A 144,179-nucleotide genomic window follows, 5' to 3' on the forward strand; every position below is an offset into this window, starting at 1 on the left:
TCTCGTTGTGAGTTTTTTTTTATTATTATTATTACTAATTTAACCTCTTTTCTTGTTATAGATCTATTCAATTTTTTATTTCTTCTTGAGTCAGTTTCAGTAATTTGTGTCTTTCTAGGAATTTGTTCATTTCACCTAGGTTATCTTAACTTGTTGATATACAATTGCTCATAGTATTCCTTTATAATCCTTTTTCATATCTTAATGCCAGTAGTTGTCCCTCCAATTTCATTCTGTATTTTAGTGATTTGAGTCTTTTTTTTTTTTTTTCTTGGCTAGTGTAGCTTAAAAAGGTTTATCAATTTTGTTGATCTTTTCAAAGAACCAACTCTTGGTGGTGTTGATTTTTCTGTATTATTTTTCTGCTCTCTATTTCATTTCATTCATTTCTCTTCTAATTTTTATTATTTTCTTCCTTCTGCTTGCTTTGATTTTAGCTTACTCTTCAGTCTAGTTGCTTCAAGTAAAAGATTAGGTTGCTGTTTTGAGATCTTCTTCTTTAATGTAGGTGATTAAAGCTATAAGTTTCATTCTAAGCACTGATTTTGCTACATCCCATAAGTTTTGGTATATTGTGTTTATATTTTTATCTCAAAGTGTTTCTAATTTCCCTTGTGATTTCTTCTTTAACACAGCTGTCATTTAGAAGTATGTTGTTTAATTTCTACATATTTATGCATTTCCAAAATTTACCTCTGTTACTAAGTTCTAATTTTTTCCATTATGGTAAGAGAACATATTTTGTCTAATTTCAGTCCTTTTAAATTTATGGATACTTGTTTATGGTCTAATATATAGTGTATCCTAGAGAATGCTGCGTGTACACTTGAGAGGAATATGTATTCTACTGCTGTTGGGTGGAGTGTTTTATAACTGTCTGTTAGGTCTAGTTGATTTATAGAGTTGTTCATGTCTACTGTTTCCTTGCTGATTTTCTGTCTACTTGTTCTATCCATTTTTTAAAGTGAGATATTGAAGTCTCCAACTATTACTCTTTACTTTTCTATTTCTTCCTTTAATTGTCAGTTTTTGCCTCACATTTTTTGAAATCCTATAGTTAGGTGCATATATACTTATAATTGTAGTATCTTCTTGATGGATTGACCTTCTTGTCATTATGATGTCCTTTTTATCTCTAGTAACAATTTTAAGTCTTAACTCTATATTTTGCCTGATATTTGTATAGTCATTCCAGCTCTCTTTAGCTAGTTTTCATGGTATATGTTTTTACATTCTTTCACTTTCAACCAGCTTGTGTTTTTTAATCTAAAGTTTTTCTCCTATAGGCAGCATATAGTTGGATCATGTATTTTTAATGCATTCTGCCAATTTCTGCCTTTTAATTAGAATGTTTAATCCATTTACATTTAATGTAATTACTATAAAGTTAGATTTATGCCTGCCATTTTATTTGTTTTCTATTTGTCTTATGTCTTTTTGCCTCTCTTCATCAACTGCCTTCTGTTGTGTTAAATGTTGTGTTAAATAGATAATTTTAACTTTAGCTTTATAATTGTTCATCTATGAAGTTCTCTTTTAAATCAAATAGATAGGGAGAAAGACATTTTTCCTAAGTAAACATTCCCTCTATTGATGCAAGTCTTTGGTTAATTTCCAGAGTTCTGAAAAAGTTGATTCTGAATATATTTGCCAGTTTTCTTGTTTCTTGTTGCTGTTTTTTTTTTTGTGGTTTTTTTTTTTTTTTTTTTTTTTGACAGAGTCTTGCTCTGTCACCCAGGCTGGAGTGCAATGGCACAATCTCAGCTCACTGCAACCTCCACTGCCCAGGTTCATGCAATTTTCCTGCCTCAGCCTCCTAAATAGCTGGAATTACAGGCATGTATCACCACACCCGGCAAATCTTTGTATTTTTAGTAGAGATGGGGTTTCACCATATTGGCCAGGCTGGTCTCAAGCCCCTGACCTCAGGTGACCCACCTGTCCCAGCCTCCCAAAGTGCTGGGATTACAGGCATGAGCCGCCACGCCCGGCCTTCTTGTTGCTTTTTGGAGGAGAGAGTTTTCACAGGTTCTTACTCTGGCATGTATCAGTTTTAATGTATGAGTTCTTTTATGGCTTCTGAGTTTGGTTCATTCTTGAAAGGGCTCTTTTCTCTCTAAAATTATTTTAACTATTCCTCAACAGTCTTTCAACTATTTTTTAGGCCAATTTTATCAAAATAGTATTTACATTTAGGAAAATGTACCCATTTTAGCGATAGGTTTTTGACAAATATATATACCTATGTAATCACTAGCACAATCATGATAGAGAACATTTCAACCAAAAAAGTTATTTCAGGTCCCTTTGTCATCATTCCCATTCCATCAATACTCCCAGCTTCGACACAAAATACTCTCTTTATATTTTTCATTGTCTTTGTGTTATTTCTCCTTTGTCATTTTTTATTTCAGTCTTAAGTTGCCTAACAGTGTCTCTTTCATTTTATTTTAAAGAATCTGTTCTTTTATGTATTAGTTATATCATTTTTCTCTTTTAAAATTAACTTCAGTGGCTTAAGCCTGTAATCCCAGCACTTTGGGCGGCCGAAACGGGCGGATCACGAGGTCAGGAGATCGAGACCATCCTGGCTAACACGGTGAAACCCTGTCTCCACTAAAAAAATACAAAAAATGAGCCAGGCGAGGTGGTGGGCGCCTGTAGTCCCAGCTACTCGGGAGGCTGAGGCAGGAGAATGGTGTGAACCCGGGAGGCGGAGCTTGCAGTGAGCTGAGATCCGGCCACTGCACTCCAACCTGGGCAACAGAGCAAGACTCCGTGTCAAAAATAAATAAATAAATAAATAAATAAAATAAAATTAACTTTTTGAGTAAGATGCTTAATTGTTAAGAGTGTGAATTTTCCTCTGAGTACTTCTTTAACTGAATTCCAAAGGTTCTGATATGAGGAGGTCATCTCACCATGTTGCCTGCATTTGCTTTGCTTTATATTGCATGTGTTTCTTATTATAAAATTTAGAATGGCAGTATTTTCATCTTAGAAGTTACTTTTATAACTATAACTTTGGTTGGTATTCATAGACTTCCTATCATGATCAGTGATGGAATTTTTATATTTCCTCTTCCTTACCACTCAATTGATTGTTATTTTTCTTAGTATTTTCCTTTATACTCAAAAGTAAAAATACACTTTTTACTTCTGACATGTTCTAAAAAGTTCTAAATATATTCAGACCATGGTGAGTTTTTCCAGAGGGTTCTTTTTAGTCTTTATTCTGCCCTTTTTTCTGCCACCTGTCCACTCCCCAGCAGGCAGTCCCTAGTCATTAGTTGATTGGTGGGCAAATTGGAGCCCAGGGCACACCACTTGTCCTTCTTCCTGAGGTGCTTAGGCCAAGCTTAGGGCCCCTCCAGACGGCGAAAACCTCTTTATGCCTAGCTATTTGTGATTGTAACAAGACTGGGTTACTGAGCATTTCATCCCAATATGGGCAAACACATACATCCCTCAGTATCTGGGGGGGATTAGTTCTAGGACCCCTGTAGATACCAAAATCCATGGATGCTCAAGTCCCTTATATAAAATGGTGTAGTATTTGCATATAACCACACATCTCCTCATATACTTTAAATCATCTGTAGATTACTTAAAATACCTAATACAATATAAATATTATGTAAATAGTTGTTATACTGTATTGTATAGGGAATAATGACAAGGAAAAAGTCTGTACATGTTAAGTACAGACATAACCATTTTTTTCTAATATTTAAAGAAATATCTAATATTTCTTTTTTTTCAATATTTTTGATCCACACTTAAATCTGTGGATACAGAACCCATGGATATGGAGGGATGACTATATTTTCAAATTGAACAGTTTCAGAAGAAATTCTGGCAAGTCCTTAAAGGCTCTTTCACCCCTAGCCTGAACTAGCTTTCATTCACACTTGACCATGGCCATTCCTTTACCATTCCCTTTTCCCTCCCCTCAGTTCATTTCTCCATGGGGCCCTTCCCAGGCTCCAGAGTTTAGACCAAGGGAAACAGTGTTACTAGATGACCACCTAGTTAAGAGACAGCCAGCTCTGGTAAGACTGATGTCTGTAAAGGTCTTCTAGTGCTTGAAAATCCTGTGTCCTGCCAAGGAACAGACTTGGTGTCTATTTCCATTTTTGTCCTTGCTCCTGTTTCCTTTCAGTCCCATTTCTCATACACCATTTGTCCTGGGTCTCTTTTAACTATCATTAACCTATCACCACCCCCACCCCATCATATGGTGTCGCATCATGTCACATATTCACAAGGTGCAGAGCAGAAAGGAGAAGAACTTCCCTGACTCACGCAAATGAATCTGTACTTGGAGGCATCATGAGAGAAGCAAAAAATACTTTTGAGGAAGACTTTTCAGCATCCCTTGAATCAAACTGCATTGTAGTGTTCTGACCAGGGAAGGAAACCATTTCCCCACTGACGAGAGACAGGAGATCATACAGCACAAAATTCAGACCAGAGTCTTTTCCGTTCACAGGCCAAGCAATTAGTCAAAGTTGGGCAGTTTCCTTTCCCATTCAGCCATTAAGAGTTTGCACATCATTATTATGATTTATTTAGCCCAGTGTGTAATGGCAGAAGAACCAGTGGGGGAGTGGGGTACAGGGAGGTCTTCCCCAAGACATCTCAGTCATATCTGAGCATCACTTTCCCTGACAGTAAAGTTAGGACATTGGATTAGATCTTAAAGTCCCTGGTTGCTCAGATATCCTAAGGATCCTAGGGCATGAGCTGGCTGGATGGATGCATAGAACCCCTAGGGATGGTCCTCATGAGTTTACAGTGTGATGAGTTTAGCTGGATGGAGTCTGATTGTTAGGTGGATTCTGGGCTGGCCCACAAGAGGCCCCTCCACCCTTGTTCCCTCCCGGGAAGATGACTGTGGCATATGTCACAGGCTTGGAGCAGACCAGGACCTTAGGAGGTAGAGTGGGCAATGAGGATGGAGCTGGGAGTGATGGTTTTCCTGATGGGGGATCAAGAGGTAGGCTGGTGTAGGTAGTATTGTCAAATGAAGGTGGTGAGTCAAGTCTAACGTGTGGTACATCCAAAGGCAATTCAGCAGCCAGTCCAGAGTCACTGACGTGGTGGACCACTGAGGAGGGATTCTGAAACAAAAGCAGGCAAATCAGGAATGCCTCCCTCTGCCCCAGATCTCCCTTTGGTGGGAAGCCCAGGACCACACTAGATCTATCTCTTGAATCCTGAGTATGTCAGTGGGCAAGAGGGCTTCATTGTGAAGATTTTCCAGCCCCAAGTTTCTCCCCAAGTCTGGGAGGGTGGGATGCCAAGGGAGACCATTAGTGTCAAGTTTACAGCATTTACGAAGAGGGTTTCGACTCCAGCTAGGTCCCAGTCCTTTCTCCACCCCATCATCCTAGGACCTCTCAGTGAGTGTGATGAATGGAAAGTCTGGGGAATTTGGCTGCGGGCCTGCAGAGGCTTCTTACCATGCCTGAAACTCTGCTGCTCAGGAATCGGCCACTGACACCAAGCCTGTTCCCTGGCAGAACAGACAACAGCAGCATAGTCTGCTTCCGGGACTAGCTCAGAGCCCTTCCCTCACTCCCTTCCTTCAGAAGCCTCTGAAACCTCTTCACTACTGCAGACTCACCTTCCCCACTCCCACCACCAAACCTTTACCCCTTCCATCTCCCCAGCCTGCTGGAAATCTCCTCACCCACTTATGGTTTCCAGAGCTCCCTTCAACCCACCTCAGCACTCAGCCTACCTCCCGAAACCCTTTCCCCACCTTCTCCAATGCCTTTCCTCCCATTACATTGCCCCACCGTTTCTAATTCCTGTCTTTCTGCAGGCTGCTCCCATTGAATCTCCTTCCCTCCCCTCCATCCCTCAGCCCTGGAAATTCTAGGATATGGGGGCCTTGAAACTTAAGCCCAGGTAAATCCATTTTTAGGGGGATTCGACCTAGACTCCCGGCCTTATCTACACAACTGGTTCATACAGGAATGGTAGGGCCAGGCTGAGATAGGAAGATAGCCACCTACCTTTTTTCCTCTTGGCCATCACAGCAAACAGCACCACCGCTGCCACCAGCAGGCCTACCAGGAGCACAGCACCCCAGATCAAGGGGATGCTGAGGAACAGAAAGGGATAGGTAGGCTTAGACCTGAAGCCTGTGGGGAGCTGCTGGCCAGGAGCCCTGGAGCAGCGACAGAAGGGTTACGTTCTCAATTGGGAGAGGGAGATGGAATAGAATGAGGAGGGCTGACTGAGGCAGGGCAGAAGAGGGACTCATTAAGGTGTCCTGGCTGAAGATTCACCAGCATGAAGGGACCATTGCTGAACCAGGACAGAGAAGAATGTATCTGTCTGTCATCTATCCAGAAGTTCCCCAGAGGTGGGAAGAATCATAGGTTTTCCCCTTCGATTTAGTTTGGAGCTCTAAACAAGTCATTGTCTCCACTACCACCCTTTTCCTGGCCTCCCAAATCCAATCTTGTCAGTACCTCTTCTCATCCTGGCTGGGTTCCAAAGGGTTGGCACTGCCTGCAGGGTCTGAGAATGCGTTCTCAGCCAGACTGCCAATCTTATGGATCTCTTCTTCATCCTCTGTCAGGCCAGGAACGGAGTCAGAAGGAAACATTTAATGAGTGCATGCCCATGTGGGCAGGCTTCAATATCCTGTTGAGTTATGAGGGACTGGAGGAGTGGAGCCAAGGAAGGAGAGGACCCCAGGAAGAAACACAGAAAGGGGAGGATGGGATGTTCTTTAGGGGCCTGTCATTCCACAGGTCAGGAAATGGCACTGGCTTTTTATGTCTTTACCTGGTTGTGACTACACCCACTTTTCCCTGTACCACCAGCTCCCCCCATCTTCCTGCTGCATTTCTTCCCTTTTACCTGCTCTACCCCTCACCCTTCTGGCCTTATCAAGCTGTTCAGTCTGTGTAAAAACACCTACTGGATGATCTGTACCCACCTCTCCTTCCCACCCGAATAGGTTTCTCCAGTTCTCATCCTCAGGGTGACATAGCTCCTGGCTCTCATGGGTCTTAAATGGGGCCGCCTCACATACCTGCAACCCTGCAACCCCAGCCCAAGCTCTGCCCTCAGGACTGAAGGAAATCTGGGTGGGTCCTCATGTGATGCAACACTAACCAACTGACCCTTGCTGAGAGGCTTGCTGGGATCCTGAGACTCAGTTTGAGGACAAGGCTTCTGTCACCCATAGGATGTGCTTGACTTCTGGCTGTAGGACTTGGGGTTGGTTTCTCTGGGCCTGGAGACTTGTCTTAGGAACGTGGCCAGTCCTTTCAGACCAACTGGAATGGGGCCTTGCCTTGTTCTTGAGAGATTCACCATTCCTACTCCCCTTCCTATGCCACACCAGGAACTGGGGCTGCTGTGGCACATGTCCTGCCCTCCTGGTGCCTATTAGGCTGCCTTTGACCACCTTCTCTGAAGCTAAATGCTCGCCTGAGCTGCAAGCCACATCATCTCTGGATGCTATGTGCCACCTGCCTGCCTGAACATCATTCTCCACAGCACCTGCCCCATAGCAGCAGGTCGGGGGCCCAGCTCCCTGCCTCCCTGACCCTCCTCCCAGGGAGTCTCATCTTGTCACAATTTGCCTTTTAGGGAGTTAGAACCTGAATTTAGTAACTCAAAGTGTCAAGGAATGAGGAGGGCAAAGAATGACAAGGATTAACAATATATTTATAATGTAAGACAATAACCACGGGCTTGAGATGAGAAGGATTCTAATGACAACATAGTCTACCCTCTTATTTAGAGGAAAAAAAACAAGGGAAGGGGCTGGGGCGGTGGCTCATGCCTGTAATCCCAGCACTTTGGGAGGCCAAGGCGGGCACATCACTTGAGGTCAGGAGTTCAAGACCAGCCTGGCCAACATGATAAAACCCCGTCTCCACTAAAAATACAAAAATTAGCTGGGCATGGTGGCGGGCACCTGTAGTCCCAGCTACTCGGGAGGCTGAGACACAAGAATCACTTGAACCCGGGAGTCCAAGGTTGCAGTGAGCCAATACTGCCATTGCAGTCCAGCCTGGGCAACAGAGTGAGACCCTGTCTCAAACAAAACAAAATGAAACAAAACAAAAAACAAGGGAAGGGAAAATGCTCTACTTAATTTTATTATTTGGGGATTGGGCATAAAATACTTGAGAAAAGGAAGACCTAAAGGTGAAAAAATGGCCAGTTCCATAAAAGAAAAGGAGTGGCTGTCTGTGCTTGAGGTAGCTGACCATTTTCCCTCCAGAACTTTATTTTTAGAACATCCTATCTTTCTTTAAAAAAACCCAACTTTTTAATATTTTAAAATTTTCTTTTAATAAATGCTTGTACACTAGAAAAGTTATGAGCTGTGGGAATGAAACCTGCAAAAACAGTGTCTTTAGTACTGAAAATAGGGTCAAGAATATTGGCTTAAAATATGAATGACACTTTTTCCATTTTTAAAACGAAAGGAGTTGAAGTAGTTCAGGTACTGAATGTACCCACTTGTAGGTGAGACATACTAGATGCCATGTGAAGACTTATAAAATTAAATAAGATATGCATTCCATAATTCTTAAGCCGCCAAGCCCACTATTACAGGAATAAAACACTGAAAGCTACAAAAATTAATTCTGGTTTTATATACTCAGATTCAACATTGTTTAAAATATTTCTAATTAAAAAATAAATTAGCACCAAGTATGTTGAAAATGCTGGAAGAAGAGGCCAAGTCCCTGGGGTGGGAAGGACACGCCTTCCTGTTGGGAAGCACACTAGTGTGGAAGGGGGAAGGGGATGGTTTTCAGCTGATTTATCTCAGACTTCCCACCCAGTTTGGTTTCCGCTCCCTGCAGAGCTGTCAAGAGGATATCTCCTCCGAATGCCTCCTCCCCAGGGGCCCCCAATCCTCAAGAACCCAAGAGCCCTGGCAATAGGTGGGAGTGGGGAGGGTAGGTCCAAGGGGTGGTAGCTGGCCTAGGATAACTCACCTGGGGGCAGTATGTTCAGAGAGACTCTATGCAAAATCTGGGGCCCCCTGGCCCCATCCACCATGCAGCCATACTCGCCAGCATCCTCCTCCTGCAGGGTAACCATTTCCACCTGCAGCAGACCCCCACCCAGGTCTGTGAGAAACGTACGCCTGCCCGCTGGAGCTCTGCGATCCACAGCTGAGGACACCAGGGGCTGGCACCCCTCCGGCGAGAACCGGCACCACACCTTCTGAGCCTTGACATCCTGGAGCCTGTAGTGGCACTGCACCAGAATGGAGCTTCCCACGGGTGCCTGCAGCACCTCGGGGAGGCTGCCAACTATGCCCTGACCTGGGGAAGAAAAGGAGGTGGGAATTGTGGGCAGGAGCTGGGAGCACCTCCCAGCCCAGCTGCTGGTATGGGTGTGGCGTTCACAGTAACACTTTACTCCTGGGCATGGGGCTGAGCATATGGGGCCCGGAGCTGCAGCTCCTCCTGAACCTTACCTTCTAGTCCCAGGAGCAGCAGCAAGAGCAGGTTGGGGCCCATGGCTGGGCAGAGAAATGTCAACTCCTGGGCTTGCCTGGGGACTGACACAGCATTCCCCTGAGGGCAGGAAACATCTGCCTCAGACAGTCACGTGGGGTTCTCAGTGACTATGGGGTGGGAGACAGGAAATGATGGGCACCTCCAGGAGTGGGGAAAGGGAGTTCTTCCAAGCCCTGGTTGGCTCAGTGCTCAGGAACTGCCCTGAGGGTAAGGGTGGGCAAGACAGGATGAGAAGACCCAAAGAAAGCTAGAAGCCTGCAGTGGCTGGGGCCCAGCTAAGGGGTGAGATGGGAGGATTGTGACAATTGGAGGACAAGAGAGAAAGAGGAAAGATGATCTTCAGGATCTTCCTAATACAGAATCTGAGGGTGCACAGCTGTGACGGAGTAAGGTAGAGTGCCCTGCACCTCACCCAATGCCATTCTCACTCTCAATTCTTTGGGAGTGCTGCCCCACCACCCAAGCTTTTAAGAGGTTGTCCTCGCATGCAGTACAACCTCAAACAGGAAGTTTCACCTTGATCCTGTACCCTGGACTGGGTCTTTCTTCATTTGTTGTCCTGGACACTCTAGACCCCTTCCATCTGGATCCACATTCTTCGGTTCTGGGAAACGAATTATTTCTTTCATAATTACCTGTCCATTTTCTTCTCCCCCTCCCTTTTTCTGCAACTCCTTAACTAGTTGGTTATTGAACGTCGTGTGTTCATTTCATTTTTATATCTTTTCTCTCTCATTTTCCATGTTTTTCTCTCTTTTGTTCTGCCTTCAAGGAGATTTCCTCATTTTTCTTCCATCCTTCTATTTTTGTCTTTTAAAATGTTATTTTTTAAAATATTTTTAATTTACAAGACAAGATATTCCTCGTTCTTTGAGCATTTTAAAATTCTGGCATACTATTTTTGTTTCATGAATGCTCTATCTTCTCTGTTGGAAGACAATTCTTCATGAATATTTTCACATTGCTGCATGTTCTAGTCCTTCCGTGCAAAGGGTACTGGCCAAGTTTTGTTGGCGGGTGATTGAATAGCAAACATGCCTTGAGTGCAACATCCAGAGATTTGCTTGCATTCTTCCCTTCTTCACCGGAGATTTGTTTACATTCCACAGTAAAGGTTTCTCTCTCTCTCTCCCTCTCTCTCTCTCTCTCTCTCTCTCTCTCTTTCTTCCAGAGAGGGAGATACACCAAATTCTCTATATAAACTCCAAGTCTCATAATTTGGGGGTTTCTCTCCTGTGATCCAAGCTCACTGCCTACACAGGAGACTCCTGGCTCTCATTCATGTTGCCCTGTGGAAATGAGCTCAGGGAACTGGGACAAAGTGTGAGTAATAAACCTAATAAACTATCTGACCTCAGACACAGGGGAAGCACCAGTGGTCAAAGAGACTACAGCAGCTGGGGATGGTTAAGAGGGGAGTATTGCTCTAATCTGGAGGGTAAGACCTAGAAAAGGGTCTGAAAAGGCCGTTCTCCCTCACTCCCATCTCCTCCCTTCTCACCTCCTTTTTTCCTCTTTTTCCTTCCTTCCTTTGGGAACAAGGGAGTGAGGAATGGGAAACTGGGAGCAGGAGCTTAAGAAAACTAGTTAATGTTTTAAACTGGGCCTTGTGGAAGTGGAAGATTGGGTGACCAACCTCCCCTTTTTGCTTGGGACTGAGGGGTTTCTTGGGACTGAGGGGTTTCATGGGACTTTCTGTGCAAAAACTGAAAAAGTCCTGAACAAACCAGAACGGGTCACCCTAGTTGGTGATGTGCTTGCATCTGTCTTGCCAATGCATATCAGGCTTTCTCTGATTGCATTATAGGGAAGTTATTTTCATACTAACAAGCCACCCGGCCATGTTGTATGAAGAGGTGAACTGTATTCAACGCTGGACTAAGTGTTGAATATGGTCCACTGCTGGGTGCTGGGACAGAGGTGACCAGGCAAGTTCCTGGCCTTTACAGACGCATCATGTTGCTGGGCGTTAGATGGAGGAAACCAGTGTTTATTGAGGACCTACTACATGCCAGTCGCCTGGCCAAGGACCTTCACAATGTTATTTCTTTCTTTTTTTTTTCTTTTGAGACAGAGTCTCACTCTGCTACCCAGGCTGGAGTGCAGTGGCGCAACCTTGGCTCACTGCAACCTTGGCCTCCTGGGTTCAAGCGATTCTCTGCCTCAGCCCCCCACATAGCTGGGACTACAGGCAAGTATACAGCCATGCCCGACTAATTTTTGTCTTTCTTTTTTTTGGTACAGACAGTGTTTTGCCATGTTGGCAAGGCTGGTCTTGAATTCCTGGCCTCACGTAATCCACCCCCTCAGCCTCCCAAGGTGCGGGGATTACAGGCGTGAGCCACCACGTCGGCCACAAATGTTATTTCTTTCAACCCCACAAAAACCTTGCAAAGTAGGGGAAGTGGTTGTTTTGTTTGTTTATTTCTACAAGCGAGGGCACTGAGGTGTAGAGGGATTGAAGAGGTTGCCTAAGGTGTCTTAATAGGAGGCAGAGTTGAAATTTGAGGCCAAATGGCCTCACTCCCCTTCAGTCCAGAGTGCTCCCAGAGAGTCTGAGGCAGGGGAGCCTGGGTGATTCCAATCCAGAGGGGAATGTCTCTGACACGGCAGAAAAGGAAAGAGAAAAGGCCAAGCTCCCAGGAGGAGGAAAGCCTGATTCTGGGCTGGGGCTGACGGCAGCCACTGCCCTCGAGCACAAGGCAGGCTGCGGGGAGCCTCCCAGGCCATGTCATCAGCACTGGTGCCCACAACTGGCGGGGGGGAGAGGGAGGTGGAGAAGGCGCAATTTGGGCTCGGCTCATTCTTGGTGTCTACCTGTGCCCTGGATCTATAGGAAGGGGGCACTGCCCCAGGACACAATAAGGAAGTTTAATGTGCCCCTGAGCCAGGCAGGCCATGGGAACACAGACTGGACCAGAATCCTAAGTCTCCAGGGCAGGGAGCCAGTGGAGCAGCTTACATTGGGTGTGGACAAGGCAGGGTTGGGGCACAGCTGGAGCCAGGGGAGTGACATGTTGAAGTGAGGCTGGAACATGAGGGCCATGCCGGGAGCTCCATCCTGGTGATTTAAACCTTAGGTGCCCAAGCCCAGGTTAGGTGGCAAAGCCGCCATGTGAGTGGTGGCCACAGGGGATCCTGGGCATCCACTTCTCTTGGGCCCAGTCCAGAGAGCCTAAGAATGTGGCCGACTCACTTCTTTCCCCTGCAGCTCACCCTCAGGGGAGTCTCCTCCCAGTTTCCCCCAGAGTCTTGGCCAGGGTGGTGTGTGTGTTGAAGAGAGAGATGAGGTTGCATGAACTGCCCTGGCTGTTCACTCGCCCTGAATACTCCTCCCCGTGATGTCCTCATGGTTCACTTCGTGGCCTCCTTCAAGTGTTCCTCGCCTTCTGGCTGCTGCATTTAAGATAGTATCATCCCCTGTCCCTCCCGCACACCCATACTCCTAACCCTGCTTGATTTTAATTTTTTCTTCAGCACGTTTTGCCTCTAACAGGTGATCAGATTGACTTATTTACTGTGTGCATTGTCTGTCTCCTCTCCTCCCGCTAAAGTGAGCTCTGTGCGGGCACAACTCTTGCCTGTTTTGTCCACTGTTGTATTTCCAGTGTTCAGAATAGCACTCGCCACAGACTAGTTGCTCAAACTAATACTTGTTGAATAAATAAGTAGGAGTGAGTTAGAGGAAAGACCACCTTGAATGCCAAGTGAAATTTGGATTTCCAGGCTCTACTGGGGATTTTGGCTGGGGATTTTGGATAGGTTCCTTTCCATTGTTGAGCCTCAGTTTCCCTTCTATATGATGAGGGGCTTGAACCATCAGTTCCCAGTTTGATATGCTGTACATTATGAAGCCCTTGTCATTTCTCCAAAGGCGAAGTGACATGATAAAAACAGAGATCTAAGAAGATGAATGGATGAGTCTGCCAGGAGTTGACCTTGATGGGGAGGAACGGAGTCAGCTGGAGGGGGCCTTGAGGCAGGGACTTCCCATAATCCAGGGGAAGCTGATGGAGAGGGTGAATGCGGGGGAGGAGAGCAGAGGAAGACTGGATGCTAGAGAAACCCCAGAGGAGGAGGCAGAACTTGGCAATCAGATCTAGGGAAGGGAGGAGAGAGAAGAAAAAAACTGACTGGGCGATTGAAGCCTGTGAGAATGGAGGGATGTGGTATCCTGTGGTCCTGGTTCTCAAGGAGCAAGATCTCTTATCTTTTTCTCATCCAGATTCATTTTCTTACCCCTGTGGAAGAAAATGAGACTTTCATGAAGCCCACAATTATCCAGTTAAATATGACAGTCTTGGGTTTATTTGTGAGTGTTTAAAATGTCCAGTGTTCAATAGTTGTCAGGTGTTCTTACCACCTCCCCGCTCCCTCAAACACTCCCTGTTTCCAGAGTCCAGGAGAAGCAGTGTCCAGGCAGAGGAGTCTCTTGCCAGAGCAGAACAAGGAGTCCTGGTGGCCAAGTAGCACGTATGCAGGCTGGGCTGGTCCCTGATGGGACTTCTCCTGGGCTTTTCCTCCCATCGTCTTCCTCACGTGTCTCTCAGCCCTGCAATAGTCCAAGGACTCATGTGGCCCCTCTCAGCACCACCTCCCATCCCTGCCAAGTCCACCTTCGATTGGCTGTGCTCTCCAAGCTCACCTGGCAGAGTTTGGAGCTGGTGCCCTGGGTCATGGCCACAGTCCGGTTCACTAGGTGGATGTGTCCCTGGCTTCTGTCCATGCCAGGCTGCAGCCCAGAGGGCGCTGGCTGCTAGAATCTTGATGAGAAAGATGCAGGCCAGGAGGAGAAGGACGGAAGTGGGTGGGAAGGGGATTTCTCCTTCCAAGAGGCTCCTTGGAGAGACAAGAGGGCAGATGGGAGCCTTGAGATGGCCTACAGATTAGAATCTTCTCTCAGGGAATGAGGAGAAACCAGGAGCTTCTAGGACCTCAGCACACCTCCCCACCCAGCACCATCCCTGGGATGGGTCTTTTTGGGGCTTTGGGAGCCCATAGTCAAGAGACTTGGGTTCTAGGCATGCTCTGCCACTAACCTGCTGAGTGCACTTAAACACACCACCTTCCCTCACTGAGCAGTTTTCTTCTGTATACAGTGCTATGCCATGGGGGTGTGTGTGTACACACATGTGTGCTCAGTGGTTATATGAGCAACGTTTAAACACCAGTACACAGGCATGGACCAGTCAGACTGATTCTGGTCCTACCAAAGAAGCAGAGATCGGGGGGTCTTAGCTTTGTATTAAAGTACTAAAACTTTCATTGTTACTGAATTATGGGGATGTCTGAGGCTGCCAGGGGAGGGGGGGGAGCTGGTATTCGGGAGTCTTAAAGCAGCTGCTCTTTACAAACCATTATAGAAGTCTTCCAATAAATGAACAACTGACACAGTCACACTAACTAACTAACATGTAGCAGCTGGTGGAGGGGTGTTTAGATAAGACACATCCAGGGCCCTTCAGGCTCTCATTGCCTTGTAATTTGTAGTTCAGGATGCCCAGCCCCCACCCCCCGTGGGGCTCTGCAGGGTGGAAGTCTGCCCGCGGGTTTTAGGAAAGAACCACCGCTGTACCTGGAGATGCTGTGCTCCACATGGGCGTCCTCGAAGCTCTCAGACTCCCCGGGGACCCAGAGATCTCCAGCATCCCGGTGATCCAGGGGGTCTATGGGAGGCAGAGCCATGAGCCCCCAGCCCCTTCCTCCTTGAGGCAGGGGGAGAACCTTTATGGGTGGGGTGAGGTCCGCTAGGCACTGGTCCTATGTGGATCAAGTCATTACACTCCATAAGCCTCAATTTCCCCACTTATAAAGTGGGCAGTTAGGAACACTTCCTTAATAGCAGGGTTACCAGGATTCCATGACGGCACCTCTGGGCAGTGTCTAGCACCTCATCAGAGCTCAGTAACTGCAACTCCCCCCTCCTTCTGCACAGGGGCTAAGAAGAGCGAATACAATCTTGGATGTACTTGAAAATCCTATCTAAACTGTCAAGCTATCTACACAAGCTATGGGTTACTTTTAGTTTTCTGTCTCCCTCTTGGGAGTTGGCTAAGGGAGTTCACTGCCACCCGCCATCCTTAGAAAAGTGGTAGAGGTGGGGTTTGTGTCTAGAACTGGCAGTCTCGCCTGACCTCCCCACATCAGGCAAATACTACTCCTGACCTCATTTCCATGCTAAAGAGCCATACTGGGAGAAGGGGTTGGAAAAGAGGAGAGTCAGAAATGGCCTCTGTAGCCCCAGATTTGTTCTCCTTTGGGGACACAGTTGTGTTCTGAAGACTCAAGCAGAAAGCCTTCTTGGAGGGTGGTCCCTGTGCAAAGCTCGGGGATGGAAAGAGACACCGTGGCCCACCTACTCCCACCTGGAATGGCGATCCCAAGACAGTTCAGTAGCAGGAGGCTTGGAGCACATGTCACACCCTGCCCCCAAATGCCCTCCCCCACAACAAAAACTCACCGGAACCCTGTGGGGTCAGCAGGACAGACACCACCCTCTCCATTTACAGATGAGAGAATGGAGGCCCAGAGAAGGGAAGCACATTGCCCAGCACAAGCAGTGTACTTTTCTAGGGGTGATTTTCTGTACCAGGTTGGTGCTTCACTTACGTTGATAGGACCATTGGTTGGTTGGTGAGGGAAGAAATTAATCTCCTCCTCCTCCTTAAGGACCTCCCATCATGTTCACATGCTAACTGGATGGAGATGGATAAAGCTGTTTGGGCAAGCAGGGACAAGGCCAGGCTAGTTCACAGAATGCCTTAATGCAAAGTAGAGAAAGGTGCCCTTCTTGCAGGTGATGCAGCTCTGCACCAGGGAACACAGTCTGGCAAAAGGAGTCCGGGCTGGGGAGTGGATTTTGGCCCTCTTGTGCAGTGAGCAACCTGCACAACTATCCTTGGTAGCCCTGAGTAGGGAGATGAGACCCACATGATGGGTTTTCTCAGGATTCCTGAGAGCCCAGTGGGTGGTTCTGCACACAGATGCCCAAAACATGAGGCTTGGAACAGGGGCAGGCCAGAGAGGCAGCCACTGCCCACTCACCTGCCAGCACCTCCACCAGGACCTTCCTGAGGGTGTCAGCCTCACTGCCATGGAGGCTTTGGCACTGGTAGAAGCCCGCATCGTGGGGTTGTAGATTCCGCAGTGTAATGGTGAGAGTGCCGCCCAGGGTATCATCTGTGATGGCTGTGCTCCCATTCCGCCTCCTCAGGAAGGACAGCAGCCACAAGTTGTGCGTGCTGACCACGCGCTGGCATGGGCCCTTCTCGCCCAGCTGGCGGCACCAGGCCTTGCGCCTCCCCCAGTGCTTCATGGAGTCATAAGGGCAGGATACCTGTAGGGACTGGCCCTCCACGCCCTGGAACACTGTGGTGTTGTGGGCTCCAGACAGCTCTGGGGAGGAGACATTCATTCACTCCTTCATTTACCAAATACGCATTGAACACTTGCTCTGCGCAGTGACCTAAACAGACAAAAACCCTGCCCTGAAGGAGCTTAGGTTCTTATGCAAGTTGGGAGCAGGTGGCACAGCATGTGTTTGTGGGAAATTGGGAACCAGGAAACCTGGGACCTGGGTTTGGTTTTCTCACAGTTGGTCTTGCTGGGCCTCCTTGGAGAAGTAACTGACCCTTCCTGGGTCTATTCTGGAGACACTTGGTCTTAAAATCCCCTCCAGTTCTGTTCTGCACATCTCTTTGCTGTCATACGGGACTAGGATCTCTCCTCTCGGCCTGGGGCTGGCTCTCCCTGCCCCGCCACTCTTGCTTGCTCTGCAACCGCCCACATTGGTACCAACTTTCCTGACCTTTAGCTTCCAGCTTCCCTATTTCTGTGGCTTTGTTCCCCTTTCAGGAAGGATCCGTCTCGGAGATATTTTGGGGGAGACATGAGGCTGCTATTTTGGGAACCCTTCTTAGGGCGGGGGAGATGGGCTTAGAGCACTAGCTTGTTGCTGGGGCAGGGGCTGCAGCAGGAGCCCCCAGAGCCCCCTGCTTTGACTTCTCCTCTCTTGGTCCTCCCTTGCCTGCCATCTTCAACCATTACTGTGACAGAGGCTTGAAAGATAGGATTGGACGTTATGCACATGTACCCTAGAACTTAAAGTATAATAATAATAAATAAACTTTAAAAAAAAAAAAAAGAAAGATAGGATTGGGAAGCTGGTGGCCTGCCTTTTGGAACTAGAGAGACCATATGGGCAGTGGTCCTCTCCCACCTTACCACCTCCCATCCATGCCTCAGGACCCCACCTTCCTCCCCGCCCCCACACCATCTAAAGCTGCAGAAACAAGTCTCCATTTGGCACTATCTCTCCTCTTGCCCAGGTTTGTCCAATGCTGTGGGGCAGCAAAAGGTTCACTTCCCTCAGTGGGAAGAAGCAGTTGTGTACAAAAATTTGGTGTGTCAATTCGCCGCAACTCAGTGATGGAAATCTCCAGGCCCCTCACCTCCCATCAAGAGCTGAGGACAAGAGGACCTTCAGAGCAGGGGAGACAGTGCCCCAAAGATGCAGGTGAACATCCTCATGTTCTTTCCTCTTTTATAACTGCAGGGGCTTATAATTAGTGGCTTATAATTTCAGAGGCTATTATCAGTGCTGGCGCCCCCCGAAAGCTTCCCCCAACTGCCAGCTAGTGCCTGGGATGCCACTGTTAGCACTCCTTCCCTTCCAATGCAACCAGAGTCCACCAGCCCCTTACATGTCCACATGCAGGAAGAGTCTGAGGGTGGGTTTTGATACTGGGGAGGGAAGGAGGGTGTGAAGAATATGGGCAGGTTGGGGAGGAGAGGAGTGTAGAACAGGGCACTCAGTCATGCCAAGGACTGCCACCGCCTTCATAATTCACCCCAGGGCCCACCACCTGCTCCCTAACCACATACTCAAAGTGAGGGAAAGAAGGTATCACAGGGCACGGAGAAGATCCTACCTGTGGCAAAGAGTAAGATGAGCAGCCGGAGAGGCTCCATGCCACCCTTCCCTGGCCAAGGGCAGATGCAGAGTGCCTTGTGCAAGATCTTGTCTTTCCCTTGAACTGCAGAAAAGAGAGGATCAGGCATGTCAGGCGCTGCCCACAGGAACTGGGTTCCTGGGGATTAAGCAATAGTCAGGACTGGGGTCTGGAGGCGGTGCAGGGTGGGGAGGGAGGGGGAGGAGGAGTCGGCCACTGCAGCCCTGGCAGAAGGAGCCTGAGTCTCCCAGACCTCTGAGAAGCCAGCCCACCCTCCTGCTGGTGCCAGCCAGGGTGGCCCCCAGATGGCTGGGGCTGGTAAGGCCCTGCACTGCTCAGTTTCCTTGCAGAGCCTAGCCCAGGGATCACTATCCTCACAGCAGTATTCAGACCCTCCACCAGCTGCAATGCCTGCTGTCTTCTGGCTTCAGCCTTGCAAGAGTTGGAGAACAGCTGTGCCCTCAGAAGCCAGGACCCTCACCCAGCCCCTCTTAGTTCTTCCCTCCAGGGCCGTCATTCCTGCAGTGTGGCAGCAGTTCAGTACACAGCTCTGGAGCCAGACTTCCTGCCTTTCTGGGTGTGTAACCACACATCCAAAACCTACCTGTGTCTGTTCCCTGATCCATACAGTAGGAATAACGATAGTGTAAAGGGTTATCAGGAGCACCACATGGGTTCCTACAGGTAAAGTGCTGTCCAGTAGGGCCTGACACATACCATTCAACAAATATTAACTATTACCATTATCCTAGTTAGCAGGGAAAAGGGCAATGGGCTGTCCATAAGACAGAGAATTTTCTCTCCCACCTGGAGTTTTCTGCCCAGGTTTAGCCTTCTTGGAACTGTGGGGTGTCTCCTGTGCACACATGCTCACACTGGTGTTTATTTTGTGCACACACATGCTTGAACTCCTGATCATCCTACCCTACAGGACAGGACAGGGTATTTCCCAGAGTTCTGGGGGTAGAGGTGTGTTTTCCTACAGGTACAGGTTCCCATGAAGGGTGATCGAAGCACAGGGACCCACATGTGCAAAGGCACAGAGGTGTGAAATGGCCCAGTGAGTCAGGGATTGGATGGGGAGGCTTGAGGCAATTCTAGGAGTGGGAAATGGAGTTGTGCTGGGAGTGGCAGAAGAGGCTGGAGAAGCCTGCAGGAGCCTGTAGATTGTCAGGGTCTACTTTAGTTTCCTGCAAACACTCACTTCTTTGTTCTTTTATTCATTTATTTACTCATATTTACGGTGCATCTACCTTATGGACAGGGAATGTGCTTGGAGATGGGGAGTTCATAGAGAGGAGAAGACAGGCCTCCACTCAAAGGGTCCACTGCCCAGCCTTGCCCCAAGGGCCTGGGGGCTGAAGATCACTCTGTAGGTACTCTTCTAGGGTCTTTTTCTAAAAGTCAGGTTTATTGGCCCATAATTTACACATACAAAAATTTAACCCTTTTAAATGTCTGCTTGTATAAATTTTGACAAACTCAAGCATCTCTGTAACAACCACCACAATCACCAGGTCTATGTAACACAATACCATAATATAGAAAGGTTCATTTCACTCAAGCGAGAGCCCTTGTGCCCATTTTAGCCAGTCTTTTTCTCTCTAATCCAGGGCCTGGCAACTACTGAGCTGACATCTGTGTCTGTAGCGTCCTGCTCTTCCTAAAATGTCATAGACATGGAATTAAACAGTATGCAGCCTCTTGGATCAGTCTTCTTTCCCTCATCAGAATAAATTCAGCATGTGTGACGTTGCATTTCTCAAGAATGTATTCATTTTTATTGCTAAACCATCTTTCATTCTATAGTTGTACCACAAGTAGCGTATTCATTCACTTGTTGATGGACATTTGGGTTTTTTCCAGTTTGGGACAATTATGACACTCATGTACATATATTTTGTGTGGACGTATGTTTCTATATCCTTGGATAAAATCCTAACAATGGGAGCGCTAGGTCACATGTAAGTGTATGTTTAAGTCTATGAAAGCTGCCAAAGTCTTTTCCAAAGAGGCTGTACCATTTTTACTTCCTTGTCAACGGTTAATATTGTCAGGTTTTAAAAACCTTCCTAATAGGTTTAAGGTGATATTTCATTCAATTTTAACTTGTATTTTTCTAATGAGTAATGATATTGGACATCTTTTTATTGTTTATTGCCATCTGTACCTTCTTCAGCAAAGTACTTTTGACAAAGTGCAAAATTTTGTCCAATTGTAATTGTTTGTTATTATCATTACTATTGAGCTGTGAAAATTCTTTATATTCTGGATAGCAGTCCTTTATCAGATATGTGATTTGCTAATATTTTCTTCTAGTCTGTAACTTTTTTTCTCATTTGCTTAGCAGCATTAGCAACATCTTTTTTTTTTTTTGAAACAGAGTTTTGCTCTTGTCACACAGGCTGGAGTGCAATGACGAGATCTCGGCTCACAGCAACCTCCACCTCCCAGGTTCAAGTGATTATCCTGCCTCAGCCTCCCGAGTAGCTGAGATTACAGGCAGCTGCCACCACGTCCAGCTAATTTTTTTGTATTTTCAGTACAGGCGGGGTTTCACCACATTGGCCAGGCTGGTCTCAAACTCCTGACCTCAGGTGATCTGCCTGCCTCGGCCTCCCAAAGTGCTGGGATTACAGGCATGAGCCACTGCCCCCAGCCTATATGGGTAGATTTTATTGCTGATGAAGTCCAATTCCTTGATTTTTCTTTTTACAATTCGTGCTTTTCTGTGCTCTGTTAAAAAGTTTACCCATCTCAGAGTCACAAATATTTCCTCCTATATTTTTCGTTGGAAGTTTTATAGTTTTAGGCTTTGCACTGTGGTCTATTATTCATTTTTCATTAATTTTTGCATGTGGCATAAGATGCACTTTGCAATTTTTTCAACATATGGATGTCCAATTGTACTAGCATAATTTGTTGAGAAGATTTTCTTTTCTTCATTGAATTACCTTAGTATATTTGTTGAAAATCAATTGACATGTAGGTCTAGTTCTGACTGTTCTGTTCCATTGATCTATATGTCTATTCTTTCTCCAATATCACACTGTCATGATAACTTACTGTAGCTTTACGGTAAGTCTTAAAATCAAACAGTGGTTCTTCAAAATTGTTTTGACTATTCTAGTTACTCTGCTTTGCCATGTAAAATATAAAATCAGCTTCTAATCCTCTTCTTCTCACCCCCAAAAACCTGTTGGGCTTTCAGTTGGGATTGCATTGACCCTATGGGTTAGTTTTGGGGGGAAATAGACAACACTGCTGAGTGTTCCACGCGATGGACACAATTCAGCTGTCCATTTATTTGTTTCTTCTATGATTTCTCTCATCAGTGTTTTCAGTTTTTAGCATACAAATCTTACACATATATTGTTAAATTTCTACCTAAATATTTTATGATTTGGGGTGTTATTTTACATGATTCTAGCTTTCTGTTTCCTAGGCAGAAGCATAACTCGTCAGCTCCATAAGTTTTTGTCTTACTTTCTGGTCCATTTAAGCTGCATATTGGCCCTTGTCCCCACGCCTTCCCACATGAGGAAAAGATCTTTAAACCTCATGGAAAAGCGAAGGCACCAAGAAATCCTTACCAATTACTCACAGCACACATACATCAAATGCTCTTCCTTAAAATTGTGTTAATTTTTCTGATCCCTCGATCCTCATATTTGAGCACAGAAACAGTTCTGAACTACTCCGCTCCCAAGCACAGGATTCTTCTTTTCCCTTTGCTAAATCTGAGTTCAAAGACACCTGCCACCTCACATCTGGGCACAGAGCTTATGTCCTTCTATCATTACATCTGAACTTCATCACTCACCGATGCGTGCATTCATTCATGTGCCGGCCATGGTGTTACAGAACCGTGGAGCCTTTATGTTCCTAGATATGATAGTGACCATTCCTGGGGAAAGCTTCAGAACCAGAAGCATGACTGGACACATGACATGCTCCTGATGTCTAACTTTAACTGAGACCTCACAGCTGCCCGGTCATCCTCTTCAGAACTCCTGGAGGCTCACTAGTAAGCCCTAGTGTAACTGCTCCAAATCATCACTCTCCTCAAACACACACTTTCACTCTCTTCTCCTTTCTCCCTAGGAGTAAATCAAGATGGTCAAGTATGAGCATCCTCACCCTCTTTCAGATCAGATCCTCCATTATCTTCCTATCCGCACTCAGCCAACCTGAACAGCCAGGAAAGCACTAGGTGTTGGTCAGGACCATGGCCAGTGCCAGCCCCTGTGCTAGGCTCGGGAGGCATGTGACTGGAACAGCTGACATAGGAACAGGCCTCTCAAAGCTGGAATAATCCCAAATTGATCAGGCTTATCATCAGCCTAACCTGGGACAGCCCCTGCAAAGCCTTGCCTGAGAACTGGGCTTAAGGGGGTGGCTGGTGGTGTCCATTCCACCCTTGGCTGGGGCCACCAAACTACAAACATAAGAGCCCACAAATGCCACTCACTAATAAGTAGCCACTTAAGACTTCTCTTTTCCAGTTCCTTTTTTGATTCTGTTCTGCTTTTACTTTATCCTACCTTCCTACATCCAAACCCCTGCCTTCAAGTCTCAATCTGTATCCCACCTCTGATCTGGCTCAGACTTGACCCTTCTTCCCTTCTCTCTCTTCGTATTTGTACCATCATCCTCTGGCACTTTCAACTCAGACAGCTCTTCCATTTTAACACTTCCTATTTTCCAAGTTGAAGATCTCAGGCCCTATTCAGGGCCAATGACTCCCCTGTCTAAGCCAGGACATCTCCTGGGGGAGTGTGTGTGTGCACGCGAGTGTGTGATGGCACTGGACTGGGTCTCAGGCAGGCAGCAGGCCAGTCTGGCAGTAGCCAATGGGCCCAACTGAAGTGATGCAGGATGTTAGACCAAGGAAAGGGCTGGATGAGAACTCAGGAGATGAGACGAACCCTGGTGCTAAGACTGGTGCAGACATCGCAGGCATCATAGGGGTGAGGTGAAAGCAAAGGGAATCTCTCCTGCCTCTTGATTCAATCAGAACTGCTCCAGATTCTGGCTGGGATCAGGAAGGATATCCAGCCTGCACATGAGGGAAAAGTGTGGGTACTGAAGCCTGGGTGTGAAAGAAACTAAAAATACAGAGTAGGGGTTAAGTACATAGACTTTGGCTTCTTACAAATCTCCGCTTAAACCCAGCTCTGTTATTTACTAGTTATGTGGCTTTGGGCAAGTTTCTTAACTCTCTGAGCCTAGCTTCACTATCTGGGTATGTAAAGTTATGGCATATTGTTAATTGCAAAAAGAAAAAAAAAAAAAAGGTAGTTGGTATTATTTTCCTTCCTTCTCATTCTATTTCTCCCTGAAATCTTCCTTCCATCCTCCTGCCTCACTCCATCCCAGATGTCCATTTCCTCTTCCCAGGTGACTGTTCTCTCTACCCTGGATGGTCCCTGGCAACTTGCTTTCTCTCCTAATCCTCTCCTAATCCTCTCTTCCAGGGTCTTTGATTTCTTCACTCCCTCCTGTCCACACATTTCTTCTTTAAAAAAAAAAAAAGAAAAGAAAAAGTTTTGACCTTTTCACTCTGGAGAATTTAAAATATACACAAAAAGAGAAGTATAATAAACTCCATCTACCAATAAGCCATCCTCAACCAGTTATCAAGTCGTGGCCAATTTTGCTTGGTCCACTCCACTGTCTCACGTATAATTTTGAAGCAAATCCCATACATAATATTATTTCATCCGTAATAATTTCAGCTAAGAGACTCCTTTTTAAAACTGAAAATAAAACCTAAGGACTTTCCAATTGTTTCAGTAATGTCATACATATATTCCAGGCTTTAAAAAAAGTTAGATCCAGATTGGGTGCCAAGATGGCCGAATAGGAACAGCTCCAGCCTCCAGCTCCCAGCATGAGCGACACAGAAGATGGGTGATTTATGCATTTCCAACTGACATACCAGGTTCATCTCACTGGGGCATGCCAGACAGTTGGTGCAGGACAGTGGGTGCAGCCCAATGAGCCAGAGCCCAAGCAGGGCGAGGTTTTGCCTCACCCAGAAAGTGCAAGGGGGAAGGGAATTCCTTTTCCTAGCCAAGGGAAACCGTGACACACAACACCTGGAAAATCGGGTCACTCCCACCCTAATACTGTGCTTTAACAAGAGTCTTAGCAAATGCCACACCAGGAGATTATATCCTGTGCCTGGCTCAGAGGGTCCCACACCCAGGGAGCCTCCCTCATTGCTAGCACAGCAGTCTGAGATCTAACTGCAAGGCGGCAGCCAGGCAGGGGAAGGGGCGCCCGCCATTGCTGAGGCTTATGTAGGTAAACAAAGCAGCTGGGAAGCTCGAACTGGATGGAGCCCACTGCAGCTCAAGGAGGCCTACCTGCTTCTGTAGACTCCACCTCTGGGGATAGGGCATAGCTAAACAAAAAGCAGCAGAAACCTCTGCAGATGTAAATATCCCTGTCTGACAGCTTTGAAGAGAGTAGTGATTCTCTCAGCAAGGAGTTTGAGATCTGAGAACGGACAGACTTCCTGCTCAAGTGGGTCCCTTACCCCTGAGTAGCCTAACTGGGAGACATCCCCCGCTAGGGGCAGACTGACACCTCACATCTCACATGGCTGGGTACACCTCTGAGATGAAGCTTCTAGAGGAACAATCAGACAGCAACACTTTCTGTTCAGCAATATTCTGTCTTCTGCAGCCTCCGCTGCTGATATCCAGGCAAACAGGGTCTGGAGTGGACCTCAAGCAAACTCCAACAGACCTGCAGCTGAGGGTCCTGACTGTTAGAAGGAAAACTAACAAACAGAAAGGACATCCACACCAAAACCCCATCTGTGCGTCACCATCATCAAAGACCAAAGGCAGAAAAAAACACAAAGATGGGGAAAAAGCAGTGCAGAAAAGCTGAAAATTCAAAAAATCAGAGTACCGCTACCCCTCCAAAGGAACACAGCTCATCGCCAGCAACGGAACAAAGCTGGACGAAGAATGACTTTGACGAGTTGAGAGAAGAAGGTTTCAGTCGATTAAACTTCTCAGAGCTAAAGGAGGAGCTACGAACCTAGCACAAAGAAACTAAAAACCTTGAAAAAAGATTTGACGAATGGATAACTAGAATAACCAATGCAGAGAAGTCCATAAATGACCTGACAGAGATGAACACCATGACACAAGAACTACATGACAAACGCACAAGCTTCAGTAACAGACTCAATCAACTGGAAGAAAGAGTATCAGTTATTGAAGATCAAATGAATGAAATGAAGCGAGAAGAGAAGTTTAGAAAAAGAGTAGAAAGAAATGAACAAAGCCTCCCAGAAATATGGGATTATGTGAAAAAGACCAAATCTACGTCTGATTGAATTGTACCTGAAAGTAGCCAGGGACAATGGAACCAAGTTGGAAAACACTCTGCAGGATATTATCCAGAAGAACTTCCACAACCTAGCAAAGGCAGGCCAATTCAAATTCAGGAAATACAGAGAGAGAGCATACAAGATACTCCCTCGAGAATAACAACTCCAAGACACAGAATGGTCAGATTCACTAAAAGTTGAAATGAAAGGAAAAAATGTTAAGAAGAGGGCAGCCAGAGAGAAAGGTGGGTTACCCACAAAGGGAAGCCCATCAGACTAACAGCAGATCTCGGCCAAACTCTACAAGCCAGAAGAGAGTGGGGCCAATATTCCAACATTCTTAAAGAAAGAATTTTTCAACCCAAAATTTCATATCCAGCCAAACTAAGTTTCATAAGTGAAGGAGAAATAAACTCCTTTACAGACAAGCAAATGCTAGAGAGATTTTGTCACCACCAGGCCTGCCCTAAGGCTCCTGAAGGAAGCACTAAACATGGAAAGACAACCCGGTATCAGCCATTGCAAAAACATGCCAAAAATGTAAAGACAAAGATCGATGCTAGGAAGGGAAACTGTATCAACTAATGAGGAAAATAACCAGCTAACATCATCATGACAGGATCAAGTTCACACATAACAATAATAAACTTAAATGTAAATGGGCTAAATGGTCCAATTAAAAGACACAGACTGGCAAATTGGATAAAGAATCAAGACCCATCAGTTTGCTGTATTCAGGAGACCCATCAAAGCACAGAACACACATAGTCTCAAAATAAAGGGATGGAGGAGGAGAATCTACCAAGCAAATGGAAAACACAAAAAAAGGCAGGGTTGCAATCCCACAGCCTCTGATAGAACAGACTTTAAACCAACAAAGATCAAAAGAGACAAAGAGGCCATTACACATAATGGTAAAGGGATCAATTCAGCATGAAGAGCTAATTATCCTAAATATATATGCATCCAATACAGGGCACCCAGATTCATAAAGCAAGTCATAGAGACTTACAAAGGAGACTTAGACTCCCATACAATAATAATGGGGAGTCTTTTAACTTCCCACTGTCAACATAAGACAGATCAATGAGACAGAAAGTTAACAAGGATACTCAGGAATTGAACTCAACTCTGCAGCAGACCTAATGAACGTCTACAGAACTCTCAACCCAAATCAACAGAATATACATTCTTCTCAGCACCACATCACACTTATTCCAAATTGACCACATAGTTGGAAATGCAAGTACTCCTCAGAAAATGTAAAGAACCAAAATTATAACAAACTCTCTCAGACACAGTGCAATCAAACTAGACTCAGGACTAAGAAACTCAATCAAAACCGCTCAACTACATGGAAACTGAACAGCCTGCTCCTGAATGACACTGGAGTGCGTAACGAAATGAAGGCAGAAATAAAGATGTTCTTTGAAACCGATGAGATACAACATACCAGAATCTCTGGGACACATTTAAAACAGTGTGTACTGGGAAATTTATAGCACTAATACCCACAAGAGAGAAAGCAGAAAATATCTAAAAATTGACACCTGACATCACAATTAACAGAACTAGAGAAACAAGAGCAAGAAGCTGTTCAAAAGAAGCTAGCAGAAGGCAAGAAATAACTAAGATCAGAGCAGAACTGAAGAATAGAACCTTACAAAATCCTTCAAAAAAATCAATGAATCCAGGAACTGATTTTTGAAAAAAAGATCAACAAAATTGATAGACATATAAGACTAATGAAGAAGAAAAAGAGAAGAATCAAATAGATGCAATAAAAAATGATAAAGGGGATATCACCTGACCCACAAAAGAAATGCAAACCACCATCAGAGAATATACTATACTAAACACCTCTATTAAAATAAACTAGAAAACCTAGAAGAAATGGATAAATTCCTGGACACATACACTCCCAAGACTAAACCAGGAAGAGTTGAATCCCCTGAATAGACCATGGCAGGCTCTGAGAGTGAGGCAATAATTAATAGCCACCAACCAAAAGGTCCAGAACCACACGGATTCACAGCCTTATTCTACCAAGAGGTACAAGGGAGGAGATGGTACCATTCCTTCACAAAACTATTCAATCAAGAGAAAAGGGGAATCCTCTAACTCATTTTATGAGGCCAACATCATCCTGATACCAAAGCCTGGCAGAGACACAACAAAAAAGGAATTTACCCCAGACCAATATCTGATGAACATCAATGCAAAATCCTCAATAAAATACTTGGCAAACCCGAATCCAGCAGCACATCAAAAGCTTATCCACCATGATCAAGTGGGCTTCATCCCTGTGATGCAAGGCTGGTTCAACATGCACAAATTAATAAGCGTAATCCAGCATATAGAAGCAGAACTAAAGACAAAAACCACATGATTATCGATAGATCCAGAAAGGCCTTTGACAAGATTCAGCAGCCTTCATGCTAAAACTGTCAATAAATTCGGTATTGATAGAATGTATCTCAAAATAATAAGAGCTATTTATGACAAACCCACAGCCAATATCATACTGAATGGGCAAAATGGAAGCATTCCTTTATAAAAACTGGCACAAGACAGGATGCCTCTCTCACCACTCTATTCAACATGGTGTTGAAGTTCTGGCTAGGGCAATCAGGCAAGAAGAAAGAAATAAAAGGTATTCAATTAGGAAAAGAAGAAGTCAAATTGTCCCTGTTTTGCAGATGACATGATTATATATATTTAGAAACCCCATCATCTATTAAAATCTCCTTAAGCTGATAAACAACTTCAGCAAGAATCTCAGGATACAAAATCAATGTGCAAAAATCACAAGCATTCTCCCATACACCAATAATAGCAGACAAACAGAGAGCCAAATATGAATGAACTCCCATTCACCATTGCTTCAAACAGAATAAAATACTTAGATCCAACTTACAAAGGGATGTAGAAGGACCTCTTCAGAGAACTGCAAACCACTGCTCAATGAAATAAGAAACGAGGACACAAACAAATGGAAGAACATTCCATGCTCATGGGTAGGAAGAACCAATATCATGAAAATGCCCATACTGCCCAAGGTAATTTGGGTCCAGTGCATCCCATTAAGCTACACACCAATGATGTTCTTCACAGAATTGGAAAAAACTACTTTAAAAGTTCATGTATGGAACCAAAAAGAGCCCACATTGCCAAGACAATTCTAAGTCAAGACAAAGCTGGAGGCATCAAGCTACCTGACTTCAAACTATACTACAAGGCTACAGTAACAAAACAGCATGGTACTGGTACCAAAACAGAGATATATAGACCAGTGGAACAGAATAAAGCCCTCAAATAATACCACTCATCTACAACCGTGATCTTTGACAAACCACAGCAAAAACAAGAAATGGGGAAAAGGATTCCCTAAGTAATAAATGGTGCTGGGAAAACTGGCTAGCCATAAATAGAAAGCTGAAACTGTATCCCTTCCTTATTCCTTATACAAAAATTAATTCAAGATGAATTAGAGGCTTAAATGTTAGACCCTAAAACCATAAAACCCTAGAAAGAGCAGAGCAATACCATTCAGGACAATAGGCGGGCAAGGAAAGGGACTTCATGTCTAAAACACCAAAAGCAATAGCATGAAAGCCTGGGTGACAAATGGGATCTAACTAAACTAAAGAGCTTCTGCACAACAAAAGGAAACTACCATCCAGAGTGAACAGGAGCGCCCTACAGAATGGAGAAAATTTTTTGATCTACTCATCTGACAAAGGGCTAATATCCAGAACCTACAAAAGAACTCAAACAAATTTACAAGAAAAAACAAACAACCCCATCAAAAGTGGGCAAAGGATATGAACAGACCACTTCTCAAAGAAGACATTTATGCAGCGAACAGACACATGAAAAATGCTCACAAATCACTCACCATCAGAGGCCGAATCTGTGAGATACCATCTCACACCAGTTAGAATAACAATCATTAAAAGTCAAGGGGAAACAACAGGTGCTGGAGAGGGATGTGGAGAAATGGGAACACTTTTACACTGTTGGTGGGACTGTAAAACTAGTTCAACCATTGTGGAAAACAGTGTGGCGATTCCTCAAAGATCTAGGAGAACTAAGTACCATTTGACCCAGCCATCCCATTACTGGGTATCATATACCCAAGGATTATAAATCATGCTGCTATAAGACACATGCATGTATGTTTATTGCAGCACTATTCCCTAATAGCAAGACTTGGAATCAACCCAAATGTCCATCAGTGACAGACCCGGATTAAGAAAGTGTGGCACATATACACCATGGAATACTATGCAGCCATAGCAAAAGGATAGGATTTAAATTGTCTTTGGCAAGGGACATGGATGCAGCTGGAAACCATCATTCTCAGCAAACTATCACAAGAACAGAAAACCAAACACCACATGTTCTCACTCATAGGTGGGAATTGAACAATGAGATCACTTGGACACAGGAAGGGGAACATCACACACCGGGGCCTGTTGTGGGGTGGGGGGACGGGGGAGGGATAGCAATAGGAGATATACCTAATGTAAATGAAGAGTTAATGGGTGCAGCACACCAACTTAGCACATGTATACGTATGTAACAAACCTGCACATTGTTCACATATACCCTAGAACATAAAGTATAATAAAATAATAATAATAATAATAAATTAGATCCAAAGAAGTCTGCATGTTGCAATTGGTCAATATGTCTTTTAGGTCAGTTTTATTTTATTTGTTTATTTGTTTTTTGGGTTTTTTTTCTCTTTTTGTTTTGTTCTGTTTTGTTTTGTTTTTTTGACAGTCTTGCTCTGTCACCCAGGCTGGAGTGCAGTGGTGCGATCTCAGCTCACTGCAACCTCCGCCTCTCGGGTTCAAGCAATTCTCCTGCCTCAGCCTCCCAAGTAGCTGGGATTACAGATGTAATCTGTGTCCTGCTAAGTTTTTGTATTTTAGTAGAAGACAGGGTCTCACCATATTGCCCAGGCTGGTCTTGAACTTCTGAGCTCAGGAAATTTGCCTTCCTCGTCCTCCCAAAGTGCTGGGATTACAGCTGTGAGCCACTGTGCCCAGCTTTTTAGGTCTGTTTTAATCTGTAGTTTCCCCCTTCATCTTTATCTTCCCTTGCAATTTATTTGTTGAAGAAACCAGATTGTTTGTCCTGTAGAATTTCCTGTGATATGAAGTTTGCTGATTGATCCCCACAGTATTGCTTAGCTTTCTCCTCTGAGCCCTGTATTTTCTATAAATTGATTCTTAGCTATAGAGGCTTTTCAGACTTTTTTCTTTTGGCAAATACTTCACAAGCAGCGGTATATTCTTCCACCTGGAGGCACCTGATATGGAAGGGTGCTCTTTCTGTCCTGCTGGCAGCTGTTCTTGCTCAACACCCAGATCCACTAATTCATTTGAGGTTGCAAAGTTGATCATTCCTTTTTGATATGGATAAGGAAAGTATACTTACTCTCACCCATCGTTTGGCCTGTACAAGAAGGGCAAGAGGAATGCTTTATTCTTTAATTAACATGTTTTTAAAATTATGCATTAGTTCATTAGTACTCTTCAATTATGACTAATTCGATTTTCATTTTTAGTATAATTATAAATGAGTGATTTAGACATATTTGATATATAAAATCTATTATAGTTAGTATTGTTACTGATTTTCAGATTATTCCTTTTTTTTTTTTTTTAAGAGACAAGGTCTCACTCTGTCACCCAGGCTGCAGTGCAGTGGTGTGATTATGGCTCACTGCAGCCTCAACCTCCTGAGCTCAAGCAATTCTCCTGCCTCAGCTTCCTGAGTAAATAGGACTACAGGTGTGTGTCATCATGCTCAGCTAACTTTTAAATTTTTTTGCAGCAATGGGATTTCACCATATTGCCCAGGCTGGTCTCAAATTCCTTGCCTCAAGCAATCTTCCCATCTTGGCCTCCCAAAGTGCTGTGATTTCAGACACGAACCGTCGTGCCTGGTCAGAATATTCTATCTGTGACCAATGTAGTTCTTCAGTCCTTTGGGCTAATCCAAGTAGTCTTCCATGCCCTTTCTGGGCACACCACGCTCGAGGCACCTCCACCTACTCAGCAAGCTGGAAGCTCTTGGAATCCTGTTTTTTGCAGTGCAGTGGCGCCATCACGGCTCACGGCAGCCTTGACCTCCTGGGTTCAAGCAATCCTCCCACATCTCAGCCTCCTGAATAGCTGAGACTACAGGTATGTCCCACCACGCCTGGCTAATTTTTGTATTTTTGTAGAGACGGGGTTTTACCATGTTGTTCAGGCTGGTCTCAAACTCCTGGGATCAAGCAATCTGCCCATCTCAGCCTCACAAAGGTCTAGGATTACAGGTGTGAGACACCATGCCCAGCCCAGACAACTTTTTATTCACGGTCTTCAATTGCTCCTGTGTATGTGCTCCCTAGAAAGTCATGAATGGCCTCCTCCCAGCTCTGGCATCTCTTAAGCTTTTCTTCTGCCTTTGACATGGGTGACCACTGTGATAGTTCTTCATGCTTGCTCCCACCCCAACCCATGCTGTGCCCTGCTCAGTCCTGCTCTGTCCCTGGGAGACTGATACCTCTGGACTCTATGACCAGGCTTACTGCTGGGCCTGGCCAAAGAGACATCAAAAGGAGCTTGGAACATAGGAAGAGAAATAAGTTGTGGTGTTTGTTTCTCCCTACCTTGTCCATGCTTTCATGTGGTTCAGACAGTGGCTGATTTCCTCTATGGCCACAACTCCTATTGATGGCTCCTCCATGGCTCCAGCTCTCACTTGGCTCCAGTAAGAGAATTCTCCCTCCCTGTTCTTTCAAGCCCAGGGGCGTTAACAGCTTTCTGTATTTGGATGCATCACCATCCCCTGCTGGTTCCCTTATCCTTACCCATTTTTAAAAGAACCTCATTTAAATTATCAGCAGTTAAACCCATTGTGCATGCATCTGTTTTGAAGCTTGGCCTACAGCTACCTTATTCTTATCACTCTTACTGGATAAAGTGGGAGAGCCTGGAGTAGCTCTCCCAAGTGACACAATCATTTATTCCATTAAGCACCTACTATGTGCCAGGCACCATGCTGGTGCCAGGAAGGCGCTGCCTCTCTGTTGCTGGATATGGACGTGCTGCTGATATTGTAAATCTGTAGTGGCTGAATTCTAGATCAATACCTCGGGTTGGGAAAGTGAAAGGAGATCCTCAAATGAGTTACCAGAAGGAATTTGGAACATATATGTGTCAGAGCATCTCAGCCAGAAAGGCTTATTTTGGCTTCTGGTCTTAGGGTGAGCTGAGAAGTCAGGATGCCCATCAAGGTGCAAATGGGCACCAACACTTTGACCACAGAGATCTGCCAATGAAGATGGGTCCTGCCATGGCTGGAAGCTTTTAACACCTTCAAAAGGAAAGAGGATTGTTAGAGAATTACTGCCTCTCTGAAGAGAAAGAAAACAGTTTTGCCAAGGAGGTGAAGTGGCCTTGTTGTCTGGGGTGACACCCAGAGTTCTTGGCCTCCCAGCCAAGGAAATCAAGGGCACGAAGACACAAAGGTGAAGTTTAGAGCAGAAATTCAATAGGAGAAAAGAAAAGAGGACAGCTCTCTCATACAGAGAGGGGTCCCAGCAAAAGGGTTGCTGGCCCACAGTGAAATTCAGGGGTTTTTGCCGATGAGCTAGTGGGGAGGCAGTATCTGATCTACATGAAGCATGGAAAACCAGTTAGGACTCGGTGTGCCATCTGCATAGGGCATGAATCTCTGCCAGCCCCCACCCCAATCTTTTATTATGCAGGTGGGTCCTTAGCCTGAGCTACTCCAAGTTGCTTATTTCTTTCTTACTTGGCATGTGCTTAAAAAAACATGAGGTAGAACCCCCATGGTGACCACGCCTGGCCCCAGGTAGCCCTTTTTATCTGTGCAGCTACAGCCATCCCCCTGTGCCAGCTTCCAGCTTCTTTATCTATGTTTGCAGCCCAATCTTTCAGGCTGCTCTTTGTTAGAAAAGAAGTGATTTCTTGGGTTGTTTTTTGTTAGAAGTGAAGTTCAGCCAAGGACTCTTTGCCCTCACTATCTGCCTAAATAGCTTTTTTCTTTTCTTTCTTTCTTTTTTTTTTAAATTATACTTTAAGTTCTAGGGTATATGTGCACAATGTGCAGGTTTGTTACATATGTATACATGTACCAAGTTGGAGTGCTGCACCCATTAACTCTTCATTTACATTAGGTATATCTCCTATTGCTATCCCTCTACCCTCCCCCCACCCCACAACTCTGCTGTGTGATGTTCCCCACCCTGTGTCCAAGTGTTCTCATTGTTCAATTCCCACCTATGAGTGAGAATATGTGGTGTTTGGTTTGCTGTCCTTGCGATAGTTTGCTCAGAATGATGGTTTCCAGCTGCATCCATGTCCCTACAAAGGACACGAACTCATCCTTTTTTATGGCTGCATAGTATTCCATGGTGTATATGTGCCACACTTTCTTAATCCGGTCTGTCACTGATGGACATTTGGGTTGATTCCAAGTCTTTGCTATTGTGAATAGTGCTGCAATAAACATACATGTGCATGTGTCTTTATAGCAGCATGATTTATGATCCTTTGGGTATATACCCAGTAATGGGATGGCTGGGTCAAATGGTATTTCTAGTTCTAGATCCTTGAGGAATTGCCACACTTTCTTCCACAATGGTTGAACTACTTTACAGTCCCACCAACAGTGTGAAAGCGTTCCTATTTCCCCACATCCTCACCAGCACCTGTTGTTTCCTGACTTTTTTTTTTTTTTTTTTGAAACGGAGTCTCCCCAGGCTGGAGTGCAGTGGTGCAATCTCAACTCACTGCAAGCTCCGCCTCCCAGGTTCACGCCATTCTCCTGCCTCAGCCTCCTGAGTAGCTGGGACTACAGGCAGCTACCACCATGCCCGGCTAATTTTTTTTTTTTTTTTTTGTATTTTTAGTAGAGACGGGGTTTCACTGTGTTAGCGAGGATGGTCCCAATCTCCACCCACTTGGGCCTCCCAAAGTGCTGGGATTACAGATGTGAGCCACCGCGCCCGGCATATTTCCTGACTTTTTAATGATCACCATTCTAACTGTTGTGAGATGGTATCTCATTGCAGTTTTGATTTGCATTTCTCTGAAAAGCCAAAACTGACAAATGGGGTCTAATTAAACTAAAGAGCTTCTGCACAGCAAAAGAAACTACCATCAAAGTGAACAGGCAACCTACAGAATGGGAGAAAATTTTTACAATCTACCCATCTGACAAAGGGCTAATATCCAGAATCTACAAAGAACTTAAACAAATTTACAAGAAAAAAATCAAACAATCCCACCAAAAAATGGGCAAAGGATATGAACAGACACTTCTCAAAAGAAGACATTTATGCAGCCAACAGGCACATGAAAAAATGCTAAATAGCTTTTTTCTACCTCCTGTATCAGAGGGTCCAATTCCCACTAGTGGAATAGCACTAGTGGACCCCATAGATGGTGGTGCTGTTTCCCTGGAATGTCTTCATCTAAGCTAGGTCACAAGTCCTTCCCTTTACACCCACAGCACACTGGGCAGCTCGGGACCAAACAAGAAAAACATCCTGAAACCAATGTGCATCCTAGTATTATTTAACCATGAAACCCTTTTAAAACTATTCTAAATTTTCACAACATCAACAGGCGCTCTGGAGTTACAACTTACGCCTGAATTAGAGTAGAAAGCAAAAATAGTCCTTAAGACAAATCAGTTAGTATAAAAATTTGATTCTCCAATGCTTTGAAGCAGAATTTTAAAAATAACTTAGAACTGTTAACTAATTTTTAAAGACCTGTGTCTTAAAATTATGACTCAAGGCATAATAGCACTTACTAAGGAGATGACATACATCAGTGATATCAATAGTTACTTGGTAAGTACTTCTTTTTTTTTTTTTTTTTTTTTTTTTTTTTTGAGACAGAGTCTCACGCTGTCACCCAGGTCTCTCCCTGTTGCCCAGACTAAAGTGCAATGGCACGATCTCAGCATCCTCCACCTCCTGGGTTCAAACAATTCTCCTGCCTCAGCCTCCCAAGCAGCTGGGATTACAGGCGCCCAACTAATTTTTGTATTTTTAGTAGAGATTGGGTTTCACCATGTTGGTCAGGCTTAATTTAACACTATTAACTGTATAACATGTGTTGAGCATTTTCAAAATCTTTTAAAAACCATATTTAATGACTTTTTCTGTGAAAAATACATAAAAATCCACTCTAAAAAGGTAAAAGTTGTCCATAATTTTCCCACTGAAAACACTTATTGAGTGCTAAATATATGCTAGGTATTGTTCTAAACATTTTACATAAAGCATTTAGAGCATCATTATAAATCAATGTATTATATTGATGTTAATATATTAATATAGTATGTGTTAATATTGTAATGCATATTGTATTAACACATTTATGAGTAATATATTACACCATTATCTGTGAGGCAGGTAATATTATTTTTCCAGGTAACTGAGACTCAGAGATATTAAATAACTTGTCCAGGATCACCCAACTAGTGAAAGGTGGAACTTAGGTTTAAACCTAGGTAGTCTGGCTCCAGAGCCAGACCTGTTAACAATTTTATTAAGAGTGGAATTTTCTTCCACTCTTCAAATCCCATTCCCCAGAGAGAATCACTACTACTAATATTTTGGTGCTTGTTGACCTAGACTTTTTTCTGTGGTTGTACATACATGAGTGTGCACACACACTCTCACACACACACATACAAATAAGCTCATTTTAGGGCTTGCATTTTTCCCATTTGATATATCGGGGACATCTTTCCATATCAACAAATATAGGCTTACTTCATTCTTTATAATGTCTGTGTGTGACTCCTTGGTGTGGATATAGCAATTTATTTAATTATCCTCTTATTAACAGATATTAAAAGAGTTTCTAAAAGTTGGTTCTTGCAAATTGTAATAAACACGGCTTATTTTTCCTTACATTAAAAATATTTGGAGAAAATATATTAGTAGCATGGTCCTAGTAAGTTCACATAACACTTATTAATATCTCTTGAAAAATTAATGTTTTGTGAAACACTGAGAAGCCAGTCTCAATCCTTCAACAGATACAGTGAGCTTACTCGCCTTAGCTCTTGATTCACTACTTTTGTGTTACAAGGCTACTGTTATGTAACAAACCCACTTTTAGTCAATCTCATGCCCTGGATCTCCAAACCATCACCATAGCCTCAAATATCACAACTCCTAAAACACAAGACCTAAAATATCAGGGATCGAAGAGACATGGAGGATCCACTCTTTCATCTAACTCAGCCCCAACTTAGCAAATTCTGGTTTTGACTGAGGAAACATGTCTTCTTCAGTGGAGACACTGATGACCTATCAGTGGGCGGGCAAAGGATTAAAGAGCCAAGAAAAACTGGTTGGAGGAGAGATTTGATTGGAAGATGTGAGTGAGAAGGTAGCTGCCAGGTATTGACAGCAAGATAAATATGGACTTTGAGAACATAAACTCGCGTGTTTCCTTGGAGGACAGAATAAAGTTGTAGATTACTCTGATGATGATGATGATGATGATGATGATGTGTGTGTGTGTGTGTGTGTGTGTACTGAGTTTTCTAGAATGAAACTCCAGGAAAGACAAGACTACTACAAAGTCCAGCTTGCAAATAAGTTACAAATATGATAGTTGTAAGAGGAGAGGAACACAGCTTATTTTGAGAAATGCAGCAAGGATTCTCAGAGGAAAGAAGCTCAGGCAGGAGAAGTAGTAGCAGTTACGAAAGAGAAGACAGGCCAAATTTAGGTACTATAGGGAAGCTTCCCAAAGGATTTAGAACTTTCATTTCACAACATTTTGACTATTGGAAGAGACCAAGTAATTGTTCACCCAACTATTTCCTCCTGAGAACACAGCTAGACTGTCTTCCAACCTCTCTTGCTCTTAGAGGTGGCCACATGACGGGGTTCTGAAAGAAATGAAATTTCAAGTTTGCTACTTCCAGGGTTGTCCCATAAAGCCTTCTGTGCAATCTTGAATGTTCTCTCTCTCTTCTCTCATTTGCTGCCCAGATATAGAGGATGCAGTGGAGGGCTCTGAGATTCTAGAGAACAAGAAAGCCACTAGCTGAAAGAAACTTGGGTTCCTGAGTGATGCATGGAGCAGAGCAGAGCTTCCTCACCAACCTCCATGTGATGGGAGTGAGAAATAAATTTGTTAGCATTTTTTATTGCAGCAGCTAGCTAACCCTAACTAATACATTGTAGAATACTGGTGTGTCCTTTGCCTCTCTGGTAGCTTCTCTGACTCCTTGCTGGAATTCTCTTCTTTCTCTCATCACCTGAACAAAAGTATCCCCCCAAAATCAGAGCTCTTCTGGCCACTTGCCTCTGGGTCAGCAAGTGACCTAGTCCTGATGTCTCTTTTGAGTTCCCGATGCTCATCGGCAGCTTCTTAAGGTTAGCTGTCTTGCAGTTGCAAGCAGATGCAAACCCAAATTCATTTTCTTCCTCCCCAAACTGATTCTCCTAACTTATCTTTCACTGCCACTCACTTGTCACCAGGCTTCTCCTAGTCAAACTGGCAGTACCTCCCCGTGTGTTTTCAATTCTTCCCTCTTTCTCACCAGCTACGCCAGACAGAAGACCATCACTCCTCTTTCCCCCACATCCATCCCCACGCTTCTGCTATCCTCGTGGCCGTCTCTATTTTCAAGCCAGGTAGTGGCACCTTAAGTCCTCTCTTCAGTGCCACTCTCTCTTCCTCAAGTTACAGCACCCTGGGCTATGGCTCTTGTGTGGACTTTTGCAATAGCTGTTTTTTTGTTTTTTGTTTTTTTAAAATTAGAAATATTTTAAGCACACAGGGAAGTATAGAGAATAATACAACACTTGTACCTATTACTCAGTTTTGTCAATCCTTAATATTTTGCTGTATTTGAAAATGAAGGGAAAAAAACAAAACTGGTTCAAATCTAGGAGATGAAAAGTTTGTTATCTCTTTCATTGTATTAGGTGGAATTTTATAGTAAACATACTTAACACTAAAATTTGTATATAGTGCCATGTTTAAATTTTTCCCTGTTCCCATGTGTTATTGCCTCCATGTTGCATAAATCACTGATGTAATAGAAACCTGATATCAATCAACACATACCTAAAGTGATTTTATATGCATTTTACAGAACAAATGCCACTGGGCTACCTAAATGCATCCATGGAACTATATATGTTTTTTCTGTGATTATTACCATAGACTCCTTGGAATTCGAAAATGTGAGGTCATCTCTCTCTCTGACTATGTGTGTGTGTGTGCGTTTGTGTATAAATATATATTATATATATTAAATAATTACAGGCATATTTGAAACCCCCTACCAATCTGTATATAATTGCATCTAGCTGAGATTTGAATTCTTCTGATTACTAGTGAAGTTACACATTATCTATGTGCCTTTGGTTTTTAAACTTTCTGTGTTTCGTTTCTCCCTATAGCTCAATTGAAAGTGGTTTGTCCTTTTTATAGATTTGAATGAGTTCTTCATAAATTTTGGCCACTAATCTTTAATCAGTTCTATGCATTGCAAATGCCTCTTCCTGTCGGTGGCTCATCCTTTCACTTTGTTTCTGGTATCTTCTTTGGACCAAAGTGTTCAATTTTAATATAGCCAGATATGTCATATTATTTTACCCTTTATGGTTTGTGTTTTTTTACCCAGGCTGGAGTGCAGTGGTGTGATCTCGGCTCACTGCAACCTCTGCCTCCCAGGTTCAAGTGATTCTCATGCATCAGCCTCACAAGTAGCTGGAATTACAGGCACACACCACCATGCCCAGCTAATTTTTGTATTTTTAGTAGAGATGAGGTTTTGCCATGTTGTCCAGGCTGGTCTCAAACTTCTGGCCTCAAGTGATCCACCGGCTTCAGCCTCCCAAAGTGTTGGGATTACAGGTGAGCACTATTGCTCCTGATCTTGCTTAAGAAATCATTCTGGGCCGGGCACAGTGGCTCAAGCCTGTAATCCCAGCACTTTGGGAGGCCAAGGCAGGCGGATCATGAGGTCAGGAGATCAAGACCATCCTGGCTAACACGGTGAAACCCCGTCTCTACTAAAAAATACAAAAAAATTAGCTGGGCATGGTGGTGTGTGCCTGTAATTCCAGCTACTTGTGAGGCTGATGCATGAGAATCACTTGAACCCTGGAGTGCGGAGCTTGCAGTGAGCCATGATCTCGGCTCACTGCAACCTCCTGCCTGGGCGACAGAGCGAGACTCCGTCTTTAAAAAAAAAAAAAAGAAAAAAGAAAAAAAAATCATTCTGGTCCCTGAAGTCATAAACAACTCATATTTTTGTCTAAACATTTTATTGTTGGGCTATTCACATTTAGGTTGATAACCTACCTGGAATTTATTTTTGCATAAGACATAAGGTAGGAATCTAATTTTATGTTTTTCCCCACATGGCTAGACTGTTGTATCAGCAGCATTAAATATTCTCTTCTTTCCACCTGATTCATAATGCCTGCTCTGTCAAATATCTAGTTGCCATATTCTGGTGGGGTAAAGCCATCTCCTTTCCCTATAGCCTTGTTCTTCACATTTGTCTTGGCTATTTATTTTGATTGTTTGTCGCTGCATAATGAGCTATCTCAAAACAGTAGTTTGAAACAACCACCCAAAGGTCAAATACGCAGGTTGGTGAATAAAATCTTTTCTTATTGTGTCATATGTGTCAAGAGCATAGGCAGATGAAGTGCAGGGAGGGCCCACTGTGTGGCCTGAAGAACGACCCGCAGGCAGAAGAAGGCTGCTTACACACTCAGCCATGCACAATAGGCCTGAAGCCTCCTGGGGACTCCAAAGGTCAAGGGCCAGCTCTCCCTCTCCATCCTGTCCTGGTTCTCCTCACATCTCCCTCCTGTGGGGCCTGAGGTAGACAAGGATGTCCCAGTACTGAGATAAGGAAAAGGTGTACATTCCTGAGGTCACAGCTTTGGAAAGGTGCCTTCGGGCCTTTGATGGTAGCAGGAGTAGCTCTTTCCCTGGGGCAGGGTGGGGAGGAGGAACCCACATCCTCCTGTCTGGGGCCACCGGTTAATTGGGAATCTTGTCCCTTGAACTCCCCAGCTGAGTCAGCTGCACCCCTGCTCTCCTCTCTTGCCTCCTGGAGGCTTGTGTCAGGAAAGGTCATGCTTCCTCCATCCTCTCCATCCTCCTCTGGCACCTTCAACATTCCTCTAGCTGTAGCCATAAGTGCTTTATATTGTCATTGTTTTTCCACGCATCTCCCCAACACACACACATACACACACACACACACACACACACACACGAAATCTTTAAGGGAACAGGGACCCAGAAGCATAGTGGTTAAAACTTCAGAGTTTAGAATTCGTCATTTACTAACTATGTGAATTCAGGGAATTAACCTCTCTGTGCCACAATATCTACATATGTAAAATACTTTACAGGGATGTTCGAGCCATTAATCCATGAAAACGAATCTGGCACATAATAAGCACTCCATAAATGCTGTCTTACTAGAATTAATCTCTGTATCCTCAACCCTGAGCACAGTGCCTGACAGTCAGTAGCCACCCCTAAATGCTTGTGTAATTTATACAGATCAGTCAAAACTGTTGGAGTTGGCCAGGGTGGTGGCTCACCCCTGTAATCCCAGCACTTTGGGAGGCTGAGGCGGGAGGATCACATGAAGCCAGGAGTTCAAGACCAGCCTGGCCAACATGGTGAAACCCCATCTCTACTAAAAATACAAAAATTAGCCAGGATTGGCGGTGCACACTTGTAGTCCCAGCTACTTGGGAGGCTGAGGCAGGAGAATGGCTTGAACCTGGAAGGTAAGGCGGAGGTTACAGGGAGCCAAGATCATGCCAGTGTACTCCAGCCTGGGTGACAGAATGACTCTGTTTCAAAAAATAAAAAATAAATAATGTTGGGGTTCTAGGTCTGGGTAAATTCTTTGGGGTTTGACAGTTCGTGAGGGTGGCTCCTGGTGCTGCAGCCAGACCCATGCCGATAGGAAACCCAAGTGAGGGATCATTTGGTGGAGATGGGCTCTCCCAGTGGGCATGTAGTCTAAAATATACACCAAGCATGAAGGCACTGTCAAGAGCCTATAACTATGAAGGACCAGAGGTCAAATGAGGCCACAGTTCAACACCAGTGACCTTCTTAAAACAGAGCTAGGTCAGGTGGAAAGGCCCGGTGCAGCAATTGCCTAGCCTTCAGCAGTCATATCCAGCTTGCAAGAGGAGACTAGGGCAGGCAGGGCAGGACTGGAACCTCAGGAGTCAGGGTGACACCCAGAACACTCCAGTCCCTCTTGTTCCCCATCTCCCTTAGCCTGAGTGTCTGGCCCTACAGGCCTGCATGGTTTGTGTCCCCATGGAGCCACAGGCTGAGGACAGAACCACATCCTTGACACTGGGACCCTAGAAGGTGGATGATGGCAGCAGAGCTGTCACAGTCAGAAGTAGTAGGAGCTTACCTACCTTCCTCCCAGAGGAAGACCTCATCCTCACAGCCTGGCCCTTCAGACCTCAAACCTCCCACCTTCTCCTCTCCATCCCCATCTCTTTCTGGCCACAATGTAGCCGATCTCTGTCTCATCCTGTGGACAAGGCTGATGTCTCACTGTGACTGAGGACAAGCCAAGTCCTATTTGACAAAAGCATTCACAAGCCAGCTGCCTAAGGAGGAGATGGTGAGCTCCCTGCCCTTTGACAGATGGAGGCAGAGACTTCATGACTCCTTACTGAGGTTTGTAGAGAGGGTTTTGGTGTCCCATTAGAAGCTAGAATCAGGGACCTTTAAGGTCACCATTGGGAAGTCATGAATCTGCAACTCCAAGCAATCTTCCCGTTGATGTAGCAGGACACCACTTCTGGTCACTTGGCCTGAAGTTCCCAGAGTTCAAAGTCACTTCTTGGGGATACACAATAAAAAGGGGACCCCTGTCTCCAGAAGGGCCCTTTGGAACATACGTGGGCCAAGCAGGAGGCAGCCCCCAGCCCACTCTGTTTGAGTAAGATGCAGCTAGCAGACTGGATAATGATCCTGTGCAAGGCAGGAGAGCCCAAATCAGTTTTAATGGAGCTGTGTGGATGGCCATAGGGAAGGAAGGTCCCTCACCACACGCTGCCTGGCAAAGACAGGGCAAAGGCTAGGGCCAGGGAGACTCCTGAGCAGTAGGCACTACCCACATCCTGGCATTCCTTCTGGCAAGGTCATAAGAATCTCATGAGTAGGAGGAGATTTTGAATCAGGAGGACAGGGAAGAGAAGAGGGATCTGGCCTGGGGGTTAGGGCAGGGGCAGAACTCCTCAACCTGGCTTAGAGGTCCTGAGAGGACAGTTAAGGGAGGGGTCTCTCAAGGACATAGGCACCAATAAAATACTTGCACAATCTGTCAGGATTTCATAGCCCTTGGTCAGAAAGGAAGTGATGGCCAGAAGGAGGCGAGAATTGGGTTACTCAGAGGCACTGGGTCTCAGACCCTATCTACCTGGACTCTGTCCTAGTAGGCCCTGGGGAACAGGGGGGCAAGTGTCCAGAAATTTCCTCCATGATCTTATCACAGGCCTCAGACTCAAACCTTCTGCCCTCTAGTTGATAAGTACTTGACTTTGCTTTGCTCCTCCTTCCTCACATCCCTTTAAGGAGGAGGTGGCCCCTGCTGGTTGGTAGCTGTCTTTGCCACATGGAGGTCACCCATCACTGGTAAAGCAGCTCTTTATCATGTGAGTACTTGATAAGTGCTCACTGTCCAGTGAATTCTTCCTTCAGTTCCCAGGCCAGTAGCACCAGATCACCTCAGAGCTTGTTAAAAGTGCATCATCAGGCTCCACGCCAGATGTATTAAGGCACAGTGTCTTAGGTGAGGCCCAGGAAACTGTTTTAACAAGCTCTTCAAATGGTTTTTATGCACACTCAAGTTTGAGTAGCACTGAGCTAAATGAGCACTTGGTAGGGGTGTTATTTGTAGAGCTGATTCTGATGTTATACAGAGGGTTGATCAAGATGACTTTAGATCGTTTGAATTCTGCAATTCTGTGATTCCAAGAGTCTCAGATCTTTAGACAAGACACACTTACCCAAGGGAAACTGCCCAGTCTCTAGCACCTGTTAGGAGAGCATCCTAGGGGAGCCATGTTGTCTGCCATGTGACACCCTTCCCCACAGCTGACTGGACCAATGGCAGCCAATCCACAAGCTGGTTCATGACATGTGAGACATGAAAAGCTGCCTCCCACAGGGGTGAATGGCAAAGCTGGTTTAGCCAACTTCTCTTTTTCTCTAGGAAATTTGAATGGGGAAACATGGAGAAAGGAAACACATAGATAAGCCATGCACGAGGCAGCAGGAGAATGAGTAGTCACCAGTGCGAGTCAAGGTTTAGAGGAAATAGGTACTAAGAGTAAGTATAAGCCAGGAAATTAAAAAAGACAGGAATAAAGTTGCACAGGAAAGCTGTGGTACTGCTGTCCCAGGGAAAGGTCATTCTTACTCACAGTGGTTTTCTCCTTTTGGACGTCATCATAAACATGGTAGGATTCACCCTTGCCTGCAAAGAAGACAGTCAAGGTTAAGCAGGGAATCTCTCCCAACCCAACTCCTATGGAAACATGAGGGAGATATTGGGGTCCTAGCTGGGCAGAAAGGACATTGATGGGAAAAAGGCCAGGGCTGGATCAGTGGCCATGTCCTGCCTGGGGAGGTCCCCAGTGCCCAGCAAGAGTGGTGTCCAGGGATACGAAGGAGCAAAACAAACTGGCTGTCTGCGGTTAATGTGCATAAAATCCATAAACTTAATTATCAGTTCTAGATCACTGAAAATTCCAAATTTAAAATTAGACCTGGGTATAATCTATTTGCTGATGAAATTATATGTAGTACTGTCTTTCCAGTTTTTTGAACCAGGAACTCCAATGTGATTCACAATTTACCTACCACCACGTACGCAAACACACTCATACACTCTCACACCCAGACACATATTCACACTCACTCCTAAAACAAAAGTTTAACAAAAAAATGGGTAAAGCATTATGACATTATGCTCTTCTATTATGTTTTTATAAAAATCCTATTGTGATCCATTAAATTGAGTTTACACTGATTAAAAATATATATATAAAATTTTACAACCCACTGATTTCTTTGGATTTTCATAGCTTGAATAATTAAAACCAATGAAGTCCAATATAATTCTGGCCCACTCCCATATTTCAATCTTGTCAACAGAAACATCTTCAGTGTATAGGGTTATTAAGCTCACGGTACCTATATGTCAAACAAAGCAACCAACATAAAACAGCAAGAAAGGAGGTAACATTCATTAAAGGGGACTAATCTGATAAATCTTACACAAGATGCTGCAGTTTTTTGTTTGTTTGTTTGTTTTAAAAGTCTTAACCTAAAAGATGGCAATAAGACATGATCCAAAATGGATACTAGCACACCTAGTTGTAGACAAATTGGCACTGAGTTGAATTGACTTTGGGTGAGCTGACCTGGAGCCTTAGAAGATGACGGGTCCACCACCCTCAGGGCTGCCCAGGCTGTTGCTCTGGCAGAAAGGAGGAAAGCCATTTGGGGCTCCAAGGGGATGTTGGCCACTTTACCTCTCAGGCCCCAGTTTCCTGGTTGGTAAAATGAGCATAAGAATCCTTGTCCTCATGGCTCTCAGGCTGCCTTAGAAATGGCTAAGCACTTGGCTGTCTGCTCAGAGCCAGTGACCAGGACTCACCTTTCCTAGCTCTTCCTCGGGCTTTCTAGAGGTACTGGTTGCTGAGGAGGACGAGCAGCAGCAGCAGCAGCACAATGGCCACTGCCACACCCAGGATGACGGACTTGACTGGGGGGCTTTGGAATAAGGACCCGCCTGGTGAGGAAAGTCAGAGCCCAGACCAACCTCCTGCCCTGAAAATCATCCCTCCCGTCATGCCTGTTGTCTCCACAGGCCCTCCCCAGCTTCCAGCCTGTCCTGAGGTCCCCTTCGGCTCAGCTGACCAGTAGGCAGCCATGTGGTCAGGGGCTCTGCTCCACAAGCCGTGTTGTCTAGGGCAAGTCATTCCACCTCAGTGTCGGTTTCTTTCTCTGTAAAACTGGAATGCTGGTGCTATCTCAAGTCCTTGTCTCTTTCCCTTTTGCAACTGTTATCCCTTGACTTTCCATCTGGTCCCCTATTGCAGGGTCTCCACCCAGCTCTCCTGGTACCCTTCCCTTAACAGTTCTGTCTCAGGTCCTTAAGCTCAACCCTTCTCTAGGAGACGCAGTGAGCTCTCAGAGTATACTGATGTATGTCATTGACAAATGACTCTCCCAGTTAAAAAATACATTTTAATAGGTCCCATTTTAAGTCAAAGGAAGAACACAAAGGTAGACTGTTTTATACCAGAGCAGGATTTTAGGGAAAATGTCTGGGGTGTCAAATGTCAAAGGGGAAGGACAAGCAGTTCAGGGACATCTCTCAGCTCAGGTGATCAGCACCCCTTGGTTTCTGATTTAATCTCTTGATGCAAGAAAGTATGGTTTGCAAGAGCCCAGTGTTCATCGTCTGCAGCGATGGTGGATGGAGAGAAGGGACAGGACGACAGAGGCAGGAAGACACTGTCAGTGCCCGTGGCTGGGGCCTGGAAACCATCAGGCAGAGGTAGAAAACAAAGCAGGCCACAGGTTGTGGTAACTACAGAGTGTGCCCTTTCCCTAGACCCACAGTACTCTGGGATAGCTCTCCTGCTCTTACAGGTACACGGTCAAGGGCTGGAAGGGGGACAGAGGTGAAAGAAACAGCCCTGGTCATATTCTATGCACTGGACTGGGCCCTTCAAGTCTGTATTCTCCTTGAATATTCACAACAACCCTGTAAGACAAAGGTTGCTGTCCCCCTCCCTTGGCCCTGCTCCCCTTCCCCTCACCTGAGGCCAGGAGTACCAGCAGGACTCTCAACAGTGGGTGTGTGGCCTCCAAGGTCATGGGTCCTCTTCTTGAGCCGGGATGGTGGGAGGAAAGTGAGGGAACGGGGAACCCCTGGGACGCGAGAACCAGCGCTGGCAGGATCTGGCCCTGGGGATGAATTGTTGAGGAAGGCAAGGCCTCCCTTGAGGAAGCAGGAGGCCTGTGAGGAAGCGGGACGCCTTGGCCTATATGACCCCCTCCAGCTGCAAGGTCTACATCCGGGCCTGGAAAAGCCTCAGCCTGTACTCTGTAGCTCCTGCTGGGCTCCTCTGGCCCCAGCCTCTTCCCGCTTGTCAGGCCACCTCCCTCCCACTGGGGCTGTGGGTGGGGAAAGCTGGGAAAGTCCAGGAAGAAACTATGATGAAATAAAAAGCTCTTTCTCCTCTCTCCCCTCTGTTCTACCACTTCCTCCCCAGCCTGAAGTTTCTCTTCCTCACCCAGCTAACGCCCAGGCTGAAGGTGAGTGACAGTGTTGGGGGCCTTTTGGAGGTCTGACCAGAACCTGAAGACCCCCGGCTCCCAGGGTTCAGAGACTTCATGCCCAGGCCTGCCTGGGAGCTGGGGAGTTCCATGGGGACAGGAGGGGAAGAGGAGAAAAGAGATGGAGATTTACTTCCAGGAATGGAGATGCAGGGGGTGTCTATGGCAAAGGTGGGAGAGAGTAAAGCCTTGGGAGGGGAAGATGGGGATGGGAGGAGGAGGGGAAAGGGTATCTCAGCCCCCAGATCATCTCCTTCCCCAGCTCTGAGCTGCCATAATCACTCCAGAGCGTTCGATGAAAGATGACACTAATCAAACACATTTTTTAAAAAATTGTCCTTATATGAACTATAGAAAATCAATTTTCACAGGCTATTGACAGTTAACAGACAACAAAGAAAAAAAAAACTGTAAAACTGTGGTGCTGCAGGTTGGGTTCCTGGGCACAGCGTCAGGTGCAGATTAGCACTGGAGATTTAAAGCGCTCTGGGACCAACGTCTGGGGAGGAGAAGAGCAGGAAGCAGGCCTCACTCAATTCAGAAAGTCTACTTTGCCAAGGTTAAGGACAGGCCCACAAGAGCCGCAGGAGCCCTGATGACATGTGCCCAAGGTGGTTGGGGCACAGCTTGTTTTTATACATGTTAGGGAGACATGAGACATCAATCAATATATGTAAGATGTACATTGGCTCGGTCTGGACCAATGTACATTTGGTCCAGGGTGGGTGTGGACGGGGCAGTGAGAAAGGTGGCTTCCAAGTCATAGATAAATAACAGACAAAAGGTTGCATTCTTTTGAGTCCTCTATCAGTTTTTCACTGAATACACAATTTACTCTGGCTCAGTGAATCTGCATTTTTACATAAAAAATAGGGCAGAGAAGCAATCAGATATGCATTCATCCCAGGTGAGCAGAGGGATGACTTTCTGTCCTACACCTGTGGAGATCAGCTAACAGTTTACACTGTCAGGGTGAAAATCAACAGAACTGTTTTAGGGCCAAGATCTTGAGGCCCACAAATAATTGTCTTGTGGGCAAATTGTGAGGGAGGTACATAGTTTTTAAATCTTTGTAGTTATCTTATTTAGGAATAACATGGGAGGCCAGTTTGCCTGCTGTGGTTCCCAGCTTGACTTTCCCCCTGGCTTAGTGATTTTGGGGTTCTGAGATTTATTTTCCTTTCACAGGCAGAACGAGAAGTCAGGTTGCAACAGAGGCCATAAGGAGACTCAGGCTATCCTGGGAGGAGTTCCGAAGATAGGATGGCCCTTGAGGACTTGTCAATCAGTCAGGGGAGGTGGGGTGTCCTGGGAGGGGATTCTGGCCTTGGCAAGGCGGCTCTCTGCAGCTGAGGAAGACTCCAACAGAGCTGGCAGAGGAGACCTGCCCTCACCACTCTTAATGTCCTGCATGAGGAGCCAGCAGCACGGCATCCACTCTCTCGATTTGATCCAGAGTGAAGGCACGTTGCAGCCATTGAAGAGAACTGTACACCTAATGCCTGCTTGCTGGACTCCACGCAGGCATGTCTACATCCAGGAGGTGCTGGATTTACTTTATTTGTTCTTCCATTGGCCATGATGATCAGCCCTTCCCAGGTGTGTGTTCTGTGTCCACAGCCTGTTGCTCAGGAAGCTTTGTTGTCTCACCTGCTAAAGTGAGCAGCCTGCCCGATGCCCCACCTGGCCTGCATCTTCCTGCCGTGGATCTGCTGTGGATCTGGGTCCCCGGAGCTTCAAGAAGAAGGTTGAGAGAGGAGGGAGGAAGTGAAAGGCTGGCATGTTTAGGAAAGTGTCCAGTTGGGGCTGGGGATATGAGGCTTGGTCTATAGCTCCTCAGCCCCCTGTGTCCTTACCATGGAAGTTCTTACGGGAGCAGGCTCCTAGGGTGAGCAAATTGTGCTGGTTCACTTGGTTCCAGGAACCCCTTGGGGGCAAACAGGGACAGTTGGTCACCCTCACAGCTACCGTGCCCTACTTCAGGACACAGCTAAAGGCCTCTTCTTGGGTCCAGCAACCACCTGGTGTATGGTCATGTCCCCTTCCACCCTCCACAGCCCCTTCTCGTCAAGCCTCCCCACGGCTCCCAGCTGCCATGGCCTGTGCAGTCTCTGCAACTAGATCTCACCTCCTGACTCCGCCCCATGGTTTGGGCCTCAGATAGAGCCCCACCTCCTCCCTGAAGCCTGCCTGGCTGGCCAGAGCCTGCAGGATTCCCAGTTCCCCCATCTTGGACGGACTTGAGGACCTCCTATCTCTTGCACTGTGGTGTCTGACCACACAGTGTAAGGTCTGGGGTGTACCCAGCAGTGCCGTGTCTCCCATCCCTCAGAGGCTGTGAGCAGATTGAGGCCAGGGCTGGCTCCTGTTCTTTCCCAGTGTGCCCCACCTCACTTAATGCTGAGCTGTGTCCATGCAACTGTTCTGCACACATTACTGGAAAGGGATCCTGATCCAGACCCCAAGAGAGGGTTCTTGGATCTCACACAAGAAAGAATTCAGGGTAAATCCATACAGTAAAATGAAAGCAAGTTTATTTAAAAAGTAAAGGAATAAAGAATGGCTACTCCATTGAGCAGGAACATAGGCAGCTTAGCTGCTTATATTTATTGTTACTTCTTGATTATATGCTAAACAAGGAGTGGATTATTCATGAGTTTTCCAGGAAAAGAGTGGGCAATTCCCGGAGCTAAGGGTTCCTCCTCTTTTCAGACCATATAAGGTAGCTTCCTGATGTTGCCATATCACTTGTAAGCTGTCATGGCGCTGGTGGGAGTGTCCCTTAGCATGCTAATGTATTTTAATTTGCATATAATGTGCCAATGTATCTCGCCCTGTGACTTAGAATGCCTAACATCTGCGAATGCAGCCCAGTAGGTCTCAGCCTTATTTTACCCAGCCTCTATACAAGATGGAGTCACTCCAGTTTAAACACCTCTGACACACATACCCGAGGAAGCGAGAAGAGGCTTCAGAGCTCATCTCCATCCTCCTGTTACAGTCTCACTAATGCACCACAATGTAGCTGTCTCTTGTTGTTTGAGGTATTACTGGAGTTCTTTGTCTCACAACCATGAAAATTAAGGAGCGTGGACACCAAGGATGAGGTTGGAGTGAAAGTTTAATGAGTGAGAGAAGAAAGCTCTCTGCTGTAGAGAGGGGGCCTGAAAGAGGGTTGCCATTTTTACAGTTGAATGCAAAGGTTTTTATAAGAAACCGATGAGGACTGGGTGACTTATTTGCATAAGGCACATGGTAGCTTCACCCTATCCTTCTAATGTGCATGTGGGCCCTTAGCTTGAGTTACTCCATATTGCTTTGTTCCCCTTATTGCACATGTCAGGGGATGAAATTTTTCATTGCGGGCATGTTTGGGCAAGTCACCTGTGTAGTCTGTCTTATCTGTGAGGCTGTGGGCATGTCTTAGGCAAGCCCCCTGTGCAAATTCCCATATCTGTGCGTGCAGCTTGATTTTTCAGGCTGTTCTTTTGTTTAAAAGAATTCAACCGAGAACCCACCCTAACTGCCTGCCTGACTGGTTTCTTCCTTTCTCCTCTCTCATTCCTGTTCCAGATGAGGAAACAGGATCAGAGAGGGATAGTGACTTGCCAAGTTCACACTGAGATGAGTCCACCCTGTACCCTCCCCTCCTCAAAAGAGGACCTTTCCAAAGGGGCTGTCATCAGGGGGACCCCAACATCCATATAGTGATGACAATTGGGAACAGATAGGACAAAACTAAGAAATAGAATCCTAAGGTCTTAAATGTAGGAAACAACATTAGAGCTGGAAAACAACGTAAGAAACAATAGTAAGGAGGCATTTGCATCATTGTACAATGCTAATGTTATTTTATCTTGAAAACAATCTTGAGAAGTAGGAATTATTGTCCTCTTTCACAAGAGAGGAAAAATGAGGCCAAGGGTTAGTGACTTGCTGAGGGTCACACAGTGACAGAGTGGCATCCTGGTCCCTGTCCCTGACTTATTCCCTAGGGCTCCTCCCCCTGGGCATCTCACTTTCAGAGGAAGCAGGTTCATCAGTGGTGCTGGTGCAAGCTCTTGGGGAGCTATTTTTCCCCAGGTAGGTTAAGCTCCCTCCTAGCACACAACAGGATGGTGGCTATACCGTCATGACAGGGAGAACAGCTATCATAGGAGGTTGCTTGCTACAGAGATGGGTGTGTGTGTGTGTCTGTCTGTCCGTCTGTCCTGGGACCAGAGCCATCAGTTCTTCAGCCTCAGTCTTCCCTCTATTGCCCTCTCCTGGACATAGGGAAGAAGTGCCTCCTCCCTGCTGTCTCCCAGGATTACTCCCTGCCTCTTCCACTCTCCCCACATCCATCCTGAAGTGGCCCCTCTGGCTGTCCATCAAGGTCCTGGCTGTGTCACTCTCCTGGCCATTAGAATGTCCCTGACCCAGGATTGAATGCACAGTTGTCACATTTATCCCCAGGTGCTATTCCAGTCACTCCAGGTCAGTAGACACCCATGTGTGTGTGTGTGTGTGTGTGTGTGTGTGTGTGTGTAGGGGAATCCAGGCTGCATTCTCCAGCCTTCACTGCTGGACCCCAAGCCAGTGGTCTGGACAATATAGGCTGAGTCCGAGCCCTGAGTCAGTGGGTGGGAGGCAGAGTCCTCGGGCCACTGGGTCCCTGGCCAGAGGCTACTTGGGCTCCATTTTCCCTGTCCCCTCCAGGCCGTGGTCAGTTCCAAGTTACTGTCTTCACTGTGTCCCAAGTGTGTCTTCTCTGTCTACCCTGAGGAGTAGGAGTGGGGGAGTGGGGGTGCTCCACCCTTCCTCTGAGCCATGGTCTCCCCACCAGTGTCTGTGGGGTGAGCACCCTCCATACAGAGCCAAAGTCTCAGCCACCCCAGAGTATGGACTTGCTGGAGGCTGCTGGGTCCCCTGTGGGAACTCAGACTTGGAACCCAGGCGTAGAAGCTGGGGGAGAGAGCCCCAAGTCCAGCCTCTGCACTTCAGTCTTGGGAGAGGCTGACCCTGCAGCCCGGAAGCTCTTAGCTGCCTGGTCACAGCTTTCTAAGGAGGCAGTGGCCAGCAGGTGGCAGCAGTGAGAGCGTGGGCTCTGCGGGATACCATGACAGGAGGGAGGAGCAGCCCCAGTCAGGGCAGGGACATCCAGAGGCCCAGCAAAGGACACTTGGCCCGACAAGGGAAGCTGCCAACTCCTCTGTGGGTCCCCAGCTTTTAGTCACTGTTTCCTCTCCTCCAGGATGGGACATCACCGCCTCTGGGAATCATGAGCCCAACTCTTTCTTCCCTAACCTTAGGGGAGGCTAAAGCAGAGCAGAGGGAAGCAGAGGACACAGTGGCCCTGGTGGGGAGGGCAGCTCAGCCTGATAGGGTTTCTGAGGCAGACGGGAGCTGAAGTTCTCTGCAAACAGCACTCTCAGGGTTCCGCTGCCTCCACCAAGAGCCCTGGGGTCTGCAGCTCCGAGCAGAAACCACTGGACACATTTCCTGGGGACTTTCTGACTGATGCCCTTTGCTCTGGGCCCCTCCCCAGGTTCCTGCCGCCCAGGAGAACACTGGGCTGTGGGGCTGCTCAGGATGGCAGCCTCTGGTTTTGGGAAGTCCTGGGTGAGTCCAGCATTGCACAAGTCCTCCAGCTTCATCTGATCCAGACTGGCCCCAATCTTTACCCCTCCTCTAGACCCCTGGGGCCACTCTGGGAGAAGCTCCCCTCCCAATGCATAAGTGGCCTCAGATCAAGCAGACTTCCACATGGGGCTCTGGTCTTCTAGGTGGGTCACCTCTAGAAGGATCGCTGCACATGCTGTAGCCTGCAAGAAACAGGGAGAGCTGAGGAAGGGTCCTGCCCTGCCCACAGTGCCCCAATGCTCCTCCACCAGCCCCAGTCCCTTTCTGGCTCTGCCTCTGCTTCCTTCCAGGTCACCACGTTAGGGTTGTGTTGGGTGGTCTCTGCCTGGCCGTCCTCCTCCCCAGGTGGAAGCTTCACGGTCCTTTTGACTGGACACAGGCCAAGGGCCATATCACTTGGGGACTTGAGGTCATAACCCTTAGTGCGGTTACCCAGAGCTCTGCCCTCAGGAGGCTGGGAGGTGGGCTCTACTCACTTGCCATGTATCTCTTCTTCCAAAACCCATAGACCATGATCAGCATCAGCACCAGGAGGGTCAGCACCACAAGCACAGTGGAGTAAACTTCCTGGGGCCTGAGGAGAAGGGACAGGGCAGATGCGGGTGAGCACAAGGTCCCCCATCCTAACCCACTTTGGATTCGGACCAGTAGCAGAAACCCTGAGAGCACGCCCTTCTCAGGGTAGACAGCCACTCTCTTCCTTGCAGTCCCGGCCATAGAAGCAAGTGTGACATCCGGGGTTAAGAGGAGGACGTCCCCAGGTAGAGGGGAGCATCTCTCTACTTTGGTACCTCTCCTCCATTATGCCCCCAAATCTGTTCATCAGTGAGGATGAGGATTCTAGGAGACTCCCATTTGTGGCTAAGAGATCAAGATGCTTGCTCTCCTCAAGGGGCTTGAGGATGCCTCTTCCCCACTCTGTCCTCTGTAGCAGATGCTGTCGGGCCCCTGCCTGTATCCCCTTGCCAGTATCATTTCCACATATAGATCATCAGCACCTCCTTTTCTGTGGGCGGGAGGCTGAGGCCTTTCTCTTGTCACTAGAGTCCCCCATGCCACACACGGCAGGCAGCCCTCTACCGATAACCAGCTGGAGTTGGTATGTAACTACACGGGCTCCTCTGCCCTGTAGATGTGTGTTTGACGCTGGATCTGACTCTCCCCATTGGGATTAGACTCTTGTGCACAGTAGCTGCCTGGTTAAGTACTCTTTATTAGAGGCCTTCCCTGCCCTGTTCCACTCCCCTACCTTTTTTTCAGTGTTCCATATAAGATGCATATCCCTGCCTCAGAGTCAGCTTCTCTAGAGGAACCCAAATTAAAGCAACTCCCATTTTCCACTTCCTACTCCATGAGGCACATCTTTGCCCCATCCTCACCCTCTCCTCTCCACCCATAGACTCTTCAGGCCACCCATCCCCTGACATGCTCATCTCTGACTCTCATCCCGCCTGGCCCTAATTCTACCAACTCTCATTGCCCTCTACCCTCATCTCCACAACCCCTGTCTCCCCTGATACTCCTCCCACTGACCTTCTTCTTCTCTGACTCTCCTCCCCTACAACCTTCATTTCCCCCCATCCTTATCCCCCTGACCCTGATGCCCCCGACTCTCATAGTCCCCTGCCCTCATCCCTGCAACCCTCATCTCCCCCAACCTTTATCCCCAACCCTCCTCTCTGCTGACACTTTCCCCACCTTCCTCCCCCAACTCTGCTCTCCCCTGCCCCCCCCCCCCCCCAGCCCCCCTCCCCCCAGCCCCTCCTCTCCCCACCCTCCTTTCCCCTGACCCTCATCCCCAGTGACTCTCTTTTCTCCTGACCCCTCTTTCTCCTGCCCCTCCTCCTCATGACCCTCCCTTCCCCTGGCCCTCCTCTCTCCTGCCTCTCCTCTCCATTGCCATCCTTTATGTCACTTCCAGTCCCCCACCTCCCATTCAGAAGCAGGCCACATTGGGTTCCTGGGGAGCAAAAGGGGAAGGTCAGATATGAGACTTGCACCTCCAGGTCTGTTTGGGCACTAGGTGCTAGTGCCACTCAATCCCAGGCCCCATGGGTACCTGATGGAGGGTATGGAGGGTAGTCTGTTGAGCAGAGATCTGCTGGTGAGGCAGAGCCCTGTGGTGGGCGATCTGGTGCTGAGGTGCCCAGACTTAGTGGAGATGGATTCTGGGCCAGCAGAGGAGTCCCTGGCATTGCTGGGAGACGCAGTCACTGTCTGGGACCCCGTGGTCCTCCTGGGTCCCTGGCTGGTGGTGCTGGTGGCAGTGAAGCTGCAGCCTCTCTTGGAGGCAGGTCTGGTGGAGGCCAAGAGTCTAGGCAAGGTGAGGAGTCCCGGGGTGAACATCGTCACGCCAGTGGTAAAAGGGGCATCAGGGCCTGAGGTAGGGGCTTGGCCAGTTGTGACAGTTCCACTCTTGAGGATGTTGGCCAGATGTGTGAAAGGAGTGTTCCTCTCAGTTTTGGGAGCTGAAGGACAGAAAGGGAGGAACATTAGACTGACTTGGGGGCCTCAGTGCTGGGAGCAGATCCTGGCAGCCCACACAGTTGCCTGGAAGCCTGGATGGGGGCCTGTCCTCTTCTCTTCTCCTTGACCTTGGGCCTAGGATTCTGGCTGCTGAGTGATCAGATGTGTATTTGTTCAGAAAATAATATCAAGAGGAAGGAAGTAGGCATACTGAAGAAGGGAGAGACTACCACAATTTCTTTTTCCCCTCCCATGTCAGGCCACCTGTTCCCTCTCCATCCCCATATCTCTGTTGTCACTTTCCAGGCCCTCTTCGTTCCTATGGGCCAAAAAGATTTCCAAAAAATAATGTCAAACAGGGACTTTTCCAGCTGTTCCATAATTGACAAGTAGCGTCCAGAGATGAGGACAAGGAGGCATTAAGGGCCTCAAATTCCAAAGAAAGCTGCAGTCACTTGGGGTCAGACACTTTCCTTGGGGACTCACTAAGAGATATCAAACTGGTCCTGCTACACTCACCCATCAACCCAGCCCTTTTCCACCCCATTTTCTAGAAGAAGCCTGGGTTTTGGATAGTGGATGAGGAGGGAGGTGGAGGAGCTGTTAGGCATCGACCTAGCAGTGAGTGTTGGTTTTGTCTCAGCACAGAATGAGAAAATTGGAGACAGAGGCTGCTACATCCGACTACTGTGCATGGAAAGGGCAATTTCCTAAGGGCCAAATGGTCTTCATGGAAGGTGGCTGAGCTTGACCCATTTTTCTACGGAAGGGGACCCAGAGCAAGCAGCATTGGTGAGGATAGGGATAGAGCAAGAGGCTCACCTGGAGTCAGAGCTCCCACATCATCATACTTGGCAGTGGGGACACCCCTAAAGAACTCTTCAGAGAACTCACACATTAGTGCCTTGGGAGAGTATGTGGACACTCAGAGAGAATCTCAAAGGGCTGGCAGACAAGGAATGACATCCAACAGAGACAGCATTCCTACAACACTCAGTTAAGCCATATAACCATCTCCCCCTCCCGCATTCCTACATCAACACACTAAGAGGGCTAAGAATAGGTAACAAAGAGGAACCCCGCCTTCTCCACAGCCCAAGATGCTGGATGGGGAGCTGGGCAGCCGGCAACCTTCTTTCTCCACTTTAGGTGCCTTGGACCATACAACCTGGTCTTCAGGGATAGTGGAATATCCTACACTGCTAGATGACTAGAGTTTGTAGTTGGACTAAGGATTTCTTTATTTCCTAATAACGGAAAAGGTCCTGCAAAGTTGAAATCTTCACAAATTGTCCTTAAGAGATAGAAAGTGAGATTTGACACAACACGATTAGAGGAAATGATGAGAAAAAATAAAAGCATGTAATGTTTAATGTTTCTATCCCTACATATTAAGACTTCAGTGAACCAGTTTCAACTTCCCTGGGTCTCACTCGGAACTGGAGAGGGGAGGAATGAGATTTGGCTCCACATTTTAGCGACAGCATTTTCCCTAGTTCAGACCCCATGGAAGATGGAGATGCAATTGAGTTAGGCGAATGGGGAAGGGTGGATAGTAAATTGCGTAATAACTGGCTGCCTTTTTCGGGCTCTTTAGCTGACTCCTTTCCCTTTTCTATCTAATAAATGTGGAAGGACCCCATGGCTTGGTGCTCCACTCTTTTTTACCTACACTCAAGGGAGAGCTTTTAGATCTTGATATTTTTAACAATTTTATTGAGATATAACTCACATCCCATTTATAGTATAAAGCTCAGTGGCTCTTTATTATGGTTACAAAGTTATGCAACCATCATCACAGTGAGTTTTAGAACATCTTCATCATCTCCAAAAGAAACCCCTTACCATTTAGCTATGACTCTGTATCCCCTTTTCCTTCCCCCAGCCTTGAGCAACCACTAATCTACTTTCTGTGTCTATAGATTTCTCTAATTCCCTGGACTTAAAACACTATCTTTATAGAGATACTTTCAAATACATACCCCAGCTCTGACCTCTCACCTGAGCTCCAGGCAGATATATCACTGCTGGCTGCATTTCCCCACTTGGTTCTAGGAGGTATCTTAAACTTAACATGACAAAAGAGAGCTCTTGATTTTTCTCCTCCAAATTAGCTCCTCTTTCAGATTTACCCTACACTATCAAGGGGACCATCATCCACCTGCTGATCAAATAGAAAAACCTTGGATCATCCATGATTCCCCCTTTTGGCTCACCTCTCAACTGAGCAAATCCTGTCCTACCTCCAAAACAGATGAGCTGAACGGAAAGTCTGAAAAACATAGATTTGAGCCCATTCACATCTCTCTGCCACTAGTGCCTACATTGTACTCCAGGCTACTGTTATTTCCAGCCAGATGCCCACAATGGCCTCTCTGCCCATGTTCATACCATTCAAATCCATCCCCAACAAGTGGCCACTACATTCTTAAAAACAAGTCATGACACAGCTCTCTGAGCTCTCTAGTAGCTTCCTCTTATACCCAAATTCCAACTTATGGTCTTTGGGGCTGCTTGACTCTCCAACCTCATCGCTCATTGCCTCACACTCCATATGGAGCGACTAAATAAGCCTTATACAAGCCAAACTCCTTCTGACCTCATGACCTTTGCACATTTAGCTGTTGCCACAAAGTGCCCTTCAAAGCACCCAGATGGGGGGCTGGAGAACGCTCACCGTTCAGGGCTCTGCTTGGTGTTGCCTGCTCAGGGAGGTGTTCTCTGACCCCCCGTATTTCAGTAGCTCCCCCACCACCGAGTCACTTCCTAGTTCATGAAGACCTCTAGTTATCTGCAATTATTTGAAATACTTCCCAGTTTCTTATGAACACCTCTTGTTTTCTGCAGTTATTTGTCTGGATAATAAGTGTGCCTGTCATCTCCCATAGGGCAGGATTGTGAGCATTTTTGCTCACTACTGTCTCCTTAGAGCCTAGAATAGTGCCTGCCACATAATAGGGGCTCAGTAAATTATGCTGAAGCAATGAGTGAATAAAACACAGCACAGACAGTGCCAAGTTTGAACCTCATCTCAGCCACCCGCTAGCTCTGGGACCCCAGACAAGCTCAGAGTCACATTGGGTTTTCAGGTCTCATTATCTTCATCTGTAAAATGGTGACAATAGTGCCATGAATAGTGCCATAAGGGCACTTTGAAAACACTACAGTGCAACATGTCCATTGATGGATTATTATCCTTATTATCTCTGATGTTAGTGGAGTGTGGGGCGGGGAGGACTCCCTCCACCCGTCCCAGTGCCCCTGCAGCCCACTCACCTGGAGACACATCCAGCTGGATGCCCATCAAGGGGTACAGGGTCCCAGAGGTGTTGCGCATGCACCAGTATCGGCCTGAGTCCTGGAGCCTGAGGGCCACCATGGTGATGTTGACCACCTTGGCCTGGGCATCGTCCTGCAGCAAGTAGCGGGGCCCTTTCACCCAGACTCGGGCAAAGCCAAGCTCACACTTCTTCTTCCTGACTTTGCACCAAACCTTGCCATCCATGCGGCTTTTGTAGCCCTTATAGGAACACTGCACAGACAGAGTCTCCCCTTCGAGGAGCCTCACTTTTGTGTATACGCTGTCAGCAGAGGGGCCTGCGGAGACAAGACTTGTTGAATAAGCTCTGGCAAGAGGAGAGGAAGAAGGCATCATGAAGGTTGAAGATCATGGTGAAGGGCGAGGTGGATATTGTGCTGCTGTCATGAAAACCAGACTGATGGGGAAACATAGCCCCATCCTCAGGGAGCTTTCCCCAGTCTGAAGGGAGGTAAACGGGCCCTGAAAACAGCTAGCTCCCAGTATTACGGGGGACACACAGGCCCCCCTCTCAGGGAGCTTTCAGTCCGATGGAGGAGGCAGGTATATCCTTCAGGGAGCCCCAGGTCTAATGGAGGATACGCAGCACTTACACTCGGAGCTCCCTCAGACACAGCCCCTTTCCTCATGGTATTTTCTAGTCTGATGGGAGAGTGACAAGCTCTGTCTTCAGGGATTCCCAGGGAATTCATTTTTGTTTTGTTTTGTTTTGTTTTGTTTTGTTTTGTTTTGTTTTTGAGACGGAGTCTCACTCTGTCGCCCAGGCTAGAGTGCAGTGGTGCGATCTCAGCTCACTGTAGCCTCCACCTCCTGGGTTCAAACAATTCTCCTGCCTCAGCCTCCTGAGTAGCTGAGACTACAGGTGCCCTCCACCATGCCCGGCTAATGTTTTGTATTTTTAGTAGAGACGGGATTTCACCGTATTAGCCGGGATGGTCTTGATCTCCTGACCTCATGATCCACCTGCCTTGGCCTCCGAAAGTGCTCGGATTACAGGCGTGAGCCACCGCGCCCAGCCTCCCAGAGAATTCCTGTGGGAAAAACCCAGGTCATGCCCTCAGTGAGACAGATGCAGAGACACAAATACAAGTCATTAAGTTCTGAAATTTCAGTGCCCAGCTAATTAGGTAGATAAGAAAATCCAGTATTTGTAAAAAATGATTAATAGTTATTTATTTCACAAATAGGTTCACTGTAGTCCTCTTTAAATAATAAGTTTCCTTAGTTCATTCTAGCTGGTGTTTAGTTTTAAAATATCCTAGTTACATAAAACCCATAGATCAAGCCTGTCCAAATGTACATGTAAACAAACTCCCAATGGTGTGTGAACCACAGGATTCTACAATTATTCACTTTCCACCTGCAATATCTTTCTCTCTATGCTGAGGAGTAAGATGTGGTCCAAGCCCTCATAATCCACAGTCTGGTAGAGAGAGAGCAGAACTGCGGTGTGCAGGGTGACTCAGGGGACAGAGAGAGGGAGAAAGCTGCCGTGGGGTCCCTCCACCCCTCTGCCTGCCCTAAGCTCACCACTGACTCTTGTGATAATTTTACCCCAGAGCCTTCCACAAAAACACACATAAAAAGACTCTTCCCCATAGTAGAGAACAGAGAGCACACATGTTGGAGTCAAAATAAACAACGGTTGAAACCCTGTTTTTAGCACTTAGCGGTGTGATCAGGTCACCTGTTTGATACAGAAATATCAAAACAGACACTTGACTGATACAGAAGTATTTCTGCTTCTTTATCAGTCAAGTGAGACGAGCACCACACCCCTCACAGGTTGCTGTGAGAATTCTGCCCCAGGTCAGTGCTTTGCACACAGTGCGCGCTCAACGCATGCTTCCTTTTCCCACATGCTAGGGGCTCCCAGTTCCCCTAATGGAACCCAGAGCTGTGACAGTCAAGGGCCCAGAACCCAGGACATCTGTCCCACCAGAACCCAGGATAACTGTCCCAAGTCCCACCCAGCAGCCACTAGAGCTGAGGCTCTGCGTAAGGCAACACCCCCTCTGAGCATCCCTCTGTCCCTTGCAGACTAAACAGAATGATCCAACTTCATTATTTGGTGGATGAGCCTAGGATTTCTTAGCATAAGAGAAACCCCTTTCTGTCCTGGCATTGGGAAGCTGTTTCTTTACTCTCTGGGAGATGCAGAGCTGGGTGACCTTGGGATGGGTCTCCAGGGCACTGCCTTCATGTGTGTCTACACCTCCCACCCCTCTCACAGGCAGTGGTGAGTCTTGCCAACCCCCACCATGCCCAGAACTGAACAGGAAGTGGTAACTTTGTTGCCATGGCAGCGAGAGGGGCAGGAATGGGTGAGGTCCCTCAAGGAGCATTGGTTTCTGTGAGGTGGGAAAGGCATTCACACACTGGTCCCTTCAGGACAGAGGCAGGGACAGGATGTGGCATCAGCATTTCAAGAAAAATGCTCAAATTCAGTTCAAAGCACGCATGATGCAATGATTGCTGTCATAACTAAACAGGGCTTCCTGACAGAGGCCAAGCAGAGAAAGCTATTTGTGTGAGGCAATTGAGGGCTCTGCTTTGAAGCCTGAGGAAGCCTAGCAGATAAAGGGGCCAATGCAGAGAGGGTCCAGAGCTTTATCTTAGCTTGGGAGGCCTGGGTTAGCTTTGCCTGGGGCCTGATATTAGGGTAAAGAGCTACTAAGTCAGCCCTAATCTCCTCCTTCCCCAACCCACAAAACACTAAACAAGAAAATTGCTGGTAAGGAGGGTAAGAAAAAGGCCCTGAGCTCCTGCCTCTGTACCCACTCCCTCCTCCACAAGGCAGCCCCTTCTCCCCTTACCTGAGACGCAACCCTGTGGCCACAGCAGCAGCAGCAGCAGCAGCAGGAAGGCTGGGGCCATGGTTCCATCCAGCTGGTCAGTGTCAGGCCTGGAGATCCAAGGTGAGGGCCCACCCGACACAGGATGTGCCACCTGGGCCTGCCAGGGAAGGACCTGGGGTTCTAAAAGTGAAGCTGCCCATTTAGGGAAGTGAGGCAGTGTGGGACCCACTGCCTCCAGCCAACCGCAGGGATTCATTGAGCCCATGATGAGGGCGGTGCTGGCAGCTGTTTCCGCCCTTTTCCTCAGAACTTCAGGCAGGTGTGGCTGCTCCACCCAGTCTGGGGCCCCAGGCCAGGGAGGACTCACAGTCAGAGGGCTCTCCGCCCTCCCCAGTCTCCCCTGGAAACTGGTCCCTAGGATCCAGCTAGGGGACTGGGGTGAGGCTTCTGGAACCTCAGGTATAGACTTTCCTGGAATCTTCTGGGCTCGGAGACCCAGGGGTGCAGGCTCTCAGGCTAAGATGGAGCATCTCTGACCCTAGTTTCCTACATATACACATTCACAGGGAAGTTCTTATAAACTCTCATTCATTCATTCATTGCAGATTCTTTCTGTTCCTTCCTCTCTCTCTCCCCCAGGCTCCTGGCTGCTCAGAACAGTCACTTGTGTTCACTGTTGCAAATAACCTCTTACAGGCTCACTTGAAATCTTACTTTTGTCAAGGGCAAAAATGCAAATTGTAAGACTCAGGGCATAAAGTTTGGGTTGAGGGAGGGGTTCCTGTACTCTCACACATGGGTGTGCATGCACATACACTCACACACAGTCTTTTTCTTTTATTCACTTTCACACACACACACGCCCATGCACACAGTCTCATACACACCCCAGCGGCCTCTCCTTTTCCTTATCCATGCGTCTCCTGTCTCTATCCCTCTCTCTGCCTCTCCTCCTGTCGTCTCTACTCACCATCAGCTCCCTCTAGACTCCTAGTCCCTCGTGCAGGCTTCCTATAGCCACCGCAGTACTTCCCCTCACCCACCTCATCTCAAGAGCCCCTTCCTTCCCTGCCTCCAGCCTCTGTCAGCATGCAGGCAAGCACCCTCCACTTCCTTCTGCTCAACGCTATCTCGCCTATACAGCCACCAGCTCCAGTGGAAATGACCCAGCATTTGGTCCAAGACCACACCCTTCACTTACCCCAAGGCCTAGAATCAGAAGCATCGATTTCTGATGTCTAGTACCTGTGTCATCTGCTCCTTCAGTGTGTGGGGACCCAGCTGGACCCCCATGGTTATGTATGCTCCCCCTACTCACTAGTGCCATGTTTCTACTCCTTAGATGGGACTGTCAAAAGGTAAACTGAGGCACAGTAAAATTTTAAACAGATTATTTGAGAAAACAACAATTCATGAATCAGGCAGCTCCAAGCAGAAGAGGTTGAGGAGCTCCACTGGGGGAATGCAAGGGGAAGACTCCTGCAGGACAAGTAAAGTGAAGAAAATATTTAACTGGTTACAGTTATACAGTTCCCTTATTTGGCCTATCCTGTCGGAAAGACCCTAGTTATCTACATAAGCTTGTTGACTTCTTCTGACTGGTTGAGCTTAAGTTCTTTTCTTCCTTAATGTACACATTTACAAGAAATAGCTCAAGTTAAGTTTCACTGATGTTTGCAAATCAAGCAAAGTTGAGGTCACTTATGAGGCCTGTTTTTTTTTTGGTTTTTTTGTTTTTTTTGTTTTTTTCCCCCGCAGGGACTCTTCAGGCCTGGTCTCCATTTTCATTCATTTTAACAGGACTCAGAGCAAAAAGTCCTCAAGCTTTCACAGCCACAATCTTAAACTAACGTTGGACACCCAAGCTTCAAGCAAAGAAGTCTATCTTGACTGACCCTTATAGTCTCTCAACTCATTCACTCACTCATTCATTCATTCATTTGTTCATTCCCACAACCTCATTGCTATGCATGGGGCTAGGTAGGCACTGGGGGCACAGGAATGAGACACAGTTGTCACCTGAGACCTCTCAGCTCACAGGTGTGTTTTGTTTTCCTTCTTCACCCTTCCTTTTTCAGTATTTCCCACCCAGTCCTCAGAACTTCCTGAGCTCCCTGAGTTCAGAGGTCATCTCCCATCCGCAACACACACAGTATGTTCCTTCATCCCTTCCCCCATCAGAACAGTAAGCTGCTTCAGGAGTGGAGGATTTATCTCTTGTGGGGACTTCATGGGCTTGGAACCCATGATTCTATGAAACTGATACAGTGTGCCCAGCACTGAGCCAGGCATCGTCAAAAGTGTGACCCTCGGGATCACTGTGCTGATGAGGGTAGAAGGGTTCAAACACTCACTCACTGATTGAGGAAGTATGTACTGGATTCAACCTTTCTTAAGAGAAATTTGGAAGCATTGGTAAAAATCATTAAAAATATGTATACATTAGACTTTTACATCCATCATTTGATTTAACACAGCAGTGTATTTTGTCTTTATATTTATTTTTCCCATTAAAAAATTAAGGCCTAATTTACATACAGTACTTTTCACCTTTTTCAATGAACAGTTCTGGGATTTCTAGAGACTTGTATCCAATGCCATAATGGAGACAGAGAAGAGTGCCATCATTCCCAAAAGCTTTCCCCTGCTCCTTGTTAGTCATCCCTTCAGTCCCAGAGAAACATTGATCTGGTGGGGTTTTTTCCTATCGTTTCTCTCTTTCCAGAATGGAAATAGTACAGTATGAAGCACTTTATGTTGACTTATTTTGGTGAAGTCCAAATATAATTTTTATGGATCATATTTTTATGTCATATCTAATAAATCTTTTCTTAACCCAAGGTCACAGTGACTTTTTTCAACAGTTCTGTGAGCTATAATTCACATAATATAAAACTGACCCACCTAAAGCATACAATTCAGTGCTTTTCAATATATTCACTGAGTTGTACAACTATCACCAATTTTACAGCATTTTCATGTCCCCTCCTCCCAAAGAAACCCCATGCCCATTAGCAGGCACTCCCTGGATCCGTTTCCTATTACTGCAGACTGGGTGGCTTAAAACAGTATTAACTTATTATCTCACCATTCTGAAGGCAGAAGTCTGAAGTCAGTATCACACTGTACTGAGCTGAAGATGTCGACAGGGCTACAGTCTCTCCAGAGACTCTAGGGAAGAATTTGTTCCTTGCCTTTCCATCTTCAGGTAGCCGCCAGCATTCTTTGGTCTGGGGCTGTTTTACTCCAATCTTCAAGGCCAGCATCTTCAGTCTCCCTCTGCTCCATCTTCACATCACTTTCTCCTCTTTGTGTTCAAATCCCCCTCTGGCTGTCTTACATAAGGATACATGTGATTGCATGTAGTTCCCATCTACGTAATCCAGGATAATCTCCCCATCTCAAGATGTTTAACTTATTCACGTCAGCAAAGATCTTTTTTTTTTTTTTTGCCATATAAGGTAACAATCACAGGTTCCAGGGATTAGGACACAGATATCTTTTAAGAGGACATTTATCAGCTTACCACAGTCCCCATTCCTACAGTCTCAGGCAATATATTTATTATATATACAATTCCAGGCACTAATATTTTTGTCTTTATAGACAAAAAAATCAAAACTTATTTTAAAAAAATAATCAAAAATTTCTTTATCAATTCTGGACATGTCATAAAAATATAATTGAACAATATGTGTTCCTTGTGACTGGATTCTTTCATTTAGCAGAATGTTTTTCAGGCTTGTCCATGTTGTAGCTGTACTTGTGCTATACGTTGTATTAATACATCATTCCTTTGAAAGGCTGAATAATATTCCACTGAATAAATATATATGTTTACCATTTATCGGTTAACAGATATTTTATTTGTTTCCACTATTTAACTACTATAAGCAGTGTTACTATGACTATTCATGTACAAGTTTTTGTGTGGACATACAAGTTTTGTGTGGACTCATTTATCTTGAGTACATAACCAATAGTAGAACTACTGGATCATATGGCAACTCTACGTTTAACATTTTCAGGAACTCTCACATAGTTTTCCAAAGTGGCTGCAAATTTTTCACCCTCTCCAGCAATGTATGAATGCTCTCATTTCTCTACAATCTCTCCAATACTTGTATTGGCTTTCTGTTTATAGCCATCCAGTGAATGTACTTACGTTTTGAATTGTAGTTACCTAACAATTAATGATATTGCACAGCTTCATCTTGAGCATGTACAATTTGCTCATTTGTATACCCTTGGAGAAATATTTATTCAATTGTGTTGTATGTCTTTTATAGCATTTGCACAATATTGTGCCACCTTTTTCTGGCTTCCATTGTTTCAGATGAGAAATTCACTACAATTAGAATTGGTGTTCCTTTATAGATAATTATTTCTCTCTGGCCATTTTAAAGATATTTTCTTTGTCTTTACTTCTCAGAAGGCTATCTATGCTGTGTCTTGGTGTCTATTTCTTTGGGCTTATTATATTTGTGATAAAATCAGATTCTTGGATTTGTAGCTTTAGGTCTTTGGGCAGATTTGATTAGACGTTTCTTTGAATACATTTTCAGGCTCACATTTTTTCTCCTTTCCTTCTGGGACTCTGAGGATGCAAAGATTAGCTCTTATGTTAATGTCCTGCAGATAGCTGACATTCTGTTCATTTATTTTCAGTCTGTTTTCTCTCTGATCAGACTGAGTAAATTTTCTCAGTCTGCCTTCCAGTTAACTAATAACATCCTCTGTCATCTCCACTCTCCTATGGAGTCCACGTAGTCAGCTTTTAATTTTGGTTATTGTTGTTTTTAATTCCCACATATTCTATTGTTACTCTGTTCCCAAAAGAATAAAAAAGAGTAAATGGAAAGAAGAACTACTAATACTTGAAAAAATAGTACCGAGGATTTTTCAGAATTAAACAAATATCTAAGACTTCAAATTGAATGTGTTCAGAGAGTTCCAAATAGAATGGATAATTAAATAGTCCATATTAAACATACTATAATAAAAATTCAAAGGGAAAATTATAAAAATATTGCACAGATAAAAGTGGTCAGTAAAGATGAATAACCATCAGATTGTTATCCGACATTTCCATAGCAACATTGCGAAGGTAAGAAAACAATGAAATATGTTCAAAATTTTGAAGAAGTATATGTCTTTTACATGTTAACTTATGACATAGAATTTGCCACCCACTTGAAAATTGTGGTTAAGAGAACTATGACAATTTTGAGGCCAAGGATGTTAAGATAAAATATTTAAAAGTTATAACTAAATGCTAGCTCTTAGCATCTGATTGAGGAAGACCTATTTTTGTTTAGTCCACTTTTATCCCACCACCAATGTTCTTTAAGTGAAGCTCAACATTTCCATACTGTAAGTGAACCCATCCCAATCTGCTGCAGTTGCATAAGTTCAATAAATTGAGAAAGGATTGGGTTCAGTCACATATGACTGAAAACCAAATAGCAGTGGCTTCAACACACAACTGTTTATTTTTAGGTATCATTTTAATTATGAAAATTCCCAAGAAGGCACAAAAGTATCTCACAAAAAAGAAATAATCGGCCAGGCACGGTGGCTCATGCCTGTAATTCCTGCACTTTGGGAGGCTGAGGCGGGCAGATCACCTGAGGTCAGGAGTTTGAGACCAGCCTGACAAACATGATGAAACCCCATCTCTACTAAAAATACAACAGATTAGCTGGGGGTGGTGGCAGGCGCCTGTAATCCCAGCTACTCAGGAGGCTGAGGCAGGAGAATCGCTTGAACCCGGGAGGCAGAAGTTGCAATGATCCAAGATCGCACCACTGCACACCAGCCTGGGAAACAAGACAAAACTCAGACTCAAAAAAAAATTTTTTGAAGATAATTATACATCTATCCCCTATGTAGCATCACTCAGTTACATTTATTCTTGCCTTCCATTTTTTTTTTATTGGCAATACCATTCCATAGGTTGTGCTGTTTACTTCACATAGACTCACAGAAAATAATCTCTAGTGTCTAGATTCATGTTTTGGGCAACACAAGCTGACAGCATTACTCAGACATCTGAGATCATAAAACCCAGCCGATGCCATCTGGGTATAAGTCCTAAAGGAAGTCTCACCTGATTCCACCAGAGAACATGATGGACAATATTCCTCACAGTATTGTTTGCAATATGGAGAAGTGAAGGCAAAACAGCACATGCACCCTGGGTTTGGAATGATACACTGTGGAATATGTACACAACGGAATAAGCACTGAAAAGTGGGCTGTGTATATGTACCCGGGAAGGAACAAAACGAATATATGAAAAAGGTCTATCACAATTTCTTACATGTAAGTTAAAATACAGTCACAGAAAGAAAAGCTGCATGCTTTACAAGAATATATTCAAATTTAAGGTTACATATCAAATGTATTAGAGTGGTTGCCTCGGAGGGGAAGGCAAGTGGAAATAGGGAATGAGGATTAAAAAAAAAAGAAAGCAAAAGTGGTGCCTCTCACAGATAGGTGATGGTCATGTGGCAGGAGCAGAGATATACATGAAGAGACTTCTGTTTGATGCCTGTATTAGTCCCTTTTCATACTGCTATGAAGAAATTCCCGATACTGGGTAATTTACAAAGAAAAAGAGGTTTGATGGACTCACAGTTCCACATAGCTAGGGAGGCCTCACAATCATGGCAGAAGGTGAAGGAGGAGCAAAGGCACATCTTACATGGTGGCAGAGAGCATGTGCAGGGGAACTGGCCTTTATAAAACCATCAGATCTTATGAGACTTATTCACTATCAGGAGAACAGGAAGGGAAAGCTCACCTCCACGATTCAATTACCTCCCACCAGGTCCCTCCCACAACATGTGGTGATTATGGGAGCTACAATTCAAGATGAGACTTGGGTGGGGACACAACCAAACCACAACAATGCCCCTCTCCAGAAAGAGCAAAAGAAAATGGCACTCTCTCTGTTTTTTGTTTGTTTGTTTGTTTTTGTTTTTTTTGAGCCTGTTGCTCAGGCTGAATTGCAATGGCGCAATCTCGGCTCACCGCAACCTCTGCCTCCCAGATTCAAGCGATTTTCCTGCCTCAGCCTCCCGAGTAGCTGGGATTATAGGCATGTGCCACCATGCCCAGCTAATTTTGTATTTTTAGTAGAGATGGGGTTTCTCCATGTTGGTCAGGCTGGTCTCGAAACCACCGTGGCCTCCCAAAGTGCTGGGATTACCGGCATGAACCACTGCGGCTGGCCAGAAAATGGTACTCTCTTTATGGTGGCCTTTTTCAGGGCTGGCATTCAGCTGCTATGCACTGGTACCCCAAATTGGTTGTTCATGGTGGACCCCCATTCTGAGTAGTCAATCCCAGCCTCACTATGTTACCTGGTTCGAAAATGACTGTGCCTCTTCTTGTTTCACAGATGTGTGCTCCTCTTGCGTTCCCCAAAACATTTATCTTTCTCCCACCATCAATTATTGTTAGTTCAACTTAATTTTCTCTTTTAGGCTACGAATCTCCTCACACATTAAACATACAAAATTTTGACCCCTGATGATCAGATTCCATTGAATGTTCTGGGTCCTGTTTTAGGCTGCTGAATCCACTGCTCTTGTCATTTTAAGGCATCTGATTTTTTCGTTTACTTCTAGGACTTCCTCAGTTTCCAGTCTGCTGATTACAGCCTTTCTTAGTTTCAATTTTATCGTTTATTTTTAAGTCATTTCTCTCTCATTTAGGGTGGAAGGGGAGGAGGTTGAGGGGATACATCTGCCCTCTTGCTCAGTTGCCCCTGACACATTTCAGTTTCGAGGTTGAATTTAATTAAGCACAAGAGGAAACTGATAGGACTCTCGGGCAGACCACAGGCAACAAACAGGGAAAATGTGAGGGATCCTGGAGACCTGCTGAGGTGGGGCTGAGAAAACCACAGAGTGCTGGGGACGAGCGCTGGCACAGGGGAAGATGCTGAGCTGGGCGTTGACCCGGATACAGAAACCCCCGCCCCAGGTCTTCCCAATGGTGAAAGGCAGGGCAGCGGAAGTAGATGTAAGAGGGCTCCGGGCAGGGGTGAGGGGTCACCACCGGGGAGATCAGGGGCTGAAAGTTCTCGCCAATAGGCTTAGCGCTGGCCTTTCCTCACGGGGAGGTGGGGCGCAATGCTTAGGGCGGCTCCCAGTAGCTGGGCAGGGGAAGAACTGGGATTCATCCTGGATCCGCACTGTGGCTCACGCACCCAAGGGTCCTGGGGCAAGGCTGGGCTAATACAATCAGAAACCTCCGTCATTGCTGTCCTGAAATGTGGTAAGAGAAAGAAAGTCATGAACGCAGGTGATGCTTTCCCTGATCCTCTTTCCTGCCCCTTTGTCTCACCCTGTCCTTGTTACCTGTTCCTCCTCTTTCCCTCCTTTCTCCCTGTCACCTGCTTCCTTCACTGCCCCTTCCTGTCTCCTAAACCTTCTACCCAGGCATTCTCAGCTTTGTCCTCCTGGCCTTGTTCCTTTCAGGACAAAGACAGAGGCAGAGCCCTAGGATGGGACTCCTACAAAGCCTCTGTCTTTTTCTAAGGTCTGTGTCTGCAGGAAGGCAGAGATTGCAAGAAAACACATATTTAAATTGGACTCAGCTGTCATTTTTCCTGCCTCTGTGATCTGTCTTCTTTTTTCTAGCCGTCTTTCTAGGAACAGCATCTGACTCCAGCTCCATTGCCCCCCAGGCCAAATCCAGGCCCCACTCACCTGTGGCACCTGCAGGTCAGGAACACAAACAGGACTCACAGCATCAGGGCCTTGGCCAGGAGGAGTCCACACAGCACAGAGACCAGGAGTTTGGGGTCAGCTGAGCCAGGGCAGATGGGGCACTTGATTTCCTGCAGGGAGGAAGGAGAAAGGAGGATGGACTTGGGCCAGGATGTCACCTGCTGCTGCTGTGTCCCTTAGCCAGGCCCCTTGTGGCTGGAGCTACTTGTATACGGGCTCACCCTGAACTCACTATGACACAGGGGTGTGGGGCAGGAGCCACAGAGGTCTCTGGGACTGAGAGGAGACCTAGGCAGAAGGAACCTCAAAGTCTTGAATGGAGGAAAAAGCTGGCCAGGGGAAGAACAAGAGATTGGAGGTCAGGGAAGGGGAGGGATAGAGCCAGGGGAGCAGGAACTCTCCCTAACTAGGTCGGGTAGAACAGGACTATCAGGAGCCTCCTAGGAATCAGAGCCAAGTGCATCTTTAAGACCAGCCAAGATATCACACCTGAAGGAATGAGGCCCAGACACTGCACAGGACCTGACTAGACCCTTAGGAGCAGTGACAGAGCACAGACCTAGACCTCCTGTCTGCTGGTGCCAGGGGTCCTCCCAGGTCCCCTCTGTGTGGCACCTACTCCTGGCCTGCCTAGCTCTGATTCTGGGACTACCCTGTCCTAGCAAATCTGCTTTTCTCTTGTGGCCTCAGTAGCTTCCTGCTTCAGTATTACTTCATATTTGGTAAAGCTAGTGAGTTCTTTTTATTTTCACTTTTTCATGGTTGATTTAGCTAGTCATGCATTGTCTTTTTTTCATTTAATTTCAGAGTAAACTTTTAAAGTTCTTTACAAAAGTAAACTGAAGTTGTGTTTGGGATTGCATTTAAAGACTTGAATTTGGGGGAAATTGACATCTTTACAATGTTATTGCCTCTTCCAAAATCATGGATTATTTCTATTTATTCAGATCACCAGTCATTTTTTAGCATTTTGTAGTTTTCTCCAAATAGGTCTGGCTTAAATTAATCCTTTCTAGAAACTTAATGATTTTGTCGCTGTAATGAAAACTATCTTAAGTTTCTAAATGATTATTTTTCATAGAGATCTATTTGTGATGTACGTCGGTTGATTTTGTGTCTGGCAACCTTGCTAAATTCTCTTGTGAGATTTAATTGTTTGTTGTTTCTCATTCTTTTTCTGGGTAGATGATACCATCATCTGCAAGTCATGACGGTTTTTTCTCTTCTTGTCTAATCTTCTTTATTGTAACTTGTTTTCCTTTCCTTCAAGCATTGATCAGAACCTCTAATATTATAGAAGACATTAATAGTAGCTGCAGAAATCCTGAATTTGTTTGTTTATGCTTTCTTCACTAAATAATGTTTATTGTAATCATTGCTGTACAATCTTTACCAAGTTATCTGTTCTTATTTCCATTTTATTAAGAGCTTTTTCATATAACATAAATGTGCTCAAGGTTCCCAAATGCTTTTTGTGCAGCAGTTGACTTTTTCCCCTGTAGTTTATGAATTTGGTTCACTTATATTAATAGATTTTTCTGAAGTTGAACAATCCTTTCTGTTTTGTGATAAAACTGTACTCGATCATAATACAGTCTTCTTTTTGATGCACTCTTGAATTCAGTTAGCTAATGGTAATTTGGGAATTGACTCCACGTGCGTCAGAGAAATAAACCTGTAATTTAGTTTTTTTATTTCCCCCTAACTGGTTTTGTGATTTTGATGACACTAGCCCCTTCAAATAACCTGGGCTGTTCTTGCTTCTTTTCTATTTTCTGCAACATCTTGTATGAAATATAAATCAAATGTTTCTTAAATGATTGAGTTACCTGTAAAACCAGGTGAGTCTTGAATTTTCTGTGAGGGTGGAGCTTATCTACCATTCCAGTTTTCCTATTTATTAATCTATTGAAATTTGTTTCTTCTTGTGTTAATCTTAGCAGTTCATGTTTTTTAAGGAATGTGTGCACTTCTAAGGTTTAAAACAACAAGATTTTGTTCAGGATTTATTTATTTTAAAATCTCTGTAGAATGAGTGCATGGTTATTTTCTTCTTTTTCTTCAATTTGTTATCATCTTCTTTTATCTTCATTTGTCTTGACAAGAATATGGCTATCTTTTTAAACTTTCAAAGAATGAATTATGACTTGCCTTGATCTTCATTTTCAATCATTCAATTTATTTCAGCCCTTACCGTGATTGTTTCCCTCCTTTATGATTCTTTGGGCATGCCCTGGTGCTCACGTTCCATCTTCTTAAGATGCTTCCTTAGCTCATTAATTTGAAAGCTTTCATGTTTTCCAACAAATATATTCAAAGCTACTAATTGATCTCCAATATTAACTATGCCCCATACTTTTTGATATGTAGTGGTGATATTATCAAAATATATTTTATTACATACTTAATAATTCACATATGAATGTATTAATAATTAGTTTTAAAAGTGCTATTTTATCTTTACTTCTCTTATGCATTCTTAATGTTATTGCATTGGGTTTGGAGAATATATTCGGTGTCATACTGATTCTTTGGAATTTCTTCATGTTTCTTATATGTCTTCATACAAGGTGTCTTTTTGTAAATACATTCCTTGTATTTGAAAGAATGTATACTATCTGTTTTTAATTATGTATAGGGTTATAAACGTGTATATCTACTTATACATGGTTTACATAATATATATTATGAATACTGTATTTTATAAAACATACATAATACATTTATATAGTTTAGAACAGTTTCAATCTGAAACTACATATTTATATATTTGAAAATATTATTTATTTAAAAGTATAATTTATTACATATTCATCCTATATTCTTATACATATCTTATAATATATATAACACATTTATAAATATTATATGATGGCATAGTACCTGGAATTTATTAGTTATTTGGCTTAGAACTTAGATCCCTCTATTTAGTTTTGGTCTGATTGGTCTTTGCTCCTCTGAGAGGTATGTGAGCCTCCAACTACAATAGCTAATATTTACTTCTCCTTGCATTTCTGGTAGTGTTGTTTCATATATTTCATGGCCAAAGTTTAGGCACACGTGCTCTATTTTCACATTCAAGCACATCTTTCATCAGTATATATAGTGTCTCTTTGTCTATTTTATAGACAAATTTATAGACATGATATTTTACCTTAAATTCTATTTTGTTCAATATTAAGAGTACCAGAACAGTGTATTTTGTTTCCTAATAGTCAAATATAGTTTTCTTTTTTTTTTTATTATTATACTTTAAGTTCTAGGGTACATGCGGATAACGTGCAGGTTTGTTACATATGTATACCTGTGCCATGTTGGCGTGCTGCACCCATCAACTCGTCAGCACCCATCAACTCATCATTTACATCAGGTATAACTCCCAATGCAATCCTTCCCCCCTCCCCCCTCCCCATGATAGGCCCCGGTGTGTGATGTTCCCCTTCCCAAGTCCAAGTGATCTCATTGTTCAGTTCCCACCTATGAGTGAGAACATGTGGTGTTTGGTTTTCTGTTCTTGTGATAGTTTGCTAAGAATGATGGCTTGAACCGGTCTGATGCGGTTTGATCCGGTCTGATCCAGTCTGAGCCGGTCAAAACCGGTTTGAACTGGTCTGATCCGGTTTGATCCGGTCCGATCCGGTTTGAACCGGTCTGATCCGGTTTGATCCGGTCTGAGCCGGTCACAACCGGCTTGAACCGGTCTGATGCGGTTTGATCTGGTCTGATCCCCGCCTGGAGCCAGCTGCAAAACCAGCTTGATGCGGCTTTCCACCGGGTTTGATCCGGGTTCGATCTGGTCTGGGAGCTGCCAAACCAGCTTGATGCGCCATCCGCTCCTGAGTGATCAAAACCGGGTTTGAATCTCGGTCTGATCCGGGTTTCTTCCAGTCCATCCGTTCGAACTGCTTGATCTTAGTCTGATCCGCTCAAATTGGTTCAACTACCAAAACCGGGCTCCGATGCTTTTTGATCCGCTTCGATCCCGCCTTGATTCAGTTCTGACTCCTGCTTGAACTGCCTGATCCGTTTGATCCGCCCATCCTGTCCGATCCGTTAGATCTGGCCAAAACCGGCTTGGATCCTCGGACTGCATCCGGGTTTGTCCTGCCTTGATCTGCAAAGCCGGCTCTTGATCCGGGTCTGATCCGGGTTTGATCCGCTGGAACCAGTCTGATCCAGTGCTCTCATCCGTGTGATCCGGCTTGGATCCGCTCTGGATCCTGCCTGAGTTCCGTCAAAATCGGGTCGGCCCGGCCAAACCTGGGTTCGACCCAGTTCCTGATCCGGGTTTGAACTGGCCCAACCGGGCTTGATCCGCCTTGAACTGGCTCAGATCCGGGTTTGATCCGGGCCCTGAGCCGGTCACAACCGGGCTTGAACCGTCCGACGCGTTTGATCTCGGGTCTGAGCTGCAATAACCGCTTGAACCGGGTTCGATGCGGTTTCCATCTGGGTCTGATCTCGCCTGAGCCGTCAAACCGTTTGATGCGGGGTTTGATCCGCCTCCGATCCGCTCCGAGCAGGTCAAACCGGGTTCTTGAACTTAGTCTGATCTGCTCTTCCGTCCATCCGGGTTCGGGAACTGCTTGAGGTACAGTCTCGATCCACCAAAATCGGTTCAGTCCGCCAAAACCGGGTTCGATCTCTTTTTGATCCGGGGTTTGATCCGTCTGATCCGGGCTCTGGACTCCGGTTTGAACCGGGTCTGATCCAGGGGCTCTGATCTGGTTCATCTGGGTCCATCCGGGTTAGATCTGGCCAAACTGCCTGGATCCTCAAGCAATCCAGTTTGATCCGGCTCTGATCCGGGCCCGATCTGGTTCGGATCCGGTCTGATCCGGGTTTGATCCGGCCAAACCGCTGGAACCGTCTGATCAACCAGACCTGCCATCCGTTCCCACCACCAGCCAAACCGCCACCAGCTCCGATCCGCTTGAACCGGTCTAATCCGGCTTGATCCGGTTTGAACCAGTCAGATCCGGTTTGAACCGGTCTAATCCGGCTTGATCCGGTTTCAACCGGTCTGATCCGGTTTGATCCGGTCTGATCTGGTTCGATCTGGTCTGATCCGGTTTGATCCAGTTTGAACCGGTCTGATCCGGTTTGATCCGGTCTGAGCCAGTCACAACCGGCTTGAACCGGTCCGATGCGGTTTGATCCGGTCTGATCCGGTCTGAGCCGGTCAAAACCGGTTTGAACCGGTCTGATCCGGTTTCATCCAGTCCGATCCGGTTTGATCCGGTTTGATCCAGACTCATCCGGTTTGATGTTTGATCCGGTCTCAGCCGGTCACAACCGGTTTGATCCGGTCTGATCCGGTTCGATCCGGTCTGATCCGATTTTATCCAGTCAAAACCGGTTGGCACCGGTCTGATCCGGTTTGATCTGGTGTGATCCGGTTTGATCCGTTCTGATCCGGTCTGATCCGGTCCAAACCGGTTCGAACCAGTCTGATCCGGTTTGATCCGGTCTGATCCGGCTTGATCCGGTTTGAACCAGTCTGATCTGGTTTGATCCGGTCTGAGCCGGTCACAACCGGTTCGATCTGGTCTGATCCGGTCTGACCTGGTTTGATCCGGTTTGAACCGGTCTGATCCGGTTTCATCCAATCCGATCCGGTTCAATCCGGTTTGATCCAGACTCATCCGGTTTGATCCGGTCAAAACCGGTTCGATCCGGTCTGATCCGGTTTGATCCGGTCTGAGCCAGTCTGATCCGGTTTGATCCGGTCTGAGCCAGTCTGATCCGGTTTGAACCAGTCTGATCTGGTTTGATCCGGTCTGATCCGGTTTGATCCGGTCTGATCCGGCTTGATCCGGTTTGAACCAGTCTGATCTGGTTTGATCCGGTCTGAGCCGGTCACAACCGGTTTGAACCGGTCTGATCCGGTTTCATCCAATCCGATCCGGTTCAATCCGGTTTGATCCAGACTCATCCGGTTTGATCCGGTCAAAACCGGTTCGATCCGGTCTGATCCGGTTTGATCCGGTCTGAGCCGGTCACAACCGGTTTGATCCGGTCTGATCCGGTTCGATCCGCTCTGATCCGGTTTGATCCGGTTTGATCCGGTCTGATCCGTTCTGACCCGGTTTGAACCGGTCTGATCCGGTTTGATCCAGTCTGATCCGTTCTCACCCGGTTTGAACCGGTCTGATCCGGTTTGATCTGGTTCAGTCTGGTCCGATCCGGTTAGATCTGGTCAAAACCGGTTTGATCTGGTCAAAACCGGTTGGAACCGGTCTGATCCAGTTTCATCCGGTGTGATCCGGTTTGATCCGTTCTGATCTGGTCTGATCCGGTCAAAACCGGGTCAGTCCGGTCAAAACCGGTTCGACCCAGTCTGATCCGGTTTGAACCGGTCTAATCCGGCTTGATCCGGTTTGAACCGGTCAGATCCGGGTCTGATCCGGTTTGATCCGGTCTGATCTGGTTCGATCTGGTCTGATCCAGTTTGATCCGGTTTGAACCGGTCTGATCCGGTTTGATCCGGTCTGAGCCAGTCACAACCAGCTTGAACCGGTCCGATGCGGTTTGATCCGGTCTGAGCCGGTCAAAACCGGTTTGAACCGGTCTGATCCGGTTTCATCCAGTCCGATCCGGTTCGATCCGGTTTGATCCAGTCTCATCCGGTTTGATGTTTGATCCGGTCTCAGCCGGTCACAACCGGTTTGATCCGGTCTGTTCCGGTTCGATCCGGTCTGATCCGGGTTCGAGCTTTGGTCAGCAACTTCTGATCCGGGTTCATCCGTTTGAACCGGCCAGATCCGGTCTGATCCGGCTCTGATCCGTCTGATCTTGGTTTGATCCCAGTCTCATCCGCTTTGATGTTTGATCCGTCTCAGCCGTCACAACCGTTTCCAGGACAGGGATCTGGTCTGATCCAGCCACACCACTTGATCCTCGGGTCTGAGCCAGCTCAAGCAACCAGCTTGAACCGGGTTCCATGCGTTTGATCCGGGTCTGAGCTGTCAAACCAGTTTGAACCGGTCTGATCCGGGTTTCATCCAGTCCTCATCCGCCTGATCCGCTTGGATCCAGTAGTCTCATCCGCTTGATGTTTGATCCGCTCCCAGCCGGTCACAACCGTTTGGATTCAGTTCGTTCCGGCCCGGAACTGCCTGATCCGTCTCAGCTGTCACAACCGGGTTTGATCCGCCCGATCTCGCCCGATCCTCGCCTGATCCGCCTGAGCCGTCACAACCCAGTTTGATCTGGTTCCGGATCTCGCCTCACACTGGCTTGAACTGGTCCGAGCACGGTTTGATCCTGTCCCTGAGCTGCCAAACCGGGTTTGAACTGGCCCTGGATCTGCCTCATCCGTCTGACTCTGTCTGTCCATTGAACCAGTGTGATCCTCGTTTGATCCGTCTGAGCTGTCACAACTGCTTGAACTGCTCCGATGCGGCTTGATCCGGCTCCGATCCGAATGCACCGGTTCAATCCGCCAAAACCAGTCTGATCCTTGATCTGGTTTGATCTGCCCCATCCGCTTGATCCCGCTTTCAAACCGCTGGAAACTCAGTCTGATCCGGGTTGGATCCGCTCTTGATCCGTTTCATCCAGTCTGATCCGACCATCCGGCTTGAAACCAGTGTATCCAGTTTGGATCCGTCTGAGCCAGTCACAACCGCTTGAACCGGGTCTGATGCGTTTCATCTGGTCTGATCCGGGTCTGACCTGGCTTGAGCTGGTCTGATCCTCGTATTTGATCCGGGTTCGATCCAGTTAGGATCCGTCAAACTAAGCCGATTCAACGATCCGCTTGATCCGGGTTCGGGATCCAGCTAGATCCGGGCCGGGAGTTCCGCCTTGATCTGGACCCCATCCGTTTGATCTCGTTTGATCCGTCCAAGCCGAGCTTCATCCGCCCATCCTGCCTTGTTCCTAGTCAAACCTGTCCCTCGGGTCTATCCTGGGTTTGATCCGCTCTGGATCCGGGTTCGATCCGGGCCCAAACCGGCCCGAACCAGCCTGCTCCGGGTTTGATCCGCCTGATCCGCTTGATCCGCTTGAACCAGTCTGGATCTGGTTTGGATCTCGGGTCTGGAGCCGCCGGGTCACAACCGGGTTTGATCCGCCCGATCCGGCCGACTGGTCTAATTCCGTCACAACCGCTTTGATCCTGGGCCCTGATCCGCCTGATCCGCTTGATCCGGGTTTGACCCCACATCCGTCTGATCCGCAAAGCCACAACCGGGCCGAAACCCCAGTCCCGGCTGTGGTTTGATCCGGTCTGATCCGGTCTGAGCCGTTCAAAACCGGTTAGATGCGGTTCGATCCGGTCTGATCCGGTCTGAGCCGGTCAAAACTGGTTTGAAGTGGTCTGACCCGGTTTCATCCGGTCTGATACAGTTCGATCCGGTTTGAACCGGTGTGATCCGGTTTGATCCGGTCTCAGCCAGTCAAAACCGGTTTGATGCGGTTTGATCCGGTATGATCCGGTCTGAGCAGGTCAAAACCGGTTTGAACTGGTCTGATCCAGTTTCTTCCAGTCCGATCCGGTTCGATCCGGTTTGATCCAGTCTGATCCGGTCAAAATCGGTTTGATCCACTCAAAACCGGTCTGATCCTTTTTGATCCGGTTTGATCCAGTCTGATCCAGTTTGATCCCATCAAAACCGGTTGGAACCGGACTGATCCGGTTGGGTCTGGTCTGATCCGGTTTGATCCAGTCTGATCCAGTTTGAACCGGTCTGATCCGATTAGATCCGGTCCGATCCGGTCACAACCGGCTTGAACCAGTCTGATCCGGTTTGATCCAGTTTGATCCGGTCAAAGCCGGTTCGATCCGGTTTGATCCGGTCAAAACCGGTTGGAACCGGTCTGATCCGGTGTGATCCGGTTTGATCCGTTCTGATCCAGTCTGATCCGGTCGAAACCGGTTCGAACCAGTCTGATCTGGTTTGATCCGTTCTGATCCGGCTTGATCCGGTTTGAACTGGTCTGATCCGGTTGGATCCGGTCTGAGCCAGTCACAACCGGTTTGATCCGGTCTGATCCGGTCTGATCTGGTTTGATCCGGTTTGAACCGGTCTGATCGATCCAGTGTGATCCGGTCTGATCCGGTTTGATCCGGTTTGAACCGGTCTTGTCCGATTAGATCCGGTCTGATCCGGTCACAACCGGCTTGAAGCAGTCTGATCCGGTTTGATCTGGTTTGATACGGTTTGATCCGGTCTGATCCGGTCTGACCCGGTTTGAACTGGTCTGATCCGGTTTGATCCGGTCCGATCCGCTTAGATCCGGTCAAAACCGGTTTGATCTGGACCGATCCGGTTTGATCCGGTTTGATCCGGTCAAAGCCGGTCTGATCCGGTTTGATCCGGTCAAAACCGGTTGGAACCAGTCTGATCCGGTTTGATCTGGTGTGATCCAGTTTGATCCATTCTCATCCGGTCTGATCCGATCAAAACCGGTTCGAACCGGTCTGATCCGGTTTTATCCGGTCTGATCCGGCTTGATCCGGTTTGATGCGGTCTGAGCCGGTCACAACCGGTTTGATCCGGTCTAATCTGGTTCGATCCGGTCTGATCCAGTTTGATCCGGTTTGAACCGGTCTGATCCGGTTTGTTCTGGTCTGAGCCGGTCACAACCGGCTTGAACCGGTCTGATGCGGTTTGATCCAGTCTGAGCCGGTCAAAACCAGTTTGATGCGGTTTGATCCGGTCTGAGCAGGTCAAAACCGGTTTGAACCTGTCTGATCCGGTTTCATCCAGTCCGATCCGGTTCGATCCGGTTTGATCCAGACTCATCCGGTTTGAGCCGGTCAAAACCGGTTCGATCCGGTCTGATCCGGTTTGATCCGGTCTGAGCCGGTCACAACCGGCTTGAACCGGTCTGATGCGGTTTGATCCGGTCTGATCCGGTCTGAGCCGGTCAAAACCGGTTTGATGCGGTTTGATCCGGTCTGATCCGGTCTGAGCAGGTCAAAACCGGTTTGAACTGGTCTGATCCGGTTTCTTCCGGTCCGATCTGGTTCGATCCGGTTTGATGCAGTCTGATCCGATCAAAATCGGTTTGATCCGCTCAAAACCGGTCTGATCCTTTTTGAGCCGGTTTGATCCGGTCTGATCCGGTTTGATCCCGTCAAAACCGGTTGAAACCGGTCTGATCCGGTTGGATCCGGTCTGAGCCGGTCACAATCGGCTTGAACCAGTCTGATCCGGTTTGATCCGGTCAAAACCGGTTCGATCCGGTCTGATCCGGTTTGAACCGGTCTGATCCGGTTTGATCCGTTCTGATCCGGTCAAAACCGGTTTGAACCGGTCTGATCCGGTTTGATCCGGTCTGATCCGGTTTGATCCGGTTTGAACTGGTCTGATCCGGTTTGATCCGGTCTGAGCCAGTCACAACCGGTTTGATCCGGTCTGATCCGGTTCGATCCGGTCTGATCCGGTCTGATCCGGTTTGAACCGGTCTGATACAGCTCGATCCGGTCTGATCCGGTTTGATCTGGTTTGAACCGGTCTGATCCGGTTTGATCCGGTCTGAGCCGGTCACAACCAGCTTGAACCAGTCTGATCCGGTTTGATCTGGTTTGATCCGGTTTGATCCGGTCTGATCCGGTCTGATCCGGTTTGAACCGGTCTGATCCGGTTTGATCTGGTTCGATCCGGTCCGATCCGGTTAGATCCGGTCAAAACCGGTTTGATCTGGACCGATCCGGTTTGATCTGGTCTGATCCGGTCAAAGCCGGTTTGATCCGGTCTGATCCGGTTTGATCCGGTCAAAACCGGTTGGAACCAGTCTGATCCAGTTTGATCTGGTGTGATCCGGTTTGATCCGGTCTGATCAGGTCTGATCCGGTCAAAACCGGTTTGAACCGGTCTGATCCGGTTTGATCCGGTCTGATCCGGTTTGATCCGGTTTGAACTGGTCTGATCCGGTCTGAGCCGGTCAAAACCGGTTTGATCCGGTCTGATCCGGTTTGATCCGGTCTGATCCGGTTTGATCCGGTTTGAACCGGTCTGATCCGGTTTGATCTGGTCTGAGCCAGTCACAACCGGCTTGAACTGGTCTGATGCAGTTTGATCCGGTCTGATCCGGTCTGAGCCGGTCAAAACCAGTTTGATGCGGTTTGATCCGGTCTGATCCGGTCTGAGCAGGTCTGATCCGGTCTGAGCCGGTCAAAACCAGTTTGATGCGGTTTGATCCGGTCTGATCCGGTCTCATCCGGTTTGATCCAGTCAAAACCGGTTCGATCCGGTCTGATCCGGTTTGATCCGGTCTGAGCCGGTCAAAACCGGTTTGATGCAGTCTGATCTGGTCTGTTAAATGAAATAGGGAGGAACAGAAAGTAAAATGCAGCATGTTGTCACTCACATGTGAAAGCTAAAAATGCTGATTTCTTGGAGTAAAGAGTAGAATAGAGGTTACTAGAGGCTGAGAATGATGAGGAAAAGGGTAAGGGGGTTAGGCAGAGATTTGTTAAAGGATAGAAGGAGTTGGTTTTTTGAAACAATAATTAAGATTGGTAGACCACTAGCTAGACTAATAAAGAAAAAAGAGAGACAATCTAAATAAACACAATCAGAAATGACAAAGGGGACATTACCACTGATCCCACAGAAATACAAAAACCCTCAGAGACTACTATGAACACCTCTGTGTGCACAAACTAGCAAAGCTAGAAGAAATTGATAAATTCCTCAAAACATACTACCTCCCAAGATTGAAACAGGAAGAAATTGAATTCCTGAACAGACCGATAATGAATTCTAAAATTGAATCAGTAATAAAATACCTATCAGGTGAATCACCTGAGCTCAGGAGTTCAAGACCAGCCTGGGTAACATGAGGAAACCCTGTCTTTACCAAAAACACCCTTGGGATGTATGCTTAATATGCAAATCAATAAATATAATTCATCACATAAACAGAACTAACAACAGAAACTACCTGATTATCTCAATAGATACAGAAGAGGCTTTCAATAAAATTCAACATTCTTTTCATGTTAAAAACCCTAAACAAACTAGACATTGAAAGGACATACATCAAAATAATAAGAGTCATCTCTGACAAACCCATAGCCAACATCATACTGAAGGGGCAAAAGCTGGAAGCATTCCCTTTCAGAACCAGAAAAATACAAGGATGCCCACTCTCACCACTCCTATTCAACATAGTACTGGAAGTCGTAGTCAGAGCAATCAGGCAAGAGAAAGAAAGAAAAGGCATTCAAATAGGAAAAAAGGGAGTCAAACTATCTCTATTTGCAAATGTTATGATTCTATACCTTCAAAAAGCCATATTCTCTGCCCAAAAGCTCCTAGATCTGACAAACAACTTCAGCAAAATTTCAAGATACAAAATCAATGTACAAAAATCAGTAGCATTTCTATACACCAACAATGCTCAAGCTGAGAGCCAAATCAAGAACATAAATCCATTCACAATATCCACAAAGAGAATAAAATACCTAGGAACACAGCTAACCAGTGAGGTGAAAAATCTCTGAGAAAGAAAAGAATTACAAAGCACTTCACAAAGAAATCAGAGATGACACAAATAAATGGAAAAGTATTTCATTCTCGGGGATAGGAAGAATCAATATTGTTAAAATGGCCATACTGCCCAAAGAAATGTACAAATTCAGTGCTATTCCTATCAAACTGCCAATGATATTCTTCACAGGATTAGAAAAAAAAATTCTAAAATTCATATGGAACCAACGCAGAGCCCAAACAACCAAGGCAATTCTAGACAAAAAGAACAAAGCTGGAGACATCACATTACCCAACTTCAAACTATACTATAAGGCTACAGTTACCAAAGCAGCATGGTATTGGTACAAAAACAGACATGTAGACCAATGGAGCAGAATAGAGGGCTCAGAAATAAAACTGCACACACATAACCATCTGATCTTCAACAAAGTTGACAAAAACATGCAATGTGGAAAGGACTCCCTATCCAGTAAACAGTGCTGGGTAACTGGCTAGCCATATGCAGGAGATCGACACCAGACCCCTTCCTTACGTCATATACAAGAATCAACTCAAGAGGGATGGGAGACTTAAATGTAAAACCTAAAGCTATAAAAACCTTGGCAGATAATCTAGGTAATACCATTCTGGACGTAGGCCAGAGCAAAGATTTCATGACAAAGACACTGAAAGCAATTGAGACAAAAACAGAAGTGGTACCTAATTAAACTAAACATTTTCTGCACAGCAAAAGAAACTATCAACAGATTAAATAGACAGCCTACAGAATGGGAGATAATATTTGCCAACTAATGTAACCAACAAAGGTCTAATATCCAGAATCTATAAGGAGCTTAACAAATTAACAAGCAAAAAATAACCACCTTAAAAAGTGGGCAAAGGACATGAATAGACACTTCTCAAAAGAAGACATACATGTGGCTAACAAGCATATGAAAAAAAAAATGCTCAACATCACTAATCATTAGAGAAATGCAAATCAAAACCACAATTAAATGTTATCTCCCACCAGTCAGAATGGTTATTATTAAAAAGTCAAAAAATCACAAATGCTGGCAACATTGTAGAGAAAAGTGAATGTGTATACACTGCTGATGGGAATGTAAATTATTTCAACCATTGCGGAAAGCAATTTGATGATTTCTCAAAGAACTTAGAACTACCATATGACCCAGAAATCCCATTCTTGGATATGTACCCAAAAGAATATAAATTGTTCTACCACGTACATGACACATGCATGACATGTATGTTCATTACAGCACTATTCCCAATAGAAAAGACACGGACTCAACCTAAATGTTCATCAATGGTAGAATGGATAAAGAAAATCTGGTACATATACACCATGGAATGCCACACAGCCATACAAAAGAAAGAGATCATGTCCTTTACAACAACATGGATGAACCTGGAGACCATTATCTTAAGTGAACTAATGGATAAACAAAAAACCAAATACCACATGTTCTCACCTACAAGTGGGAGTTAAACGTTGAATACACATGAACACAAAGAAAAGAACCACAGACAGTGGGGCCTACTTGAGGGTGGAGGGTAGGTGGAAGGTGAAGAGTGAAAAACTACCTATTGGGTACTATGCTTATTATCTGGATAACAAAATAATCCGTATACCAAACCCCCATGACACACAATTTACCTAACTAAAAACCCTGCACATGAACACCTGAAACTAAAAGGTTTTTTTTTTTTTAGGAAACCAAATAATGATGAAAAATAAAACATAATCCACCAATCTTCATAGTTCAGCTGTGATAAACACTTGTAAAAATACTACTAAAAGGGATTGCTGGGTCAAATGGTATTTCTGGTTCTAGATCCTTGAGGAATTGCCACACTGTCTTCCACAATGGTTGAACTAATTTACACTCCCACCAACAGTGTAAAAGTGTTTCTATTTCTCCACATCCCGTGGTTTCCTGACTTTTTAATGATCGCCATTCTAACTGGCATGAGATGGTATCTCATTGTGGTTTTGAATTGCATTTCTCTAATGACCAATGATGATGAGCTTTTTTCATGTGTTTGTCAGCTACATACATATAGGATTATAAATCATTCTACTGTAAAGACACATGCACACGTATGTTTATTGCAGCACTGTTTGCAATAGCAAAGACTTGGAACCAACCCAAATGTCCATCAATGATAGACTGGATAAAGAAAATGTGGCACATACACACCATGGAATACTATGCAGCCATAAAAAAGGATGAGTTCATGTTCTTTGCAGAGACATGGATGAAGCTGGAAACCACAATTCTCAGCAAACTAACACAGGAACAGAATACCAAACACCGCATGTTCTCATTCATAAGTGGGAGTTGAACAATGAGAACACATGGACACAGGGAGGGGAACATCACACACTGGGGCCTGTCAGGGGTTGGGGGGGCTAGGGATAGCATTAGGAGAAATACCTAATGTAGATGACGGGTTGATGGGTGCAGTAAATCACCATGGCACGTGTATACCTATGTAACAAATCTGCAAGTTCTGCACATGTATCCCAGAACTTAAAGTATAATAATAATAAGAAGAATATAAAGAGATAACAGCCCCCCAAAATACTAGTGAAAGATTGTAAATGATGAATATGGATTTCACCAAAAGCTATGATATACGTCAGGAGGGTGGAGACTTGGGTAGTTTATGCAGCTAAATCTTCCTTTCAGACAGGACATCAACAATAATAAAAATCTGACATTTTGCTATATATACATATATATGTATATTTCATATATTTATACATATATACATATATGTATATTTCATATATTTATACGTATATATGTGTATATATATGAAATGCTGCACAGATCATTTCCACATTTTTAAACTGGATTTTTTGGGGTTTTGGCTGTTGCGATTTTTGAGCTCCCTGTATATTCTGGATATTATTCCCCTGTCCGATGAGTAGTTTGCACATATTTTCTTTCATTCTGTAGGCTGTCTTTCCACTTTGTTGCTTGTTTCCTTTGCTGTGCAGAAGTTTTGTATTTTGTTATGATCCCCTTTGTTTGTTTTTGCTTTTCATGCTGTGGTTTTGAAGTCTTATCATACAATCTTTTTTTACAAATCATTATCTTGAAGAGTTTCTTCTTTTTTTCTAGCAGTTGTATGGTTTTACACTTTGGTCTTTAATCCATTTGAATTGATTTTTGGACAGGGTGAGAGATGGAAATCTAGATTTATTCTTCTGCATATTAATATCTAGTTTTGCCAGGACCATTTATTCCCCTAAAACAAGTTCATGATGCTGTTCTTAAAAATCAGTTGGCTGTATATACATGAATTAATTTATTGGTTCTCTATTCTGTTCCATTAGTCTACATGTCTGCGTTTATGTCAGTGCCATGCTCTTTTGGTCACTATAGTTTTGTAGTATATTTTGAAATCTGAAAATTCAGCTTTATTGTTTTTGCTCAAAATAGCTTTTGCTAATTTGGGTTCTTCTATGGTTCCACATGAATTTTTAGGTTATTTTTCTATTTCTATGTAGCATGATCATTTTAACAATATTAATTCATCCAGTTCACAAACATGGGATGTTTTCCCATTATTTTGTATCTTTTTTAATTCTTTTCCTCAGTATTTTATAGTTTTCCTTGTAAAGTTTTTTCTCCTACTTTGTTAAATTATTCTTGATATTTTTTGTCACTACTTTAAATGGTATTGCTTTTTAAATTTTATTTTAGCTACTTTATTGTTCATGTATAGGAACACTACTGACTTTTGTATATTGATTTTATATCCTGCAACTTTAGTGAATTTAATTATCGGCTCTAAGAGTTTTTTGGAAGAATCTTAAGGTTTTTCTGAATATAAAATCATGTCATGTGCATACAGGGACAATTTGATTTCCTTCTTTCCAATTTGGATGCCCTTTATTTCTTATTTTGCCTAATTGCTCTGCCTAAGACTTCTAGTACTATGTTGAATTAGAATGGTGAAAATGGGCATCCTTGTCTTGTTTCAAATCTTAGAGGAAAGGCTTTTAGCTTTTTCCTGTTTAATATGATGTTAACTGAAGGTTATCTTATAAGACCTTATTGTGTTGAGGCACTTTCCTTCTATACCTGATTTATTGAGACTTTTCATCATGATGGCATGTTGTATTTATCAAATGCTTTTCCTGCGTCTGTTGAGATGTTCATATGGTTTCTATCCTTCATTTTGTCGATCTGATGTATCACATTTATTGGTTTGCGTATATTTAACCATCCTTGCATCCCTGGAATGAATCCCACTTGATCATGGTGTATAATCTTTTTGATTTCCTGTTGAATTTGGATCCCTAGTATTTTGCTGAGGATTTTTGCATATGGACTCATCAGGAATATTGGCCTATAGTTTTCCTTTATAGGTGTGTCCTTATCTGATTTTGATATCAGGGTTATGCTGGCCTCACAGAAATAGTTTGGAAGAAATATTTCTCCCTCAATATTTTGGAGTAGTTCGAGGAGAATTGGCATTAGGTTTTCTTTAAACTTCAACATAATTTAGCAGTGGAGTCATCTGGGCTTTCCTTTGTTCAGATATTTTTTTATTACTGATTCAATTTTGTTACTCGTTATTTGTCTATTCATGTTTCCTACTTCTTGGTTCAATTCTGATAGGATGTGTGTGTCCAGAAATTTATCTGTTTCTTCTGGGTTTTTTAATTTATTAGAGCATAGTTGCCAATAATAGTCTCTAATGATTCTTTGTCTTTCTTTTATATATGTCGCAGAAGAAGAAAAGTTGTTCCAGACACCTTGGAGGTCTGTCTCCAGCTCAGATTAAGTCACCCAGGTGGAACAGATGGCATGGAAAGCTCAGAATGTGCTGTCCCATCATTCTCAAGCAATAGCTGGGTGTCTAGTAGGGACGGAGGCTTAGGTAAGGCCCTGAAGAGCTTTTATCTCTTCCAGAACATGGCACTTCCCAAACAGAGTCAACCCTAAAAGACACTCTGGATTCAACATAACTTGTGTCTGAATGAGGATCGCTGCACAGAGGACAGAAGAAAGCAGAGTATTACTTTGGGATTAGCTGAGGCCCTAGGCTCATGCCTCTCTTGTGGATTCCAGAGAACCAGGCTGGACCACATCAGGGACTATCTCCAACTCCAAGCAGGCCCAGGGGGTCCTGAACATGAGCAGGCAGAATGACCTTCCCTTCAATTTCTATCCCCATGCCCTAACACAGGTCTTAGATGTACCCACTTCAAGCCAGCAAAACTCCCATTCATCAACCCCAGAGGAAAGGAGCTGGGGCTTGGAGCACTATGATCATACAAGCTTCTTATACCCCTTGGACAAGGTATGTCCCTGTCTGCAGGAATCACAATCCGTCTTTCCAAGTTGTGACCCTACCTCAAGCCTCTCCCCAGGCTTGAGATAAGATGCAGGAATCCAACCCTCTCCTCCCCCAGGGTCACAGCACAACCACCAGCTATCTCCAAAAGTCCTCTCCCAGTCTTCACACTCCTCACAACTTTCTACCCTTGATGTGTGTGAGGGATTCATTCCTCAAAGAAGGTTTCAATACCTTTTGCCATGTGCTCCACACTGGCCTCCCACCTCACTCTGACAGATAGCATATATTTTCTTGGGACTTGCATTAGCTAAGGTTTAGTTGCAAACTACAAAATCCAAGCTATGAATTTTAAGTAGAAAGGGATTTTTAAAATCAAACATGAAATGCTTTACAGAATCAGATCCTATGTAACTTCTGGGCATGACTCTTAAAGCCACAGGATGGGCTACTAAGGGACTGCTGCCTTTGCCACAGTCAACAGCCTTTCCAAATCAGGCAACTTTCCAAATCTGGAAGCTGCCAGCACAGCCCTGGCTGCAGAACCCCTCCATCTCACCCATAGTCTACCAGCACAATAGATGCCTCTCGTCCCATTCAGCTCACTTCCACATTTAAGTCTCATACAAATACATTGAATGGGTAGGACCTAAAATATATCTGGAACCCTAGCTGCAAAGGAATCAGAAATGATCTTGTAGACCTTTTACTATAGAAAGACCCATGAGAAAGAGGTGGCAGCCACTCATAGTGGCTCACACCTGTAATTCTAGCACTCTGGGAGGCTAAGCTGGGTGGATCTCTTGAGTCCAGGAGTTCAAGACAAGCCTGGCCAACATGGTGAAACCATGTCTCTGTGAAAAGCAATAAATAATAATAACCAGGTGCATTGGTGTGTGCCCATAGTCCCAGCTACTCAGGAGGCTGAGGTGGGAGGATCACCTGAGCCCTGGGAGGTCAAGGCTGCAGTGAGCGAAAGAAAGAAAGAAAGAAAGAAAGAAAGAAAGAAAGAAAAAAAGAAAGAAAGAGAAAGAAAGAAAGAAAGAAAGAAAGAAAGAAAAAAGAAAGAAAGAAAAGAAAAGAAGAAAGAAAGAAAGAAAGGAAGGAAGGAAGGAAGGAAAGAAAGAGAAAGAAAGAAAGAAAAAGAGAAAGAAAAGAGAGAAAGGAAAGAAAGAAAGAAAAAGGAAAAGAAAGAGAAAGAAGAAGGAGAAAGAAAGAGAAAGAATAAATATGCTGGAAGGAAAATCGAAATTATAGAAGGAAAGGAAGGGAAGAAAGAAAGAGGTGACAATGAATGTATAGTGAGTTCACAGTGTCTACCTGAATACTGTCAGCCAAAACTGAGATCACAATAGTTAAAATTTAAAAGTTTTGTTGTTTCTTTTGCTGTCAGTGAAAGTCAAATATGATTAAGTGAAAAATAAACATACAGTATTTGTTTTGTTATGTCAAATAAACGTTATTTGTCAAAACATAGTATTTGCCTTGTTACACCAAATAAACTCTATTCTGTAGTATAAACGTTATAGTAACACATTTTCATTTACAGCAATCAGTACATCAGACACTATGTGCGACATATCACACTGAAGGCATCAAATGATACAGATGCAGAGAATAAATCCTATTTTCCTCTTCCAGAATTTATCACACTTTTCTTAGAAACTTCAGTGTGTTTAAGAAAATGACTCTTATTACCATCAATCTTCTTTATCTATTCCTGAGAAATCTTCATTGTTACAAATAGTTCAGTAACGCTTGGAAAATTCAGCCCAAACAGCAGTCACACAAGTGAACACAGGTCCATTTTAGCATCCTGTAAACTGAGAGTTTTCAAAACCTTGTAAAATCCGAAAAGATTACTTCGGGAACGAAAGGCAGGCTTTTCTGGGTAGGGGATGCTCTTCAAGGACCAGAGTCCTCTTCGGTGCTTGAAGGGAAGCAGTCATTTGCTTCCACCTCTTTTGCCTGCATAGTTGTTAGAGACCCTCACCAGCGCATGCCTGCCCACTTACTGAGTTCATCTCAGTTACAGTGAAATGTCCTTGCCTGTCTCCTAACTCAGTCATTTCCCCCGCTTGAATTTGCTGGGAAAAAGCATGACATTTGGCATCAGAAGGCCGGATGTGGAATCCCATCCTCCCCACCACTGCACACTGAACACTTTCAAATATGTCAGTTCCTCTCCCAGGCTGGAACTCAATCCTTGCATTCATGTTATAAAGGAAAACCTACCCCCTGAAAGATGGCAAGGTCAACCGTAAACAAAGAAAAATGCAAACATGCTGTGTTTCTGTTTTAGCTTTAGGTTTTTTTGTTTTTTGTTTTTTCCCACAAAAGATTTTAATGTAACCAAACTGAGTTGACGGACTCCTTATTTCACAGCCCGCAGTCATCAAAGGAAACACTTTACCACTCATTTGGTTTCATGTGTTTTTTTATGTGTATTTTTATGTATAGAGATGGAGTCTTGCTATGTTATCCAGGCTGGTCTTGAACTCCTGGGCTCAAGTGATCCTCCCTCCTTGGACTCCTAAAGTGCTGAGATTATAGGCATCGGCTACACACCTGGCCTAATGTGTTTTTTTAATCTTTCCCACTTTCATCCTGAACTCCCCTCCCTACCATTCCCTCATAAGCATCTTCTTCATTATATGTAATATACGTCTTTTCAATCAATTTTCCATTATGTTTACTTGCATGTATGCATACCTTTGAAAATATATAGAATCGATTTTGTGTGCTTTTATTTTTTTACACATTTTACTCTGTTGTAGGGAAAATCTGCAATTAAATGGAAACCTCTGCATTGTTTATTGCATTCTCTTCCCTAAGTTATGTGAATGTGATTCTACGAGAGCAATCTTACAACTCTCACAACTGTGGATTACGGATAGACAAGCAAATTCTTTCCTATCTTCCTTCCCCTGCTGTTGGGGGAAAGAATGCAAACTGGTGCTTCTCCACATGCAATTTATTTCAACATTCCTTTACTCCATATACATTTGTGAATCTTGACAGCTTTTTTTTAACCAGTTATAACCTCTGAATGAGTATGAGTTATGGAGTATACATTGAATAAAATTTTAAGATGTGTTTATTTTGTCTGTATGAGAGGTATAAATTAAATCTTTGAAAATTTTAACTCTATAAGTTTTCACACAATATCTTTCTTCCGTGACTATTTTTTGTTGCTACATGTGAATCTAATTCTTTGATTATTTTGCTACTATGTAAGTTCTCCTATAATGTAAGAACAGTAGTGGATTTTGCTTTTCCATTCCCCTTAGTGATGGACCCAGAAGTTGTTTCAACTCTTTACTATGCCCAAACAAACAACACACACACCTACATGAAGAGAAATATGAAAACCATAAATTTGAAATAAATATCTTAATTTATGTTCTTGAAGGGACCGTGTAAGAATTTTCTAGAGTACATGCCCAGTTGGCATAAAGTAAAATAAATGAAAGGAACAGAATAGAAAGTTCAGGGACATACCCACACACTGACAATCACTTGACTGCCACAAAGGGGCCTCTGAGACTTTGTCGGGAAAGGATGGTGTTTCCATCAAATGGATAACCACACACACACATACAAAATGGGCTTTTACCTCTCTCTCACACCATACACAAAATTAATTCAATTTGAGTCATAAACCTAAATATAACGGTGAAAACAATATAGCTTCTAAAAGAAAATATAGACAACATGGTCTTGGAGTAGGAAAGCATTTCCTAAACAGGACGTAAAAAATAGTAAGCATAGTAGAGCATATGTCAGGAATGGGATATTGGGTGTGGGATATCCATGTGTTTATGCCTCACAGAAGCTCCAGATTGTTCTCCAGAATGCGGAGTCATGTTGCATTCCCCCCAGCAGGCTCGAGGCTTCTTCCCCCTTTCTATGATTCTCATCAACACAACAACAGGTGTCATCCACCTTCCGTGTGCTTGCCACTCAGAAGAGTTGAAGGTGACAGCTCTATGTTTTTAACTTAGTATTTCTCTGATAACTAACAATGTCAAACATCTATTTATGGGCTTCTCAGGCTTATGGATTTTTACTGCAATGTATCACCTATTTTTTACCACTTTCTGTAGGATTTCCTTGCTTCTGTTTCTTGATTTTTAATGGCCACTTTGTGAGTTTAGAGAGTAATTTATGGAAAGCGTTAGATGTTGCAAATATCTTGTCTTAGTCTGTCTTTTGTCATTTGTCAAGCTCATGCAAGGCAAGATGCGGCTAAGGTCAAGGCCTGACAGATTTGTCTGATAAAGACAAAATGAGCCACTATTAGATTCAATGAGTTTACTACTTACATAAACAAGGAAGATTATGTAAGGAAGATTAGCCAAAGGTTCCAGCTCCTTGTGTTCCTTGTCTCAGACCCCAAAACGGAAGGGGCCAAACAACTGCAATATGAGTTGTGAGATACCCATTGCTAAGGAATCAATTCTAGAGGCAGCTAAGTGGTTTCATAGCCTGCAGCTCTATTCTGAGGGGCAGGACAGAGTCTCTGAACCCAGGAAAGGATGGGAAATTGTCTTTCAGAGGAGAAAGGGAGGTCACTCAGAGATCTTGTCACAGGCCTCCATCTTTTTATGTTCCGGGAGAGCCACAGAACCTTCTACTGTGCCTCAGATTAGCTGTAGTTCAAGTGTCTGCCAATGCAGCCTATGTGGCACATGCAAGGTCATCAGGGCGACATCATAGAGCTACTGCCCTATGTTGCTTTTGCCCACAATAGCTTTTGCAGAAAAATAAAATTTTTTGTTGGGAATTGAAACCGTCTATACTCACATTCAGTCTTGACACTGAGAACTGAAATCACACTTTTGTGTCTACATTAACATGGCTTTGCGATTCCACTGTCCTTGTGAGTATAATTTTACTTTTCTAGGAGTTTTCTTGTCCAGGCAAATGGTTTACTTGTCCATTATGGGGACTTCCTAAAAGACCCACCCGACTGTTCAATGGAAAGCAGTCAGAGATAGTTGGCAACCTAGGATTCTTTGAATCCCCCCACTTCAAAATCCTCATCTTGTTATTTCTGCCAATCCTGAATTGTTGTGTCATGATCTTTACTGGCCCTTGCTTTGAAGGGCCCTTGCTTTGAAAGACCTACCTTAAAGCAAACTTTTCAATAAGTCCTTATCTTGCCTTCTCCCTCTAAGACACTCTCAAAGCCTTGCCAAGGGGATGTTCTCCTTTAGGGCCATAAACCGTGCATAATCAACAGGTTGTGTTGGTAACATTTGGGGAGCTAGAATTAGACAGTATAATTAAATCCATACATTTTCCTCTTATGATTTATAACATGAGCACCTTATTTAAGATGTTATTTCCAATATGTAACCCAATTATATTCTGAATATTGTCTTTTACACTATATGCAAAGATATTCTCATAGGTTAATAATGATCAAAGCAAAAATAAAATTGAGACTAAAGAAATAACAGATAATATCAATAATACAAAAATATGGCTTTTTAAAAAATGAAAAACCAACAAATTTTTAGTTGGACTAAATAATAAATAAAGAGAAAAGATTCAAATATATAACATAAGATATAAAAGTAGAGACATCACAACTGATAGAACAAGAATACAAAGGATACTTACAGATTATCATAGAAAACAATATACCAATAAATTAAAAAACCTAGAGGAAATGGATAAATTCCTGGACACAAACAACCTCTGAATATTGAACCAAAAAACAAAACAGACAAGACCTGAATACACCAATAATGAGTAATAAGATTGTATCAGTAATAACAAGTCTCTCAGTAACAATTTATTTTATTTTATTTTTTATTATTATACTTTAAGTTCTAGGGTACATGTGCACAGCATGCAGGTTTGTTACATATGTATACATGTGCCATGTTGGTGTGCTGCACCCATTAACTCGTCATTTACATTAGGTATATCTCCTAATGCTATCCCTTCCCCCCGCCCACAACAGGCCCCGATGTGTGATGTTCCTCTTCCTGTGTCCAAGTGATCTCATTGTTCAGTTCCCACCTATGAGTGAGAACATGTGGTGTTTGGTTTTCTGTTCTTGCAACAGTTTGCTGAGAATGATGGTTTCCAGCTGCATCCATGTCCCTACAAAGGACACGAACTCATCCTTTTTTATGGCTGCATAGTATTCCATGGTGAATATGTGCCACATTTTCTTAATCCAGTCTGTCACTGATGGACATTTGGGTTGATTCCAAGTCTTTGCTATTGTGAATAGTGCCGCAATAAACATACATGTGCATGTGTCTTTATAGCAGCATGATTTATAATCCTTTGGGTATATACCCAGTAATGGGATGGCTGGGTCAAATGGTATTTCTAGTTCTAGATCTTTGAGGAATCGCCACACTGTTTTCCACAATGGTTGAACTAGTTTACAGTCCCACCAACAGTGTAAAAGTGTTCCTATTTCTCCACATCCTCTCCAGCACCTGTTGTTTCCTGACTTTTTAATGATTGCCATTCTAACTGGTGTGAGATGGTAGCTCATTGTGGTTTTGAGTTGCATTTCTCTGATGGCAAGTGATTGTGAGCATTTTTTCATGTGTCTGTTGGCTATATGCATGTCTTCTTCTGAGAAGTGTCTGTTCATATCTTTTGCCCACTTTTTCATGGGGTTGGTTGTTTGTTTTTTTCTTGTAAATTTGTTTGAGTTCTTTGTAGGTTCTGGATATTAGCCCTTTGTCAGATGAGTAGATTGCAAAAATTTTCTCTCATTCTGTAGGTTGCTTGTTCACTCTGATGGTACTTTCTTTTGCTGTGCAGAAGCTCTTTAGTTTAATGAGATCCCATTTGTCAATTTTGGCTTTTGTTGCCATTGCTTTTGGTGTTTTAGACATGAAGTCCTTGCCCATGCCTATGTCCTGAATGGTATTACCTAGGTTTTCTTCTAGGATTTTTATGGTTTAAGGTCTAACATTTAAGTCTCTAATCCATCTGGAATTAATTTTTGTATAAGGAATAAGGAAAGGATCCAGTTTCAGCTTTCTACTTATGGCTAGCCAATTTTCCCAGCACCATTTATTAAATAGGGAATCCTTTCCCCATTTCTTGTTTTTGTCAGGTTTGTCAAAGATCTGATGGCTGTAGATGGGTGGTATTATTTCTGAGGGCTCTGTTCTGTTCTATTGGTCTATATCTCTGTTTTGGTACCAGTACCATGCTGTTTTGGTTACTGTAGCCTTGTAGTATAGTTTGAAGTCAGGTAGCTTGATGCCTCCAGCTTTGTTCTTTTGGCTTACGATTGTCTTGGCAATGTGGGCTCTTTTTTGGTTCCATATGAACTTTAAAGTGGTTTTTTCCAATTCTGTGAAGAAAGTCATTGGTCGCTTAATGGGGATGGCATTGAATCTATAAATTACCTTGGGCAGTATGGCCATTTTCACGATATTGATTCTTCCTATTCATGAGCATGGTATGTTCTTCCATTTGTTTGTGTCCTCTTTTATTTCACTGAGCAGTGGTTTGTAGTTCTCCTTGAAGAGGTCCTTCACATTCTTGTAAGTTGGATTCCTAGGTATTTTATTCTGTTTGAAGCAATTGTGAATGGGAGTTCATTCATGATTTGGCTCTCTGTTTGTCTGTTATTGGTGTATAAGAATGCTTGCGATTTTTGCACATTGATGTATCCTGAGACTTTGCTGAAGTTGCTTATCAGCTTAAGGAGATTTTGGGCTGAGACGATGGGGTTTTCTAAATATACACTCATGTCATCTGCAAACAGGGACAATTTGACTTCTTCTTTTCCTAATTGAATACCCTTTTTTTCTTTCTCTTGCCTGATTGCCCTAGCCAGAACTTCCAACACTATGTTGAATAGGAGTGGTGAGAGAGGGCATCCCTGTCTTGTGCCAGTTTTTAAGGGGAATGCTTCCAGTGTTTGCCCATTCAGTATGATATTGGCTGTGGGTTTGTCATAAATAGCTCTTATTATTTTGAGATACGTTCCATCAATACCGAATTTATTGAGAGTTTTTAGCAGGAAGGGCTGCTGAATTTTGCCAAAGACCTTTTCTGGATCTATCGAGATAATCATGTGGTTTTTGTCTTTAGTTCTGTTTATGTGCTGAATTACGTTTATTGATTTGTGCATGTTGAACCAGCCTTGCATCCCAGGGATGAAGCCCACCTGATCATGGTGGATAAGTTTTTGATGTGCTGCTGGATTCGGTTTGCCAGTATTTTATTGAGGATTTTTGTATTGATGATCATCAGGGATATTGGTCTAAAATTCTCTTTTTTTGTTGTGTCTCTGCCAGGCTTTGGTATCAGGATGATGTTGGCCTCATAAAATGAGTTAGGGAGGATTCCCTCTTTTTCTCTTGATTGGAATAGTTTCAGAAGGAATGATTCCATCTCCTCCTTGTACCTCTGGTAGAATTTAACTGTGAATCCGTGTGGTTCTGGACCTTTTTTGGTTGGTAGGCTATTAATTATTGCCTCAATTTCAGAGCCTGCTATTGGTCTGTTCAGGGATTCAACTTCTTCCTGGTTTAGTCTTGGGAGAGTGTATGTGTCCAGGAATTTATCCATTTCTTCTAGGTTTCCTAGTTTATTTGCATAGAGGTGTTTATAGTATTCTCTGATGGTAGTTTGCATTTTTGTGGGGTCAGTGGTGATATCCCCTTTATCATTTTTTATTGCATCTATTTGATTCTTCTCTCTTTTCTTCTTTATTAGTCTTGCTAGCGGTCTATCAATTTTGTTGATCTTTTCAAAAAACCAGTTCCTGGATTCATTGATTTTTTGAAGGATTTTTTGTGTCTCTGTTTCCTTCAGTTCTGCTCTGATCTTAGTTATTTCTTGCCTTCTCCTAGCTTTTGAATGTATTTGCTCTTGCTTCTCTAGTTCTGTTAATTGTGATGTCAGGGTGTCAATTTTAGATATTTTCTGCTTTCTCTTGTGGGCATTTAGTGCTATAAATTTCCCTGTACACACTGCTTTAAATGTGTCCCAGAGATTCTGGTATGTTGTATCTCATCGGTTTCAAAGAACATCTTTATTTCTGCCTTCATTTCATTACGTACCCAGTAGTCATTCAGGAGCAGGTTGTTCAGTTTCCATGTAGTTGAGCGGTTTTGATTGAGTTTCTTAGTCCTGAGTTCTAGTTTGATTGCACTGTGGTCTGAGAGACAGTTTGTTATAATTTTGGTTCTTTTACATTTGCTGAGGAGTACTTTACTTCCAACTATGTGGTCAATTTTGGATGTGGTGAAAAAAAGTGTGATGTGGTGCTGAGAAGAATGTATATTCTGTTGATTTGGGGTGGAGAGTTCTGTAGACGTCTATTAGGTCCGCTTGGTGCAGAGTTGAGTTCAATTCCTGGATATCCTTGTTAACTTTCTGTCTCGTTGATCTGTTTAATGTTGACAGTGGGGTTATGGGAGTCTAAGTCTCTTTGTAAGTCTCTAAGGACTTGCTTTATGAATCTGGGTGCTCCTGTATTGGATGCATATATATTAAGGATAGTTAGCTCTTCATGTTGAATTGATCCCTTTACCATTATGTAATGGCCTTCTTTGTCTCTTTTGATCTTTGTTGGTTTAAAGTCTGTTTTATCAGAGACTACGATTGCAACTCCTGCCTTTTTGTGTTTTCCATTTGCTTGGTAGATCTTCCTCCATCCCTTTATTTTGAGCCTATGTGTGTCTCTCACGTTGGATGGGTCTCCTGAATACAGCAAACTGATAGGTCTTGACTCTTTATCCAATTTGCCAGTCTGTGTCTTTTAATTGGACCATTTAGTCCATTTATATTTAAGGTTAATATTGTTATGTGTGAACTTGATCCTGTCGTGATATTAGCTGGTCATTTTGCTTGTTAGTTGATGCAGTTTCTTCCTAGCATCGATGGTCTTTACATTTTGGCATGCTTTTGCAATGGCTGATACCAGTTGTTCCTTTCCATGTTTAGTGCTTCCTTCAGGAGCTCTTGTAGGGCAGGCCTGGTGGTGACAAAATCTCTCAGCATTTGCTTGTCTGTAAAGGATTTTATTTCTCCTCCACTTATGAAACTTAGTTTGGCCAGATATGAAATTTTGGGTTGAAAATTCTTTTCTTTAAGAATGTTGAATATTGGCCCCCACTCTCTTCTGGCTTGTAGAGTTTCTGCCGAGAGATCTGCTATTAGTCTGATGGGCTTCCCTTTGTGGGTAACCCGACCTTTCTCTCTGGCTGCCCTTAACATTTTTTCCTTCATTTCAACTTTGGTGAATCTGACAATTATGTGTCTTGGAGTTGCTCTTCTCGAGGAGTATCTTTGTGGTGTTCTCTGAATTTGGATGTTGGCCTGCCTTGCTAGGTTGTGGAAGTTCTCCTGGATAATATCCTGCAGAGTGTTTTCCAACTTGGTTCCATTCTCCCTATCACTTTCAGGCACACCAATCAGACGTAGATTTGGTCTTTTCACATAATCCCATATTTTTTGGATGCTTTGTTCATTTCTCTTTACTCTTTTTTCTCTAAACTTCTCTTCTTGCTTCATTTCATTCATTTGATTTTCAGTCACTGATACTCTTTCTTCCAGTTGATTGAGTCGGTTACTGAAGCTTGTGCATTTGTCATGTAGTTCTCATGTCATGGTTTTCACCTCTCTCTGGTTGTTTATGGACTTCTCTGCATTGGTTATTCTAGTTACCCATTCTTCCATTCTTTTTTCAAAGTTTTTAGTTTCTTTGTGCTGAGTACGTAGTTTCTCCTTTAGCTCTGAGAAGTTTGATTGACAAGACTTCTTCTCTCAACTTGTCAAAGTCATTCTCCATCCAGCTTTGTTCGTTGCTGGCGATGAGCTGCGTTCCTTTGGAGGGAGAGAGGCACTCTGATTTTTTTAATTTCCAGCTTTTCTGCACTGCTTTTTCCCCATCATTGTGGTCTTATCTGCCTTTGGTCTTTGATGATGGTGACATACTGATGGGGTTTTGGTGTGGGTATCCTTTCTGTTTGTTAGTTTTCCTTCCAAGAGTCAGGATCCTCAGCTGCAGGTCTGTTGGAGTTTGCTTGAGGTCCACTCCCGACCCTGTTTGCCTGGGTATCAGCAGCGGAGGCTGCAGAAGATAGAATATTGCTGAACAGCAAGTGTTGCTGTCTGATTCTTGCTCTGGAACTTCATCTCAAAGGTGTACCCAGCCATGTGAGGTGTGAGGTGTCAGACTGCACCTAGTGGGGGATGTCTCCCAGTTAGGCTACTCGGGGATCAGGGACCCACTTGAGCAGGCAGTCTGTCTGTTCTCAGATCTCAACCTCCGTGCTGGGAGAACCACTGCTCTCTTCAAGGCTGTCAGACAGGGACATTTACATCTGCAGAGGTTTCTGCTTCTTTTTGTTTAGCTATGCCCTGTCCCCAGAGGTAGAGTCTACAGAGGCAGGCAGGCCTCCTTGAGCTGCAGTGCGCTCCACCCAGTTCGAGCTTCCCAGTGGCTTTGTTTACCTACTTAAGCCTCAGCAATGGTGGGTGCCCCTCCCCCAGCCTTGCTGCCACCTTGCAGTTAGATCTCAGCCTGCTGTGTTAGCAATGAAGGAGGCTCCGTGGACATGGGACCCTCCGGGCCAGGTGTGGGATATAATCTCCTGGTGTGTCATTTGCTAAGACCCTTGGTAAAGCACAGTATTAGGGTGGGAGTTACCCAATTTTCCAGGTGTTGCATGTCTCAGTTTCCCTTGGCTAGGAAAAGGAATTCCCTTCCCTCTTGCACTTCCCAGGTGAGGCAATGCCTCGCCCTGCTTCAGCTTCGCTGGTCGGGCTGCACCCACTGACCAGCACCTACTGTCTGACACACCCCAGTGAGATGAACCTGGTACCTCAGTTAAAAATGCAGAAATCACCTGTCTTCTGTGTCTCTCATGCTGGGAGCTGGAGGCTGGAGCTGTCCCTGTTCGGCCATCTTCTCAATAACAATTTTTTAAAAGCCCAGGCTCAGATGGTTTCACTGCTGAATTCTGTTGAGGTTTTAAAGAAAAACTAACACAAATTCTTCTCAAATTACTCCAAAAAATTGAGGGCGAAATAATTTTTCCAAACTAATTCTATGAGGCCAGCATAACCCTGAAATCAAAGCCAGATAAGGACACAACAATAAAAGAAAACTACAGGACAATATTCCTGATGAGCCAGATGCACAAATCCTCAGCAAAATACTAGTAATCCAAATCCAACAGGAAATCAAAAAGATCATACACCATGATCACGTGAGATTCATTCCCGGGGATGCAAAAGTTGTTCAACATATGCAATCCAATAAACACCATACCTCTCATCAACAAAATGAAGGACAGAAACCATATGAACATATCAATAGATGCAGAAAAAGCATTTGATAAGATAAAACATGCCACCATGATTAAAATTCTCAATAAATTAGGTATAGAAGGAAAGTACTTCAACATAATAAAGACCCTATGAGACAACACATAGCTAACACAATATTGAACAGAGGAAAGCTGAAAGGCCTCTTTTAAGATCTGGAACAAGGAAAGAATGCCCATTCTCACCACTCTTATTCAACATAATACTGAAAGTCACAAGCAGGGTAATTAGGCAAGAGAAGGAAATAAAGGGCATTCAAACTGGAAAAGAGAAAGTCAAATTGTCCCTCTTTGCACATAACATGATTGTATATACAGAAAACCCTTAAGACTCTTCCAAAAAACTCTTTGGACTGATCAATGAATTCAGTAAAGTTGCAGAATGTAAAATCAACATTAAAATCAGTAGTATTTTTATGCATGAACAATAAACTAGGTAAAAAAAAAATCAAGAAAACAATCCAATTTACAACAGCTACCAAAAAATACCTAGGAATAAATTTAAGTAAAATTGTAAAAGATCTCTACAAGGAAAACGATAGAACACTGATTAAAAGAAAAAAAAAAAGAAAAAAAAAAAGAAAAACAGAAGAGACGCAAAATAATGGAAAGATATCCCACGTTCATGGATTGGAAGAATAATGTTAATATGATCATATTACCCAAAGTGATCTATGGATTCAATGAAATCCCTATCAAAACACCAATGACATTCTTCACAGCAATAGAGAAAAACTTTAAAATTCATATGGAATCACAAAAGAACTCAAATAACCAAAACAATATGGAGCAAAAATAACAAAACTGGAGGCATCATACTACTTGATTTCAGAATACTTTATAGTATAGTAACCAAAAGAGCATGATTCTGGCACAAAAACCAATATACAGATTAATAAGCAGTATGGAGAACCCAGAAATTAATCTACCTATCTACAACCAACTGATATTTGACAAAGGCACCAATAGCATACATTGGAAAAAGGACAGTCTCTTCAGTAGATGGTACTGACAAAAGTGGCTATCCATATGCAGAAGAATAAACCTAGATCCCTATCTCTTAGCCTATACAAAATCAACTAAAAATGCATTAAAGAACTAAATGTAATCTTACAACTATACAACTACTAAAAGAAAACAGGGGAAATTCTTCTGTATATTGGCATGATAAAAGATTTTGTGAGCAAGACTTCAAAAGTACAGCAAAAAATACAAAAATAAATGGGATTACAAGAAACTACAAAGCTTCTGCATAGCATAGTAAATGATTGACAAAGGGAAAAGATGACCTATAAAATGGGATAAAATATTTGCAAACTATACATCTGACAGAATATATGTATATTATCCAGAATACACAAGAAACTCAAACATCTCAACAGAAAAAACACAAACAATCCAATTTTAAAAGGTGCAAATGACCTGAACAGACATTACTTAAAAGAATATATACAAATGGCCAATAAATACATTTTGTCTTGACATCACTAATCATTAGAAAATAGCAAATCAAAATCATAATATGATATCATCTCACCAAGGTTAGAATGGCTGTTATCAAAAAGACACACACAAAAAAGACAAATGCTGACAAGGATGTGGAGAAAAGGGAAATCTTTATACACTGCTGGCAGGAATATAAACTAGTATGGACTCTATGGATAGCAGTATAAAGGTACCACAAAAATCTGCAAATGGAACTATCATATGATCTAGCAATCCCACCACTGGGTATGTATTCAAAGGGAGGAAAATCAGTATACTGAAGCAATATCTACACCACCATGTTTATTGCAGGACTAATCACAATCGCCAAGATGGGGAATCAACCCAAATGAAAAATGAACGGATAATGAAAATGTGACATAAATGTACAAGAGAATATTATTCAGCCATAGAAGAATAAAATCCAGTCATTTGCAACAATATCGATGACCCTGGAGGGCATTATGTTAAATGAAATAAGGAGGAACAGAAAGTAAAACGCAGCATGTTCTTACTCAGATGTGGAAGCTAAAAATGCTGATCTCATGGAGTAAAGAGTAGAACAGAGGTTACTAGAGGCTGACAATGGTAAGGAAAAGGGTAAGGGGGATAGACAGAGATTTGTTAAAGGATACAAAATTACGGCTAGAGAGGAAGCGTATAGTGTTCTATACCACTGTTGCATGACTATAGTTACAATAATATATATTCTCAAATAGAGAGAGGATATTGAATATTCTCAACACAGAGAAATGATAAATGTTTGAGATGATGGATATGCTAATTATCCTGATCTGAAAACTCTACATTATGTGTATCAAAACACTATGTATTCCCACAAATATGTACAATTATTAGGTGTCAATAACAAAAACAAATAAAAAGTAAAGACTAAATTAATGAAAATTGAATAAAAAATAAACATTCAGTCCCTCAGTTACACTTGCCACATGACAGGTGCTCAACAACTGCATGGCTACTGGCTACAATGATGGACGGGGAGCAAAAACATTTCCACCATCACAGAAAATTATATAGGATGTTACTGCTACATATAGGATGGCATGCTTCATTGAGGCATAGACTTCTGCCTCAGTATAACTGGCCAGCTAATAAAGCATTCAGCTCCTTACTATAAATTTATCTTCTTATTAATACAGATTAAACATCTTATAGCACAACATGCTTTGACACCTCCTGAGTGCTTTGGTTGGTAGTTTTTATTTCTTTAAAGTAGTTTTTCCTCTGAAAGGGAAAAAAATTTTATTTCTGATCTTTTGTCTCAAGGAAAGACTTGCTATTTTTCTTCTTCTTCTTCGTGTGTGTGTGTGTGTGGGTGTGGGTGTGTGGGCACCTCAGGCTCTTTGTCCTTTATCCCCTGAGTCTCCTCCATAAGGGTCGTATCTTTGGGCCTACCAGTGCAGGCCATTTGGACGGATAATGGGCACTGTCAGGGAGGCAAAACATCCTCTACCTTCTTAGGATTTTCATCTCAGAGCCTGTGAATTAAACTAACAAAAGGCAGATCAATAGGAGGAAAAGCATACAATTTTTATTAAGATTTATGTGCATGGGAGTTCACAGGAAAGAAATGAAACTCAAATAAACAGTTAGAACCAGGGGTTCGTAGACCATTTTACAATTGAAAAGGGGATCTGGGCTTCAAGGGGCAACCTATCTTTGGAAGTGACTAGGAAATCTATGGGGGGAGCTAATGACAGACAAGGGCTAATTTAGCAAGATGTTTATGCAAACTCCTCTCAGTGTTGACTCTCCATCTTTTATGAGTGCTATTCTACTCCAGAAGTGGGGGACACATCCAAAAACGGAATTTTATGCTCTGATTATAGGCAGATATGGGGAGGGCAGAGAATTTTGCTTGGACCTGCTGGTTCACACTTGTCTTCAGCTCAAAATCATCCTTATGCTGAAGTGGCATATTTTGGGATAGTATATTCCAGAAACCTTAAGGACATACTGTTGGGGTCTGTGCCGGGGGTGGTGGAGAATGAAAGAACACACAAAAGACAAAGACACACAGAGAACATGGCGGCCGCGCTCAGAGCCTCCGCCTCACTTTATTTATACTCCATAAACCCCACGTCAGCAGAAAGAATGCAATGCAAAACAAACTTTCTTTTCCCAGATGTAACCTTCTACTCAGTTCTTTGTTTCTATGCTCTTCCTTATCTGCCTGCCTTCTTGGCGCCTACGGGAGTTCATTAAAAGTTCAATTGGAGATACTGTCCTTGAGCCCTATCTATTCTCAGCATACTGTTTTCAAAGGCCCCTGCAACATACTGCCTGAAGTCAGGGTGGATGGAGCAGCTCCGCAGTGGGTATGCATTGGGTATGTGTTCGAGGACCAGGTTCAAATGCCCAGCACAGCTGTGACATTCTCTGTGAAATCTTGGGCATGTCCCTGCCGCACTCTCCAGCTCAAACTCCACAGTGAAAAGGGAAGGAGGCTGGAGATGTGCTCTGTGGCCCCTTCCATATCAGACCAACAAAAATGCAGGGACAACACCACAGGGATGAGCAAGGCAGGGCTCTGGAAGTGAGAGAAGCTGTCCTGGCCCACAAGGAATGGACAGTGTGGCTGGAAAGGAAGAGTGTGCACTGTAGGGTAGCAGTACAACATGGCACAGGTTCAGGAGCCATAGTATGCAGTCAGCCACTAAGTACTCATGGGCATGGGGATGTGCAGGCTGGAGTCATCTACATTAGCTTCAGCAAGAGGAGCTGCCATGTGACCCCACTCATGTGAGGTTAGTTTACTGGGAAGGGGGCCAAGCACCAGCACAGTCTGAGGCAGGACCCGCATGGCAGGCAGTGCTGGGGCCATGGCGTCTAGACATGTAGGAAGCTAGAGACGGTGGTAAACATCGACTATAAGACCTTAATGCAGGCAGAGGCCTTTTCCTGAGCCGAGAAGTCCAGTTAGACAAAGTAGCTGAGCTGCTAGGTCAGACAGTGAGGAGAGCACAAGGCCAGGTGCAGGAAGTAGCTGGAGATCTCTGCTCCTTTTTTTCCCTCTTACTTGACTGTCCTCCCCATGCCTAATGACAGGTTGGGCTCCAGGCCTTCTGGTCCTCTTCCTCAGAAACTCCAGGTTCTCACCTCCTCCTGCCTCTTGTCCTTCTTCCTGGGGCTCCTGGGGGCTCCATTCCACAGCAGGACCAGGGACAAGTGGGTCTTCAGAAGACCGGAATTCCTGCCCATTTTAGGGTGTTGAAGTGATCCCGTTATCTCAACAAGACACCATGAAGACTGAACGCACCAAGGGAGAGCTCGCTGATGTAACACTAAGGAAAAACCAGCCCTGTGAATTCTACACCTACAGGGACATATCCATGGCCACTGTGCAGAGCGGCAAGCAGACCTGGGATGAACGAATCCCTTGAATAGTTACAGTCATTACAGTCACTGCGCTTTACACCTAGCCACACTAAGATTTCTTAAAACTTTGCTGTTTGTTATGTATCAAGCGATTATTCATATGCTTTGGGTAAATCGTTTCTATACATATTAAAATTAATCTTTTACACTTAGAATGCTTTCAGATTCACTGAAGAATTGTGTAGGTATTGCACACATCCCTGATGTGCTATGTTCAATGTCTTCTACTATTAATCTAGTCCACTAGTATGCTACATATCTCACAATTAATGAGTTGATATTGATACATTACTATAATTTTACAAAATTGATGAGTAGAACTCATGTATTTATAGTGCATGGTAGGATAGTTTGATGTGTGTATTAACTGTGAAATTACTAAATCAAGCAATACCACATACACTTAATTTTTTTGTGGTGAGAACATTTAAAACCTACTCTCTGTCATTTTCAAGTGTACAATTCATAGTTATGAACTGCACTCACCATATTGTGCAATAGATCTCTTGAACTTATTTTTTCTGTCTAACTTAAATTGTGTTTCTTCAACAATACCTACCCAGTCTGTCCAATCCCCAGCCTCTGCTAATGCTATTCTACTCTGTTTCTGTGGTAGATTTTATTAATTGAAGTCCTTACTTCATTCAGATTTCCCTGGCTTTTACCTCATGTACTTTCTGTGCTCCAGGATCCCACCTAGGACACCACATTGCTTTTAGTCTTCATGTCTGCTTAGGCTCCTCTTATCCATGGCAGTTTCTGGGAATTATTTCTTAGTTTTGATGGCCTTGACAGTTTAGAGGAATGCTGCTCAGGTATTTTGTAGAATGTCCCTCATGTGGAATTTGTTTGATGTTTTTCTCCTGGGGCTAGTGGCTTTGGGGAAGGAGTCTGCACAGCTAATTACCCTGTCATCACATCAAGTCAGTGACACATTCTAACAACCAGAGTTATCCCTGTGGGTCTGCATCTTGGTTGCCTGGCTGCCACAGTAAGCGTGAGGTTTCTCCACTGTACAGTTACTCTTCTCCTCCTTCCCCATGCTGTCCTCTGGAGGAAAGTCACCTGCACAGCCCACGCTTTAGCAGTGGGAATTTACGCTCCCCCTAGAGAGCAGAACCTATAAGAGTTGTTTGCAATCTCTCTCAGTTCCTTCAGGCTGCCATGAGAAGATGCCTTAGACTGGGGACTTTATACATAATAGAAATCTCTTTCTCAAAGTTCTGGGGGCTGGGAAGTCAAAGATCAAGGTGTCAGTGGATTTGTTATCTGCTGAGGGCTGCTCTCTGCTTCCAAGGTGGTGCTTTCTTGCAGTAACCTCAGTTGACTGAAGGTGTGAACACTGTTCTCACATGGCAGACAGGGCAAATCTGCTTCCTGCAGTCTCTGGTATAAGGGCATTAATCTCATTCTTGAGGGTGACACCCTCATGACCAGATTTTCCCACAAGATCCCACCTCTTAATGCTATCACACGGAAATTAAGTTTGAATATATGAGGTGGAGGAACACCAACATTCTGAACACAGCAGAATCCTTATACATGGGATATTTGTCTATTCTCCTGCAGTTCTTTATTCAGTCATTTACTTACATCAGCATGGACTCCTAGAGTTTTAATATACACATTGGGTGGTAATCCAGTACCACTTGATTTTGTTGCTAGATAGTTCTCACTTTGGCCATTTTCTTCTACTGTACATTTTACACATACGTTGTTCTCTCATCCACTCATGTATTCATCCAACAAGCAATGATTGAGATGATCCCAAGCTCCCATAACTGATCCACTCCTGCCTGTCTTCCCCTCCAAATATCCCTGACCAGCACTCTCTTTCCTCCCTACTCTCCTGGCCCCACCATTTCCAGGGTACATCTTATAATTCCTGGGATTAAAATTTGCCCTCTACAAAATGTCCCAGTATCAAAACTCATCATCAATCCACCGTGGCTGAGACCAGAAGGACTCAGGGGTCTGGTTATGCCTCCAAGTGCCTTGACCACCTATAGGAAGTGCATAGAGAGAAGGAAGGAGGGATGACCCAGCTTTATTCACCAACTTTATTCTTGGCCATCCTGAGAGCTGCCCCTAGCAACAGAGGAGCAGTATGATGGGCTGGAAGGCATAAAGCAGCAGACGCGGGGAGAAGTTCAGTGAAAGGCAGTAGAGCAACACAGGAGGGCTGGGGTGACCAGGCCCAGAGACAGACCCTGTAGCAGATGGCTGCTATCCAGGCCTGGCTGCCCCTCCTCCCCTGGTCTGCAGAGCCCGCCCTCCCAGACCGACCATTTCGGTCAAGGCATTGACCTTCCTCAATTTTCCCAGATGAGAGACACTGGGAACCTGGGGCAGAATCAGGCAGAGCATCTGACTCCCTCTCCTGAGAGGACTCCCTTTTTTATCCTCTCCTCCACTGTCAGAAACAGATTTGGGCTCGAATGGCCTGGGAGGGTCCACACCTGCTGCTTCCACCTGTGCTGCTGCTGCTCCTGGCCTCAGGTGACATGGAAGGAAAGAGGGCAGGGGGTATAACGAGTGGGATGAAGAATGAGTGGGGCAGGGAAGCAGCATGGCTCTGTGACCACAGGACAGAATTTAGGGGCCCTCTTCCATGTGTGGGCATCAGAAGTAGTTCCCTCTCCCCTTCCCGAGCCTGTGATGGGGGAAGTTGGGTCCCTTCAGAGCTCTGACCTCGGTATCTTTCTGCAGGTTCCTGGGTAAAGGGCGCCGTGCCTGAAGAACTTCACAAACACCCAGGACAGACCCTCCTCCTGCAATGCCAGTACTCACCCAAGACAGGACCCTATCAGTCCAAGACCTGGTGTCAGTAGACATCTCCAGATTGGTGTACCATACTTGTCAGCAGCTCCAAGCCCCGGACAGCAGTTCAGAAGTCTCGTTACACAATCTGGGATGAGCCCGACGCTGGCTTCTTTAACATCACCATGATTCAGCTGACACAGAACGACTCTGGATTCTACTGGTTTGGAATTTACAACACTTCCAAAAATGTCATCACTGTTCTTAGAGATATCAATCTGGTGGTGTCTCCAGGTGAGCGCTTTTCTTGAGGAAATACCTCTGTGCCACCCCCCAGGGATCTGAAGGAAATGTCATGCACCCACTCCCATGCCTCTATCATCCCCCATCCTGCCAGGTCTTCTGCTCTGACCCGAGGGGAGCAAAGATTCTGTCCCTAGACATGGACTCTCACCTCTCCTTCACCCGGCACATCCTGGCCTCAACTGTTGGGAAGATACCCCCAGAGATCCCTGGACAGAGACACAGTCTCTCTGTCATTCTGCATCTCTCTTTGTGTTACACAGGCACACCCACAACTCTTCTTTTCACACACACACACACACACTAACACACACACACCCCCACAGCTCTGTTATGCAGATCTGAGGCACAGGACACTCCCAGCCTAAGACATCCTGAGGGTCTGGCTCTGGGCACCTACCTCCTCTCATGTATGGGGTAGACCCCACTCTCTTCTGGGCCCCTGGAGAGTCATTGTCTGCTTTTTTCTTTAGCCCCAACAACATCTCCTATGTGGACCTTCCCCTGGCTCGCAACAAGCATGGGTAGGTTGGAGGCCTCAGTGGGGGGAGATTAGAAGGGTCACCAGGCAGCTTGGGAGCCTCAGATTCAGGGAAGGGGAAACCAGGGAGGACTGCCTCTGAGGACTGATCTCCTGGGGCCTGGGCCGGTGGGAAGCTACCTTCAGGGCCCACTGACTGCCAGGGAGAGAAACATGCACTATCTGATGTGATCAGAAGATCGCTATGTTCTCAAGATGATGGGCGGGTGTCCCTAGAGGGGAGTCCATATGGGACACCTTGCACACATGTGTCCCAGCCCTCCTGCTACTGGCCTTCTACCAGCATGGAGAGGACAGTGCCAGACTTAACTTTAGCTGGGTATGGAGATTTCAGGCCTCAGTTACCCTTAGCCTGAGGGACCCTTAGGAGCTGCCTCTGGTCCCTCTCCCCTTCCTCTCACACTTTTGGGACCCAATCCCATTCTTTATTCTGGTCCCCTGGGCAGCCACTGTCTTCTTTGTGTCCTCCTTAGTTCTGATCACTTCTCCAGAGGGGACCTCTGGCCATCCCTCCATCAAGGGCTCTGAGACCAGGTAGGTCAGAGGTTTTAACAATGGGAGGGAGGTCTTGGGAAGGGAGGACTGATTAGCTCCTGAACCTTCAAATCAGGTCTAGGGCACGCAAGGATCCTTCTCTGGTGGGTTGGGTGGGTTGGGGCATAGGTTACAGCTGTGGAGCCCCCAGGCCATGACTCCATGTTTGGTAGAGTGGAAAGGGGAAGAGGATGCAGGTTGTTAATTGTGGAGGAACCATGGAAAAGACAGTTCAACATGGATTTCTGCAATGAGACAAAATGGAACCCAGAAAAGGTGGAAACTGGAGGCCGTGTTGGTGTGTTGAAGGGTGAGTGTGAATAGAGTGACTGCAGCCTGGGGCAGATGGTGGCTGGAGAAGTCAGCCAGAGAAAGATGAGAGGAATACTCTTAAATTCTGCTTCTATCCCTGTAGTCATGGGTTTTGAGGCCATCACGGCCTCCCCTTCACTGTAGGAATAGGCTGCAATAGACTAGGTCACAGGTGCTCTAGGGGACCATGGAGCACAGCAAAAGCCATGAGCGACTGATGAAAATAGACAACCAACTGCCAGAGCATTTGCTTCCTAGCCCTCTCCTCCTGCAAACTCCAGCACGGGTGGATTACAAACAGACTATCTCTCAGGGAGTTTGAAGGTGAAACCCTAACCAGAGAACAAGCATGGCAGCTAATGGGGGTCCCTGGGGTCTTGTGCTCTAGGGCAGTGGTCCCCAAGCCTGTGAGAAATTGGGCCACATATTAGGGAGTGAGTGGTGAACCACTAGAGTTCATCTGAATTACAGCCTCTTTCCATAGCTTGCATTACGCCTAAGCTCCGCCTCCTGTCAAATCAGTGGCAGCATTAGATTCTCATAGTAGCATTAACCCTGTTGTGAACTGTGCATGCGAGGGTTCTAGGTTGCATGCTCCTTATGATAATTGAATGGCTAATGATCTGTCACTATCTCCCGTCACTCCCAGATGGGACCACCCAGTTGTAGGAAATCAAGTTCAGGTCTCCCACAGATTCTACGTTACGTTGAGTTGTATAATTATTTCATTATATATTACAACATAATAATAATAGAAATAAAGTGCACAATAAATATAATGTGCTTTAATCATCCTGAAACCATCCCAACTCTCAGGTCTGTGGAAAATTTGTCTTCCACAAAACAGTTCCCAGGTGCCAAAAAGGTTGGGGACTGTTGCTTTAGGGCTTTTTCCTCTCATTTTTAACCCTCAACGGCTAGAGGATTTAGTCTTCCATTCTTCCCCATTACCAGATCCGTATCTAATACGCCCAGTGGAATCTGAATTCACAAGCCAAAATACCTAGGTTTCTTAGCAGAAGCACTACCTTAAAAGAATGGCAACACACCCAACAATAGAAACCTGTGAAGCAGAACTATGGGAACTGCCCATTCCCCAGGAACTGAAGTACCTATCATCAGTCTGGCTAAAGGGGTGAAGGGAAACATGACCTATGTGGATCATGAGGATGACCCATTGGAAAAAAAGAGCCAAATGCTAATCATAGTTGTGAAAAATATTATAGATCACAATATATGTGATGAAGGATGGCCATGGCTGGCCAGTGAGCTGTAAGAAGTTGAGGAATTCTCACAGAAGTTCCTGGAAAGAACTGGACATCTAAAAACAAAGAGAAGTCAGGAGACATGAAGGAAAAGAGTAGATGTACTAATGTATGGGTATCAAGAACCCCAGTGGGAAATAAAGGATGAAAGAAAGAAATATTTGAAGAAGGAATCCAGGAAAGTTTTTCAAAATTATAGAAGAAAAGACCTCAAATTGAAAAGATTCGTACATTGCCAAATAGGGGAAAACAGCCAACACACACAAAAAAATACCTCTACACCCATTATGTAAAACGGAAGAACTTAAAAAGCAGAGGGAAATGTCTGAAGGCTTTCAGATCACCTACAAAGGAATACGAATTAGACTTCTTAAGAGGAACACTAGAGAAAAGAAGACCATTGAGTAATATTTCTAAAGTACTAAAGAAAAACTTTGTATCCAGTGTTTTGTATTCAGCCAAATTGTCACTCCAATGTGAAATCATAAAACCTCTGGATTCTCAAGGCCTCAGAAGGTTTGCCACATGCAGAGATCCCCATTGAAAACAGTCCTGGAGGAAGGACTCAGCTAGGATGAAAAATAAACAATGGAGACACTGCTAGAAGTGAGGGAGTAAGTGTGCCCAGCATCTTGGGAAAGTTTATTTTTATCTTTTTTAATTCATAGAAATGGCAGCTAAGAGCAAAATGAAGAACAAGAGAAAATACATTCATGGTCATTGAAAAATAACATTCTAGACCAGCAGTCCCTAACCTTTATGGCACCAGAGATTGGCTTCGCAGAAGACATTTTTTCCATGGACTTGGAGGTGGGCGGTGGTTTCAGGATGACTCAAGCGCATAACATTTATTGTGCACTTTATTTATTTATATTATTATTACATTTTAATATATAATGAAATAATTATACAACTCACCATAATGTTGAGTCTGTGGGAGCTCTGAGCTTGTTTTCCTGCAACTAGACAGTCCTATCTGGGGGTGATGGGAAACAGTGGCAGATGATCAGGCATTTGATTTTCCTAAGGAACGTGCAACCTAGAACCCTCACATGCCCCGTTCATAATAGGGTTCATGCTACTACGAGAATCTAAAGCCACCACTAATCTAACAGGAGGCGGAGCTCAAGCAGTGTTGAGTGCAATGGGGAGGCTGTAAATACTATGAGGCTTCCCTTGCTCACCAGCCGCTACCCTCCTGCTGTGCAGCCAGATTTCTAACAGGCCAGGAACTGGTACTGGTTTGTGACTCAGGGGTTGGGGACCCCGTTCTAGACAATATCAACATGGGGTGAGAAGGAGAGACCAGAAGCCCATGAAAGGATGGTTGGGTACTTGTCTCATGAGAGGCAATATGTAGATATTGATAAGCTCAGTGTAGCAATTGTACTAAACCAATGTAGATAAGAGTCTTCAGGTTAAGTCAAGAGAATGTATACCCTTTCATCCAGCAAATTAAAACTCTAGCCAAAGGAAAGCTGGAATCAAATTTTTAAAAAATAAAGCACAATAAATGGAAAAAGTGAAATAAAAAGGTAGAATTACGTCCTAACATAAATGCAATTCCAATAATTTAGGTGGATTAAACTCACAAAATAAGGACAGGGACACTTTGAGTTTTAAAAACTGCAATATTATACTATCTATAAGAGATACACATACAAAAAGATTTTAAAAGGTTAAAAATTAGAAAAATATATTTGACTATTAGGAAACAAACTGTTCTGGCACTCTTAATATTGAATAAAATAGAATTTAAGGTAAAATATTATGTCTATAACGTTTGTTTATAAAAAAAGACAAAGATATGTAATATAGACTGATGAAAGACGCACTTGAATATGAAAATAGACCCATCATAAACATGTACATGCTTACATTTTGGCCATGAAATATATCAAGCAACAATATCAGAAATGGAAGGAGAAGTAAATTATTAGCCATTGTAGTTGAAGGCTCACATACCTCTCAGAGGATCAAAGACCAGTGAGACAAAACTAAATAGAGGGGTTTAAGTTTTAAGCCAAATAACTAATAAATTCCAGTATAATACCATCATATTTTTATCAATATGTTACATATTTTATGAGATATTTATAATAATATAGGATACATATAAACTATACTTTTAAACACGTATTTTCAAATATATAAAAATGTAGTTACAGATTGAAAAATGTTCTAAACTATATAAATCTTGTTTTAAATAGTTTAATAATATATAATAGGGTTCACGCTACTACAAGAATCTAAAGCCACCACTAATCTAACAGGAGGCGGAGCTCAGGCAGTGATGAGTGCAATGGGGAGGCTGTAAATACTATGAGGCTTCCCTTGCTCACCAGCTACTACCCTTCTGCTCTGCAGCCAGATTCCATATATTATGTATGTTTTATAAAATACAGTATTCACAAATATAAATAGTGTATAAGTACACGTATATATGTTTATAACCCTCTACATAACAAAAACAGATAGTATACATTTTTTCAAATACATGGAATGTATTTACAAAAGGACACCTTGTATGAGGACATATAAGAAGTGTGAAGAAATTCTAAAGAATCAGTATGACACAGAATATATTCTCCAGACCTAATGCAATGACATTAGGAATGCATAAGAGAAGTAAAGATAAAATAGCACTTTTCAAACTATTTACTAATACATTCATATATGAATGTTTAAGCATGCAATAAAATATATTTTTATAATATGACCACTATATATCAAAAAGTATGAGGCATACAGTATTAGGGAGTAATCAGTACCTTTGAATACATTTGTTGGAAAACATGAAAGCTTTCAAATTAATGAGCTAAGGAAGCATCTCAAGAAGATGGAACGTGAGCTTCAGAGCAAGCCCAAAGAATCATGTAATTGAACGACTGAGAAAGGAGACCAAAGAAATTCATAATTCATTCTTTAAAAGTTTACTAACATAAACATGTTCTTGCCAAGATAAAAGAAGATAATGAATAAACAACAAATCGAAGAAAAAGAAAATAACCACACACTCATTCTACAGAGATTTTAAAATAAGTAAATCCTGAATAAAATCTTGTTGTTTTAAATCCTAGAAGCACACAATTTCATAACAATATGAACTGCCAAGATTAACACAAGAAGAAATAGATTTCAATAGATTAATAAATAGGAAAACTGAAATGGTTGATGAGACCCATCCTCACAGAAAATTCAAGACTCACATGGTTTTCAGGTAACCCAATTTTTAAAGAAACATTTGATTTATATTTCATACTAGATGTTGCAGAAAATAGAAAAGAAGCAAAAACGGCCCAGGTCATTTGAAGTGGTTAGTGTCATCAAAATCTCAGAACTAATTAAAGGCGATACAAAAAAATTACATTACAGGTTCATTTATCTGATGCACATGGGGTCAATCCTCAAATTACCATTAGCTAACTGAATTCAAGAGTGCATTGAAAAGAAGACTGATTATAACAGAGGAGAGTTTTATCACAAAACAAAAAGGATTGTTCAACTTTACAAAATCTATTAATATAAGTCAACCAAATTCATAAACTACAGGAAAAAAGTCAACTGCTGCACAAAAAGCATTTGGGAATATTCAGCACATTTATGTTATATGAAAAAGCTCTTAATAAAATAGAAATAAAAACAGAAAACTTGGTAAAGATTGTACACCAATGATTACAATAAAGATTACTTATTGGAGGTATAAACTCAAATTAAGGATTTTCACAGCTACCATAAATGTCTTCTAAAATATTAGAGGTTCTGATCAATGCTTGAAGGAAAGGAAAACAGGTTACAAGAAAGAAGATTAGACAAGAAGAGGAAAAACTGTCATGACTTGCAGATGATGGGATCATCTACCCGGAAAAAGAATGAGAAACAACAAACTATTAGATGTCACAAGAGAGTTTAGCAAGGCTGCCAGAGACAAAATCAACTGACATACATTACAAATAGATTGCTATGAGGAATAATCATTTAGAAAAATAAGATAGTTTTCATTACAGTCACAAAGTCTATAAAGTTTCTAGAAAGAATTAATTTAACCACGACCTATCTGGAGAAAACTACAAAATGCTAAAAAATGACATGTGATCTGAATAAATAGAAATAATCCATGACTTTGGAAGAGGCAATAACATTGTAAAGATGTCAATTTCTCCCAAATTAAAATGTCTTTAAATGTAATCCCAAACACAACTTGTTTACTTTTGTAAAGAACTTGAAAAATTTACTCTAAAATTATACGAAAAAAAGAATATACATGAGTAGCTAAGTCAACCATGAAAAAGTGAAAATAAAAAGAGCTCACTGACTTTATTATATATTAAGTAACACTGAAGCAGAAAGTTACTGAGGCTACAAGAGAAAAGCAGATTTGCTGGGACAGGGTATTCCTAGAATCAGAGCTAGGCAGGCCAGGAGTGGGGACTACACAGAGGGGACCAGGGAGGACCCCTGGGACCAACAGACAGGAGGTCTAGGTCTGTGCTGTCACTGCTCCTAAGGGTCTGGTCAGGTCCTGTGCAGTCTCTAGGCCTCATTCCCTCAGGTGTGATATCTTGGCTTGTCTTGAAGATGCAGTTGGCTCTGATTCCTAAGAGGCTCCTGATGGTCTGGTCCTACCTGACCTGGTTAAGGAGAATTCCTGCTCCCCTGGCTCTATCCCTCCCCTTACCTGAACTCCAATCCCTTGTTCCTCCCCTGGCCAGCTTTTTCCTCCATTTAAGACTTTGAGGTTCCTTCTGACCGGATCCCCTCTCAGTCCCAGAGATCTCTGTGGCTCCTGCCCCAGGCCCCTGTGTCCTAGTCAGTTCAGGGTGAGCCCTTCTACAAACAGCTCCAGCCACAAAGGGCCTGCCTGGTTTAGGGACACCGCAGGAGGTGGTGACATCCTGGCCCAAGTTCGTCCTCCTTTCTCCTTCCTCCCTGCAGGAAATCAAGTTCCCCCGCCTGCCTTGGCTCAGGTGGCCCCAGTTTGCTGGTCTCTGTGCTGTGTGGACTCCTCACGGCCAAGGGCCTGATGCCGTGAGTACTGTTTGTGTTCCTGACCCGCAGGTGCCACAGGTGCGAGGGGCCTGGATTTGGTCTGGGGGGCAATGGAGCTGGGGCCAGATTCTGTTCCTAGAAAGATGGCTAGGGAGAAGCAGCCAGATCACAGAGCCAGGAAAAATGACAGCTGGGAACAATTTAAATATCTGTTTCCTTGCAATCTCTGCCTTCCTGCCGACGCAGACCTTAGAAAGAGACAGAGGCTTTCTGGGAGTCCCATCCAGGGCTCTGCCTCTGTCTTTGTCCTAAGAGGAAAAAGACCAGGAGGACAAAGCTGAGAGTGCCTGGGTAGAAGGTTTAGGAGACAGGAAGGTAATGGGAAGGAAGCAGGTGACTGGGAGAAGTGGGGGCAGGGGCGGGAAAAGGAGTAATAGGTAACAGGGACAGGGTGAGACAAAGGATCAGAAAAACATCACTTCCATTCATGACTTTCCCCCTCTTGCTCCGTCTCAGGACAGCAGTGACGGAGGTTTCTGATTGTCCCAGCACAGTCTTGTCCCAGGACCCTTGGGTGCATGAGCCACAGCGTGGATCCAGGATGAATCCCAGTTCTTCCCCTGCCCAGCTATTGGGAGCTGCCCTAAGCATGAGGCCCCACCTCCCCGTGAGGAAAGGCCAGCACTAAGCCTGTTGGGGAGAACTTTCAGCTCCCCATCTCGCCGGTGGTGACCGCTCACCCCTGCCCTGAACCCTCTTAGATCTACTTCCGCTGCCCTGCCTTCTGCCATTGGGAAGACCTGGGGCGGGGGTTTCTGCATCCGGGTCAGTGCCCAGCTCAGCATCTTCAGCAGCGCCTGGTCTCCTCTCCAGCACTCTGTGGTTCTCTCAGCCCCGCCCCGGCAGGTCTCCAGGATCCCTGACATTTTCCCTGTTTGTTGCCTGTGGTCTGCCCGAGAGTCCTGTGAATTTCCTCTTGTGCTTAATTAAATTCAGCCTCTGAACTGGAATGTGTCAGGGGCAGCTGAGCAAGAAAGCAGGTGTATCCCCTCACCTTCCTCCCCTCCCACCTCAGATATCCTAAATGAGAGAGAAATGACTTAAAATAAATGATAAAATTGAAACTAAGAAAGGTTGTAATCAGCAGACTGAAAGCTGAAGAAGATCTAGAAGTAAAAGAAAAAATTAGATGAGTTAAAATGACATGAGCAGGAAACTCAGTAGCCTAAAACAGGACCCAGAACATTCATCCATAAATGGAATCTGATAATCTGGGGCCCAAATTCTGTTTGCTTAACATGTGAGATTCATAGCCTAAAAGAGAAAATCAAGTTGAACTAACGATAATTGACAGTGGGTGAAAGATAAATGTTTTAGGGAACAGAAGAGGAGCACACATTTATGAAGCAAGAATAGGTACAGTCATTTTCCAACTAACATCTAGTGAGACTGGGATTGACCACTCAGAATGGGGGTCCACCATGAACAACCAATTTGGGGTACCAGTGCATAGCAGCTGAATGCCAGCCCTGAAAAAGACCACTATAAATAGAGCACCATTTTCGTTTGCTCTTTTGGGGATGGGGCATCAAACAAAAGTCTCTTCATGTATATCTCAGCTCCTGCCACGTGATCATCACCTATCTGTAAGAGGCATCACTTTTGCTTTGTTTCTTTATTTTTTTTAATCCTCATTCCTTATTTCCACTTGCCTTCCTCTCCGAGGCAACCACTCTAATGCGTTTGGCATGTAACTTTAAATTTGAATGTATTCTTATAAAACATGCAGTATTTTTTTTCTGTGACTATGTTTAAACTTACTTAGAAGAAATCGTGATAGACCTTTTTCATATGCTTGTCTTACTCCTTGCTGGGCACATATGCACAGCCCACTTTTTTTCAGTGCTTATTACATTGTGTACATATCCCATAGTGCACCATTCCGAACCCAGGGTGCATGTGCTTTTTTGCCTTCACTTCTTTATATCGTAAATAATGCTGTGATGAATACCCTCCTTCAGGTTCTCTTGTGGAATCATGTGAGACTTCCTTTAGCACTTATACACAGGTGGCATCAGCTGGGTTGTAGGATCTCAGACATCTAATCAATACTGCCAGCTTGTGTTGCCTGAACCAAGAATCTAGACACTAGCGATTATGTGTTTTCTTTGAGTCTATGTGAAGCACATAGCACAACCCTTGGAATGGTATTGCCAATATAAAAAAAATGAACGGCAAAAATAAATGTAGCTGAGTGATGCTACGTGGAGCTAGATATATGATTATCTCTACTTTTGTGTATGCTTGGAAATTTTCATAATTAAAATGATACCTAAAATTAAACAATTATGTCTTGAAGCCACTGCTATTTGGTTTTCAGTCGTATGTGGCTGACCCCAATCCTTTCTTGATTTATTGAACTTTTACAACTGCAGTGGGTTGGGAAAAGTTCACTTGTAGTATGGAAATATTGAGCTTCACTTAAAGAACATTGGTAGTGGGATAAAAATGGACTAAATAAAAATAGGTCTTCTTTAATCAGATGCTAAGAGCTAGCATTTAGCTATAACTTTTAAATATTTTTTCTTAACATCCTTGGCCTCAAAATTGTCATAATTCCCTTAACCACAATTTTCAAGCAGGTGGTAAATTCTGTGTCATAAGCTAACATCTAAAAAAAGTGTATCTTTCTTTAAAATTTTGAACATTTGTTACTGTTTTCTTATCTTCATAGTGTAGCTATGGAAATGTCTGATAATAATCCGATAGTTATTCATCTTCACTGACCAATTTTATCTCTGGAACATTTTATAATTTTCTTTTTGAAATTTTTATTATAATGTGTTTAATGTGGGGTAATTATCCGGGTTTTTTTTCTTTTTCTTTTTCTTTTTTTGGGGGGGGGCAAAAAAGTGGGATAAGAGTCAGGGAGTGGTTGGGAAGCCTGGCAACAAAAGGCAGAAAGAGGGAAGGAGCAGGGAGCCAAAAGCCTACATCATCTGGTCTTCCCAGGCGGAATCCTATCCACGTACTAACCAGGCCGACCCTGCCTGGGTCATGCCTCGGGCGCGTTGAGGGTGGTATGACCATAGAGGCCAGCGGTGGCCCCTGGCTGCCCCAACAGCCCGCGGTGCTGCAGCGGCGGACCCTCACGAGGAGGTCCCGGGTTCCTGCAGGCACGCAGGTGGGCGGAAAAGGGGGAGAAGAGTCAAAGGGTGTTTGGGAAGCCCAGCGACAAAACGAGGAAAGAGGGAGGGAGCGGGAAGCCAAAAGCTTGATAATCCATTCTATTTGGAACTCTCTGAACACATTCAATCTGATGTCTTACATATTTGTTTAATTCGGAAAAATCCTTGGTATTATTTTTTCAAGTAGTTCTTCTACTCCATTTACTCCTTTTTCTCCTTTAGGGACTTCTTTGAGGAGATATTGACATTTCTATTTCTATCCTCCATACCTCTTAATGGTTTTTTTACACTTTCTATCACCTTATTCCTTCCTACTGCCTTTAGGGAGCTCTCCTTGACTCTTTCCCTTATGTACTCATTCTTCTGCTAGTCATTGCATTCAGAGTTTTCTTTCAACAATGATCATTTTCTTAATCAATGTTTCTAATTTTTTCTTCTTCATTATTGCTTGCTCCTGTTTTATGCCTCTAATATTGTCCTGAGAATATCTACTATGCTCTGAGAATATCTACTATGCTTCTTTAAATCATTGTTCTCCCACTGGTTCTGCTTTCTCTGTAATAGATTATTCAATTTGTTTCTCTATAAGAAATTTGTTCAATTTGTTATCTTTTATAGCATTTGGTAATTTTTCTTGTGTTCTCATCTTTTATTCCCTTCCCACCCCCCTTTTTTTTTGAGGATCAGTGAATTACTACAGATTTCACCACATAAGGAAGCCCCAGAGGTAAATAGAGTTGATGAGTTTGCCATAAACTGTCCAAATATATAGATACACTTACTATATCACAAAGATAGCCATTCACATCAATGAGTTTATTTAACAATGGAAACAGCATATGTTTAACTATTTGGAAAAAATTAAATGCTACCCTCTTTTCATACTATAATCTAAAATAAATTTTAAATAGATCAAAGAATTAAGTGTTAAATGAGAAAATATTAAATAACTAAAAGAAATAACTAAGGATTCAATTCTAGTAAGGATGGGCATAAGCAGCCAATATAATAGAGACATAAATCATAGAGAAAAAAGGCTGAGAGATTTTCCAAAATTAAAATTTTAAAACTAATCTGTGTCCAAAGTAAGTCATAAAGAAAACAAACAAGAAAAGAACAAACTCAGTAGAGTTTTTTGGAATTAAACTAGAAATCAGTAGCAGAATAACAAAAGGATATATTTGGGAACTAAAAACTATAATAACCAAAATTAAAAGCTCACTAGATGGACACTATAGGGTAGTAGAAATGAGAGGATATAATTAGTGAACTAAAAGACAGATCAATAAATTTACTCAGACTGAACAGAGAGAAAACAGACTGAAAATAATTGAACAAAACCTCGGCTATCTGTACGACATTACCACAAGAGCTAACTTTTTCATCATCAGAGTCCCAGAAGCAAAGGAGAAAAAGTGTGGGACTAAAAAATTATTCAAAGAAATGTCTGAGCTTCTCAAATTTGGTCAAAGACATAAAGTTACTGATCCAAGAAAGCTTTTGGGATGATGGCACCCTTCTCTCTTGATTATGGCATTGGATACCTGGAACTCTCAGAACTGTTCATTAAAAAGGGTGAATAGTACTGTATGTAAATCAGACCTTAATTTTTTAATGGGAAAAATAAATGTAAAGACAAAATACACTGTTGTGTTAAGTCATTTTGGACATAAAAGTCTAATGTATACATATTTTTAATGACTTTGACCAATGCTTCCAAATTTCTCTTAAGAAAGGTTGAATCCAGCGCATACTTCCTCAATCATTGAATGAGTGTTTGATTCCTTGTACCCTTATCAGCACAGTGATCCCAAGGGTCACAGTTTCGACGATCCCTGGCTCAGTGCTGGGCACACTGTATTGGTTTCATAGAAGCATGGATTGCAAGCGCATGAAGCCCCCAAAGCAACTTACTGTTCTAATGGGGGAAGGGATGAAGGAACATACTGTGTGTGTTGGGGAGGGAGATGACCGCTGAACTCAGGGAGCTCAGGAAGTTCTGAGGACTGGGTGGGAAAAAGGAAGGGTGAAGAAGGAAAACAAAACACACCTGTGAGCTGAGAGGTCTCAGGTGACAACTGTGTCTCATTCCTGTGCCCCCAGTGCCTACCTAGCCCCATGCATAGCAATGAGGTTGTGGGAATGAACAAATGAATGAATGAATAAGTGAGTGAATGAGTTGAGAGACTATAAAAGCTTAGGGTCAGCCGAGATAGACTTTGCTTGGAGCTTGGGGGGTCCAAGGTCAGTTTAAGATTGTGGCCGTGAAAGCTTGAGGACTTTTTGCTCTGAGTCCCGTTAAAATGAATGAAAATGGAGACCAGGCCTGAAGAGTCCCTGAGCAGACAAAACCAGTTAGGCCTCATAAGTGACCTCAACTTTGCTTGATTTGCAAACATCAGTGAAACTTAACTTGAGCTATTTCTTGTAAATGTGTACATTAAGGAAGAACAGAACTTAAGCTCAACCAGTCAGAAGAAGTCAACAAGCTTATGTAGATAACTAGGGTCTTTCCAACAGGATAGGCCAAATAAGGGAACTGTATAACTGTAACCAATTAAATATTTTCTTCACTTTACTTGTCCTGCAGGAGTCTTCCCCTTGCATTCCTCCAGTGGAGCTCCTCAACCTCTTCTGCTTGGAGCTGCCTGATTCATGAATTGTTGTTTGCTCAAATAATCTGTTTAAAATTTTATTGTGCCTCAGTTTACTTTTTGACAGTCCCATCTAAGGAGTAGAAACATGGCACTGGTGAGTAGGGGGAGCATACATAACCATGGGGGTCCAGCTGGGTCCCCACACACTGAAGGAGCAGATGGCACAGGTACTGGACATCAGAAATCAATGCTTCTGATTCTAGGCCTTGGGGTAAGTGAAGGGTGTGGTCTTGGGCAAAGTGCTGGGTCATTTCCACTGGAGCTGGAAGCAGCACAGGCGAGACAGGGTTGAGCAGGGGGAAGTTGATGGGGCTTTCCTGCATGCTGACAGAGGCTGGAGGCAGGGGAGGAAGGGGCTCTTGAGATGAGGTGGGTGAGGGAAAGCACTGTGGTGGCTTTAGGAAGCCTGCCCAAGAGACTAGGACTCTAGAGGGAGCTGGTGATGAGTAGAGACGACAGAAGAAGAGGCAGGGAGAGGGATAAAGGAGACGCATGGATAGGGAAAAGGAGAGGCGGCTGGAGGGTGTGTGAGACTGTGTGCATAGGCGTGTGTGTGAGAGAGAGAGAGAGAAAGCAAGACTGTGTGTAAGTGTGAGTGTATGTGCACTCACATCCATGTGTGAGAGTATAGGAACCCCTCCCACAACCCAAACTTTATGGGAAACCAAAAAGATTTCAAGTAAATCTGTAAGAGGTTATTTACAAGAGTGAATATGGCTGGGCATGGTGGCTCACGCCTGTAATCCCAGCACTTTGGGAGGCCGAGAAGGGCGGATCATGAGGTCAGGAGATCGATACCATCCTGGCTAACACAGCGAAATCCCATCTCCACTAAAAATACAAAAAATTAGCCGAGTGTGGTGGCCGGCACCTGTAGTCTCAGCTACTCGGGAGGCTGAGTCAGGAGAATCATTTGAACCCAGGAGGTGGAGGCTACAGTGAGCTGAGATCACGCCACTGCACTCTAGCCTGGGTGACAGAGCGAGACTCCGTCTCAAAAACAAAACAAAACAAAAATGAATTCCCTGGGAATCCCTGAAGACAGAGCTTGTCACTCTCCCATCAGACTAGAAAATACCATGAGGAAAGGGGCTGTGTCTGAGGGAGCTCCCAGTGTAAGTGCTGTGTATCCTCCATTAGACCTGGGGCTCCCTGAAGGATATACCTGCCTCCTCCATCGGACTGAAAGCTCCTTGAGAGGGGGGCCTGTGTGTCCCCCGTAATACTGGGAGCTAGCTGTTTTCAGGGCCCGTTTACCTCCCTTCAGGCTGGGGAAAGCTCCCTGAGGATGGGGCTATGTTTCCCCATCAGTCTGTGGTTTTCGTGACAGCAGGACAATATCCACCTCGCCCTTCACCATGATCTTCAACCTTCATGATGCCTTCTTCCTCTCCTCTTGCCAGAGCTTATTCAACAAGTCTTGTCTCCGCAGGCCCCTCTGCTGACAGCGTATACACAAAAGTGAGGCTCCTCGAAGGGGAGACTCTGTCTGTGCAGTGTTCCTATAAGGGCTACAAAAGCCGCATGGATGGCAAGGTTTGGTGCAAAGTCAGGAAGAAGAAGTGTGAGCTTGGCTTTGCCCGAGTCTGGGTGAAAGGGCCCCGCTACTTGCTACAGGACGATGCCCAGGCCAAGGTGGTCAACATCACCATGGTGGCCCTCAGGCTCCAGGACTCAGGCCGATACTGGTGCATGCGCAACACCTCTGGGACCCTGTACCCCTTGATGGGCATCCAGCTGGATGTGTCTCCAGGTGAGTGGGCTGCAGGGGCACTGGGACGGGTGGAGGGAGTCCTCCCTGCCCCACACTCCACTAACATCAGAGATAATAAGAATAATACTCCATTAATGGTCATGTTGCAGTGCCCTTATGGCACTATTCATGGCACTATTGCCACCATTTTACAGATGAAGATAATGAGACTTGAAAACCCAATGTGACTCTGAGCTTGTCTGGGGTCCCAGAGCTAGCAGGTGGCTGAGATGAGGTTCAAACTTCGCACTGTCTGTGCTGTGTTTTATTCACTCATTGCTTCAACATAATTCATTGAGCCCCTATTATGTGGCAGGCACTATTCTAGGCTCTAAGGATACAGTAGTGAGCAAAAACAGACACGATCTTGCTCTATAACAATTGCAAATAACAAATTTTTGTAAGAAAAAAAAAAAAACACCAGTGAACAGGAAAGTAACTCAGTAATGGAGGAGCTGTGGAAGTACTGAGGATCAGAAAACACTTCCCTGAGCAGATGACACTAAGCCGACCCCTGAAAGGTGAGTGTTCTCCAGCCCTTTTGAAATCTGGGTGCTTTGAAGGGCCCTTTGTGGCAAGGGCTGCATGTGCAAAGGTCCTGAGGTCAGAAGGAACTTGGCTTGTATAAGAAAGGCCTATTTGGCTAGGCGCAGTGGCTCACGCCTTTAATCCCAGCATTTTGGGAAGCTGACGCGGGTGGATCATCTGAGGTCCAAAGTTTGAGACCAGCCTGGCCAACATGATTGAAATCCCGTCTTTACTAAAAATACAAAAATTAGCTGAGTGTGGTGGTGCATGCTTGTAACCTCAGATACTTGGGAGGCTGAGGCAGGAGAACGCTTGGACCTGGGAGGCAGAGGTTGCAGTGAGCCAAGATCACGCCATTGCACTCCAGCCTGGGCAGCAGAGTGAGACTCTGTCTCAAAAAAAAAAAAAAAAGCATAGAAAAAAAGGCTTATTTAGTAGCTCCATAGTGAGTGCGGACAGTGATTGACGAGGCTGGGAAGTCAAGCAGCCCTGAAGCCTATGAGATAAAGTTTGAGTGATTTTAAGTATAAGAGGAAGTTATTGGAGAGTTAAGAGAGGTGTGTCACAGCTTATTTTTAAGTATGTAGTGGCCACTTGTCAAGGATGGACTAGGAAGGGTATGAACACGGGCAGAGAGGCCATTGTGAGCACAGTGGACAGAGTTGCATCCCAGCCTGGAGGGTGAGGCAACCTCTGTAAAACACCAGTACCAGCCCTCCCAACATTTACAGGTGGAAAGCTGGTGCAGGAAAATATCAGCCAATACGTGTGCCATAGTAGGGGACAGTCCCAGGACAGCGACCTGGGAGCCTCGATTCTTCATCCAGGATGATCACCTCTATGGCGTCTTCACCATCACCATGACTGAGCTCAGAGTAGAGGCCTTGGGATTCTATGGGTGTGGAATCTCCAAATCCCCTGAGATCTCCATTGTCAGAATCATCTGCCTGGTGGTATCTCAAGGTGAGTTCTGTCCCTTCTTATTTGTGGGTCTCAGACTTCCTGAATCACAAGGTGTTAAAGCTGGAGAGGATCCTAGAAATCTTCTCCTTCCACCTTCTCATCACTGAAAACTGGGGTCATGGAGAAGAAAAGCCCCTGGCCTAAGGTCACCTGCGGGCTGAAGGGCAGAGCCAGCCCCAGAACGCAGACCTGCTGGCTTTTGGTTCTTCCTTCCACATCATATATATTGCTCTTAACATTTTTGCTGCTACTAATAGGACTCCTCAATTTATTTGGAATAAGTTTAAAGCTTCCCCATGCTCAAGCACAAAGGGCTTAATGTTACATTCCAGACATCCCTACCCTTGGCCCTAACTCCCAGCATCCTCTCAAAGGGCTGTAGTCAAGAAAGATTACTGAGTAATGGAGTTGCAGGGGAGAAATGTGACACAGGAGACATCTAAACAATGAGGCTGACATGACACTTAGGGTCTGAGGCTGGGAGGTGTAGTAGCCAGGGGCTCAGGGGACCTGTGTCCTCTCCCTGGACCTGCCCTTATCCGTTGAGAGTCATTAAGCTTCAAAATGAGAAGTTAGGGGTCACCACTAATCCTAAGGCCCCTGGGCATTCCTCCTGAAATTAGAGTTGCCAAGCTCTCCCGCCTTTTTCTGTGATGGTCAGAAACAGTGGTGCTTTTTCTCTACTGCTGAGTGTGCCCAGCCACTTGGTCAAATGGGCATCTAGAGGACCCCAATAAGCTTCTCAGTCTTCAATGCCCAAGCTTTGGCTCAATGCCCATTCCCTGGAAGGCAAAGGGCTAAGCTAGGCCCTGGATGGGGACTCAAAAGCCTTGAGATCCCATCCTGAGCTGGAGGAGCCCACAGTTGGGCCAGAGAAACAGCATGTGAGGAAGGGTTATGATGCAAGGTGGTAGGTGGCATTAGAGAAATATGGTGGATGGAAGAATAATGAAAGAGAAAGGAGGGAGAAAGTTTAAATTCCTAGCACCAGGGGAATTCTAAGCCTAAGGAAAACAAAGTACATATGGAATACATTAATAAAAGATAACTTATAAAGTGATACGCCACAGTCATAGGTGAATACAAGGTAGAATGAATAATATAAGGTAAAATAATCAAGGATTTATTCCTGAAGAAGTTGGGGGCATATGGATTGATGAAGAATAGCAGGCAAGTGCAATCCAACAAAGTGAATAGCCTGAATATTTATTTTTTCTTCCTCTTTCTGCCTTTCCTCCCTCCCTCCCTCCTTTCCTCCTTTTCTTCTTCCTGACTCTAACCTAGGCTGATCATACACTATTCCTAGGTTATAGCAAAAGAAAACCCTGCTTCTTGGCCATGTCCATTTCCTTCCTGAGCTCCATTTACCCTAACACCTACCCATTCACCCACTCATCCATCTTTTCATCTACTTATTCTTCCTACATCCTATCCATCCCTCCACTCATCCATCTATTTATCCACCTACCCATTCATCCATCCACCCACTTCCAAATAGTTTATCCATTAAATCACCCACTTATCCATCCATCCATTCATCCAATATGCCTTTTCACAGGTCTCTTAGGTACCCCTTTCTCCAATGTTAATCCTACCCAAAACATGCCTCAGATTCCCACAGTTCTTCCTACTAGCACTAAGGTCCTGAGCCCACTGTATACCAGCCCAAGAACCATGACCCAGCCTCCACCCAAGTTAACTGCTGATGTCTCCACTCCTGCCCACAGTCAACATTAAATGTGGCAAATGTCATCAACTATGATTTCCCAGCCTCTGAGCCCTGGGTTTGGACACCAAGCCCTTTGTTCCCCAGTCCATGTGCTAAGAGGATGTGGGAGTGAGGGAAAGGGGAGGGTGGGGCAGGAGCAGACTTGAGTCACATTAGTTTGGGTAGAAATGTCCAGGGGAAGAAGGAGGTGGTGATGGAGAACAGGGGAGGCTCTCAGCCAGGCTGTCATTCTCCCTAAGTCACCTTCCTTGTTTTCTTGCAACCTGAGTATTAAGGAGAGGGAAATGGCATCTTCCCCAAATTCCAATGGAGCTCATCCAACCCCAGGGGCCTGATGAGTAGTGGGAAAGCACTCTGAGTGAGGGGCCCTGGATCTAGTGTCAGCCTGACTAACTGACTGTGACTTTGGGTGAGTCAGGAACCCTCTCTGGCTTTACCTTCCTTGACAATTCAGTAGGCATGCTAGAAACCCAGAGCTGGAAGACATTGCTCACCTAACAGCTCTCAGCAGGAGCCACATGTTAGGACTAAATGCAATATTGGTTTTTACCTTGTTTGGTTAGTTTAAAAAAAATACTGATGTGTATGTTCTCATACACAGACCAATAGAATCAGAATTTCTGGAAAAGAAGCCCATCTCAGTATTTTTTAAAAACACTTCAGAAAGAAACTCAGAGAGGAAAGGACAAACAGACTGAGGAAGGAGAAAGAATAAAAACTCTTTCTTTTGAAATAAAAAAAAATTAATGCGATTTTTTTCCCTTTAAGAGGAAAATCTGCTTTAATTAAATGGAAACTATGATCCAAGCTACTTAAATGTAAAAGCACATTGTGCTATAAAATGTTTAATCTGTATTAATAAGAAGCTAAATTTATAACAAGGAACTGAATACTTTTTAGTTGACTATTTATATTGAGGCAAAAGTCTATAAAGCAGCATTTCCTATGATGGTGGAATGTTCTCTCTCCCTGTCCAACATGGGTAGCCACTAGCCATGCGTGATAATTGAGCATCTGACCTGAGACAAGTGAGAGTGAGGGACTGAATTTCTATTTATCATTTATTAATTTAAATGTAAATAGCCACCTTGACAAACTTTGGGAGTGTTTTAAGGCAAGATTAGGACTTACTGAGCAGTTTGATTTAAGGTAGGTCTTTCAGAGCAAGGGCTGGGCTATGATTAAGTAAGGATCACGATCGAATAGTACTGGATTGGTAGAAACAATAAGATGAGGATTTTGAAAGTGGGGGATTCAAAGAATCTTAGGTTGCCAACTACCTCTTAATGCTTTCCATTAAAGAGGTAATGAATCTTTCAGGAAGTTCCTGTAATGAACAAGCAAACCATTTTCCTGGACAAGAAAACTCCCAGTAAAGTAATATTCACACAGACACCCGAATAGTAAAGTTATGTTAATGTAGACAGCAAAGGTGTGATTTCAGTTCTCAGTGTCAAGACTGAATGTGAGTATAGACAGTTTCTATTCCCAAAAAAAAAATTTCTTTTTCTGACAAAATATATTGTGGACTAAAGCAACTTAGGGGAACAGCTCCATGATACTGCCTTGACAACCTTGCATATGCCACATAGGTCACACTGGCAGACACATGAAGTACAGGTAATTTGAAGCATGGCAGAATGCCTGCGACCCTCCTAGAACATAAAAGGATGGAGGCTTGTGAGAACCATGGCCCGGTAACTTCTCTGTCTCCCCTGAAAGACAGTTCCTCATGCCCTCCTGAGTTCTGATGAGGCCAGAGGCTCTGTCCCATACCTCAGAATAGGGCTACAGGTTATGAAACCACTTATCTGCCTCTAGAGTGGACTCCTCAGCAGTGGAATGTCCCACAACTCATATTGCAGTTGTCTGGCCTCTTTTGTTTTGGGATGTGGGACAAGAGCCATGAGGAGCTGGCACCTTTGCCTAATCTTTCCCTTGTTGTCTATGTAAATAATAAACTGACTGAAAGTAAAAGTGGCTCATTGCTGACATTGCGCCACTGCACTCCAGCCTGGCGACAGAGCGAGACTCCTTCTCGAGAAAAAAAAAAAAAAAAAAAAGTGGCTAATTGCGTTATTAGCAGTCAAACCAGTCAGGACTTGGCTTTGGCGCAGCCTTGTCTTGTATGAGCTTGACAAGTGACAAATGACAGACTGAGACAAGATATTTGCAATTTGTAACATAGGATAATATCTAGTTTTTTTCCAAGATGGCTGCCTGGAAGCATTTTAACCACATCTCATACACTTAAAAGAACCAAATAGTGTGTAGACAATCACACTTTGAATACAATATCCAAGAGGGAACTTGAGAGTTCAACAGAAAAGCAAAAGAAAAGTCCAAAATCAAGGAAAATAGAAAGAAAACAGGAAGCTTGTGTAGTTGGGACCAGCTGGGAACCAGAAGAGACCCTTCCAAATGGGAGAGCGTGAGTGAGAGTCTTTTTTTTTTTGGAGACGGAGTCTTGCTCTGTCGCCCAGGCTGGAGTGCAGTGGCCGGATCTCAGCTCACTGCAAGCTCCCCCTCCCGAGTTCACGCCATTCTCCTGCCTCAGCCTCCCGAGTAGCTGGGACTACAGGCGCCCGCCACCTCGCCTGGCTAGTTTTTTGTATTTTTTAGTAGAGACGGAGTTTCACCGTGTTAGCCAGGATGGTCTCGATCTCCTGACCTTGTGATCCGCCCGTCTTGGCCTCCCAAAGTGCTGGGAGTGAGAGTCTTTCTGTGATCCACTTTCCCACTGGGGAATCATTCAATCCAGGACATGGGAGAGCACCTTGACTCTCCAATCCCTGAATCTAACTTATGGAGCTGCTTGGAGACTGTGAGAAGAAACTTCCCCATGGAGGTAGCATGCCCTGGGTTTCACACCCTTCCTGAGACTTAAGAAACTGCCATTCTTGATCCTTGCTCTTAAAAAATTGTGTGTGGTCCTGGGAACCAGTAATGGCAGTCTTAGGCATTAGGGGAACTCAGGCTGCAGCCTGCAGAACCAGGGCTTGAGTGGGGAATAGGTTCCCACAAACAGGACTAAGAAGTAAGCATAGTGTGGACATCAGCTTCAATGCTGAAACAGGGTACACCTCCTCCCCAAAACCTGAGCAGGACAAGATTTACTTCAGTGACTTGATTGAGCTGGGCAGGGCCTCCTATAGCTCAGGGCTAAGTTACAGGCCAGGTGCAAACTGCCTGGTCTGACTGTAACTGGGTTTACTATGACAGCCAGCATATGGGAGGGAGCCCCACCAGGACTAGGGCATAAGAGGAATGCAAATCCTCAACCAGTTACCAAATCTGTGGCTACTGGGACCACCCCCACACTCCCTGTGGCAGGACCTCAGTGCAACAATTGTTGCCCCTCACTCAAGCATTTTTCCAGGGGCCTGAGTACTGCTCCATCCCCCTGTAGTAGCTGGTGCATGCACTCGCCATTGGAGGGTCTGAGTATAGGCTCTCTTGGCCCAGTTGTGCCCAGCTTCATCCTACCTCCCACCCCGAGACAGAGTGCAGAATCCAGGCTTCTCTTTCTTGGGATCAGGGTTGTTCTGTCATGAGTTGCTCTGATGGCTTGTGTTGGTTGGCCTCCAAACAAGAGGTTGGGCTTTCAAGAGAGCCCCATCTGTGGTATTAGTAGGGGGATCCAAGTATGTCCTGAGTTGGACAAGATAAGTATTTTGGTTTCTTAGGTGTTGGGTGGGGCCATAAAGCTCGCAAGAGTTTCTTTTTTGTTAGCTACCAGAGCACATACAGAAATACCATCGGGTGTCGGAATTCCACTGCCTGCAATATCCTGGCTAGCCAAAGGTCCTGAGTCTGGGCTCAGACTCTCCTTGGGCAGAGCTTGACATAGCCACTGTGAAGGATGATGGGGTGATTCTCAGGCCAATGGTGGCAGAGTTAAGTGGGTCTGGGAATTGAATTGTGGTGGCAGGTCTTTCCCATGCTGTTCTCATGATAGTGAATAAGTCTCATGAGATCTGATGGTTTTATAAAGGGGAGTTTCCCTGCACAAGTTCTCTCTCTTGGCCTGCCACCATCCATGTAAGACATGATTGCTTCTCCTTGCCTTCCACCATGATTGTGACCCCTCCCCAGCCATGTGGAACTGTGAATCCATTAAACCTCTTTTTCTTCCCAGTCTCAGGTATACCTTTATCAGCAGTATGAAAATGGGCTAATACACCACATGATAACTTCACTGCTAGCATAACCAGCATTTGACAAAGCCAGCACACTAAACATATCTACAACCAAAGACTCTCACAGAGTTTACTTCACTCCCCTTTCACCTCTACCAGACCAAGTGTTGGGAGACTTGAAGATGGGTCACATTGCAGAACTCTTTGCAGACCAACACAGAGCCTGGTAGTCCCACTGGATGGCTACAACCAGAAGAGCAATAACAATCACTGCAGTCTGGTTCTAAGGAAGCCTCATCCTTAGGAGAACAGAGAGAGCACCACATCAAGGGATCACCCTGTGAAACAAGAGAATCTGAACAGCTGAACAGCAGGCCTTGAGTTCCAGATCTTTCCACTGAAATAATCTAGCCAAATGAGAAGGAACCAGAAAAGTAATTCTAGTAATATGACAAAACAGGGTTCTATAACACCCCCAGAAGATCACACCAACTACCCAGCAATGGATCCAAATTAAGAAGAAATCTCTGAATTGCCAGATAAAGAATTCAGAAGGTTGATTATTAAGCTCCTCAAGGAGCTACCACAGAAAGGTGAAAAACAACTTAAATAATCTTTTTTTAAAATACAGGATATAGATGAAAAATTCTCCAGAGAAATAGTTATCATAAAGAAAAAACAATCACAACTTCTGGAAATGACGTACATACTTAGAGAAATACAAAATGCAATGGAAAATTTCAACAATAGACTAGAACAAGTAGAAGAAAGAACTTCAGAGCTTGAAGGCAAGGCTTTTGAATTAATCCAGATAAAGACAAAGAAAAATGAATTTTTTAAAAAATGAACAAATTCTCCAGGAAATTTGGGATTATGTTAAGCTGCCAAACCTAAGAATAATTGGTGTTCCTGAGGAAGAAGAGAAATCTAAAAGTTGGGAAAACTTATTTGAGGCAATAATTGAGGAAAATTTCCGTGGCCTTGCTAGAGATCTAGACATCCAAATACAAGAAGCTCAAAAGACACCTGGGAAATTCATCTCCAAAAGATCATCACCTAGGCACATGGTCATCAGATTATCTAAAGTCAAGATGAAGGAAGAATCTTAAGAGCTGTAAGACAAAAGCACTGGGTAACCTATAAAAGAAAACCCATCAGATTAATAGCAGATTTATCAACAGAAACCTTACAGGCCAGAAGAGGTTGGGGTTCCATCTTTAGCCTCCTGAAACAAAATGATTATCAGTGAAAAATTTTGTGTTCAGCAAAACTAGCTTCATAAATGAAGGAGAGATAAAGCCTTTTTCAGACAAACAAATGCTGAATTTGCCACTAAGTCAGCACTACAAGAACTGCCAAAAGGAGCTCTAAGTCTCGAAACAAAACCTCAAAATACACCAATGTTACATACACTGCAGGTTTATAGCAGCACAATTAGTAATTCCAAAAATATGGAACCAGCCTAATTGCCCATCAACCAACAAATGGATAAAGAAAATGTGGTATGTATGTGTGTGCGTATATATATATACACACACTATATATATATATATATATGCACACACACAATAGAATACTATTCAGCCTTAAAAAGGAATGAAATAATGTCATTTGCAGACTCACCAGGATGAATTTGGAGACCATTATTCTAAGTGAAATAACTCAGGAATGGAAAACCAAATATTGTATATTCTCACTTATAAGTGGGAGCTAAGCTATGAGGACACAAAGGCATAAGGATGATATAATGGACTTTGGGGGCTCAGGGGGAAGGATGAAAGGGTGTGAAGGATAAAAGACTATACATTGGATACAGTATACACTACTCGGATGACAGGTGCACCAAAATCTCAGAAATTACCACTGAATAACTTGTCAATGTAACCAAAAATCACCTGTTCCCCCAAAACTATTGAAATTTAATTTAATTTAATTTTAAAATACAAAACAAAATATTGATCTTAAGGAAACTCAAGATGCAAAAGATGCAACAGAAATCAAAATCGATGCAAAGCACTCAGAAAATTAATTCAGGATAGGAATGAGAAATTTACCAAAGCATAAATATCTATCTTAAAAAAAAACCAGAAAGTCTAAAACTAAAAAATTCGTTGAAGGGAATACAAAATACACTCAAAATCTTCAATAATAGACTATGCCAGGCAGAAGAAATAATTTCTGAACTTGAAGACAGGTATTTTGAAATAATCCAGTCAGACATGAATAAAGAAACAAAATGAATAAAGCCTTTGAACATTTGGGATTACGTAAGGTGACCAAACTTACAAATTATCAGTATTCCCAGGTATGAAGAGAGATCCAAAAGCTTAATGAAACTATCTAATGAAATAATAGATGAAAACTTTTCAAGTCTAGCAAAAGATTTAGACATCTATTTAGAGGAGGCTCAACAATCCCCAGGCAAATACAATGTAAAAAGTTTGCCACAGCATATTGAAATCAAACTGTCTAAAGTCAAAGTGAAAGAAAAAATTCTAAAATCAGTAAGAGAAAGATGTCTAATCACTTATGGAAGAACCCCCATCAATCTAACAGTGGATTTCTCAGCAGAAACCTTCCTGGCCAAAAGAAAATGGGATGACATATTCAAAGTGCTGATGAAATTTTAAAAAACTGGTAACCAAGAATTCTACATCCAGCTAGATTAAGCTTTGTAAATGAAGGAGAAATAAAGTCTTTCCCAGACAAACAAATGCTGAGGAACTTCATCACCACTAGAAGAGTCCTACATGAAATTCTCAAAGGAGTCCTAAACTTGGAAGTAAAAAGCTGATATTAACCATCACGAAAACACATGAAAGTATAAAACTCACTAGTAAAGCGATTACACAAAGAAGGTAGAGAAAGGAATCAAATGACACTACTACAATATTTCACTAAACCACAATCAATGAGAGAAAAAGAAAAAAACAAAGACTTGATAGAACAACTAGAAAATAATTAGCAATATGACAGAAACAAAACCCCACATATCAACATTAACTTTAAATGTAAATGCACTAAATGCTCCACTTAAATGATATAGATTGGCTGAATTAATTTTTTTAAATGTGATTCGACTATATGCTGGTTACAAGAAACTCACATTACCAATAAAGACACATATAGACTGAAAGCAAAGGGTGGAAAAAGATATTCCAGCAAATGGAAACCAAAAGTGATCAGGAGTAGCTATACTTATGTAATATAAAACAGACTTTAAATGAAAAACAACATAAAAAGACAAATAAGGTTATTATATAGTGATAAAAGGATTGATTCAGCAAGAGGATATAACAATTCTGAATATATATGCACCCAACACTGGAGCACCTAGATTCATAAAACAAATATTATTAGACCTAAAGAGATAGACAGCAATACAATAATAATGAAGGCCTTCAACACCCCACTCACAGTATTAGATAGATTATCTACAAAATGATCTAAAATCAACAAAGAAACATTGGACATAATTGGATGTTAGAACAAATCAACTTAACAGACATCTAGAGAACATTCTACCCAATAACTGCAGAATACACATTCTTTTCATCAGCCCTTGGAACCTTCTCCAAGATGGACCATATAGTAGGCTACAAAATAAATCTCAACAAATTTTTAAAAACAGAAATCATATCAAGTATCTTCTATGATCATCAAAATGTATTCCATATCACAGTGGAATAAGTTTTTTAAAATAGAAATTATATAAAGTATCTTCTAGGATCACAGTGGAATAAAACTAGAAATCAATACCAAGAGGAACTTTGGAAACTATACAAATACATGGAAATTAAACAACATACTCCTGAAAAAAAATCACTGGACCAATGAAGAAATTAAATTAGAAATTTAAAAATTTTTAGAAACAAGTGAAACCTGTTAGGTTTCTACCTAACAGAGATTGTGCCATTGCACTCCAGCCTGGGCAACAAGAGCAAAATTCCATCTCAAAGACAAAAGAATAAAAGAAAAAAAAAGAAAAGCTCAGGACCAGATAGATTCATAGCTGAATTCTACTAATCCTCCTCAAAAAAAAACTTCTAAAAAATCAATGAGGAGAGAATTCTTCATAACTCATTCTATGAGACCAGTATAACTCTGATACCAAAACCAGATGAGGACACAACAAAGAAAAGAAGACTACATACCAATATTCCTGATAAACATAGACACAAAATTTCTCAACAAAACACTAGCAAACAAAAACCAACAGTACATCAAAAAAATACACAATGATTAAATGTGTTTTATACTAGGAATGCAAGGATGGTTCCACAATGCAAAGCAATATATGTGATATAGCATATAAACAGAATTAAGGACAAAAAATGTATTATCATCTCAATAGACACAGAAAAAGCATTCAAAAAAATTCAGCATCCCTTCATAATTAAAAACCCTCAACAAACTAGGCGTCAAAGGAACATACTTCAAAATAACAAGAGCCATGTATGACAAACTCACAGCCAACAGACTGAATGGGGAAAAGTTGAAAGCATTTCCTCTAAGACCTGGACCAAGACAAGGACGCCTACTTTCACCAATCCTATTCAACATAGTACTGGAAGTCCTGACCAGAGCAATTGGGTAAGATAAAGAAATAAAAGACATCCAAATTTGAAAGGAGGGAGTCAAATTACTCCTATTGGCTGATCACATGATCTTATATCTGGAAAAACCTAAAGACTTCACCACAAAACTCTCAGATTTGATCAATGAATTTAGTAAAGTTGCAGGATGCAAAATAAATGTACAAAAACCAGTAGTGTTTCTATACACCAATAATGATCTAGTTGAGAATAAAATAAAGAAGGCAATCTCACATACAATAGTTTCAAACAAATTTAAATATGTAGGAATATATTTAACCAAGGAGGTGAAAGATCTACAAAACACTGATGAAAGAAGTTGTAGATGACAAAAACAAATGGAAAAACATTTCATGCTCATGGATCAAAAAAAGTAATATCATTACAATGACCATACTTCAGTTAATAGGATTACTATTAAAAATAAAAATAAATATGCTGGGCATGGTGGCTCATGCCTTTAACCCCAATACTTTTGGAGGCTGAGGTGGGTGGATCACCTGAAGTCATGAGTTTGAGACCAGCCTGACCAATATGGTGAAACCCTGTCTCTACTAAAAATGCCAAAATTATTCAGGCATGGTGGTGTGTGCCTGTAATCCCAGCTACTTGGGAGGCTGAGACAGGGGAATTGCTTGAATCCAGGAGGCAGAGGTCGCAGTGAGCTGAGATTGCGCCACTGCACTCCAATCTGGGTGACAGAGTGAGACTCCATCTCTAAATAAATAAATAAATAAAATGACCATACTGCCCGAAGCAATGTACAGATTCAATGCAATCTTTATCAAAAATATCAATATCATTTTTCACAGAATTAGAAAAACATAATCCTAAAATTCACACGGAAACCAAAAAGAACCCAAATAGCCAAAACAATTCTAAGCAAAAAGAACAAAGCTGGAGGCATGGTGTTACCTGACTTCCATTTATATTACAACACTAATATAATGATAGTAACCAAAACAATTTGGCACTGGTATAAAAATAGGCATGTAGATCAGTGGAACAGAATAGAGAACTTGGAAATAAAGCCACATATTTGTGGCCGATTCATTTTTTACAAAGTTGACATGAACGTACATTTGGGAAAGGACACTCTTATAAATAAATGGTACTGGGAAAATTAAATGTCCCTATGCAAAAGAATGAAATTGGCCCCCTGTCTCTCACCATATACAAAAATAACTCGAGATGGATTAAAAACTTAAACATAAGACCTGACATTATAAAAATAACAGAAGAAAACCTAGGGAAAACTCTTCTGGACTTTAGGCAAAGAATTTATGACTAAGACGTCAAAAACAGTGACAACGAAAACAAAACAAAGGAGACTTAAAAGCTTCTGCACAGCAAAATAAATAAATAAACAAACAAAGGTGAGCAATACTTTAGAATGGGAGAAAATATTTGCAAACTATACTTCTAGCAAGGGACTAACATCCAGAATATACAAGGAACTCAAGCAATTCAACAGCAACAACAACAAAAACAAACCCAAATAATCTCATGAAAACATGGGCAAAGGGCATGAACAGACATTTTACAACAATCAGAATGGCTATTACTAAAATCAAAAAGCAACAGATGTTGGCAAGGATGCAGAGAAAATGGAACTCTTATACACTGTTGGTGGGAATGTAAGTTAGTACAGCCACCGCAAAAAAATGAATTTCTCAAAGAATTAAAAATAGAACTATCATTCGATCCAGCAATCTCAACTGTATACCTAACAAAAGAAAAATAAATCAATATATCAAAAGGACACCTGCACTTGTGTGTTTATCTGCACTATTCACAATAGCAAAGATATGGAATCAACCAAAGTGTCCATCAATGGATGGCTGGATAAAGAAAATATGATATATATACACAATGGAATACTATTCAGCCATAAAAATAATGAAATCATGTATTTTGCAGCAACATGGATGGAACTGGAAGCCATTAGCTTAAGTGGAACAAGTCAGAAAGACAAATACTGCATATTTTCACTCATAAGCTGGAGCTAAAATATGTGTACACATGAACATAGAGAGTGGAATAATAGACAATAGAGACTCAGAAGAGTAAAGGGGTGGGAGTGGGGTGGGTGATGATAAACTGCTTAATGGTATAATGTACATCATTCAGGTGATGGATACCCTAAAAACCCTTACTTGGACACTGTGCAATTCAGGCATGTAATGAAATTGCGTTTGTGTCCCATGAATTTATACAAATAATTTCAACATCTAAACTAACCAAGGGCTTATTAAAAATCAACAAGTGGAAGGAAGGAAGCCAATAGAAACTGGTTAGAAATAGGTTACACATTGCAGTAAAAAACCATATACCCAAGAAACTCATAAATAGATGTTTGATCCTGTTAGTTAGAGAAATACCAATTTAAAAACATGGAGCTGTCACTTTGAACTCATCTGAATGGTGAGCACATGGAAGGTGGATGACACTAGAGGGATCCTTGAGCCCTGCTGGGGGGAAGGCAACATGACCCAGCATTCTGGAGAACAATCTGGAGCCTGTATGTGGCATAAACATGTGGATATCCCATACCCAATGTTCCATCCCTGACTTACGCTCTATTGTGCTATTTTTTACGTGCTGTTTAGAAAAGATTTGCCTTCTCCAAGGTCATTTTTTTCTACATTTTCTTCCAGAAACTATATTGTTTTCACCTTTTATATTTAGGTCTATGATACATTTTCAATTAATTTCACGTGCAGTGTGAAAGAGTTAAAAACCTATTTTTTTTCTGGGTGGGTATCCAACTGATCGTTACCCTTTGATAGAAACAATGTCTTTTCCACACTAAATTGCAGAGGCCCTTTAGTGGCAGTCAAGTGACTGTCCATGTGTGGGTATGTTCCTAAACCCTCTATTTTGTTCTTATTTTCTGTTTGGCTTAATGCCAACTTCACATGTACTCTAAAACATTCTTATACGGCTCCTTCAAAAGCATTAATAGAAATGTTTATTTTGAGGGTTTTTTGTTTGTTTTTCTGTTTGTATGCTTGTGTTGTTTTGTGGTAGTAAAGAGTTGAAGCAACTTAGGTTCCCATCACTAGGAGGAATGGAAAAATGAAATCCAATACTGCCCCTACATTATATGAAATCCTACCTAGCAGCCAAAAAATTGAAGATTTAGGTTTACATATAGCAATGAGGGATAGTCGCAGAAGCACAATGCTGTCTGAAAACATATAACTGGAGTTATAATTTTCAAAAAAAATAAAGCTTAAACCATGAGAGACAAAAATAAACACATGTTAAAAATTTTATTTAACTCATACTCAATACATAATTTATTTGAGAAGATGTTATGCCAGTTTAAAAATGGAAGTCAAAAAGCACAAATGTATATGAAGTAAAGGAATGTTGAAATGAATTGTATGTGGAAGCATATCAGTTTGGGGTTTGCTTTTCCCTCTCAGCAGGGGAAGGAAGACAGGGCAGAGTTTGCTTGTCTATCAATAACCTGCATTTGTGAAAGTTAGACTCCTCTCACAAAATGATTACCAGATAACATGAAGAAGAGAGTGCAATAGATAATGTGGAAGTTTCAGTTTAATTGCAGATTTTTTTCTACAACAGAGTGAAATGTGTAAAAAACAAATGTGTAAAAAACAAAAGCACACAAAATCGATTCTATATATTTTCAAGAATCTACATGCATGCAAATAAACATGGAAAATACAAAATATAATTATTAAGAAGATGCCTATGAGGGAAGGGTAGAGTGGAGCTCAGGATGAAGGTAGTAAAGATTAAAATATATATATATATTAAACTAACAGTGGTAGTTCATGGCTATAATCTCAGCACTTTGAGAGGCCAAGGAGGGAAGATCACTTGAGCCCAGGAGTTCAAGACCAGCCTGGGTAACATAGCAAGACTCCATCTCTATACATAAAAATACACATTAAAAAACACATGAAACCAAATGAGTGGTAAAGTGTTTCCTTTGATGACTGTGGGCTGTGAAATAAGGAGTCTGTCAATTCAGTTTGGTTACATGAAGATCTTTTGTGGAAAAAAACAGCATGTTTGCATTTTTGTTTGTTTACAGTTGACCTTGCCATCTTTCAGGACGTAGGTTTTCCTTTATAACACGAATGCAAGGATTGATTTCCAGCCTGGGAGAGGAACTGACTTATCCGAAAGTGCCCAGTGTGCAGTGGTGGGGGAGGATGGTATTCCACATCCGGCCTTCTGATGCCAAATGTCATGCTTTTTCCCTGCAAATTTAAGCGGGGGAAATGATTGGGTCAGGCAGCCCACACAGGAGACAGACAGGAACAATCTGTACGGGATGCTGCTTTTCTGGCTAGATTAGCCTCAAGTTTTCTCCACTTCCTGGAGAGAAGAAATATGAAGCTGCTATCAGAACAGCACTGCTTGTTTTATGGTTCAATGAAGATAATTATGTTTAAGTGTATCCTTATTAAACTTGATACAGTTCTCATTTAATAGTATGAGCTCAGTCTTTCTCAACCATTTCTCTTGTCTTTTTTAAGACTTAAGTTAAAGAACTGGGCAGAACTCCAATGATGGATTCAGACCACAAGGACTAAGCCATCCACTGGTGCCTGGACTGGGCCAACTTTGCTACATGTGAAATATAGGCCTTTATTTCCCTGAACTCAATAAAGATCCACAAACCCAAAAGGTTGGAGCCACTGAATGTCACAGAGGGGAAGCCCCACTGCCAGGGGTTTACTGAGGCCTAAAAAAGGGTGAGGTGCTTCCCCAAGGTCAGTAAGTGTGATCAAGGCAGAGAGGGACCAAGAATCCAGAATCTTCTATTGCCCTGTGATGGCTGCCCTTTCCTTTGCAAAGGACTGAAGTTTTAGTATTTATGTAACAAAGAGACACTAAGACCAAATTACTAAAATGTTCCTGAGTCAGGAGCAGTGGGTGATGGAACCGCTTGACCAATTGCGTCATTAATTTGTGATCAGCCTGCCAGTGACCGGGTATCCTTGGATGTTTCTCAAGAACTGGGAAATTATTGTATTCTATTATATGGGTTCAGTAGATTCCAACCATCCTGCCCATGGCTCTGTCCCTTTGCTTGGTCAACTGTTTATTTGCAGATGCTATGAAGTTCAACTTCAGCCCCAGCCTGTCCTGATATTCACATATTCAGATTAGCATACATTCAAATAGCAGAAGAGTAATGTCCTGTGCTAATGGAGGCCTCTCAAATTCACTAGCCTGAAAAGAGTTTTATAGAAAAACTTGAGGCAAAACCACTGAGCTCCACCATCCCAGTTCTACCTCCCCATGTAGGCAGGTAGGCTTGCTAACAAAGGAGGGGGAACTGGCAGTGTTTCCACCAATGAGAAGCAACTGAAGGTCACCAAAATGTCCTTCATTTTCCTCTCTAATAACTGTGCCTCATCTACTGCTATTGAAATCCCTGAGAAGAGGAACAGCTTTTCATTGGCCAAATGGAGCCCATTTCATTGAGTCACCAGGCAATCAGATGGATCCCTGTAAGTCACAGCTGCACCACTTATCTGCAGAATGATATAGTGAATAACTTAACCTCTTTGCGTCTTCTCTTCTGCAGTGAAGACAGCAGCACTTATTTCAGAGTAAAGAGATTAAAAAGGTACGTGCTTGGCTCATAGCACATGTTCAATTAACCAGTTTCTCTAGCAGCCCTCTGCCACAGAGTAAGGTAATTTTTTATGTCACCTAGTCCAACATCCTTGTCTTACAGGTGAGAAAACGGAGGCCCAGAGAGAAGCTATTGACTTTCTCAAAAAAGTCACAAAGCAAGAGAATGGAAGACCTAGGTCCCCTGATCTGAGGCCTGGAACTTTTCCCATTGCTCTGTGCTGTCTCTCCAAACAGCCCCTCATGAATGGGCAAATGGGGTCCAGCTCATTGGCTGTGCCTAAGGAGACCCTTCGCTGACCTGGGCCCTGCAGCTGCTCACCTTTGCACCAATACCAGCCAAATCCGATAGTGCAGAACAAAGGGGTCCTGAGGAGACAGGGGGGTCATGCACTGATACAGCCTCAAGTCCTGCCTCCAGAGCCCTATCACCATGACCCTGTTATGGCTTCCATGGGATAATCCTCCAGCAGGTGCCTCCTGGCCCAGGCCCAGTTTAGGTCTTTGTTTCTTATCTCCATGAGCACCAGAGTCTCCAGGGGAACCTGGCTCCACCCCCACTGCCAGGCCTTCAGGCTGGAGGCATATTTCATGATGTAAGAACAGACCACGGTCAGAGTCTGTCCTTCTAGCAGGCACATTTGCTCCTCCATGTCACCTACAGCTTGGAATCCGGGAATGAAGAGTCAAGCATTTCGCTGAGCAAACATGATTTCTTCCCTCACCTCTGCATCCCCAGTCTCAGACCACAACACAGACACAGGACCACAGACGAAGAGTATTCCTAGCTCCTCCGTCAAGCATGTAGGAGTGATTAAGTATTTCTGTGATTATTTTTAAAAGGTTCTGCAATCATATATGTGTCTGTTTGCATATATACATTATATATTATATATATGATATATTTTATATATATGATATGATATTTTATATATATAATATTATATGTATGTATAATATGTCAGCAAGATTCCTACCTGTATGGAGCAAATGAGGCAAATATGTATCATGGTTGAAGTTTGAATCTAGATGATGAATTGACAGTAACTACTCTTGCTACATTTCGTAGACTGGAAAATGTTCATCATAAAAAGGTACAAAAGAACTTCACCAGATTTACCATCCATTTTCTATTCCACTTGTGGTGGCCCAGGCATGCCTTTTGCTTTCTGGTATACAGTTCTTTTGTCTTTGTCTTTGTTTTTTGAGACAGAGTCTTGCTCTGTCACACAGGCTGGAGTGCAGTGGTGCAGTCACTGCAGTCTTGACCTCCTGGGTTCAAGTGATCCTCCCATCTCAGCCCCCACCAAGTAGCTGGGACTACAGGCATGTGCCACCATGCCCAGCTAACTTTTTGTTCTTTATAGAAACATAGATCTCACTATGTTTCCCAGATTGGTCTCCAACTCCTGGGCTCAAGCCATCCTCTGACCTCAGTCTCCCAAAGTGTTGGGATTATAGGTGTGAGCCATAGCACTTGGCCTCACACAGCTCTTTGTATTAGCTCCGGGTGTCCCCAAGACACATGCTCTTCCCACTCTTCTCTCTTCTCCCAAATGGAAGGGATATTCCCATTTGGTCCCAGAGGGGAGTCAACCTGAACAGTTGTAGCTGGCACTAGTCTCTCTCTTCTTCACCCTCAATGTCACGGATCACCCTACACCTGGTTCCATCATCATCATCTCCCACCATAAAATTTTTAAGCACGGCTGGGGCGGTGGCTCATGCCTGTAATCCCAGCACTTTGGAAGGCCGAGGCGAGACTATCCTGGCCAACATGGTGAAACCCTGTCTCTACTAAAAATACAAAAATTAGCTAGGTATGGTGGCACATGCCTGTAATCCCAGCTACTCAGGAGGCTGAGGCAGGAGAATCGCTTGAACCAGGGAGTCAGAGGTTGTGGTGAGCCGTGATCATGCCAGTGCACTCCAGCCTGGTGACAGAGTGAGATTCCATCTAAAAAAAAAAAAAATTTAAGCACTTATTAGGCCCTAAATACTGAGCCAAGGGCTTTCCATCCATCCACTGTTTAATTATTAAGACAACTCTCTGAAGTAGGTGCCACCTACAAATACATACCTGTGAGTCAGTTCCATTTACAAATGAGGAAACTGAGCCTAATAGAGGTTACAAACCTTACTCAAGGTCACATACGTAGAGTGTGGCTGAGATGGGATTTGTTGCCCCAGCCCTGTCTGATTCCAGAACTCTTATCCTCTTCTCCACACTCCCTTCGTTGTCTTGCTAGTGACTTCCACAGAAGTTTTGTTTTCATGTTACTACCTGTCTTTTTGCTGTTATTTACCTTATGCTCTACTAATGCCTCCTCTGCACAGTGAGTGCATGCTTTTTTAAGGGGAGACTTTGCCTTGCTTTTCTTTACATCTCCCAGGATATCAGCACAGTGCTGGGGAATTGCTTGGCTGGATCCACCTAATTCTCTCAACTTCAAGATGCAGTAGAGGAACCTCCAGCATCTATTTCATCTCCCAGTCCCTCCTGAGTCAGGGTGGACTAGCACAGTCTGCATGCATTGCCTTCCTTTCCCTTTCCCATCTGTACCACATTACCTGACCCCATTCCAGTCCATCCCAAAGATATGAGAGGAAACTCCCACTAGTGGGCACTTCTGCTGGGCTGTCTACATCCCTCTCCCTGGTGCCCTCTTGCCCAGCCTGCTTACCCACTCTCCTTACCTGCACCAGCAGCAGCAGGAGCAGCAGCAGCAGCCACCAGGGCCACCCCCCGAGCCCTGCCCCCTCCACTCTATCTGCCACCTAGATGTGTTGTCTGCCGGCTGGCCCAGGGCCTCTTCTACTTGCTACAGGATGTTGCCCCACATACATGGTCACCATCTCCCCACGAGGCTGGGCAGTTACTTCACAGTTGAGAAACCTTGGAGGAAATGTGACTGGGGGAACAGTTCAGGAAAATGCAGAAGAGAGGCAGGCTAGCCACCCTTGTGACAGCTTCCTTCCTGCCATCATGATGTCACAGTCCTGATAGGAACACTCAGTTGCTTCCCTTTTTGCACCATGGTGAGTCTAGACCCACCCACCCGAGGTCCCCACTGCGTCACTCACCCCCTCAGGCCACCAACCTCCTCATCACTG

General features: G+C 44.0%; 4 protein-coding genes and 1 long non-coding RNA gene across 9 annotated transcripts; 1 reads left to right on the plus strand and 4 right to left on the minus strand.

The window, feature by feature from the left end:
• Nucleotides 1–4,467: 4,467 nt before the first annotated feature.
• On the minus strand, nt 4,468–10,088 carry TREML1 (triggering receptor expressed on myeloid cells like 1). Of its 3 annotated transcripts, none has more exons than XM_009205110.4 (6): nt 9,473–10,088; nt 9,135–9,317; nt 6,486–6,588; nt 6,024–6,112; nt 5,466–5,518; nt 4,468–5,123 (listed from the first exon to the last, which is right to left on the minus strand). In XM_009205110.4, the coding sequence occupies exons 1-6, from the start codon at nt 9,513–9,515 to the stop codon at nt 4,809–4,811; spliced, it is 786 nt and encodes a 261-aa protein (XP_009203374.1). In that variant the 5' UTR covers nt 9,516–10,088; the 3' UTR covers nt 4,468–4,808. The 3 variants fall into 3 exon arrangements, with proteins under 3 accessions (XP_009203374.1, XP_003897634.1, XP_003897635.1); XM_003897585.5 differs by having other exon boundaries at nt 8,985–9,317; nt 9,473–10,077; XM_003897586.5 differs by lacking the exon at nt 5,466–5,518 and having other exon boundaries at nt 8,985–9,317; nt 9,473–10,069.
• Nucleotides 10,089–13,792: 3,704 nt separating this feature from the next.
• Nucleotides 13,793–47,417, minus strand: TREM2 (triggering receptor expressed on myeloid cells 2). The gene is made up of 7 exons (XM_009205111.4): nt 46,738–47,417; nt 44,329–44,381; nt 18,446–18,550; nt 16,560–16,910; nt 15,091–15,181; nt 14,161–14,354; nt 13,793–14,067 (listed from the first exon to the last, which is right to left on the minus strand). The coding sequence occupies exons 3-7, from the start codon at nt 18,483–18,485 to the stop codon at nt 14,051–14,053; spliced, it is 693 nt and encodes a 230-aa protein (XP_009203375.1). The 5' UTR covers nt 18,486–18,550; nt 44,329–44,381; nt 46,738–47,417; the 3' UTR covers nt 13,793–14,050.
• A 1,351-nt stretch (nt 47,418–48,768) lies between these two features.
• TREML2 (triggering receptor expressed on myeloid cells like 2) lies at nt 48,769–62,514 on the minus strand. 3 transcript variants are annotated; one of them, XM_003897588.5, is made up of 5 exons: nt 61,481–62,480; nt 58,622–58,942; nt 54,939–55,347; nt 53,356–53,453; nt 50,361–53,061 (listed from the first exon to the last, which is right to left on the minus strand). In XM_003897588.5, the coding sequence occupies exons 1-5, from the start codon at nt 61,725–61,727 to the stop codon at nt 52,982–52,984; spliced, it is 1,155 nt and encodes a 384-aa protein (XP_003897637.2). In that variant the 5' UTR covers nt 61,728–62,480; the 3' UTR covers nt 50,361–52,981. The 3 variants fall into 3 exon arrangements, with proteins under 3 accessions (XP_021792944.1, XP_003897637.2, XP_021792946.1); XM_021937252.2 differs by lacking the exons at nt 50,361–53,061; nt 53,356–53,453 and adding an exon at nt 48,769–48,991 and having other exon boundaries at nt 61,481–62,514; XM_021937254.2 differs by lacking the exon at nt 53,356–53,453 and having other exon boundaries at nt 61,481–62,496.
• A 6,620-nt stretch (nt 62,515–69,134) lies between these two features.
• Nucleotides 69,135–70,808, minus strand: LOC103883670. The gene is made up of 3 exons (XR_004184276.1): nt 70,693–70,808; nt 70,183–70,313; nt 69,135–69,738 (listed from the first exon to the last, which is right to left on the minus strand). It is a non-coding gene; the product is annotated as an uncharacterized LOC103883670 (long non-coding RNA).
• A 36,593-nt stretch (nt 70,809–107,401) lies between these two features.
• On the plus strand, nt 107,402–115,972 carry TREML4 (triggering receptor expressed on myeloid cells like 4). The gene is given in 5 exon segments (XM_021937255.2): nt 107,402–107,686; nt 107,911–108,241; nt 108,724–108,774; nt 109,265–109,325; nt 115,838–115,972. Coding segments are annotated over 5 exon segments (714 nt in total). The 5' UTR covers nt 107,402–107,512; the 3' UTR covers nt 115,935–115,972.
• Nucleotides 115,973–144,179: the final 28,207 nt, after the last annotated feature.

This window comes from Papio anubis, chromosome 6, assembly GCF_008728515.1.
Source record: "Papio anubis isolate 15944 chromosome 6, Panubis1.0, whole genome shotgun sequence".
Lineage (NCBI taxonomy): Eukaryota > Metazoa > Chordata > Mammalia > Primates > Cercopithecidae > Papio > Papio anubis.

Coding starts and splice junctions, on each gene's coding strand:
- TREML1 (XM_003897585.5), bottom strand. CDS start 9,515: ATGGGCCCCAACCTGCTCTTGCTGCTGCTCCTGGGACTAGAAG. Junction 9,318..9,472: donor GCTGCTCCTGGGACTAGAAG/GTAAGGTTCAGG, acceptor TTTCTTCCCCAG/GTCAGGGCATAGTTGGCAGC. Junction 5,519..6,023: donor GATGGCCAAGAGGAAAAAAG/GTAGGTGGCTAT, acceptor CTGTTCTGCCAG/GGAACAGGCTTGGTGTCAGT.
- TREM2 (XM_009205111.4), bottom strand. CDS start 18,485: ATGGAGCCTCTCCGGCTGCTCATCTTACTCTTTGCCACAG. Junction 16,911..18,445: donor CATCTTACTCTTTGCCACAG/GTAGGATCTTCT, acceptor TCTCCTCCCCAG/AGCTGTCTGGAGCCCACAAC. Junction 15,182..16,559: donor CCTGGTGGAGGTGCTGGCAG/GTGAGTGGGCAG, acceptor TGCCTCCCATAG/ACCCCCTGGATCACCGGGAT.
- TREML2 (XM_003897588.5), bottom strand. CDS start 61,727: ATGGGCTCAATGAATCCCTGCGGTTGGCTGGAGGCAGTGGGTCCCACA. Junction 55,348..58,621: donor CCAGCTGGATGTGTCTCCAG/GTGAGTGGGCTG, acceptor TCTGTCCTTCAG/CTCCCAAAACTGAGAGGAAC. Junction 53,454..54,938: donor CCCTCCATACCCTCCATCAG/GTACCCATGGGG, acceptor CCTTCTCCTCAG/GCCCCAGGAAGTTTACTCCA.